Consider the following 114,076-nt stretch of genomic DNA (forward strand, 5'->3'; position numbering starts at 1 on the left):
TCACCTCCCTCTTGCCGGTTCAACCAAGTCCTGACATGAAGGCCTGAGCCGGTCTCCGCCAGCTGTGGGAGGTTGGGGGACTGCCCTGCGCTCCGACAGCGGCCCCTCTGCCCACACCCCACCCCGACCCTGCCACTTTGCCCCCACACAGACAGTCTGCTCCCTCTCTCCCTGTCTCTGCAGCTCCATGCTCTCTCTGGGAAGCCGAAGGGCACACAGTAGGTATTCAACAGGGAGCATCTTCACAAAGAGGAGAGACGGCCCAGTCTATCGGGGGAGCCCCCTAGCGGGAACACTTGGAGAGTCCGGCTCTGGGGAGAAATAGGAGGCCAAAGCAAACAACCCTTTGTGTCCACATTTCTGAGGGAGAGGAGGAGGTACAGGCAGCCAAGGAGAGCGTTCTCACGCCAAGCAGATAATTATGTGTTCTTGGAAGCAGGTTTAATGGACTGGCTCAGAGCAGAGCTGGGAATGGGCTCTGAGGCCTGCCGCCTTCAGACGGAACGTGGCTCGGGCAGCCATTTCCCCGTCCAGTTTTAACAAGTGGCCGACGCCTTATGGAAACTTTTGAAAGGCGCTCTGTTTCAGAGCAGCCAGCTTGCACTTCATCGGGTTGCTTTAGCCATCTTTCCCTTCAGCTTGGGAGCACAGGAAGAGAGGAAACTGAAAAATCACTGAGCGCCTACTATGTGCCAAGAACCAAGTCAGCAGTTTCACTGTCCTAAGAACCCTGTAAAGGGGGAGAAGCAGAGGCCCACAGAGCACCTCGTGGCAGAGAAGAGAATGAAACTGGGCATCTCAGCTTCCGCAGCCTGTGCTCTTTCCAAACACTGACCTTCTCTTTACAAGACCTTTTTTCTGCTGCATGTCTCGCCCCTACCCCAAAGCCAAAATTCCCCCATTTGTAGGATAAACATTCCCATGGCAAAGGAACGCTGTGTTCCCCAGAGGAGATGCAATCACGTTGTTCCTGCTGAGGTTATGTGGGCTTATGAAATAGGACACTGTGCTGAGGGCCTGGCCCCAGGCTGGAGGGTGGCCCCCCTTCTCTGCCTCCCCCAGCTGTGCCCTGCAAGGCAGTTGGAGTAACAGACGAGCCCTGGGTGGGAAACTGGGTCTAATCTTGACTCTATAGCAAGCTGCTGGTTTCCCTGGGTCTCTGCTCCCTGCAGCCATCCCAAGGCAGCAAGCTTGCTTCAGAAAGTGCAGAGAGCTACATCCATGTGAGAAACAACTCTTGGTCTGCTATTCTGGGCCTTGACTTCTCCATCTGTAAATGGGAATATTAACTGCACTTGAGATACTCAAAAGAAGAGAAGATAGAGCCTTTTTGGAAAGACTCTGGAGAGTACTTCCATTGTGCAATGATCCATTCTTTCCATAATTATTAAACATATATTGAGGGTTTATTATGTGTCAGGGTTTCTGCTGGGCAATGCAAATACAGAAATCAACATGGTAACTGGCCCTGTTCTTAAAGGTCTCATGATGTATACACACATTCTTCATCAAAAAATATATACATGTTTGACGTCCCATAGTTGGAAAATAATTCCTACTCCGGTCTACTTGAGTTGCATCACTATGACTTTTGTCATATGTCCTTGATTATAAAATATACATCTTTCTCATATTTTAGCATTTATTAAATCAGAGTGCATCTTGCAATTCTAATTGGCAGCATTTTCTTCTTTCATGGTAAGGCACAAAACAATAACACAATATTCAGTTGATAACATCTTAGATTCAGTGCAATATGTTTGGGGGAAAAAGTTTTTTTCAACTGGATTTTTAATGTAATTCACAGACATTGAATTTAACACAAGTTCTTTCCAGAACATTTCTAGTACATCCAGATATGTAGTGTCATGAAGATCACGTGGCTAGATATCGCCCCTCACTTCTCATCTGATGACTTGGAAGGATTCATACCATGCTGTGTTACCTCTTGGCCACCAGAGGGAGAGAGTGCATTGGGAAGGGACAGATTCTCAGGCTTGCTGGCTTCCGCTCTGCTAAACCTTTCCAGCGTGCCCCCTCCAGGGCCGTCTGAAACTCACTGAAATTCCACCTGCAGTCAGGAAGGAAAGGCCTCTTCCAGAGCCATGGAAGCACCAGAAAGAAGAGTTGATCATATATGAATGATATTTGCAGACCTATGCTAAACGCCAGCCATGGTTTAAATGAGCTATTCCTGGGAATGGGAACGGCCCTAGACAGGGCAGAGTTTGGCAGTTCTGCCTTGAAGTACAGGTGGCCCCTCAAGTTCTCAAGACCTGAGACCCACAGTGATTTATAAAGTTATCCCACTCTAGCAGTTACCTGTAGCCTTCCATCCTTTCTTCCTCCTTTTCTTCCTTCCCTCTTTCTCCTTCACTGAACTATTTATTGGACACCTACTACTTTATTTTTCTGGGCTCCAAAATCACTGCAGATGGTGATTGCAGCCATGAAATTAAAAGACACTTACTCTTTGGAAGGAAAATTATGACCAACCTAGACAGCATATTAAAAAGCAGAGACAATACTTTGCCAACAAAGGTCTGTGTAGTCAAGGCTATGGTTTTTCCAGTGGTCATGTATGGATGTGAGAGTTGGACTATAAGGAAAGCTGAGCACTGAAGAATTGATTATTTTGAGCTGTGGTATTGGAGAAGACTCTTGAGAGTCCCTTGCACTGCAAGGAAATCCAACCAGTCCATCCTAAAGGAGATCAGTCCTGGGTGTTCATTGTAAGGACTGATGATGAAGCTGAAACTCCAATACTTTGGCCAAGTGATGCGAAGAGCTGACTCATTTAAAAAGACCCTGATGCTGAGAAAGATTGAGGGCAGGAGGAGAAGGAGACGACAGAAGATGAGATGGTTGGATGGCATCACCGACTAGATTGACATGGGTTTGGGTGGACTCCGGGAGTTGGTCATGGACAGGGAGGCCTGGCATGTTGCGGTTCATGGTGTCGCAAAGAGTCGGACACGACTGAGCTACTGAACTGAACTGAACTGAACTACGTGCCAGGTTCTGTGCTAGGAGCTAGGAGATACAGCAGTATAAGGAAAAATACTCGTCCCATGAGAACATGTGACAGACAGCAGACTATCAGAGAAGCCTTGTCCAACAGGTGATAATTAAGACAAAGACTGAGGGAAGAGCAGGAGTTATCTAGGTAAAGGGCTAGGGAGAAGCCTTCCAGACAAATGGACCAGCATTTGCAGAGACTGGACATCACCAGATGGTCAACACCGAAATCAGATTGATTATATTCTTTGCAGCCAAAGATGGAGAAGCTCTATACAGTCAGCAAAAACAAGACAAGGAGCTGACTGTGGCTCAGACCATGAATTCCTTATTGCTAAATTCAGACTGAAATTGAACAAAGTAGGGAAAACCACTAGACCATTCAGGTATGACCTAAATCAAATCCCTTATGGTTATACAGTGGAAGTGAGAAATAGATTTAAGGGCCTAGATCTGATAGATAGAGTGCCTCATGAACTATGGAATGAGGTTCGTGACATTGTACAGGAGACAGGGATCAAGACCATTCCCATGGAAAAGAAATGCAAAAAAGCAAAATGGCTGGGGAGGCCTTACAAATAGCTGTGAAAAGAAGAGAAGCGAAAAGCAAAGGAGAAAAGGAAAGATATAAACATCTGAATGCAGAGTTCCAAAGAATAGCAAGAAGAGATAAGAAAGCCTACTTTAGCGATCAATGCAAAGAAATAGAGGAAAACAACAGAATGGGAAAGACTAGGGATCTCTTCAAGAAAATCAGAGATACCAAAGGAACATTTCATGCAAAGATGAGCTCGATAAAGGACAGAAATGGTATGGACCTAACAGAAGCAGAAGATATTAAGAAGAGATGGCATGAATACACAGAAGAACTGTACAAAAAAGATCTTCACGACCCAGAAAATCACTGACCTAGAGCCAGACATCCTGGAATGTGAAGTCAAGTGGGCCTTAGAAAGCATCACTACGAACAAAGCTAGTGGAGGTGATGGAATTCCAGTTGAGCTATTCCAAATCCTGAAAGATGATGCTGTGAAAGTGCTGCACTCCATATGCCAGCACATTTGGAAAACTCAGCAGTGGCCACAGGACTGGAAAAGGTCAGTTTTCATTCCAATCCCAAAGAAAGGCAATGCCAAAGAATGCTCAAACTACCGCACAATCGCACTCATCTCACACACTAGTAAAGTAATGCTCAAAATTCTCCAAGCCAGGCTTCAGCAATATGTGAACCATGAACTTCCTGATGTTCAAGCTGGTTTTAGAAAAGGCAGAGGAACCAGAGATCAAATTGCCAACATCCGCTAGATCATGGAAAAAGCAAGAGAGTTCCAGAAAAACATCTATTTCTGCTTTCTTGACTATGGCAAAGCCTTTGACTGTGTGGATCACAATAAACTGTGGAAAATTCTGAAAGAGGTGGGAATACCAGGCCACCTGATCTGCCTCTTGAGAAATCTGTATGCAGGTCAGGAAGCAACAGTTAGAACTGGACATGGAACAACAGACTGGTTCCAAATAGGAAAAGGAGTTCGTCAAGGCTGTATATTGTCACCCTGTTTATTTAACTTCTATGCAGAGTACATCATGAGAAATGCTGGACTGGAGGAAACACAAGCTGGAATCAAGATTGCCGGGAGAAATATCAATAACCTCAGATATGCAGATGACACCACCCTTATGGCTGAAAGTGAAGAGGAACTCAAAAGCCTCTTGATGAAAGTGAAAGTGGAGAGTGAAAAAGTTGGCTTAAAGCTCAACATTCAGAAAACAAAGATCATGGCATCCGGTCCCACAACTTCATGGGAAATAGATGGGGAAACAGTGGAAACGGTGTCAAGACTTTATTTTTCTGGGCTCCAAAATCACTACAAATGGTGACTGCAGCCATGAAATTAAAAGACGCTTACTCCTTGGAAGGAAAGTTATGACCAACCTAGATAGCATATTCAAAAGCAGAGACATTACTTTGCCAACAAAGGTTTATCTAGTCAAGGCTATGGTTTTTCCTGTGTTCACGTATGGATGTGAGAGTTGGACTGTGAAGAAGGCTGAGCACCGAAGAATTGATGCTTTTGAACTGTGGTGTTGGAGAAGACTCTTGAGAGTCCCTTGGACTGCAAGGAGATCCAACCAGTCCATTCTGAAGGACATCAGCCCTGGGATTTCTTTGGAAGGAATGATGCTAAAGCTGAAACTCCAGTACTTTGGCCACCTCACTGGAAGAGTTGACTCATTGGAAAAGACTCTGATGCTGGGAGGGATTGGGGGCAGGAGGAGAAGGGGAGGACAGAGGATGAGATGGCTGGATGGCATCACTGACTCGATGGACGTGAGTCTGGGTGAACTCCGGGAGTTGGTGATGGACAGGGAGGCCTGGCGTGCTGCGATTCATGGGGTCACAAAGAGTCGGACACGACTGAGCGACTGATCTGATCTGATCTGAGGTAAAAAGTGCTAAATGGAGGCCAGTGTGGGGCCCAGAAATGAGTAGCAGGAGAAGCACAGGACAGGCTAAAGCACAGTGGAGTCAGTGATGCAGAGCTTGAGCACCATGCTAAAGGTGTGGTGTAGCCATTGGAGGGATTTAAGCAGGAAACATGTGTGGACTTAAATGTTAATATGATGAATTTGACTGCTGTGGGGCACAGCTTGGAGGAGAAATCTGAGAAGAAGTGGGAGTAAGCAATTGGCAGTTATTTGGACAAGTGGCAAGAGGTGATGGTAACCAAGTGGTGATACTGGACATCAAGGTGTATTTTAGAGATAGTTTTGGATTGGAGAGTGGAGGAGAAGGGAGTGCGGAGTTTGATTCCTGAAATGTCTAAAGAAGAAACTTGGAAGGGGGATGGGAATTTTCCTGGGATTGGCCCCTTGGAGAGAGGAAGACAGGACTCAGGAAGGAACATTATGAGTTGTCTCAGTGTATTAAGTCTAAGCTTCTGTGAAGTAAAGAATTAAATCTGAGAATCCAGTTCTCAAAGCTAGGCTGCAAATGTTAGACTTAGGGGCCATAGGTATGTAGACGGGAGATAAAGCCGTGGCAGCAGGGACCAATGGGGAAAACTTTAGATCATACTGAGATACAACTCCATGCAGACCCAAAACCACCTCCCAAAGAAACAGTAAATTTAAATAAGACATAACTGAGCTGGGGGAGACCAAAAAAGAACGTCAGAAACAAGAAGGAAAGAAGTATAACTACCATGACACAGCCAGACTAAAGTGGAAACTAAGACATTGTGAAGAGGTTGTTCTAAAACCAAGCCCTGACATAAGCCCTGGCCCAGTGATGAAAGGAAAAGGGTCTCACATGGAGGAATCAGTGTGCACAGCCTCCAATGGGTCACACAAGAGCCGCTTACTGCTCCTGGGGAGAGGAAGGAAATAGAAGCTGGAAAGGGCATTGAGGGCAGAGGGGAGAGAAGGGCACTGCAGGCCAACAGGCAGCAATATAGGCTGCATAGCAACTAAGAAAATGAACTTCTCCTAGAGCCCTCCTCAGGTGGAAACCCAGATCTACATGTATGTATCAAGGGGAAAATGCATGTGCATCTAATTACTGCAATAAAACAGTACCATTGGCAATATGAAAGAGGGAGAAAAAATATTTTAGTGACCAGAAAAAAAGAGATATATTCTTACTGAGTGATCAGGGAACTCTGCACAGCAGAAGTGGACTTTCTTCTGGACTTGAAAGAATGGGTGGATTTTGAACAATACAGGTCATGTTGGTGGAGGAATGGCTCCAGGCCCCTCTGGTAGCACAAGTGACTGGAATAGTAGGTCCCTTGTTTCAGAATAGACCTCAGGCCTCCTGTGGCCCCCATCTAGCATCAGCCAAGTCCCTGGGGCTCCATCCTGACTCACTTGTTCTTTCCCTTTCCTTTTACCAGTTTCGTGACTGATGAGCAGCCAAAGCCTGAAAGAGATGTCTGATGCTCACACTCACAGCAGCCCTCTCCTGGCAGAGCCTCTTTCCAGCAAATACAAACTCTACGAGTTCGAGTTTCCCAGCCCAAGCTGTTCCCCCAACTCCCAGGATGCACACCCAGCCCTACCTCTTCTAGAAATGCCTGAAGAAAAGGTGAGGAATGGCCTTCCCAGGATGTTTCCCAGGTGGGGGTGGGAGGAAGGGTGGAGCATGTGTGATCTAATGCCTATAACTGTCACACTGGGGGAGATTCTGCCCACCCCCAATACAGCTCACATCCACAATCAATCCTTCCTGACCTTAGATGGAAAATGTGACTCTGTGTGTGACGTGATTTTAAGGACAAGTAGAGAATGCATACTCTATACACACTTACAAGTCTTCCAACCAGTCCCCCAAATCTTTCTCCTTGTATCTGCTCCATGAATTACTCTATTGTCTCCAAAAGGAAGGCCTCTTTCAAAGCAGGCCTTTAGTATTCCTTGGACCCAGCATCATCAAGGCAGCATAGCTACCAACTCAGTGGCCAAGGACCCAAGACTGTTAAGGTTATTAATGAAACGTAATTCAGGTACCATAAAATTCACCTCTTTAAAGTGTACAATACACTGGTTTTTCACATATTTACAAGGTTGTGCACACATCACTATTATCTAATTCCAGAATATTTTAATCACCTCACAAAGAAAGTCCATACTCCTTAATAGTCAGCCCTCCTTTCATCTTCCCCACCTCCCAGCCCTGGCAAAACCACCAATCTACTTTCTGGATTTATAGATTTGCCCATTCTATATATTTTATATAAATGGAATCATATAATATATGCCTTTTGTGATTGCTTCCTTTCATTTGGCATAATATTTTGGGTTCTTTCAGTAATCATTCCTTTTATGGCCAATAACATTTCATTGTATTTGCTGTTGTTATTTAATCATTGTCATGTCCAGCTCTTTGCAACCCCATGGACTGTTGCGTGCCAGTTTCCTCTTTCCTTCACTAACTCCAGGAATTTGCTCAAATTCATGAGCACTGAGTCAATGATGCTATCTAACCCTCTCATCTGCTACCACCCCTTTCTCCTTTTGCCTTCAATCTTTCCCAGAATCTGGGTCTTTTCCAAAGAGTCAGTTCTTCACATCAGATGAACTGACTCATCTCAAAGTACTGGAGCTTCAGCTTCAGCATGAGTCTTTCCCAGGAATATTCATGGTTGGGTTCCTTTGGGATTGACTGATTTGATCTCCTTGCCATCCAAAGGACTCTCAAGAGTCTTCTCAACCACCACATTTCAAAAGCATCAACTCTTCGGCACTCAGTCTTCTTTGTGGTCCAGCTCTCACATCCTTACCTGACGACAGGAAAAACCATGGCTTTGACTGTACACATCTTGGTCAGCAAAGTGATGTCTCTGCTTTTGAATATGCTATCTAGGTTTGTCATATCTTTCCTTCCAAGGAACAAGCTTCTTTTAATTTCATGGCTGCAGTCACCATCTGCAGTGATTTTGGAGCCAAGAAAATGAAATCGGTCACTGTTTCCACTTTTTCACCTTTTGTTTGCCATGAAGCGATGGGACTAGATGCCGTGATCTTAGTTTTTTTAATGTCATTTAAGTCCAGCTTTTTCACTCTCTTTTTTCACTCTCATCAAGAGGTTCTTTACTTCTTCTTCATTTTCTGCCATTAGAGTAGCATCATCTGCATATCTGAGGTTGTTGATAATTCTCCTGGCAATCTCAATTCCAGTTTGTGATTCATCCAGCCTAGCATTTTACATCATATAATCTGCATATAAGTTAAATAATCAGGGTGACAGCATACAGCCATGTCATACTCCTTTCCCAATTTTGAACCAGTCAGTTTTCCATGTCTGATTCTAACTGTTGCTTCTTGACACACATACAGGTTTCCCAGGAGAGAGGTAAGGTGGTCTCATACTCTCATCACTTAAAGAATCTTCCACAGTTTGTTGTGATCCACCCAGTCAAAGGCTTTTGTGTAGTCAACAAAGCACAAGTAGATGTTTTTCTGGAACTCCCTTGCTTTCTCCATGATCTACCGAATGTTGGCAATATGATATCTGGTTCCTCTGCCTTTCTAAATCCAGCTTATACATCTGGAAATTCTCAGTTCACATACTGCTGAAGCCTAGTTTGAAGGATTTTGAGCATAAGCATGCTAGCATGTGAAATGAGCACAATTGTACAGCAGTTTGAACATTCTTTGGCGTTGCCCTTCTTTGGGATTGGAATGAAAACTGACCTTTTCCAGTCCTGTAGCCACCACTGAGTTTTCCAAATTTGCTGACATACTAGTTGCAGCACTTTCACATCATTATCTTTTAGCATTTAAAAAACTCAGATGGAATTCTGTCACCTCCACTAGCCTTGTTCTTAGTAATGCTTCTTAAGGCCCACTTGATTTCATACTCCAAGTTGTCTGGCTCTAGGTGAGTGAGCACACCATCATGGTTATCCAGGTCATTAAGACCTTTTTTTTGTATAGCTCTTCTGTGTATTTCGCTACCTGTTCTCAGTCTCTTCTGCTTCTGTCCTTACCAAATAGGTCCTTACCATTTTTGTCCTTTATGATGCCCATCCTTCCATGAAATATTTCCTTGATATCTCCAATTTTCTTGAAGAAATCTCTAGTCTTTCCCATTCCATTGTTTTCCTCTATTTTTTTGCATTGTTCCTTTAAGAAGGCTTCCTTTTCTCTCCTTGCTACTCTCTGGAATTCTGCATTCAGTTGGGTATATCTTTCCCTATCTCCCTTGCCTTTCATTTCTCTTCTTTCCTCAGCTATTTGTAAAGCCTCCTCGGATAATCACTTTGCCTTTTTGCATTTTTTTTTTCCTTTGGACGATTTTGGTCACTGCCTCTTAGAATCTCTGTCCATAGTTCTTCAGGCATTCTGTCTACCAAATCTAATCCCTTGAATCCATTTGTCATCTCCACCGATTTAAGTCATATCTGAATGGCCTAGTGGTTTTCCCTACTTCCTTCAATTTAAGCCTGAATTTTGCAAAAATGAGCTAATCATCTGAGCCACAGTCAACCACAGGTCTTGTTTTTGCTGACTCTATAGAGCTTCTCTGTCTTTGGCTGCAAAGGACATAATCAACCTGATTTTTGTATTGACCATCTGATGATTTCCATGTGTAAAGTCATCTCTTGGATAGTTGGAAAAGTGTATTTGCTATGGCCAGTGTGTTCTCTTGACAAAGCTCTGTTAGCCTTTGCCCTGCTTCATTTTGTACGCTAAGGCCAAACTTGCCTGTTTTTCTGGGTATCTCTTGACTTCCTACTTTTGCATTCCAACCCCTAGTGATGAAAAGGACACCTTTTTTTGGTTTAGTTCTAGAAGATATTGTAAGTCTTCTTAGAACCAGTCAAATTCAGCTTCTTTGGCATCAGTGGTTGGGGCATAGACTTGGATTCCTGGGATGTTGAATAGTTTGCCTTGGAAATGGTCTGAGGTCATTCTTTCATTTTGAGGTTGTACCTATGTGGGGCTCTTTTGTTTATGATGAAGGCTACTCCATTTCTTCTAAGGGATTCTTGCCCACAGTAGTAGATATAGTGGGCATCTGAACTGCATTCACCCATTCCCATTCTTTAATTCACTGATTCCTAAGATGTCAATGTTCACTCTTGCCATCTTTTGCTTGACCATGTCCAGTGTATCTTGATTCATAGACCTAACGTTCTAGGTTTTTACAGCACCAGCCTTCACTGTCACCACCAGACACATCCACAACTAAGCATTGTTTCTACTTTGGCCCAACCACTTGGTTCTTCTGGAGTTATTAGTAATTGCCCTCCACTCCTCCCCAGTAGCATATTGGACACCTTCCAACTTGAGGGGCTCATCTTCTGGTGTCATATCTTTTTGCCTTTTCATACTGTTTATGGGGTTCTCAAGGCAAGAGTACCTAGAAGTGGTATTTCTGGGTCACATGGTAAGTTTACATTCAACATTTTAAGAAACTGATAAATTGTTTTCCAAAGTGGCTGCATTAGTATTTATTCTCACCAGCCATGTACACATTGTGCCATTCCACCTCCTCAACAAACTGTGTTGTCTTTTTTATTATAGTCTAGGTAAATGAGTTTAGGTGATGGAGAAGGCAATGGCACCCCACTCCAGTACTCTTGCCTGGAAAATCCCATGGACAGAGGAGCCTGGAAGGCTGCAGTCCATGGGGTCGCTGAGGGTCGGACACGACTGAGCGACTTCACTTTCACTTTTCACTTTCATGCATTGGAGAAGGAAATGGCAACCCACTCCAGTGTTCTTGCCTGGAGAATCCCAGGGATGGGGGAGCCTGGTGGACTGCCGTCTATGGCGTCACACAGAGTCGGACACGACTGAAGTGACTTAGCAGCAGCAGCAGGTAAATGTGATGGGAGAAGGCAATGGCACCCCACTCCAGTACTCTTGTCTGGAAAAATCCCATGGATGGAGGAGCCTGGTGGGCTGCAGTCCATGGGGTCGAGAAGAGTCAGATACGACTGAGCAACTTCACTTTCACTTTTCACTTTCATGCATTGGAGAAGGCAATGGCAACCTACTCCAGTGTTCTTGCCTGGAGAATATGAGGGACGGGGGAGCCTGGTGGGCTGCTGTCCATTGGGTCGCAGAGTCGGACACAACTGAAGCGACTTAGTAGCAGCAGCAGCAGCAGGTAAATGTGATGGAGAAGGCAATGGCGACCCACTCCAGTACTCTTCCCTGGAAAATCCCATGGGTGGAGGAACCTGGTAGGCTGCAGTCCATGGGGTCGCGAAGAGCCGGATACGACTGAGTGACTTCACTTTCACTTTTCACTTTCATGCATTGGAGAAGGAAATGGCAACCCACTCCAGTGTTCTTGCCTGGAGAATCCCAGGGACGGGGGAGCCTGGTGGGCTGCCGTCTCTGGGGTCGCACAGAGTCGGACACGACTGAAGTGACTTAGCAGCAGCAGCAAGTAAATGTGAAGGGACAGCTCACTGTGATTTTGATTAGCGTTTCCCAAACAGCAAATGGGGCTTCCCTGGTGGCTCAGTCGGTAAAGAATCTGCCTGCAGTGCAGGAGACTGCTTGCAATGGAGGAGATATGAGTTCAATCACTGGGTCAAGAAGATCCCCTAGAGAAGAAAATGGCAACCCACTCCAGTATTCTTGCCTGGGAAATCCCATAGAGAAGCCTGGTGGGCTACTGTCCATGGGGTCACCAAGAATAGGACTTAGCGACTAAACCACCACCAATGGCAAATGATCTGGGGACATCTTTTCATGTGCTTACTGGGCACTTGTATATCTTCTTTGGAAAAATGTTTTTTCAAGTGCTTTGCTCATTTTTAAATTATGTCACTTGTCCTTTTATGGTGGAGTTGTAGTCATTCTTTTTACATTCTGGATATTATACCCTTTCCAGATATATAATTTACAAATTATTTCTCCCACTCTGTAGGTTGTCTTTTCACTGTCTTGATAATGTCCCTAGAAGCACAGGGTTTTTAATTCTGATTAAGTCCAATTAATCTATTTTTTTCTTTGATTGCTTATACTTTGGTGTCATATCCAAGAAACCATTTTTTTATCCAAGGTCAAAAGATGTACACCAATGTTTTAATTGAACAGTTTTATAATTTTGGCACTTACATATAAGTCTTTTATTCATTTTAAGTTACTTTCTGTATATGATTTTAAGTAAGGATACAATTTCAGTCTTTTAACTAGTGAGTATCCACTTGTCCCAGCACTATTGTTAAAAAGATTATCCTTCCTCCATTGAATTGTCTTGATAGTCCTATCAACAATCAATTGACCATAAATATATGGGTTTGTTTCTGGGCTCTAATTTCTATGGGTCCAATTTATATGTTTATTCTTAAGACAATACCACACCACCTTGAGCGCTGGAGCTTTATAGTAAGTTTTGAAATCAGGAAATATGAGTTTTCCAACTGTGTTCTTCTTTTCAAGATTGTTTTATCTAATCTGAGATCCTTGAATTTCAGGATCCTAAAATTTATATTTTAGGATCCAAAATATTTATATTTATATTTATAAATATTTATATTTATATTTTAGGATCCTAAAATATAAATTTTAGGATCCAAACTTCAATCTCCACAAAAAAATAAATAAATAAATAAAAAGGCAACTGACATTTTGATAAGGATTGTATCAAATCTATAGACCAATTTGGAGAATATTGTATCTTAACAAAATTAAGTCATCCAGTCAGTGAGCATAAGCTATCTTTCTTCTTATTTAAGTCTTTAATTTCTTTCAGAGATGTTTTGTAATTTTGAGTGCACAGTTTTACACCTCTTTTGTTACATTCAATCCAAAATATTTTATTCTTTTTCATGCTACATAGATAGAATTGTCTTCTTAATTTTATTTTTGGATTGTTCATTGCCAATGTATAGAGATAAAATTTGTTTTTGTATGTATATTGATTATCTATCCTGCAAACTTGCTGAACTAATTCATTATCTCTAACAGTTTGTTGTTGTTGTTTTTTTGTAGATTTCTTAAGGTTTTCTGTATAAAAGGATGTCTTCAAATAGAGATAGTTTAAATTCGTTCTTTCCAATTTGGTTCCCTTTTGTCTTTTTTTTTTTTTCTTACCTAACTACTCTGGTTAAAATTTCTAGTACAATGTGGAATAGCAGTGACAAGAACACACATCTTTGTCATGTTACTGACCTTAGAGGGAAAGCATCCAGTTTCACTATTAAGTGTGATATTAGCTCTGAATTTTTTTTATTATTAGGTCAAGGAACTTCTTTTGTATTCCTAGTTAGTTGATTGCTTTTATCAGAAAGGTTGTTGAATTTTTCAAATAGTTTTTCTGTGTCTGTTGAAATAACCATGTGAATATTTTTCTTTATTAAACAATCTATTGATAGTTTTTATAGGTTGAAACAGTCTCAGATTCTTAGAATTCTCTTTGGTCATAATCTTTTTTATATCGTACTGGATTTGTTTTGCTAGTATTTGTTAAGGATTTTTGCATCTATATTCATAAAGCATATTGATCTATATCTTCTTTCTTGTCATGTCTTTGTCTGGCTTTCATATCAGGATAGTACCAGCCTCATAGATTATTTTAAGAGGCGTTTCCCTCTCTTCTGCTTTTTGGAAGGTATTAGAATTAATTCCTTACACATTTGGTGCAATTCACAGATGAAGCTACCTGGACATGGGTTTTTCTTTGTGGGAAATTTTAGTTTGGTTTGACTTAGTTTTTAGCTGATTCAGTTGCTTTACTTTTTTAGGGATCAATACAAGTTTTCTATTTCTTCCTATCTCAGTTTTGGTAGTTTTTGTTTTTCTAAGAATTTATACAGCTCATCTAGGTTATCTAATTTGTTAGAATACCATTATTCATTTCTTTATAACCCACTTCTTTGTAATCCTTTTTATTTCTTTAAGGTTGGTAGTGATGTCTCCTCTTCCATTTCTGATTCTAGTAACTTCAGTCTTCTCTTTTTTTTCTTTGTCAAACTAGTTAAAAGTTAAAAGGTCAACTTTGACCTCTCCAAGGAACTGACTTTTAGTTTTATTGATTTTTATATTGTTTTTCTATTCTCTATTTCATTTATTTTCATTATAATCTGTTACTTCCACTCACTTTGGGCTTAATTCACTGTTATTTTCTACTTTCTTAAAGTGAAAGGTTAGTTTGTTGAGATATTTCTTCTTTTAACATAGGCATTTACGTTTATCAATTTCACTCTATGCACTGATATAGCTTCATCCCGTAAGTTTTGGTGTGTTGTGGTTTTGTTTTCATTCATCTCAAAATATTTTCTAATTCCTCCTCTGATTTCCTCTTTGATCCATGGATTATTTAGGAGTGTGTTCTTTAATTTTCACATATTTTACAAATATCCATGTTTGATTTTCTTTTTTCTTTTCATTTTTAGCTTTAATCCTTTCCCAGTGGATCTTTTTTGTATTTTTACTATTTTTAATTTAAATTTGTTTATTTTTAATTGGAGGATAATTGCTTTACAATGTTGCACTGGTTTATGCAACATATCAATATGAATCAGCCATAGGTATGTGTGCGGCCCCTCCCTCTTGCGCTTCCCTCCCACCTCCTGCCCCATCCTACCTCTCCAGGTAGGATGCACCAGATTTGAGCACAGGATGCACAGAGCACCAGATTTGAGCTTTCTGCATCATATGGCAAATTCCCACTGCCTATCTGATTTTACGTATGGTAGCAGATATGTTTCAACATTACTCTCTGTTTGTCCCACCCTCTCCTCTCACTGTGTCTGCAAGTCTGTTCTCTGCATCCCCTTGCTGCTCTGCAGATGGCTTCATCAGTACTATCTAATTTCACTCCACTATGGACATCACCAGATGGTCAACACCGAAATCAGATTGATTATATTCTTTGCAGCCAAAGATGGAGAAGCTCTATACAGTCAGCAAAAACAAGACCAGGAGCTGACTGTGGCTCAGACCATGAATTCCTTATTGCAAAATTCAGACTTAAATTGAAGAAAGTAGGGAAAACCACTAGACCATTCAGGTATGACCTAAATCAAATCTCTTATGATTATACAGTGGAAGTGAGAAATAGATTTAAGGGCCTAGATCTGATAGATAGAGTGCCTCATGAACTATGGAATGAGGTTCGTGACATTGTACAGGAGACAGGGATCAAGACCATTCCCATGGAAAAGAAATGCAAAAAAGCAAAATGGCTGTCTGGGGAGGCCTTACAAATAGCTGTGAAAAGAAGAGAAGCGAAAAGCAAAGGAGAAAAGGAAAGATATAAACATCTGAATGCAGAGTTCCAAAGAATAGCAAGAGAGATAAGAAAGCCTTCTTCAGCGATCAATTCAAAGAAATAGAGGAAAACAACAGAATGGGAAAGACTAGGGATCTCTTCAAGAAAATCAGAGATACCAAAGGAACATTTCATGCAAAGATGGGCTCGATAAAGGACAGAAATGGTATGGACCTAACAGAAGTATAAGATATTAAGAAGCGATGGCAAGAATACACAGAAGAACTGTACAAAAAAGATCTTCACGACCCAGATAATCACAATGGTGTGATCACTGACCTAGAGCCAGACATCCTGGAATGTGAAGTCAAGTGGGCCTTAGAAAGCATCACTACGAACAAAGCTAGTGGAGGTGATGGAATTCCAGTTGAGCTATTCCAAATCCTGAAAGATGATGCTGTGAAAGTGCTGCACTCCATATGCCAGCACATTTGGAAAACTCAGCAGTGGCCACAGGACTGGAAAAGGTCAGTTTTCATTCTAATCCCAAAGAAAGGCAATGCCAAAGAATGCTCAAACTACTGCACAATCGCACTCATCTCACACGCTAGTAAAGTAATGCTCAAAATTCTCCAAGCCAGGCTTCAGCAATATGTGAACCATGAACTTCCTGATGTTCAAGCTGGTTTTAGAAAAGGCAGAGGAACCAGAGATCAAATTGCCAACATCTGCTGGATCATGGAAAAAGCAAGAGAGTTCCAGAAAAACATCTATTTCTGCTTTCTTGACTATGGCAAAGCCTTTGACTGTGTGGATCACAGTAAACTGTGGAAAATTCTGAAAGAGATGGGAATACCAGGCCACCTGATCTGCCTCTTGAGAAATCTGTATGCAAGTCAGGAAGCAACAGTTAGAACTGGACATGGAACAACAGACTGGTTCCAAATGGGAAAAGGAGTTCGTCAAGGCTGTATATTGTCACCCTGTTTATTTAACTTCTATGCAGAGTACATCATGAGAAATCCTGGACTGGAGGAAACACAAGCTGGAATCAAGATTGCCAGGAGAAATATCAATAACCTCAGATATGCAGATGACACCACCCTTATGGCTGAAAGTGAAGAGGAACTCAAAAGCCTCTTGATGAAAGTGAAAGTGGAGAGTGAAAAAGTTGGCTTAAAGCTCAACATTCAGAAAACGAAGATCATGGCATCCGGTCCCATCACTTCATGGGAAATAGATGGGGAAACAGGGGAAACAGTGTCAGACTTTATTTTTCTGGGCTCCAAAATCACTGCAGATGGTGACTGCAGCCATGAAATTAAAAGACGCTTACTCCTTGGAAGGAAAGTTATGACCAACCTAGATAGCATATTCAAAAGCAGAGACATTACTTTGCCAACAAAGGTTCGTCTAGTCAAGGCTATGGTTTTTCCTGTGGTCATGTATGGATGTGAGAGTTGACTGTGAAGAAGGCTGAGCGCCAAAGAATTGATGCTTTTGAACTGTGGTGTTGGAGAAGACTCTTGAGAATCCCTTGGACTGCAAGGAGATCCAACCAGTCCATTCTGAAGGACATCAGCCCTGGGATTTCTTTGGAAGGAATGATGCTAAAGCTGAAACTCCAGTACTTTGGCCACCTCATGGGAAGAGTTGACTCATTGGAAAAGACTCTGATGATTGGAGGGATTGGGGGCAGGAGGAGAAGGGGAGGACAGAGGATGAGATGGCTGGATGGCATCACCGACTCAATGGACGTGAGTCTGAGTGAACTCCGGGAGTTGGTGATGGACAGGGAGGCCTGGTGTGCTGCGATTCATGGGGTCACAAAGAGTCGGACATGACTGAGCAACTGATCTGACCTGATCTGTGGCCAGAAAACATATTGTGTATGATTTCAATCCCTTTACTAATGTTTTTAACCATAAAAATGTTTTACTTATTTGATGGCCCAGCATGGTCTATGAGCTTCCCAAGTGTTGTTGTTCAGTCGCTCAGTCATGTCCGACTCTTTGTGAACCAATGGACTGCAGCACACCAGACTTCCCTGTCCTTCACCAATACCTGGAGCTTGCTCAAACTCATGTCCATTGAGTCAGTGATGCCATCTAACCATCTCATCCTCTGTCATCCCCTTCTCCTCCTGCCTTTAATCTTCCCCAGCATCAGTATCTTTTTCAGTAAGTCAGCTCTTCTCATCAGGTGGCCAAAGTATTGGAGCTTCAGCATCAGACCCTCCTAGTGGCACTGTGGTAAAGAACCCGCCTGCCAATGCAAGGGATGCGGGTTCGATCCCTGCATTCCCTGGAGAACGAAATGGCAACCATTCTTGCCTGGGAAATCCCATGAACCGAGGAGCCTGGTGGGCTACAGTCTCTGGGGTCGCAAAGAGTCAGTCACAACCAACCACACATGCACACAGCATCATCCATGTTGGAGAAGGTTCCATGTGCACTAGAAATGGTATATTCTGCTGCTGTTGGGTGAAGTGTTCTACCGATGTCTATTTGGTCTAGTTTATTAGAGTTGTTCAAGTCTTCTATTTCCTTGATCTTCTATCTAGATAGTCTATCATTTTTTTCAAATGCAGTATGGAAGGCTTCAATTATTATTATTGAATCAATTTTTCCTCACGTCAGTTCTAAAAACTACTGCTTCATAAATTTGGGGGCTTTGTTGTTAAGCATGTAGTGTTTATAATTATTATATTTTCTTGGTAGATTGATCATTTTATTATTAAATTTTTCTTTCTTACTCTCTAGTAACAATTTTTGTCTTAGCAAAAGGTCTATTTTGCTGATGTTAGTATAGTCACTCCAGCTTTTGTTTTGTTTTGGTTTTTTTTAGTAACTGTTTACACAATATATCTTTTTCCATCCTTACAATCAATTTATATTTTTGAATATAAAGTATGTTTATTTTAGAGAAGATATAGTTGTATAACTTTTTAAATTTTGTTCTGCAAATTTCTGTCTTTGAAGTGTGTAATCTATTTACATTTAATGTAGTTACTGGTAAGTTAGGATTTATGCCTGCCATTTTGCTATTTACTTTCTATATATAATATACCTTTTCTGTTTATGTATTATTTCACTACCGCCATCTTTTATCTTAAACAGGTATTTTCTAGTGTATCCTTTTAATTCTTCTGTCCTTGTTATGTATATGTTTTAGTTTTTTCTCTGAGTAGTTGTCCTGGATATTACAATTAAATGTCTTAATATATAAAAATATAGTTTGAATTAAATTCAACTTAATTACAATATTATACAAAGCTATGTTACTATGTAACTCTATCCCTACCACCTTTGTGCTGTTATTGTCATACAAATGACATCTTTATATATTGTATGCCCATCAACAATGGAGCTGACTGTAGCTCAGAACATGAGCTTTTGTTGAAAAAGTCAGACATATTGAAGAAAGTAGGAAAAACCACTAGGCCATTCAGATATGACTTAAATCCGTGGAGGTGAGAAATAGATTAGAGGAATTAGATTTGGTAGACAGAGTGCCTGAAGAACTATGGACAGAGGTTCGTAACATTGTACAGGAGGCAATGACCAAAACCATCCAAAGAAAAAGGAATGCAGGAAGGCAAAGTGATTAACCGAGGAGGCTGAGGAAAGAGAAGTGCTGCTGCTGCTCTAAGTCGCTTCAGTCGTGTCCCACTCTGTGCGACCCCATAGACGGCAGCCCACCAGGCTCCCCTGCCCCTGGGATTCTCCAGGTAAGAACACTGGAGTGGGTTGCCATTTCCTCCTCCAATGAAGAGAAGTGCAAGGCAAGGGAGATAGGGAAAGATAGACCCAACTGAATGCAGAATTCCAGAGAATAGCAAGGCATATGCCCAAGCCTTTTAAAGCCCCCTTTGGACATCCTAGTTTTTCCTTTTAAGTTTTTGATTAGCTTCTTGTTTTCCTCAATTGTTATCCACCACCTCAGGCACATTTTTTACCAGTGTTCTCATTGCCTTAATGGAGGGGAGAATTTGAGGGGCCTCAGTTCACCATTTCTACTGGCATCCTCAAGATATTTAAGTTTTGATGCAGGGACGAGGTTAGAGAAATCTGCAGAACATTAAAGTACAATAGAAACATAATGTGAGCCACACATATAAGTTTAAATTTATATTACTATGTTTTAAAAGTAAAAAGAAAAGAAACAGATAAAATTATTTTATTTTTTATAGACGTATAGCTGGTTTACAATGTGTTAGTTTCAGGTGTACAGCAAAGTGATTCAGTTACATGTGTGTGTGTGTGTGTGTGTGTGTTCTTTTTCCGATTCTTTTCCCTGATAAATTATTGCAATATTTTGTAAAATATTGAGTATGGTTCCCTGTGCTATATAATGGGTCCTTGTTGCTTATCTATTTTATATATGGTAGTGTGTATATACGGAGAAGGCAATGGCACCCCACTCCAGTACTCTTGCCTGGAAAATCCCATGGACAGAGGAGCCTAGTGGGCTGCAGTCCATAGGGTCGGGACTGAGCGACTTCACTTTCACTTTTCACTTTCATGCATTGGAGAAGGAAATGGCAACCCACTCCAGCGTTCTTGCCTGGAGAATCCCAGGGAAGGCAGAGCCTTGTGGGCTGCCGTCTATGGGGTCGCACAGAGTCGGACATGACTGAAGTGACTTAGCAGTGTGTATATGTTAATCCCAAACTGATAATCCCTCCTCCTGTTTCCCCTTGGTAACCATGCTTGTTTTCTAGGTCTGTGTGCCTGTTTCTATTTTGCATGTAAGTTTCTTTGTACCGTTTTCTTAGATTCCACATATAAGGGATATCATATGATATTTGTCTTTCTCTGACTGGCTTACTTCATTTAGGATGATAATCTCTGGGTCCAGATGTTGCTGAAAATGGCATGATTTCATTCTTTTTATGGCTGAGGAAGAGTCCATTGTATAAATATACCACATTTTCTTTATCAATCCATTTGTGCAACTGATGGGCTCTTACGTCGTTCCCATAGTCTGGCTATTGCAAATAGTGCTGCAGTGAACACTGGGAGGCGTGTATCTTTTCAAACTGTGTTTTCCCCTGTGTGTGCCTAGGAGTCGGAATGCTGGGTCATATGGTAGCCCTGTCTTTAGTTTTTCTACATAGCGACTGTACCAATTTACATGCCCACCAAGAGTGTGGGAGGGTTCCTTTTTATTTGCACCTTCTCCAGCATTTATTGTTCATAGACTTTCTGATGATGGACATTCTGACTGGTGTGAGGTGATACCTCACTGTGGTCTTGATTTGCATTTCTCTGATAATTAGTGATGCTGAGCATCTTGTATGTGCCTTTTAGCCATCTGAATGCCTTCTGCGGAAAAATGTCTGTTTAGATCTTCTGCCCATTTTTTCATTGGATTGTTTGTTTTTGTGATGTTGAACTGTGGCTAATCTAAATTGAGATGTGCTCTAGAATATATTAGTCTCTAAAATATGCAAACAGCTCATACAGGTGAAATTATTTGAGTAATATGTTTTATTTAACTTAATATGTATGAATACATTATTATTTTAATATATAATCAATAGAAGGCATCATTGAGGTCTTTCATACATTCTTTTTCCATACTAAGGCTTCAAAACCTACTTAAGCACATCTCAGTTCAGATTAGCCACATTTTAAGTGCCAAGAGCCACATGTTCTACTGGCTACTGTATTGGAAGACATAGTTGTAGAGCAAGGAGTCCTGACCCAAGGGTTCATAAATGGATGGAACTTAGATGGAGAAAAGAATTTATTTTCACTAACCTCCAATGAACTTTAGCATTTACTTCAATGATAAATAAGCAATAAACAACAGCCACTTTAGTAGTACCTGGGATTTTTGTCATTGCCACAGTACTGGGAAGTAGTACCTGGGAATTTTGTCATTGCCACAGCTTCTCCCAGGAAGCTGACCCCAAGATGGAGATGTGGATCTAAGATGTTTTCTGGGGTCTGTCCCTGGGTCAATACCTGCAGAGAAGTGAGACTGGGTGGAAGTTGGGCTGTGATGTAGTCACAGTAAAGGTCGCGGGTGAGCCTACGTGAGCTCTGGAGCTAGAATGGCCCTATACAGTTGTCCCGAGTTGACATCCCACATAGTCACTCATCTCTACCTTGGAATTATACTCAGTATTGGTATTGGATCTACTGCCCCATATGCACATTGGGTTTTTAAAATATTGTGAGAACCGCCTTTCAATATAATTGGTTTTCATTGCAATCTCATTTTATGCATTTACAAACCTTCTAGAAAGAAGTCCACAGGCTTGCCAAACTACCAAAAGGGATCCTTGGACACACAAGGTTAAGAACCCTGCTATGAGGAATGTGTAGTGGTCCTGGGAGGAGCAGGCCTGCATGAAGCACTCTAGACAGCATGGCACAGTGGACATTTATCTCATAATCCCCCATCTCCAACAACAACAAAAAAAATCTGACAATCTTCCCTAGCCCCAAATGCCCCTGCTCTCAAAAAGCTCTGTTATTTAATGTTTTATCATGGTTCTTCCTGAAAGGATCTCCGGTCATCCAATGAAGAAAGCCACATTGTGAAGATTGAAAAACCCAATGAAAAGGATACAAGAAGAGAAACTGGGGCAGCCCCTCAGGACTCTGCAGGCCAAGGGGGCATCGGTCTCTTCCAAGCAGTGGGCTACCTCACAGGCGAGATGAAGGAGTACAGGAGCTGGCTGAAAGGTAGGTAGATGTCCAGGGACGAAGCAGCCAGGCCAGGCCAAGGAGCCGGCGCCCCGCCTGGCTTGGCCTGGGGAAGCTGCTCCCTCACTTACCCATGGCAGGTGTTCCGGCCCCAAGCTGGCTCCGGTGAGCATAATGTATCCTCCCATCTGAATTTCCATGATTCCAGAATTCAGTGCATTTCACTGATTTTAGCTCTTTGCCAGTGCTTCACTCCTACCTGGAATAGATATAGGGCAACCATAGTAGCAACATGTAAGCCATTTTCTAACAAACTAAATGGTCATTCTTTCACTTATTCCACAGTCATTTTTTACGTGCCAAGAAAATACTGGCCTCACCCTCCCCAGTGTTCCAGGTTCTTTCCTTTCAACATCATTCATCTCCCAGTTTCCCTTAACTAATGTTGCAACAAATACCCCCCACCCCCCTCTCCCTCACCTGCCGCCCACTTGTACAGGTTGTCCTGGAAACCAAACCAGAGAATGAGACAGAACATATGTCAATCTTCAGTGTCAATGCATAACTCAATGCTAATTTCACAGCTGGGCTAGTCGTTTCTTTCCCAGATTTTTTTCCCTCCAGACCAGTTTCTTTCCTGCTCAGATACCAGCCCTCAACTGAGCCATAGAGTTCTACACAAAAAGAGTTTCCTTCCCTCCCCACCTCTTCCTTTGGACCAATAAATCTCCCTTGGAATGTTCCTAGGGCTTCCTTGCCAACCAAGCTGATGGCTGGAACAGCATTAAATTGGTCTCAGCATGGCGCTCAGTCTGTACAACAAAACTGACACCCACTGTAGACTGACTGCCAGGCCACTCAGAGGCTCAGGCTGGGCACCGGAGGAATGAGAGGCAATGTCCCCACTAGCGCTCCCTGTCTGCTTTGGTTGCCGCGCCAACCAGCGGTCCGGCAGGGAAGCACAGGCTCAACCCTGCTGATGACTCTGCCTGTCTCTTTCAGATAAACCCCTGGCCTTCCAGTTCACAGACTGGGTTCTGAGGGGGGCCGCTCAGGTGATGTTTGCCAACAACCCTCTCAGCGGGTTCATCATCTTCATAGGGCTCCTGATCCAGAACCCCTGGTGGACAATTACGGGAGGTCTGGGGACCGTGGTGTCAACTTTAACTGCCCTCATCTTGAGCCAGGACAGGTGAGTTCCTCTCTATGGGGGCCTTGGTTTCTCGGAGTAGAAAGGTGGAGAAGCAATTACTTGAGTGACCAGCCAACTGTATCCAGTACCAGCCAACCAGTTTCCTGAGAATCACCTTTGAACATGTCACTGGAGTTCTTCACACAGTGTGCTCACAGCAAGTGACAGCTCCAGGCTCCATCTGACTGTAGAGCCTTCTGGAAACATTCCCTCAAAGGCAGGCGCAGCTGTTCTTCCTTCATGGAGCCTACAATGCAGTTAGGAAGATACATCTAACAGACAAGAAATGTCTCTGAATAATACTAGGCAGTATACATACTGGAGAGTTCAGAGCAGGCAGACATCTCTACGTGTTGGGAAGGTTAGAGAGGGCAGCCTATGGGAGAATGGAAGGCCAGCGGGCAAGAGGGTAGTGCCAGGGTGGTTTGGAGAAGGGAACCAACAGAAGCCGGGAAGCACAGTGGCAGGCCAGGGGAGCGGCCAGCTCTGCACCAGGGGCCACAAGTCCCGGTATCAATAAGTAGCATTTTACTGAACTGCCCTTTGCCATAAGTTATGGTTCCCAAACTTTCCTGATGGCCAGAATCACCTAGAGTGCTTGCTAAGAACTGTAGTTTCTCACTCCCCACCCCATTCTCCATCCTTCCCAGAGATGTTCCCTTTCAGCAGATCTGGATATGGGGGTGGTGTTTTAAATAAGATTCTTCTGGGTGCTTCTGATGACCAGAGAGGTTTAGGAATGCCCATGTCCTCAATTTTTTTTTTTAATTTGGGGTCACAAATACATTCACATATCATAAATGGTCAGCAGCATTAAAAAAATTTTTTTAATTAAAATAACAGGATAAAATAAAACAGATTAGAGTGATCTGTATGTAGTAAAGGTAAAGTATTATTTTGTGAAATTTTTGTTTCAATCATGTTGTGTGTGTGTGTGTGTGTGTGTGTGAGAGAGAGAGAGAGAGAGAGAGAGAAACTGGGTCATACTATGAAATACATTCCTTCCTTACTGTGGAGTACTGTCAAAAAGATTGAAAAACACCTTCTTGCCTTGTTACCTGTGGTTCTTCCTGCCACTTCACAAAGCAAACAGTGAAGGTAAAAGCGTTCACATTTTGCAAGTGTGAGAAAGGAGGCTGGGAGTTGCTCACGGATGGTGCCATGGCGAATGGGTGGCAGGGCTCAGATTTAGACACGTGGCTGCTCCCGCTGGCACGTGGACAGAATGGACAGCAGAGCCAGAGGCCCCTGGTGACCCCAGAGCCTGGGGAATGATCCAAGCTGCTTGTGTTGTAACCAGTGCCACACTCCTCCAGCCACCCGACATTCCAGCTCCACCAAGACACACGCCAGCTCTAGCTGGGAGGCCATTCCAGGTCAGATGGATGAGAGGCTGAATTCTTTGGGGTGTAGTTCTGGCGAGTGACAGGAGAAATGCACTCCAGCCAAGATCTGTGTCTTGGCTTCTAGCACTGGGCTCCTTATTCCTTGCTGCCATTTACCTAAAGCCTCACAGCAGCTGACACATAACCGGCCTCAGACAGGATCAGCTCTTGTCCTTTCTGCTCCATCGTTGTTTGCCAAAAATCCCCTGAGGTGAATTCCATCTAGCCAATCTACAGGTCATCTTCAAGAAGCCCAGGTTCCTTCCTGATCTGACAGTTTGATTCTCCTTCTTCCCTACTGACCATAATCCACTGGAAAACTTGCCAAGTCATTCAAAGAGCAACTCTTTGAATGATTTTTTTGCTCCCAATTTTACAAGGGAAACACACACCTTGTCTGCCTAATCTTCCCAAATGTCTTGATTAAGAATCTAAGACAAGAGTGCATTAGGTAAAAACCCAATCCCTCAGCCAGATTCCAAAGCCTTCTCTGACAGGCCTCACCCAACCTACCACACAACATCACACTGTTCCCAGCTGAGAGCTTTTGCTTCTGCCTATCTAATCCTGTTGTTGTCGTTCAGTCACTAAAGTCATTTCTGACTCTCTGTGACCCCACGGACTGCAGCACACCAGGGGCCTCTGTCCTTCACTGTCTCCCAGAGTTTGCTCAAATTCATGTCCACTGAGTTGGTGATGCTGTCTAACCATATCATCCTCTGTCGCCCCCTTCTCCTTTTGCCTTCAGTCTTTCCCAGCATCAAGGTCTTTGCCAGTGAGTAAGCACTTCGAATCAGATGGCCAAAGCACTGGATCTTCAGATTCAACACCAGTCCTTCCAATGAATATTCAGGGTTGATTTCCTTTAGGACTGAATGGTTTGATCTCTTTGCAGCCCAAGGGTCTTTGGTGCTTTGTCTTCTTTACATCTATACATGATGTACATGTACATCTCACATCTGTACATGACTACTGGAAAAACCACAGTTTTGACTGTATGGATCTTTGTTGCAAGCTGATTTCTCTGTTCTTTAATATGCTGCCTAGGTTTGTCATATCTTTCCTTGTAGCAAGCAAGCTTCTTTTCATTTCATGGCTGCAGTCATGAAAGTGATTGGAAAGGGCAGTCCACAGTGATTTTGGAGCCCAAGAAAATAAAATCTTACACTGCTTCTACTTTTTCCCCTTTTATTTGCTACAAAGTGATGGAACCAGATGCCATGATCTTAGTTTTTTGAATGCTGAATTTTAAGCCAGCCTTTTCACTCTCCTCTTTCACCCTCATCAAGAGGCTCTTTAGTTCCTGTTCACTTTCTGCCGTTCGAGTGGTATCATCTGCATATCTGAGGTTGTTGATATTTCTACCAGCAATCTTAATTCCAGCTTGTGATTCATCCAGCCCAGCATTTCACATGATGTACTCTGCATATAAGTTAAATAAGCAAGGTGACAATATACATGCTTGTCATTCTCCTTTTGCAATTTTGAACCAGTCAGTTTTCCATATCCAGTTCTGTTTCTTCTTGACCCTCATACAGGTTTCTCAGGAGACAAGTAAGGTGGTCTAGTACTCCCATCTCTTTAAGAATTCTTCATATTTTGTTGTGATCCATAGTCAAAGTCTTTAGCATAATCAGTGAAGCAGAAGTAGATGTTTTTCTGGCACTCCCTTGCTTTCTTCATGATCCACCGAATGTTGGCAATTTGATCCCTGATTCCTCTGCCTTTTCTAAATCCAACTTGTACATCCGGAAGTTCTCAGTCAACATACTGCTGGAGCCTAGCTTAGAGGATTTTGAGCATAACCACATAGCATGTGAAGTGAGCACAACAGCACAGCAGTGTGAACATTCTTTGGTTGCCCTTTGGGTTTGGAATGAAAACTGACCTCTTCCAGTCCCGTGGCCTCAGCTGAGTTTTCCAAATTTGCTGGCATATTTAGTGCAGCACTTTAATAGCATCGTCTTTTAGTATTTCAAACAGCTCAGCTAGAATTCCATCACTTCCAGTAGCTTTGTTCTTAGTTCTTCCTAAGGCCCACTTGACTTCACACTCCAGAATGTTTGGCTCTAGGTGAGTGACCACACCGTCATGGTTATCCAGATCATTAAGACCTTCCTTCTGTAGTTCTGCTGCGTATTCTTGCCACCTGTTGTCAATCTCTTCTACTTCTGTTAGGTCCTCCTTTGCGGTGCCCTTCCTTATACGAAATATTTCCCTGATATCTCCGGTTCTCTTGAAGAAACCTCCAGTCTTTCCCATTCTGTTGTTTTCCTCTATTTCTTTGCATTGTTCATTTAAGAAGCCCTTCTTATCTCTCCTTGCTGTTCTCTGGAACTCTGCATTCAGTTTGGTATATCTTTCCCTATCTCCCTTGTCTTTTGCTTCTCTTCTTTTTTCAGCTATTTGCAAAGCCTCCTCAGACAACCACTTTGCCTTCTTGCATTTCCTTTTCTTTAGGAATGTTTTGGTCACTGCCTCCTGAATGATGTTACAAACCTCTGTTCATAGTTCTTCAGGCACTCCGTCTACCAAATCTAATCCCTAAAATCTATTTCATCACCTCCACTGTAAAATCTAATTCTTCCTCCTGCAAATCCCTCCTCCTCCAGGGAGCCACTCCTGACTCTCCCAGTGTTCTCTGAACCCTCCTTTCTCTTTGAACAATCACAGAATATACCCCCATACCATATGGGATGGTACTCTGCTTTCTGAGTCTGCTCTCACTGGCTATGTTGAGAACAAGAATTCCATCTCCGATGTTTCATATTCTACCACAGTGTCTAGCAAAGACTCCAACTTCATTTCTGGAAGGTCAGTGACATGTTCTACATCATAGGCTCAAAGCTCTAAGCACCCTCCATACACACATCATTCCGAGAAGCCCCAGCTTCACCACGGTCCCCACTGATGTAGCTGCATACCCTAATCATGACCGCCACCACTCCCCTCCACAATGCCTACCGCCCTATCCCCACTCCCCGCTACACCCCTTCTCCCTGTCCACCCCTCTTCCCCCTACGCTGACTCCCCGATCCTTACTTCTCCTCTCCCACCCCCACTAGTCCAAGAAGGCACTTTACCACTGCAGCCTCAAGTTCAGCAACAATGATGCCGCAGTGTCCTGGAGGAACATGGTTCTAATGAAGGTCTTTGGGGGCATTGAGATTGAACCTCATTTTATATTGTTGATGGTCAGGGTAGGGATGTAAGCTGATGGGTTTCCTTTTGATGATCAAACCAGAGGCCACCAAAGTTTTGGTACAGAAGGGTCCAGGGAGAGGACTTGCCATGGGGAAGGGCAACTGTGGGGGCAGCCCTTAGATGCCCCCCTAATTTTATCTCCCCTGAGCTCCTTTATTTGATTCCTGCTGCTCCTATACACCCTCCTGCCAATATGGGTCAATGGTCTCTGCTCAGTTTTCCCAAATCAGCTGTTATTAAAACTAAAAGAGGACTAAATTCTAACACGGAACAGAAATGAGAAAATATGGAGAAAATGCAAACACCCTTAAAGATAATGATTTTTTTTCCCCAAAAACATAGGTTTCTCAGGTAGTTATTCTAGTCCTGAGGAGATTCTGAACTCCAGTGGTCTTTTCTCTTGCCCTGTTATTTCTCAGCCCCCCGCCTGCTCCCAGGAGCAGCTAAAGACCCAGCTGCCCGAATCCCATACAAGTGTCCCCACACAAGTTCCCCATGTTCAGCTTCTCTTGTTGGAAACTAGATACACTTGCGCACCCTCTCCCCTGCCTCCCACTCCCCTAATCTAGCTGAGCTGATCTGCTCACTCCACAACTGGAGGCCCCCCTGTTCTAGACCTAAGCCGTGGCCTCCGCCAGGCAGGAGCCTCCTCTGGTCAGAGCACCCTTCCTCCACTACAGGACATGATGCTTCCAGATGCCTCTGCCTGTGAAACAGTCAGTACCTGGTAGGATTTAACACGCACTCACAGCCATTCAGCAGCTCCTTGTACAGACACTGTTGACACTCACATCAGATGAGCATTGGCCCCATGAAGCTTTCAGTGGAGGGCAGCGGAGACCACAGCACACAACTCTCATTCTCTGTGGGGGCTTTGCAATGCTATTTGCCCAGTCTCATCCCTTGCCCAGCAGAGCAATGGGAAGGGTCAAGGGCAGAGTTCACTCAGATCAGGGAGAGTTTGGGTGCACACGGACATCTCTGATGAAGCAGAAGGAGGCAAAGCTTGGATTCTACGGCACCTCTGGTCTTCCTGCCATGCCGGGCGTGGGGAGGAGCATGGGCCTCACAGCGAACACCCCTCGTCAACTCTGGGGACAACCTCAGACAGGAGAAAGCACTCAACGTCAGAAAGTCACAGTGTCACACAGCACAGTCAGAATACACGCTCTCCTCCCTGCCTCCCTTCTTCTTCCTGCCCTGTCTCTTTCACACACACGTGTGCATGCACACACACATACACCTTCCTGGTGTCAGGTTTCTATTAGATTTCCCTCTACGTCAAGGAGCCTAGCTTGCCCTGACTTGCAAAGGAGATCTTATACACAAAGTGCATCATTTAATTCCAGATCAATGAGAGTAATCATGGTGTGTGTGTGTGTGTGTGTGTGTGATCTAGAAAGATACCGGCAGCAGGGTGACTACCCAATATTCATCAAATGAGCTGATTTTTTTTCTGTGAGCACCAGGAATGGGCCCGGTGAGTGCCCCCAAATTTACACGGTAACTGTGTTTTCACCCCCAGGGCCGCCATCGCCTCGGGTCTGCACGGGTACAACGGGATGCTGGTGGGAATGCTGATAGCCGTGTTCTCTGAGAAGTTAGACTATTACTGGTGGCTTCTGCTTCCTGTGACCCTCACAGCCATGTCCTGGTGAGGCACCTCCTTCCTTCTGCTTAAACACCTACAGGGACCCAAGGCGTTGTGTCTGACACTGGCAGGGGGCCCAGTGTCTTCAAAGGCTGCCTTGTCTCCCAGGAGTCCATGAGTTCAGTTGTAACACGAGGGGGGTCATTTTGAGTTGGGAATAATAGGGACCTTTCAAAGGCCAAATGCCACTTTTTTTAATATTGGCTATTTCTTTATTATTTACGGCCGTGCTGGGTCTTTGTTGCACATGGGTTCTACAGGGATGGTGAGTGGGGGCCACTCTGCCTATTGCCATATGTGGGCTTCCATTGTGGTGGCTTTTCCTGTCGTAAAGTAGGCTCCAGAGTGTGTGGGCCTCAGCAGCTGTAGCACAGGCTCAGTTGTCCCACAGCACGTGGAATCTTCCCAGACCCGGGATTGAACCCGTGTCCCCCGCCTTGGCAGGTGAATTCTTAACCACTGGACCACCGGGGAAGTCCACCACATAGGTTTTACTGTCCTGATGAACTCCTCTTTATGATAGGCTTACTAACGAGGGCTAACACTTACCAAGTATTTTCTAAGTGCTACGCAAGGGAGGGCTATTACTGTCCCCAGTTTACAGAAGGGAAGGGGAGGCATGCAGAGGCTGCGTAACCTACCCCAGGTGATAAACCCAGAGTCCGCACTATTCAACTCCAGGCTACACGGGAATCATCTATCCAGCGGCCTAACCGAGACCCAAAAGCTGAAATTTCACTTCTAACAGAATCAGAGAGCTTGCTTGGGACAAAATGTCTCTGTTTAAAGCATAGAATCTTTGAACAAGAAGCATCAGTTGAGGTCTTGCTATGCGATCGCCTCATTTTTCAAAATAAAAAAGTCAAGATGAAGGGTGTTGGGAACAAATAGGCCTTTTACACACATGATACCCAGTTCACTTGAACCTGCGGTGTCTGTAGCATCACACCCACTGCCGCGGGTCACACCCACTGCCGGGGGTCACGCCCACTGCCACTGGTCACACCCACTACTACGCAGTGACTGAGAGCCTCAGGGGAGCCTGTGTCCCCTAGTCCCTGAGCTCTACAACTCTCCGACATGCCATCTGATTTTTAACATCTTTCTCTGGTTTCAAAGTCAGGAGTTACTAAAACCCGTTAGTTTAATTTAGTTTAAGTGCTGTTCCAGCGCTTTTTAGTAGTGTTTGCAAATAAATTAAGACATTAAGCATTCTGGGCAATTTACATTTCTTCTTAGGATTTCCTCTTTAATGTATCAAGACAAAATGTTAAGACAGTCATTTCTGTGGTGATTTCCTTAATGCCCCCCACACGCCACGCCGCAGAAGGAGGAGGGCCTGCACCCATTTGGTTTATAGCTGCAGAGATTAAGCCCCTAAGCCACGGTGCACTGGGTGCCAGTGTGTCTACAATGCACTCGCCCTACCCTCACTTCCCAATTTAAAATGGAAAAAAAAAAAAAAAGAGCACCTCTACCCTGGCACTTCACTAATCCATTCATTCAGTCCTAGAAGCCAGTCCACAGGGCAGAGACTAGCAGTGCCAGAGTTCCCCAGCAAACTACAATTTGCTGAGGGCCTTCATTGTCCGGGGACTGTTCTAGATGGTGGGGACAGCTGTGAGCAAGAGAAGGTCTCCATCCTCTGGGAGCTTACATTCTTCTTGGCAAAGAAAGAAATAAATTCATAAATTGTTCATTAAAAAGATCCTTTCAAGATGTGGTAAGTGCTTTAAGGAAAGCAAAACAGGGCAAATGGGAAGGAGTGGTCCAGACTTGCATGGTCAGGGAAGACCACTTTGCAGAGGGGATATTTAAACAGTCACCTAAACGAGAGTGTACCTGCCATTTGAAGTCGCAGGCAGAACCAGCAGCATGTGAAAAAATTCCAACTAAAAAAGCATGATGTGTTCAAGAAACAAGACCAGTGGGGCTGAAGCCCAGTGAATGAAGCAGGGGTGGCAGGAGGCGAGGGCAGAAGTAATGAGGGCCATGTCCCAGGCACCATGTGACTCCAGGGAGCCTTTTTATTAATTGAAATATTGTTGCTGTACAATGTTATATAAGTTACAGGTGTGCAATATAGTGATTCACAATTTTTAAAGATTATATTCCATTTATAAATATTATAAGATATTGGTTATATTCCCTGTGTTGCAAATATATCCTTGTAGCTTACTTTGTACCTAATAGTTTCTACCTCTCCAGTAAGCCTTTCGATTTTTACTACAGCTGTGGTGAGAAGCAGTTAAAGGGCTTTAAGCAGACGAGTGAAAGGATGTGGATAAATTTAAACAAATCTCTCTCCTTGCAGTGTAGAGTGGATTTTAGCTGGAACAGGCATGGATGCTGGAAGCGTAGTTAGGAGTCTGCTGCAATAACCCACAGAGGACAGAAATGTTTTGACTAGAGCCATGTCCATGAAGGCGATGAGAGGTGGCTAGGCTTAGGGTATATTTTAAGGACAGTGAAGGCAACAGGATATTCTGGGAGGCTGTGGAGTATGATGAGGCAGGGAGGAAAGAAGACTCAGTGTGCTCCTATAATCTGCCTGAGAACTTGGGCTGATGGAAAACGCAGTGGAAAAAAAGCAAGTTGGTGGTGGGAGACAGGACACAAATCAAAAGTTCTGTTTGGACACATTAAACTTCAGTCTTCTGAGTAGAGATGCTGAGAAAGACATTGGATGTGCAAATCTGGAACTTAGTGATCTGGTCAAGATTAGAAAATAGTAGCATATAGAAGATACTTCATCCTGGAGACTAAAGACAGTCACGCAGAAAGAGAGGGTTCAAACAGAGAAGACCCAAGACAGAGCTGTAGGATCCTCCAACATTTAGATGTCTGGCAGAAGAGGGGAAGAACCGCCAAAGGGGACTTGAGGAGCGCCTGCAGAAGCAACTGAGTGCAGTGTCGTGGTCGCCCTGACAGAAGGCTCTCAATCCCTGATGGAAGGGTTCAGGATCCAACTGTCAAATGAAAGGGGCAGAGACTGACCATGGATTCAGCAAGAGAGATGGCATCTGTGAGCTGGACAAGAGCCATTTCCATGGTGTGGGTAGAACATATACCTGATAGGAGTGGGTTCAGTAAAGAAGGGAAAGAGAAAGATTGGGGACAGTAAAGACAGACTAGTCTTGAGTGTTGCTGTGCAGGAGGCAGAGAAATGGGGCAATAGCTGGAGTAGAAATCAGGCTAAAGGGGGAAGGTCTTTATGTTAGAAGGTGCTAGAGCACTTTGGCCTTCCCAGGTGGCTCAGTGGTAAAAAAAATTCAGCTGCAATGCAGGAGCACAGGAAACCTGGGTTGGATCCCTGGGGAAGGAAGATTCCCTGGAGTAGGAAGTGGCAACCCACGCCAGTATTCTTGCCTGGAAAATCCCATGGACAGAGGACCCTGGGGCGGGCTACAGTCCATGGGGTCGCAAAGAGTTGGACACGACTGAGCGACTGAGCACACACGCACTAGAGCATGTTATGTATTTATGAGAGTGACCTGGAGAAAAAGGAGAGGTTGAAGCTGCAAAAAAGAAAGGACAGAATTGCAGGAACCAAGACTTTGAGACAGGCTGGATCCCAAGTACAAGAAAAAGAATTAGCCTGGTAAGACAGCAGGAACAATCCATTGTATGAAAAGGCAGAGAGGCAGTTAGAATATGAATCTTATGGTCAGGAAGATGAGGCATTTCTCATCATGTCATTTCTGTTTTTCTTAATGAAGTAAAGCAAGGTGGTTAGTGAAACTAAAGGGAGACAGAAAGCAAAGATTTGAGGAGAAAGGAGAAAATGTGAAATAGTTGTCTCAGAAAATTGGAAAGTTAATTTGCTAGGGATCTACAGTAGGGATTAGGGCAGGCTTAAATGCCTGTTTGAGACTGAGCATCCTTAATTAAAAGTTAACCAATCAACCGTATCACATGAGTTCAAGTTTGGCCTGCAGCTGTGCACCTGTGCAGCTGTGGGAGGCATAGGGCATTGGATGCCAGGTGATGGTCCTTTCAGAAGAAACTGAGATGAGGCAAGGTAAATTTCCTAGTGCTGCTCACTCAGCCTTTAAGTGTAGGAGTTCGGATTTGCACCTCACTCCCTCTTTCTCCAATATCCGTGCTCTCTACAAGGAAGATGAAAAGAAAACAGAAAACACAATCAACTGAAGGTTTCATTTTCACGTGCTGATTCCCAGAATAGTTCCAAGCACTTCAGCTGAATTCAAGCCTGCGAGTTTCCTATGTCCATAGCAGCCTCCCCCTAGAAGGTTATTTAAAGCATATATTCTAAATGTCATCACAGCCCAGGATACATCATGATGTACCTTGTAATGACCCAAAGGCAACACATGCCATTTTGTAAGGATTAGATTTTGTTTTCTTGGTTTAAGAAACAAAGAAATATATAAATTATTTTATAAAGTTTCCTACTGAAAACAAGTTATAAGACTTTTAAATTTTGTTTCCCAAAGATGTAGACTTATACTGAACACTGGCTTATATCCAGTCCCAGGTCAGTGGACCACTAGGTTCTCAAGGGAGACAGGAATGACTGTCAAGGAAAGGGAAACAGTGAGTGGCCCAGTGACCAGAGCGGACTAGACAGTGTAGACTGAAGACTGATCACAGCAATTAAATCTTTTCTCTCTTTCATCTCCAGCCCCGTCTTTTCTAGTGCTTTGAGTTCCATCTTCAGCAAGTGGGACCTCCCTGTCTTCACGTTGCCCTTCAACTTCGCCGTGACCCTGTACCTGGCAGCCACCGGCCACTACAACCTCTTCTTCCCCACGACGCTGGTGGAGCCTGTGTCTTCAGTGCCCAACATCACCTGGTCGGAGATTGAGATGCCCTTGGTGAGTTGCCAACGGCAGGTGTGTGGGGGCCTGTTTCCACTGCAGCCATCTCAGTCACCACTTCGTGGATTACTCAGGCTCTCAGTTTCTCTGCACCTCGAGTGAATGATGCATCTTAGCAGAGAGGAGCACGGGAAAGGGTCACTGCCACTTCCATAGCTTCTTTCCATAACCCCCTACTGGAGACCTTACATGTGCCAGGCTTGTCATCAGGCCCTGGGCATACACAGAAAATAGGACAACATCCCTGGCTTCAGAACACCTACAATCTGCCCAGGGAAACAGATGATAAACAAGGGTACAGATAAGGGTTAGGCTGGCAATACAGAATGGTGGCTTTGAGGGGAAAATATTAAATAAGATGAATAGGTGGGTGAAGGGTCAAGGCACTGAAATAATATTTAAAATCAGGAATTTAAAGATATTAGCAATAGGAGAATTTCCTGGATGTTCCGTGATTAAGACTCCAAGCTTTCACTGCCAAGAGCCCAGGTTCGATCCCTGGTTAGGAAACTAAGATCCCACAAGCCACGAGGCATGTCCCCCGCCCCTGCCAAAAAAAAAGATATTATCAATAGAAGATGGGGGTAAATTTTTGTGTATTTTCCATATCAGTGGCTCTCAAGCAGGAGTGACTTTTTTTCCCCTCTTAGGGACGGTGAATGTCTACAGAAATGTTTTAAAAGTCAAAACTAGGCGGAATGTACCACTGGTACCGGACCTCCTACAATGCACGGCCCTCTCCCCACAGCAAAGAACTAGCCAGCCCAAAACGTCAGTAATGTCGAAGCTGAGAAACCTTGCCTTATGTCCTGATATCCACAAATAGACAAAGGCATTTATTCTACTGATCTCTAGAAATCAGAGATAAAGGGATATAATAAAAATCTCACACAAGATTAAATATATAGAACTGTAAAATTTTGACCTTGTTAATGCGTATTAATGGACAGCCCCATGGACTGTAGCCCACCAGGCTCTGCTGTACATGGGGATTCTCCAGGTAAGAATACTGGAGTGGGTTGCCATGCCCTCCTCCTGGGGGATCTTCCCAACCCAGGGATCAAACCCAGGTCTCCCACATGGCAGGCAGATTCTTTACCATCTGAGCCACCAGGGAAGCCCTGTTAATGAATATAGGCATAGCTAACAGCTTACCCTGAGCAAATTTATTATGTACCAGTCACTGTTCAAAGCCCTTAGCTTACTAACTCATTTAAACCTCACCATAACCCAATGCTAACTACCATCATCCTCTTCTGCAGATGGGAAAACTAAGGCACAGGGAGGGTTAGTTGCCCAAGATCAAGCTGTAGCTGGTGCTTCAAATATTGTTCACAAAATCTGATTTCTGAGCCCTCCCCACCCAGCCTGGCCCTGCGTCTCGATGTGCTTAGTGTGGGGCTCGGTGTGGCCCTGGTGCCAGGCGGACACCAGGTGGCATGCACAACGCAGGCCCTGCAGGCTCGGCCACACCCTGAGCCTGAAACTGTCGGGAAAGGAAGGCCTCCCCCGACCCTCATGGCAGACACTGCTGCCAACAATGCCAAACTTCTTTTTAAAGTTTTTGTCTTGTTAGAAGTTTTATCTGGGGCTGGGGCTGGGGCTGGAATGGGATCAGAGGCAGGGTTAGGACCTAAATCCAAGGCAATGGAAAAGACAGAGCCCTGTGTTTAAGTGAAAACCCGCTTTCTCAAATGGAAAACTACTGGGGTCAGAGCAGGAACGAAACGAACTGAAGGATCAGCCATCTGCTGACTGGACACACTGCCTCAGGGCACAATCTGCTGTCCCTGAGCCCTGCGGGTGAAGCTGGTCTGAGTGACAGCCACAGGGTATGCGGTACTGCAGGAGAAAAAGGCCCACTGAGCCCCCAACCCGCCCTGCGTGGTGAGGCTGTACCATCCGCTGCTGAGAGACCAGAGTAGAGACAGCCACGTAGAAGAGATGCTTCTTGTTCATCTTCAAACAGTAAAAAGTACTAGGAGTCAAACCCAGGTTCCCTGAGGCCCAAGCTCACCCTCTGAGCTCCCACGCACCGCCTCTCTGACCACTGACTCCTTTCCCTCTACACCATCCAGATCTGAGTTTTGACCAATCAGTGCCATTTCTGTCTTTCTCTTTAAAACAATGAGGGGAGTGATTTCTGTTTTGTTTAGCTGGCTTGTTGTTGTTACACAAGAATTATCCAGAGTACAGAGAAGGCCGGTCCTTAGGAAATTTCCACCGCACACCTGACTGCCCTTTGCACCAGGGTGTTGGCTGTAGCTTAGAGAGCAGCATGGACGGGTTGGGGCCCCGGTTCACCAGGCTGAAGTTTGGATCCCAGCAGAGCTTCATTCTAAACTCAAACTTTACTCCAAGGCAGCTTGCCCCCTCATTTTTCTCATTCTTGCCTCCTTGGACTTTAAACCTGGCTTCCCAGATGGAGCAGAGGTCCCTGGATTGGAACAAAGGATTTTCAGGGTTCCTTTAAATAAGATAGGGCCCGCACCCTGTGATTTCTTGCACAAGTCTATAGGCTCTGGACCAAACAATGGCTGGTGTTTAAAAGGTCATACATTCAGAGGCAAGAATAGACATAGTTTAAAAACTGTCTGGGACACCTCAAATTCTCTAAAGAAATCAGACTGACTCTAGAATTAAATCAAGTTGTTAAAAAGAACAAAATTTCATCAAAGGGAGAAATGCAATGAACTCCCTATATCTACAGTAGATGATGACTAATCCGGTGGTCCCCAAATTCTGTTGTAGATTAGCAGTACCTGGTGCTCTGGCCATGCCCCCTCACACCACTTAGGATGTCTGGGGAGGTGCTAGGCATTAATATTTTTTTACAAAGATCTTTAAGTGATTTCAATGTTCACAAAATTTGGAAACCACTGAACTAATCCACACTATTTATTAAGCACCTTTTATGGCCTCAGCTAAAGGAGTCCTGTCCTCAAAGAGGTCACATGAGCTGGTAATGGAGGAAGGAGCTGGCAGAATTTTGAAGCTGGAAGATCGTTAGGCAGCCTCCTCGTGTTACAGAGATGGTCACACACAAACTTCTGCAGAAACCCCTAAAAGCTGGGGCTCATGACTCTGGGCCAGTGTTCTCCCTGCCCTGTCAATCTCCCTCTTTTCCTTTGTCCCCTCAAAGAACTTTTTGCCAAAATGTGGATTATTTGGATATTTTTTTTAAAAAGCTATCTTGATATCACTGACAAATCAATCATCTCCAGTTCCAACATCTCCCAGTGACTCTCAAGCCCAGGGATCCGGTGCTTCGTGATGTTCTCCAGATATTTCTCATGCTACCTGTCTGCTGAGTGCTCCTGGAGAGCAGGGGAAGTGCTCCTCTTCCTTCCCGGGCTCCCCCGTCCCCGGGGTAGCACCGAATGTGAGCAACCAAGAGACTACGGGTCAGGCTCAGAGGCTATAGCCTGGGATCGGCCACCATGAGCTGGGTGATCTTTGGTCAAATCATTCATCAAAATGGCCTAGACAGAAACCAACACAATTTTCTGTAAAGCCATTACCCTTCCATTAAAAAAATGTATAAATTTTTTTTAATGGCCTAGAATATTTCCAGAATTCCTGGAATATTTCTAGGATTTCAGAAGGTCTAGAGGAAGCCCCGTTTTGCCCTGAAACCTCCCAGTGGCAGTCCAGGGAGGCACCCTGTAGACCCCCAAAGCAAAAGCCACATGTCCCTCAGAACCACCTGGCTCCAGCCTCTGTGCTGGGGACCTGCCCAGTTTTGCATGAGGGATGCTCAGATGCCTGCCAAGTGGTGGAGTGAAGAGCGATTTGTTCCAGCTCGTGCCTTCCCTTCCACATTCTCCCACACGCTCGCGGGCACAGCAATCCTCCCATTCCACACCATGACCCCCCCCCCCCCCGGGGAAAGGCTCAGTCCTCACCCTGAGGCTTGGTCCTTGTATTATCAGCCCACACTCCACTGACCTGGATTTTGTTGACTTTGCAGCTGCTACAAGCCATCCCTGTCGGGGTCGGGCAGGTGTACGGCTGCGACAACCCCTGGACAGGTGGCGTGTTCCTGGTGGCCCTGTTCATCTGCTCACCACTCATTTGCTTGCATGCAGCCATTGGCTCAATCGTGGGGCTGCTGGCAGGTAGGCCAGGGCGCCCCCGGCTCAGCAGGGGTCATTTTCCTGAGGTCATTTCTCCCAGCACACAGTAAAGAGTCTAGGCTTACTATCTTCTCTGAAGTTTTTAGACACTGTCAGGGCTTGTGACTCATTTTTTCCTTTCTTGAGTCTCCAAAATATAGCAGGTTGTATAAAGTGAAGTCGCTCAATCGTGTCCAACTCTTTGTGACCCCATGGATGGTAGCCTACCAGGCTCCTCCGTGCATAGAATTTTCCAGGCAAGAGTACTGGAGTGGGTTGCCATTTCCTTCTCCAGGGGGTCTTCCCAACCCAGGGATTGAACCTGGGTCTTCCGCATTGCAGACAGACACTTTACCATCTGAGCAGGTTGTATGGGGAGATGCAAAAGGGCTGAGACCTACTGGCCTGTAGCCCCTGGGAGCTGAGGGGTGGGAGGCAGAGGGGAATCCGGTGTGGGTGGGGAGCACTAGCAGACCCAGTGGGGTATAAACGACCTAGCACTTTGAAATTTTGACTAAGCTAACAGGAAAAATTTTCTCAAGAATTGGATTGTCATTTGACAAATGTGATTTAATTTCTACGTAGGTGTCTATACACACATTCACATATGTAAACAAAGAGAGTAGAGTCAGAAATGGACCGTGGGTGCTTTGGGAATAGGAGCCTGTTGACTTCTCCCAATATTTTTCAAAAATTTCTTGGAAGCACAACTTAAAAAAAAAAAATGTTATTTGGAAATAATTTCAAACTTAAGAAAACTTACAAAATTAAAAATAGTCTGAGAGACACCCACAAATTCTTCACCCAGATTCACCTGCTGTTCACATCCAACCCCTTCTGCCATCTCATTTCTCCGTCTGCATGAATCTATATGTGTCTAGACTTAATTTTTCTCAACCAGTTGAAATCTTTCTTGCTAAAAATGCAGCTGATCTGGCCAAAGCAGTGGGGCGGGCCTGCAGCCCCACCTCCTTGGCCCACCCTCACACTCACCCTCACCCTCACCCTCAGAGGTATGACCAGAAGTAGTCATACCCCTGAGTGAAATATTTGAAAAACAGTGGAAACCACTGCTCTTCCCCCACTGTTGCTTTCCTAAGACCAGATGCCCTTTGTAGAGGCTCCTCCGATGAGCAGGTATTGGGGGGGGAGTCAGCGACGGGAGGAAGGGCACCTGGGGACTGGCACCAGCCGGGGTGGCCTTTGTGCTGTGACCTCGAATCAGCCAGAAATGCAATACCTTGTCCAACAGCCCTGACGGTGGCCACGCCCTTCAAGACCATCTACCTGGGCCTCTGGAGCTACAACTCTGTCCTCTCCTGCATCGCCATCGGGGGCATGTTTTACGCCCTCACCTGGCAGACCCACCTGCTGGCCCTCGTCTGCGGTAGGTATCGGGGAAGCTGGCAGCCAAGCCACTCTGCTGTTCCTTGCCCTTCCCCACTCCCCCGGTTGTGGATACCCATGTGGATCCTCATCAGTACTGAGCAGTAATGATGGAAGGACTGTGGCTGTGGTCTTACCACTAAGGGATTTAGTGGGGGTACCCTAAGAGCTGGGGATCTGAGGTTCTTCCTCTGTCAGCTGGCATCACCACCACTATTCCTCATGAAGCACTAAAGTTCATGAGGAAATCACACACGCATTTCCTCGTGTGCTAGTGGCAACGTTCCTGGCCTCAACAACTGTTCTCACTCAGCTGCTATCGACTGGACACCGCCAAGTGCTAGGCCCCCGGCTAGACCTGGAGGACACAGACCACATCCTCACGAAGCCATGGTCCAGCAGAGGAGATGTAATCGCCCAAACTCAGGGCAATTGTCTGTGATATCTAAAAAGACCATTGGAAAGAGCCAGTGAGATGACGTGCCTGGGAGGCCTGAGGTCCCAGAAAATAGTCACATAGCACTAAAGGAGCTGATTTCCATTGAGTAAACAATGCGCTGTGTGAAGAGAAATGGACCACAGGCATGATTCTGCACCCCAGGGCCGCGCTCTGTGCTGGACAAACAGCACTCATTTCATCCTGCCAAGGCCACTGCCAGGCATGGATTTTTGCCCCATTTTACAGGTGAGGAAATGAGACCCAGAGGGGTTGACAAACTTGTCCAAACACAACTATTGATGGCAGAAGTGAGATTCAAACTCCAGTCCCATCAGCCTCCCTGTCCTGGAGTTGCTTATATCCTCTGGAACCAACAGGACACTAATACGCAAAACTAGAGACAAGTGAAGGGTATAATATCATCCAGAAGGGCTTTTTTGTTTGTTTTCCCCCAGTTAAGTGTGGGAACTGTAAATGCCTTCTGTGTCTCTTGTACCCGCCTCAGCATCCAGCTGGGGTCTGGACTTGGAGCCAGTGGGCTCAGCAAATATTCACCAAGTCAAAACTGCCAGGTATTTTGAGGATGAGACTGTAACTGTCTATGATCCTCAGAGAGATGGCCGATTCCTATGGCTGGAACCACCTGGGAAGGCTTTGGGAGGAGGCTGGAGCTTATCTCAACCCTTTCAGGGTGGGATTTGGATAAGCAAAGACAGGGAGGGGACAGGTGTTCTGGACAGGGAAACAGAGCAAACAGAAGCAGAAGGAGCTTGTCCAGAGGCACCAGGGCTGTGAATGAGTTCCCCTCACTGTCCTGGGGGTCCTCATCTGTGGGTGAAGCCAGGTGCCTGGCTCAGGGACCCAACATGGTCCAGCTGTGAGGGGACTTGGTGAGGGTTCCACAGCATCACAGCGGCTCAGAATCTTGGACAAGAGGGACTTTATTCAGAGTTCATATAGTCTGACAACTCATCTGTCCAGACAGACAACCACCCAGCCATCCAGTCTGTGCTAGAGCATCACCAAGGGCAGTGTGGAGTAGTAAACGATGCTTATTGACCCCAGGCTCTATGCAGGGCTACCATGGAAGTGGGGAGGGGATAAAGGGATATGCAAGCTTTCATCTCTAACCTCAGAGAGCACACAGCCCAGTGAGAGATGGGTCACAAGCAAACACGCCAGATTTCAGGGTGTGGGGCCAACATGGTGGCACTGGGGCCGGGGTGGAGCCCGCTCTTAGGGAAGGCTGGGGATGGGCCCTGGGAAGCTGACTCCTGATGGTCCTTGTGTCTCCACAGCCCTGTTCTGTGCATACATGGGAGCAGCCCTCACCAACATAATGTCAGTGGTAAGTCTGGGGTCTCCTGACACCACCCTAAAGTGCCCCAACCCAACCAGGGCTTCAGGACATTTGGAGTCTTGTGAGTGGGTTCTGGTCACTAGCACTCCACACAACAGCCTGGTCAAGGTTTATTCAAGGTTTTCCCAGAGAAGGACTGGCCCTGGCATATTTTATGTGCCTCTGAGGGGTGTGTTTGTGTGGATGTGTGTGTGAAAGAGAAAGTGTTGTAACTAGCAGTGGAGAATATGGGTGGACAGATGGAGGTACTCATGTTTAGCCGGAAATGAGAGATTGTCTCTAGGGGATTTTCAGCTCCATCATTAGAAGAGTCTGATTGTCCCCAAAGGGACCAACATTTCAGATTCAAACCAACCATTCTGGCAGATCAATCCAGAAGCCAAGGGGAGGGTCGCTAGGAAGGCAGTCACTGGGGGAGGGTCGCCACTCTTAGCCCCTTCCGCATCCTTCTCCTGCAAGGTCCCAGGAGCCCAGGAACATTTCAGATCCCGGTGTTCTTGCTTTCAGGTTGGTGTGCCACCAGGCACCTGGCCCTTCTGCCTCTCCACACTCACCTTCCTGCTCCTGACGACCAACAACCCCACCATCTACAAGCTCCCACTCAGCAGAGTCACCTATCCAGAGGCCAACCGCATCTACTACCTGACAGTGAAAAGCGGGGAAGAAGAGAAGTCCTCCAGTGGTGACTAGCCAAGTTATAGGCAGAAATGCTCTTTGCCTGGACCGGGGTCTGCTCCCTGTAATCTCAGCTCTGGGTCAATCAGCTGCAGCACTCACTTACTTTGCCTCTCCTCGCGCCTGTGTGGAACAAAACACACCTATACCTCCCTCTCCCTGACATTGATTTTCTCTCTCTGCCCAAATCGCCTTAACTCTCCACTGTACACTGTTAGAAGAAGTTGGTGATGAGTTCCTGGTATTAGTAGGAAGGCATGTATTTTCAACGTCAGTGACTTAAAACAAAACCATTCTTTGTATTTTGTCTTTTGTAAAGGTGATTCAGAGATGATCTTCTTAGCAGGTTTAACTAAATAATAGAAGCTATGAAATTAAACGTGCTGAGTGGTTCCTGAGTGGGTGAAAATTCAGGGAATGCAGATGCCAGAGTGCACAGAGCTAATGACTGGTGGGTACATACAGCTTTACATAAAAGAGAAATTTCAGATAGAGAAACACAGTTTGAAAGTCAAAATGGGGACAGTTAGGGCATTGAACGTGTCTAAATAGGGACTCAGACATTCAGGGGTCAGAGTAAAGGGCAAGAGGATATTCTGTAGCAGGAAGTAATCAGTAAGTTAGGCTCCTACATGACTCATGATGAAAGATTGGCATGTCTCACTGCAGGTCAAGCCAGCGACTTTGAGCAGGGAATTCAGTTGAGGAAATCACCTGAGCTCAGTATGTGAGAGGTTGGAGAGATCTATTTCATTTCCCAGTTTGCCTGTGGGTGTTGGAAGCTTTATGAGATTTATGATACTTAAATGGTTAACCTTGAGTAGAAGAACAAACAATTATCAGTGAATTTTGTAATTTGTCTTCCCAATTACAGGCATTAACTTACTTTCAATCTTTGTTTAGATACAGACCAGGGGTTGTCAACCTTGTCCTGGAAAGTGTCAAATTTCAGCTCTGGAGGCTACACAATCTCTTACAAATACTCAAGCCTGTCATCATAGAGCAAAGTAGCCTTAGACAACATGTGAATGAAAGAGAGTGGCTGTGTTCCAACAAGACTTTATTAAGCGAGAAGCTAGATTTGGTCCACAAGCTGTAGTTGGCTGGGCCCTGCTATAGACGATCAATACAATAAGGCTCAGGGTCTGGAGATCCATGTGTGACTTAGGAGCTGGTGGGAAGCGGGCAGACTCAAAGGACACCACCAGGATCTCTACATCAGACAAAGCCACAAGGCATTTACATGCTGGGCAATAGTGTAAAGAGTCTTAGGAAATCGAGGGCACCCGAGAAAGGGAGATCAGGGTGGCAGGAAGCAGGAAGATCTGCCCTGAGGCTCTTTCAGGGACTGACAAGCCCAGTGATGAGCACCAGGGGGCGCAGTCTTACACCAGCCCCTCCGTCCACACAAGGGTCTAGGAACCACCCCTCAGGCTCACCCTCTGGGCTCCTCGCTGCTTTGCCTCTGCCAGTTCACCACCACGGGAGGAAGAAGAAAACTGGAGCCCTTCGGTGCAGGGTTTCTAGGCGAGAGGAGCAGGGAGGCGCTGGAACCTCAGGGCTGGAAGGAGCACGCAGGCCAGGTTGTGCCATCATACTGTGACCCATGACCTCCATTTGGAGAAAGAGGGCTTTTTGTTTCCTGACAGGCTTCCAGAGGGGACTCCCTCACGTATCCTAGCAGAAGATAGAACCAGAAACCCTATTCGTTCATTATGGGCAAATTGTGGGAAATCCCCTGTTCTCTCCATTAAGCCCTGAGAATCTCCACCCAGAGCACTGGATCTGATGGGAACAGTCCTTTAGCCATGCTTCTTATTGGATTCTCAGGAGAGGAAGACTATCTGGATATGAAAAATGCTTTCAGCTCAGTTGGACGAGATTCTCTCTCCCCTTCCTTCTCTTCCTACACCACTTCTTGGTTTGTCATTTACAAGGTAACATGTGGGTCACAGTTATCTGGGTTGTTTTCCCCTCCCAAGTTCCTGCTTTAATTCTCCCACAAGAATTAAAAGTTAACTGTGTTGCAAGCTGCCAAACTTGTTCAGAGAAAAATGGATAAAAGCTAAGTTATTCTGAAAATGGAAAAAGTATGTCCAACAAATCTGGAAAAGCCACACGGCCCCAGAAACTCTATAATGCAGTGTGATCAAGATGGCCAGGTATTTATGCACGAGTAAATGTTTTTACACATTATCTGCTAGTATGATGTAAGAAAAAAATGGACAAAATGTATTATTAATCAGTGAATTACCTTGCCTCTGCCAGTTGTACAGGAACTATAAAATATATATATTTTTTAATCCTTTGAGGCTAAGATGCTGAAAGTTGATGATGTTTTCCAAATGTGGTCAAACAATCTCCTCTTGAAAGCAAAACAAGTATCAGTCATTAAGCCAGACTGGTGGACAGAAGCGGCATCTCTCTCTTGGGCATGGCTGAGAGTGGGCAGAGGTGAAAACCCTCTAAGAAAACTCTGCCCAGCGCAGGCCACTGTCCACAGGCTGTGGACAGATGTCCAGAGGTCCTCTTAAGTAGTCCAAACAGCCCCAGCACCTGAGAGCTAACTCCCTAGTGTTATCTTGTCCCCCCTTAACCAGAGCTTCCCCCTCTCCTGGCCCTGAATGAACATGTTGAGAGCCCTAACCTTGCAGATTCTCCCCACCAGCATGGGGCACTCAGAAGCAGGCCTCCAGGAGGGAAGAAGGGCTTCTGGGAACATGTCATAGCTGTTTTCCTACTATCATCTCAAACTACCAGCAGCAGCTCTTGGATGTACAAATGATATAGTGAATGGTGAAGTCGCTCAGTCGTGTCGGACTCTTTGCAACCCCATGGACTGTAGCCTACCAGGCTCCTCTGTCCATGGGATTTTCCAGGCAATAGTCCTGGAGTGGATTGCCATTTCCTTCTCCAGGGGATCTTCCCAACCCAAGGATCAAACCCGGGTGTCCCACATTGTAGACAGACGCTTTACCGTCTGAGCCACCAGGGAAGTAAAAATAATAGTTGAATTATAAGTGTTTATGGTTGAACAGAAACAAACTACTACTCTCTGAAATTCAAGAAAGTAAGAATGTATGTGTGGAGTGGATCATGGAAAAAGCAAGAGAGTTCCAGAAAAGCATCTATTTCTGCTTTACTGACTATGCCAAAGCCTTTGACTGTGTGGATCACAATAAACTGTGGAAAATTCTGAAAGAGATGGGAATACCAGACCACCTGATCTGCCTCTTGAGACATCTGTATGCAAGTCAGGAAGCAACAGTTAGAACTGGACATGGAACAACAGACTGGTTCCAAATAGGAAAAGGAGTTCGTCAAGGCTGTATATTGTCACCCTGCTTATTTAACTTATATGCAGAGTACATCATGAGAAACGCTGGACTGGAAGAAGCACAAGCTGGAATCAAGATTGCCGGGAGAAATATCAATAACCTCAGATATGCAGATGACACCACCCTTATGGCTGAAAGTGAAGAGGAACTCAAAAGCCTCTTGATGAAAGTGAAAGTGGAGAGTGGAAAAGTTGGCTTAAAGCTCAACATTCAGAAAACGAAGATCATGGCATCCGGTCCCATCACTTCATGGGAAATAGATGGGGAAACAGGGGAAACAGTGTCAGACTTTATTTTTCTGGGCTCCAAAATCACTGCAGATGGTGACTGCAGCCATGAAATTAAAAAACGCTTACTCCTTGGAAGGAAAGTTATGACCAACCTAGATAGCATATTCAAAAGCAGAGACATTACTTTGCCAACAAAATTTCGTCTACTCAAGGCTATGGTTTTTCCTGTGGTCATGTATGGATGTGAGAGTTGGACTGTGAAGAAGGCTGAGCACCGAAGAATTGATGCTTTTGAACTGTGGTGTTGGAGAAGACTCTTGAGAGTCCCTTGGACTGCAAGGAATCCAACCAGTCCATTCTGAAGGACATCAGCCCTGGGATTTCTTTGGAAGGAATGATGCTAAAGCTGGAACTCCAGTACTTTGGCCGCCTCATGCGAAGAGTTGACTCATTGGAAAAGACTCTGATGCTGGGAGGGATTGGGGGCAGGAGGAGAAGGGGACGACAGAGGATGAGATGGCTGGATGGCATCACCGACTCAATGGACGTGAGTCTGAGTGAACTCCGGGAGTTGGTGATGGACAGGGAGGCCTGGCGTGCTGCGATTCATGGGGTCGCAAAGAGTCGGACACAACTGAGCCACTGATCTGATCTGATGTGTGGAGTTGGGGAGGGCGGGCTTTAGCAGAAGTGCTGTCTTAAACTCTTTTTTCCCTAACAAACCCCTTTCTCCCTCTCTCCACTGTCTCCTCCCTCTGACCTAGCCATCTCTCCCACCCATTTTCATCTGTCCTACAACACTGACAAATTCTACTATCGTTGTGAAACAGTGTTGTTCTGCTGCATTTTTAAATGGTCAGTTTTAATTATCTCTCCAGTATCTTCTATGATAACTGACATAATCAAAATCTCTACTTCAAACAGGGAGCTTGCTAGGAAATAATCCATTTTCTTTAGTTTTAAAATTTTATTGCCAGAATATTATTCATAATGTTCTTGTGGTAATTTGTATCTCTCCGGTTATCTGCGACTTTGTCTCCTTTTTCATTTCTAATCTTATGTAATTTTCTCTTTCCCTTAGGCTTGTGAGGGGTTCATTCATTTTATTGATTTTTTTCAAAGAAGCAGTTTAGAATTTATTTGTCCTTTTCTACTCATTTCGATTTGTTTTTGTTTCCTTTTCCTGTTTTCTTGTGGTTTATTTAAATGTTCTCTTCTCCTAATGTTTTTAAAATTAATATAAAATTCCCTTATTTTAGATCTTTGCCGTTTAACAACAAAGACATTTAAGTCTATTAATTTCCCTCAGTTACAGCTTTAGCTGTGTACTATAGGTTTTGGAATAAAGTGTTCTGTTTTCATCGGTTTTAAAAGTTTGTTATTTTACTTTTTATTTCTCTTTGAGGCAAGAATTTTTGAAGAATGTATTTCTTGATTTCCAGCACTTTAAACTTCTTGATGTTTTTCATTTTCAGCTTTCCATATCTACTTTTATAGGATTATGAGCAAAGAATATGGTTGGTACAATCTTTATTTTCAAATGTTATGCATTTTTCTTTGTAGCCAAGTATATGATTGATCTTGAACATACAAAATGCAGATTTTTTGTCTGAAGGAAATGTATATTAAGTTGATTTATTAACTGCATCATTCAACTCTTCTATGCACTTATTTACTTTTAGTCTATAAATCTTAATTCTGAAAAGGGCTTATTAAAATTCAACTATAATTGTATCAGATCAGATCAGATCAACTTTTTTTGTATTTCTGAAATATTTGTCTCATATATTTAGCAGCTACATTGTTTGGTACCTATGGACTATAATCATACAGTATATGATTTTTATTTTTTATCTTAAATTTTATCTTTTACTACTACAGACTGCCCATTTTTATGCTCATTAATGCCTTTAACCAAATTCTGATTCAGTTGACATTGACACTGCTGAATCCACTTTCTTTCTGGTATTTCCTTATCCTTTTATTTTAAACTTTATCATTTCCTTTTAATTGTATCACTTTCTTTTAACTATTTCTGACCTCATTCACTCATTCATCCAGAAGACGTTGTATGAGGAACTATTTTAATATCACTCAGGCCCCCTTGATAACAAACCAGGAAAGAATCAGACCGTTTACTGCCTTCAAGGAATTCACGTTATGGGGATTTGCCTGGCCATGTGAGTAATCTTACTTGAGAGGATGTCACCACAGACTGCCTGAGCCACATAAGGTCACAGCACCAGTTTCATGATTTTGAGTGGTGAATGAAATTTCTTGTTGGGTTAATCTTCTGTTTAGGAAAAGTATCAAGCATTATGTTAAGGGTTTCAGGAAAATGTCTATGCCTCTTCTCCTCTTGTTCTTTATCTTGTTATTACCTGCCTGCCCAAACACTCCCAGCTGTCCCTTCAGTTCAAGTTAAATGTAAACAGTTAAAATGAAAACTGTTAAAATGTAAACAGTCTTGGGAAGGTAACATAGTAAGCATGATCAATCACTTGCATCTTAGGTTGAAGCAGTCATTTCTGAGAATTGGTTGGATGAAAAAGGAGAGGAGAGTACTAAGGAAAAAAATGGTAGCACATTTTGAGAGTGTCTTTGGCAGGGGAGAGCATGCTGAGATGGGGCCAAGCTGGAGGAATGAGATATGGAGGGCCTCTGTTCCATGACGAACTGTTGTATTCGGCTTAGAGAAGAGAAGAAATGCCTGGGGCCATGACTGTGGAAGAAGTTGTCATTTTACTCAACAGTACTTCAGAGCATAGAATAAGGACCACTAGATGGAAGTGATAAGCAAACAGGCATTGAACCAATGGAAAGGGATGCTTTTTCACAATGGAAGTTGCCTGAGAAATGGTTGTCCATTTCTGGGTGAAACTCTGGGTTCAGGAGAGGGGCAGGAGACCTATTAGAGATGCTTGCTTTTAGTAGGGGTAGACCAGATGACCGTGGCAGCCTCTCTTCCAATTTCAGGTTTCAGTGATACTATGGCCTTGAGTTCCTACAGAGAAATAAGGAGGAGGTATGATTAAGGTGGTAAAAAGTATGAACATGAAGACAAATATATCAAAAATATACCGTTGCTGCATTTATAGGTTTTCCTAGAGCTTGACCGGTTAGCCATTTGCTCAGTCTATCAAAATGCTCAATATGGCTACTTGTGTGGATGCAACCTGAGGGAGCAGCATCATTTAACTGTGCCTTTTCCTTGACTTTCTCATCTTTATCACTTTCCTCTCTCCAGGGATTCCTCTTCTGGTCAACCCTATAAGATCTGCCCATCAAGAAACTCAATCTTCTTACATCTGTGGCTACATCAAATCTGTGTGTTCTTTCTGTACGAGTCTTGAGCTTTGTCTCCTTGGGTCATAAATATGGTAAGGGCCTGGGGACAACTATTAATATAATCTAAAACCAGCTAAGAGTTGGCAATTTCAGTGTGGTTTATTGATTTCCACTCAATAAACCACAGTCTCATCTGGCAACTTTAAAAGGCATTCACTTTTTAATATGAGATTTTTCAACTTACTTGGCTTTTCTTGCCTCTTGTGATTCAAAGAAAATAGAAGAATCTGTAGGAAACAATTCTATTCCTAGTGCAATTAGAATTCCAAGGCCCCAAGGCGGGGGCGGGGGGCATTGCTAGATAAGTCCTCTTATTATCTGTGAACTGGTAACTAGGAGCCACCAGCCCCTCCTCCACAGGCTGCTGAAACTGAATGAATCAAGGAAGTAACTCTCCAAGGAGTGTCTAGCTCAGCTTTCATTCATTCCACAGGAACTCTAGCCTTTTCCCTGGAGGAATCTGACCTCCCCAAGTCTGGCTCCTAGAGGTCAGTGCAGGCTCCTGCCCCTACAAAGTTGGAAATGCAGAGTTGAAGCCATGAGCATTATGAAGAAGATAGTTCTGAAGTAAATTCTGATTGACCAAGCCCACCAGGAGATAATAACCGGTACCCATAAATTATCTTGGGGATCCCCCAGTATCAAGCTGTGGCCTTTGGTGAGACCCTTTGGTGGCAAGCATCCACCCCAGTCTTCTGCTTTCCAGGAGCACTCAGTTGCCCCTCCCTAACCTGGTGTGTGTGACAGACACCACTCATCTGAGGACGCAGCTCCATTTGGCTCCTGAGATGTGGGTGAATTTCCTGGATGGCTCCTCCCTCCTGAGTACTCATTTCCTGTCTTTTCTAATTGGTCATATGTTGTTCCTGGGTAGCATCTCCCTGTTACTTTCAGATGCATACGGGGCTGAAGTGAAGAATGCACCACTGGAAGTTCAGGAGTCTTCAGGAGAGGCCAGAGCAAGAGAGGGCACGAGGTGGGCCTCCTGAGTTTAGAGAACAGCAGGCTGGGGGACAAGGAGCGTGTCATCAGCAGATGGCCACAGGCCCTGAGCTTCAGCACCAGAGGAAGGCCCCCGTGTGGGAGCTGAGCTCCAGTCAGCTCCCCACCCCTCCCTGGAACGCAGGGCTCCCCCCGCTCGTCTCTTTGCTTTCCTTCCTCAGAAGGGCCCCCTCACCCTGTGATCAGGACCCCTCTCTGGCAGTTCCAAAACACCTGGCCTGCTGGAAAGGGGGCCTTTGACGTCAGCGGGGAGTTTGTCTACTCAGGTGTAGCTAATATCCTCGGTGTGAGTTCTGTTTCTGAACTTGGGCAGCCACCTCACACCCTGTCACTTGAGGGGGTGGGGGTGATACGCAGTTGCTGCTTGACCCTTCAGACTCACAAAGCCAAACAGAACATGTTTGTATTGGGCCTCCTTCCCAGACTCCAGCCCACCAGACCCCCCCAACCACCACCACGGCTGTCTGGGACCCGGGAGGGTGGCTTCCCTCATATATAGAGCTCAGAGTCCTTTCTGGAGACGGGAGTTAGGTTGTGCCCTCCTTACTCTGAAAAGGCCCACCAGGACCCGGTCAGCAGAGTCAGAAGGAGAAAAGGTCTAGAAATTTCCACAAAACCAGAAAGAAGGCATCTAGTATTAATTAGGCTGTGCAGAAATATCCATCTAGAAACAGATGGCAATAACATTCCTCGGCCTGTGCCCTGCCTGTGTGGGGGATTAAGGAAGTTCATTGAGGTGGGAAGGCAAATTGGCCCCTGAGGAGACGACACTTAGGTAATTGCCTTAAAGGCATATACTGGAGCAAGAATTCTAAGGAAAGGGGTGATTGAAGGTGATGCCTGAGGAAGGACAGAGAAACTACCTCCAGGCAGTCCAGGCTCTGCCCCTTTAAAGGAAACCTGCCTGATGGGGGCACCATGATGGCCAAGGCCAGTCTTCCCCAGGGAGTTTAGGAAAGTCAAAGAGTGAGCGTGCTGCAGGAAGAGCGCTCCTTTTCTCTCCTTCTTCTGCCATATGGTGCCCTTCCTCGAGTGGAAGCCAAGCACCAGGCATAAGGTGAGGAAACACGAGGGGAATTTATAGAAAGTCAGCCAGAGGATGAGCTGGCGGGCTGTGGGAACTGAAGAGGTTCAGTTTTAGGGAGAAGTCCAGCGCCTGAGTTGAGGACCAGAGACACCACCCAATTGGAAAGAAGTTTCTTCCCAAATCCCAGTGGTCTGGATTCCTCCAGACCTGTGCAAGAAATCCAAAGGAACTCAGGTAAGAGGTCTGGGGGAGAGAAATGAATCAGGTAGACCCTCTAGCTGGGCTTCCCAGGTGGCTCAGTGATAAAGAATCCACCTGCCAATGCAGGAGACTCTGGTTCGATCCCTGGGTTGGGAAGATCCCCTACAGAAGGAAATGGCAACCCACTCTAGTATTCTTGCCTGGGAAATCCCATGGACAGAGGATTCTGGTGGGCTACAGTCCACGGAGTCACAAAGAGTCAGGCACGACTGAGCAACGGAACAACAACAGACCCCCTAGCCAATAGGGCCATCTGACTTTTCAAAGAAACAGAAAAAAGAAAGGTCAGTCTCTTTCTGTTCCTTTTCCTGCTGAGCTGCAGAAAGACAGTCCTGGGAATGGGGGCCCTTATTAAGAACTCCAGAGAGAGTTCAGATCCTGGAAGCTTCAAGCTGGAAGAGCTCTTAAATAATTCTATTAATAGTTCAAACCCCATGAGGAACCCCATGGCTTATCCAGGAAACTGTCCAGGTGATAAATGAGCCTGGTCAAAAGCCCAGGTGTCCTAACTCACAACACTGAGCTCTTCTTGCACATCTGGTGATGGATCTAAGTTAACCCATCAGCCTCAAATCCCCTTACCACCTACCTGTTCGCTGGATGAGCCTTCATATTTATCATCCTTTCCACAACTCTCCAACACACAGCTCTGACATCAGTGTGATTCCCAGGGCAGCCCCACATTGAGCTGACTGTGAGATGCTAATGCGGTAGGTTTGAAAACCTTGTTCCCAAGAGTCCTCACCTGCTGCTTCCAGGGTGGAGGTACCTGGTCCAGAGGCACCTTAGCCTCTCACCTCAGGTCCTATACTCCTTCCACAGACATGCCAGTAGAACTAGAGCATCTCAGTATCCACAGACATCTTCATACAGCCCATCTCCTCAGTGGCCCTCTCTTTCATGGCCATCTGAGATTACTTTAGACATGTTCTGTGTAGCTACAGAGTGATGTTTCTGGAAGATAGGCAGCCATTCCATAAGGAACAATGTCTCAGGACACTGACATTATCTGATCAGAGAATGAACAATCTGGTATGGCATGTGATCTCCTCAAAACTAGTGCTGAAGGATGGGAGCCTCAGTGAACTTGCTGAGATTAGGCAATCCTGGGACTTGGAGAGCCTGTGGCCAGTCCTCTGCCTGCTTTCATGTACCCTTTCTCTCAGGCTTGTACAGCATCCACACTCTCCTTTAAAAGGGGAGGGGAAAATAAGTTTACTCTCAAGTGCCAACTATATCTAACTGGTATTGGTTGTCTGGAGATTTGTATTAGAAGGATTCTGAGGCTGTGTTGAAACTTACTGGGAAAGAGGTCTATGATCAGTTAGCTGTGTTTGCCACAGACAATGCAGGGAAGAAGCGGCAGAGAAGGGAAACATTGCCATAAGAGAAAAAGCAGGTACACAACAGCCCAGAATTTTCTTGGCCTGTCACTGGATAACACAAATGTAATGGCACAGGTGGATTCTTTCTGTTTGTTTTTGGTAACTTTTGTTACTCCTTTTAGGATATGAAATACTTCGTAATTTTTTAAAATAAAAAGATCACAAGTCCATTGATATCATTTGCAAAGGTTCCAACAGTCTGTAAAACATCTATATTGCAGGAGTAAAGAATCAAAACCAGGAGGTTAAAACATAGCTCTGTAACTAATCAGCTATTTGGCCTCAGGAAAGCTGCTTTTCTCTGGGCCTCAGTTTTGTTTTGTTTTGTTTGCTAATACCTAGATCCAAATTCTGGAGAAGGAAATGGCAACCCGCTCCAGTGTTCTTGCCTGGAGAATCCCATGGACAGAGGAGCCTGGTGGCCACAGTCCATGGGGTTGCAGAGTCAGACACGACTAAGTGACTAACACACACACAGACCGAAATTCACTTGGTTATTAAAGACTGATAGTTCCAAGTAGTTTCATTGGATTGTAAAATTTTCATGTACATTGTAACTATCAGTATAAAACTCCCCCGTGGCCCTAACTTCAAAAGATGGATCTAGAGTACCTTGTGCAAAGAAACAGAATGATCCGTTTGGCCATATAAATCAAGGATGGCTTCACGGAGGAAGTGGAACATAAACCAGATGATGAAGGCTGAACAGAAACTAGGCAAGAAGAGGCAGAGAGGGCCAGAGGCAAGGCCAGAATGCCAAGGCAGGGTGTGTGTTGGGCAGCAAAGGGTGAGTGGGACGATGAAATCAGCAATATTGTAGAACAGCTGGAAAGCTTGGCTGAGCAGTTTAGGCATTAATATACCCTTGGCAATAGGGAGCCATGGGGATTGTTGAGTGAGAGAGTCACGTAATGATATGCCTAATAACTGAAGCACAGAATGGATTGAAAGGAGGGAAATTAACAACACAGACACACGATTCTGAGGTGTGGCCTGGGTGTGAATAGGGGAAGGAGAGTGAAATCTCACACAGAGGAAGGTCAGTCAGATGTTACCTCAGTTACCGATGGGGCGCTCTGACCTTCACACTCTCCTCAACCTCATTCATGAGGTTGTTATAAGGTTAAACGAGGTTGAAACAGGCACCAACTCATTTATGCTAGTTAATGTCTTCATGGAGTGAGACAGAGACTCCCAAGTTCCCCGGTTCCTCTAAGCCTTCCTCTCCACCTCTATGAGGACGTGGCTACTAGAGGAAGGACTGGATCAGAGGGCTGGACTGGATATGCTGAAAAGCCTTTTCCAGTTAATGTTCAATGCCTCTGATAGTTAATAGAATGATCTTTGAAAATGTCAACTAAACACAACTTCACAGAAAAAGATAACACCTCATTTACCACCCACAAATGTCTGCATCACACATACACACACGGCAGCCTTGAAAATTACACATCACAGCGCAAAGCTCCACTTCTGCATGGGGAAACGTGTGCCCAAATCATGGCCGAAGTGTTATCCTGTAGCGCTGGATGTAGGAAAAAATCAAATTATATCCAATTGTTGCTTCAAAAAATATCCTTCTGGTGTAGTAGCTAGGAAATTGCCTCATGATGTTATGGGAGTCTCTACCACAGTAAGCTAGAGAAATAAGAGACCTAGGGATCTATGGAGAGATGATGAAAGGGTCTTTACAGTAGGTTCCAGATCCTCTGTACGTTGGGCATTGCTAGTGATAGATGGTCGGAGAAGACAATGGCACCCCACTCCAGTACTCTTGCCTGGAAAATCCCATGGACGGAGGAGTCTGGTGGGCTGCAGTCCACGGGGTTGCGAAGAGTCGGACTCGACTGAGCGACTTCATTTTCACTTTCACTTTCATGCATTGGAGAAGGAAATGGCAACCCATTCCAGAGTTCTTGCCTGGAGAATCCCAGGGACGGGGGAGCCTGGTGGGCTGCCGTCTATGGGGTCGTACAGAGTCAGACACAACTGGAGCGACTTAGCAGCAGCAGCAGCAGTGATAAATGGACAGCATTGGCCCACCTCCAGGAGGCAGGAAAACCTGTTCAAAACCTGAGAAAGACAGCTTGTAGAAAGTGTTCAGGTAGAGACTTGTTTGAGTAAAGGTTGATTATTAGTAAAATAGACTAGATCATTCTTCCCCTTCTGAAAGATGTCATATACGATTTGGGTTTGGTTTTTTTTCCCCCTCAAAGGAACTTTAGTAAGCTTCAAGCTTCAAAATTGTATCTGACAGGTGGGGTCTTCTGTACAATGACTTTTACCCCTGATATTTGAACAGATGGCATTTTCTGTGTGTTAGCAATCAGTAGACACATAGATACTATGGATACTACTCTCCAGGGGAAAAAAAAAAGTGCTTTTAAGCAAATCATTGTGGCTCATGACTGTTCTTTCCTTCTCTGAATCAATGAGAGGATAGCATCCCTGGACTCTTGCCTCTTAAGACACAAGATGCTGGCAATCCTTGAGGGCAGGGACTGTGCCCCTGAATTGGACAACCCCAGTATGATGCTACCTGCACTGGGACACTTAAAAGTCTGGTTAGAGAAGGAGCTAACAGCAGTCCCTATGCCAGGTGGGCACGCCGAGGAGTTACTCAGCTGCTAAGGTTTGCCTGCAGATTCTTGAGGACAGAGCTTCCCAGAACATGTGTAGTTGGGCCAAGAGAGCAAAGCCCTTGGTCCTCGAAGAAAACAGAGGGGGCCTGGCATGGCCCGAGTCCCCAGTATCAGGCTGTAAGCATCACCATCTGTTTGCTGCACTGTGCCACACAGTGCTATTTTTTGTGTGCCATGATGTTAGGGGGAAAGCCGAAATAAACCCCCAAAGTGAGTCACTGTTAAAAAATTTTGTTCTTGGGCTTTAGAACACCCAGTCCCCCACCTTCCAAGCAGCTTGGTGGTTTTCAGCCACAGGGTATAACCTCTTGCTAACCAAAACAAATCTTATGGAGCAAGATTTCTGTCTCCAGTGGCCTGTTTCATGCTCTCTCATTAGCTGTGTTCTTCCATCCACTCATGAAGGATTTCTGGCCCTCTGATTGGTTGGTCACAGGCGGCCCATCACTTTATCACATCTATAAATTTCTCTCCAGGCAGTGCTGAAAACAGTCAGCTCTTGCCCATCAGTTTCCGAATCTCTACACACCTCAGCCATCACCATCGTGAAGCTGTGGAAGGCTCTCAATTTCAATATTTACCAAGCACTTAACATCTACAGTGAGATATATTATTTCTTTAATAGTTCATACCCTGAAATGGTGGTTCATACCCAGCCAATGGTGGTTCATTATACCAGTCAGAAATTAAAATGTCTAGGGTAATTATCCCTCATTAACATAGTCAACAAATACTTCTGAGTGCCTACAATATGCCAGGATCATGCTGGGTGCTGGGGATGCCAAGAAAAACCACTGTAAGGGGAAAAAATGGGCTGTCAAGGATCCTATGAGGGTGACAGACAGGAACACGAGGTAGGAGTGGGTGCTGGTATGTGTAAGTTGCCAGGCCTGGCCTGACATGAGGACCCACTCTGCCCAGAGCACAAGCTGTTCCAGGGACATGGCCTCCCCGAGGAGCCGGCTCCCTGATGTCAGCATTGCAAAGTTATTCTCCCCAGCATTTTGCGAGCATTAGTCTCATCATTTGGAGAAGGCAATGGCACCCCACTCCAGTACTCTTGCCTGGAAAATCCCATGGATGGATGAACCTGGAAGGCTGCAGTCCATGGAGTCGCTGAGGGTCGGACACGACTGAGCGACTTCACTTTCACTTTTCACTTTCATGCATTGGAGAAGAAAATGGCAACCCACTCCAGTGTTCTTGCCTGGAGAATCCCAGGGACGGGGGAGCCTGGTGGGCTGCCGTCTATGGGGTCGCACAGAGTCGGACATGACTGAAGCGACTTAGCAGCAGCAGCAGCAGCAGCAGTCTCATCATTGTAACAACGTGAGAACGAAATAGGAGGTACCCTCCAAAATACCTGTCATTCTGTTTAGGCTGGGTTTGCAAGGCCAGTCCTATAGGGTCTGTAGATCTCCTTCTGAGTACCACCATGCTTGCAATGGGGGAAACTGTCAATGAAATTTGGTGACTTGCAAAATGCAGTGCAGAAATGAGTGATGCTGGTTCCTGGCCAGCATTATCATTGTTTTCTTTTTTTCCCCACCACACCAATGGAACATTTCTTTCTAGAGCATTTGATAGATGTGTTCATGATATCCTTGAAATTGCCTTTATCTGTTATGAAAGTCCTGAGAATCTGTCCCAAAGGTAGTGGTAAATTTCTATCACCTCAGCTTTAAGTATTTTCACAGCCTTGGGAAATTTGTTATTTTGTCTCCAGTCTTCCTTGTGGCACTTGTTCCCACCTGCCATCCTCATCTCTTGGCCAGCACATCTGGAAGAGTGGTCACCCTCCCTGGGTGGTCAGTCTGTGGCCTGAACCCTCCTCCTGCCCACAGGAGACCAGAAGCAACACTGTATCAGACCACATTTGGGGCCACCTCCCCGATCGCCCAAATAAGAACAAAACGTGGGTTCAAGGAAAAGAAAGATACTCTCTGTTTTTGTTTTTGTGGCTGGGACATCAGTTCTAGGAATGCATGGTAATATGGACCCTGATCTACTTTCCTGGATTCGGAGCAGGCAGCACAGTCTATTGATAAGAACTGAAAGCAAAGGGCCAGGGCAGGAAAGGGGAGACAGTTTTTCTATAGATCAGCAAACTGGGAGCCAGGAGACCTGAGAGCAACTCCCGGCTGTGCCATAATTAATAACTACATGATCTGGGAGGGGTGGGGGGCAGTAATGCAATTTCTCTGGACTTGGGAAGTAGACTGTAATTTTGAAGATCCATGCAATTCTGAGTCTCTGATGCTAAATAAGGTCAATATATTTCTCTATGCAGAGGGTGACTGGGGTGTGAGCATATGAGGGATGAAAAGCACTGGGTGGGCAGAGGTGCCCTTCCAGCCTTCAGATGTTCCCTGTGGACTGGCTATGGAAGAATGCCCTGCTTTGTCAGATGATGCAGTGATACCCTCTGGGTCCCCATCCCCCTGCACAGCACCTGCGGAGGTGCCTTATTCACTTGTGTCTGACGTACCAGAGCTTCTCCAGCCTCTGGAGTTAAGGCTCCATGGTGACCCACAGGCAGGATGCTGAGTGAAATAGATTTTTCCCATCCCGAGCCTAGAGGGGAGGGTCATGTTTGAAGTTCCGTGTTTCAATGTTTGAAGTTTCATGTTTGAACTTTCAGTCTGAAACTATAAACAAACCCGTTTCCTTGCTCATACATGTGCCCCATACTCTGGTTGCTGATGCTATATTCTCAGCTTTGCTAAAGCTGTTTCTACATGAGCAATGTGATCTAGACCAGTTTTCTCAAACTTTAATTTGCACACAAGTCAGTTGGAGATCTTGTTTAAAAAAACAAACTTATTCCAGTTCCTTGGGTCTGAGATGGGAGCTGAGAGTCTGCATTTCTAACAAGCAGCCTTGGATGTCCGTGAAGCCAGTCCACAAACCTGACACTGAGCAGCAAAGATGCAGAGAAAGGAACTGAGGGCTGAGGGCCATGTGACTCACTTAGAGTGCTTCAGAAATCACCAGAGCCTAAGTTTTCCATCTTTCGGAGATAACAACGCCCCAAAAGTATCCAAATGTAAAGACAGTGCAAGAGCTCTCCACTATTCCGGGTAGCCATTTGATCATCTAACTCCAGAGTTCACTGGAACCAGAAGCAGAAAGTGTCAAAACTGCATACCTTGGGGACCACCAAGTACCCAAATTAATCAGCATGGGGCGCGCTTCATAACAAGCCATCAGGTGATCTGATGCTGTCTATTCTCAGGCTCCACTTTGAGAAACGCTGCCTAGGTGGTAAGCTACTCTATTTTCACCGCGGGTTTCTAGTAGCTGATCACAGCCTCAGGACTCTTACCTCCCACAGGGCAAACCAGTGTGCCCAGAAAGCACCCGGGGAATCTGGTTGGACTGTGGATTCTGATTCCATCAGTCTGGGTGGAAGCACAGGTTCTGCATTTCTAACAAGATCCCAGAGAAGGCTGATGGCGCTGGTCTGGGGACCACACTTTGAGTAGCAAGGCTCTAGATGAGAAGTTCTCAGCTCCAACTGCACATTAGGGTCATCTCTTAAACACCAGTGACATTAAAATTCTGACTTTTAAAATTGGTCTGGGATGGGAGTCAGACATTTTTTAAGCACTCAGGTGGCTCTTACGTGCAGGGAGTATTGAGGACCCTTCCCCACACACACACACTCTTTCTGCAGCAGATGGAGACCAGGGCACTGGCCGAAGGACGGGAATGGGCAGTGGGCTAAGGTCCATCATTCACACTAGTCCGAAGCCCAGTGAAGGAGGCTTAGAGCAGTGCCTTGCTGGGAGAACAAGGCAGGCTGGCCCATCCGTATCTTGACACCGATAGGTATCTCTGATGTGGTTTCTGTGAGGAAAGGAAGTGGAAGTTTTAGCAGGAAGAATGGGAAAGAGGGCTTTTTCCGTAGACACTAATGCAGTCACTACTGCAGCTCGGACTGCACTGCTCCTCCAGCTCTGCATGAATTTCCCAGCGCTCTCTGCCTCTGGGGGTGGACCAGGGTGGAACACTGACCTGTCTCGTTTTGCCCCTGGCCAGGCAACACTGAGGCAGAGCCACCCTCCACGAGCCCCAAGGCGGATGAGGGCTCGGAGGCCGTGCTCCCCAAGCCCAGGAACGTGTTCCATATCGAGTGGTCATCCATCCACAGGAGGAGCAAAGGTGTGTGCCTCCCCACATGGCTCCCAGGGGGCCTTAGACCTTTTCACCTCTAAAATGGGGACCCTGGCAGCACCTCTATCACAGGCAGTGGGGAAATCTGTGAGGGTGAGGTTCATTCTCGTCATCCCCCAACCTCTGACTTCAGCCATGGGTCTCAGAGTCTCAGCCAGGGATGGGGAGACGGGAACTGAGACAGGCTTTGTCAGTCTTGGCCAGGAGGGTTGCAAACTTGATGGCACATTGGAACCACCCACATCCCATGCCCAGAAACGCTACTCTAGTTCATCTGGGAGGCAGCCTAGGTGGCAGAAGAAGCTTGAACAGCTCTCTGTAAGGCAGCTGCCTGGTGGCCTGGTGGTTAGGATTTGGTGCTTCCACTGCAGTGGCCTGGGTTCAGCCCGTGGTTGGAGAACTGGTCTGTAGGCCATCAGCAGGTGTAGCCAAAATACAAAAAAAATAATAATAATAATTAAAATTAAATAAAACATCACATTTAAAATGATCCCCCAAAAACTGCAAATCACAACCACGATGTAGTCATGATGGTCAGGCTTCTAGAGATAAAATGTTCTCTCCTACAGCTGTGAGGGGAGGGTCTCCCAAAGGCCAAGAGGAGGTCCAGAGTGCAGCCAGTCAGGAAAGCCAGAAACCTGGATGCTGGGTGCGGGGGCAGGTTGGGGCAAACAGGGAGGAGGCAAGGGAGGGTTGGAGGGTCTCCAATCAGATGCAAGGTGGGAGCAGTCTCATGAAGGCCTAATTGTGCCCCCCAGAGAGGACCCCTTTGGGCCAGAAGTTTGACAGAGCCCCCAGGGCATTCCCAAGGAACAGAGCATAGTTTGCTTCCCAAAGTTAATACTCTCCCTACAAACATCTTCTTAGGATGGTGTTGGAGGGCTGGGGTAAAGGAGGACCTGGCAGAGAGCCCTGCACTGAGACTGGGAGAAGTTAGTAGGAGCTGCTGGAGAGTTGGCATTTCAGACAGAAGCAGGCCTCAGAGGCTAGAGTATCCTCTTTGCTTCCTGCTCTTCCTTTCAAACTTCCTTAATTTGTTTCCCCCACTTAACTTCCCAACCACCACACTGGTATTTGCAGTTCCTGTTCCTTCAAACGAGGGGTCACAGGGCCATTGGTGCATCTCTTCCAGTATCTAAGTGCCCTGAAATCTCAAATGCGGACTGAATGGCCAATTGTCTAAAGATTTTCGGCATCTAGAGCTCAGACTGCCATTCTCACACTTGACCACAAGAGGACATCAGAGCATCAACAGCAAAACTTCCAAAGGCCTTTCATGATATTTAAACACTTCTGAAATTCCTGATCTTTACAAATAGATTCTCTCATAGTAATGAAAACACTTACAATGAATTTTCTAGAATAACAGGGACATGCCAAAATCTGTTTTGAGTTAACAACATGGGTATCCCTTGTGTTAATCCAACCAGCCACTGCTGCTTAAATATCTAAAATTCTGAGACATAATCCTAAAAAGACCAAAGCAGCTTAGGTCATCCAGGTGGGAAGAGTTGTAGTAAAATTTGAACACAGACCTTGGATGGTTCGGGCAGCTTAATGCTTTATGAGCAACAACACCTTATAAATACCAGTCTTTGTGTCATGTAGGGAAAGAACCCTGGGTTCAGGGCTCATGAGTAGCTCTATTTGCTCATCTACAAAACACAGGAGTTGAGTAAAATCAGAGCCTCTTTACTAAAAGTCAGCCTAGTCTCTGAATCCCCTAAATTCCTGTAAAATGTCCTGTTTACATCAAGATGTGCATTTTTTTCCCCAAAAAGCTTGCCCATGGGTGTTTGCAATAGCAGAAGAGGGGGCCTTCCTGTGTAAGGAGACAAGCCCAGGGCATCCTCAGTGGGCCAGGAAGTGCTGAGCATTCCAACTCAAGCCTGGCAGGAAACTTGCTGCAAAGATGCCAGGGTACAGGTCCTAACTGATGGTGCTCTCTCCTTTCGACTCCAGTGTTTGGTAAAGGTGAGCAGCAGGAGAGGCACCCCAAAGACCCTTCTCCCCGCCTATACCGGAAGCCCACGGTCGAGCTGCTGGTGAGTAAAGAGTGGCCTGAATCAGGGGTGGCGCCTGCATCCTAGAGCCTGCCAGAGCCTGCCACAGAGTAGAAAAACCAGGTTCGGAAAAGACATCCTCTGAATTAGGCAAACTTTTCTTGAATTCATATTTCTAGAAACATAATTACGTGGGATAAAGATGTCTATTTTTCAGTTTACTTTATAAAATCTGCTGCTTCTTTTATTTGATTATGTTGTGTTTATCCTTCTGGATCCAGCATTCAAGTATTTAGGAAATAAGTTGGTGCTAATTTTCAAAACAGAATCTCTACTCATTTAATTTTATGGATAGTTAAATTTTAAAGACTAGACATATTGGAGTTTGGGGAGGTGCTGTCTTCAGCAAAGAGTGTGGTATACTAGAAGTAATATTTTTTAAAAAAAGAATCTAAAAATTTGTGGGTAAATCTAAATTATATATTTGACCTTGACCTTTATAAGTGAGAACCTAACCTCTCCATCCACACCTGAGACCTCATCCACAGAATGAGGCTAAAGCTAGTGTCTTGTTACACTACAGTCATGGGGGATTGGTTCCAAGATCCCTGAAGGGTACCAAAATCTGTGGATGTTCAAGTCCTTTACATAAAATGGCGTAGTATTAATATTTGCATATAACCTATGCACATCCTCTGATACCTTTTAACTCATCTCTAGATTACTTATAATACTTAATATTAATACAATGAAAATGCTGTGTAAATAGCTGTAAATACAATGTAAATGATATGTATTAATAAAAAGTTGCCAGTGTGCAGCAAATTCAAGTTTTCCTTTTTGGAACTTTCTAAAAATTTTTTCAAATATTTGTAATCCACAGTTAATTGAATCTGTAAATCATATAGAGACAAGTAACATGTGAAACGAAACAAAAGATATTCTAGTCTACAGTATCAAAGATGCTTAAATAGCAATTTCACTAAATATCAAATGAAAACCTTAGCTTGCTGCCTGGCAAGCACGTCACTCCTCAGTGTGAGAAGCTCAGAATGTGGGGCTTCTTGCCCGTCTCTTGTCCCTGGACAGGCTCTGGAAACCATGGAGGACAGCTCCGAGATAAAGGTGGAAACGGGCATCTCCAAGACTTCCTGGATTTGGAGCTCCCTGGCCGCCATCAGGAAGAGGATCCGCAAAGCCCTGGGGTACATCACCGGAGAGATGAAGGAGTGTGGAGAGGGTCTTAAAGGTGAACACTCCACGAGAGCAGCCCCTGCTCCCATCCCTGAAAAGGCCCTCTCTGCTGTCCTCTAGGAAACACGCTGCTCGGATCTCTGTAGATGAGATGGAGTCCTGTTTCCATGGATAGGAGTTTCCCTGTTACAACAGGCATATGGACTCTCAGAATGTCAATGCCAATACCCGTAGATGTGCAAACTCTCACCTCTGAACATAATGGTCACGCTCTTGCCAATATTCCCTCAGAATGTCACTTTTTAGTACAGGGATTCTAGAGCCAGCTTTCTAGGAAAATTCCCACCTAGAAATGGCTTATGGGAGAGCTGTGTCTACTGTTCTAACAGGTTCCCATTAGCAGTCTCCCAGAGGTCAGGCCAGGGGCTTGGCGCCTGGATCCGTCCTCCTGAAAATTCAGGCCATTCTCTTGGCACAGGTTGTGCAGGGTACCCCCTGCTTGAACAACAACCTACAGACCAGAGCCAGCTCACAATGGGGTGAAGGGCTTTCTGGGCAGTCAGACGCCCTCTTGGGTTCTTTCCTTACCCGGCTCTGTGGCAGGTGACAGCAGGGGGCGGAACCCACCTTGGAGGCCAGCTTCCCTCACCCTCTCACCCGCTGGGGCCTCACCTGGCACAACTGAGCCTTGACTGACTCCCTGACCCATTGCATTTTCAGACAAATCCCCAGTGTTCCAGTTCCTCGACTGGGTGCTCCGGGGCACGTCCCAGGTGATGTTTGTGAACAACCCCCTCAGCGGCATCCTCATCATCCTCGGCCTCTTCATCCAGAACCCCTGGTGGGCCATCTCGGGCTGCCTGGGCACCGTAGTGTCCACCCTGACAGCCCTCATCCTGAGTCAGGACAAGTGAGTCTCAGGAAACCCAGGGTCCCAGCCTGAGACAAGAGTCAGCTCCCTGAGGGGACCCTTCCCCAGCTTCCCATCCTCACTGCTTGGCTCACAGCTCAGAAACGCCTCAAACAAGGTCACTCATAACTAAAACAAGCATCCCCTGGTTACAAAACTGCACGTTCTCCAGGGGACAGTGAAGGGCTGATGATCGGAAAGTGTGTGTGGTGAGGCTCCAGCTGAGAAAAGCCTGGCTCAGAAGGACAATCAGGGGGGCTGTGCCCTGCTTTAGGCCGCAGGGGACCCCCCTTCAGTAGCGCTCCCCTCCCAGGTCCGCCATCGCAGCTGGACTTCACGGCTATAACGGGGTCCTGGTGGGGCTGCTGATGGCCGTGTTCTCAGACAAAGGCGACTATTTCTGGTGGCTTCTACTCCCGGTCATCGTGATGTCCATGTCTTGGTAAGTTTGCTTCTGAGGCTGTGGGTGCAGATAAAGGGCTTCCCACCTTTCTACCTAACTCTGTGAGCGTCTCAACAGGTGTTCAAAGTAGCATTTCCTTAGAAATATCGTCATACCAGAAATACCATCTGAAAGTAATTACTGACATTGTACAGTGATAGCACCACAGTGCTAGGTGTTCCACACACAGTATTTCATTACCTACATTCCTTTACTCTTCTTTTTTGAGATCTAAAAGAGCCCCTGGCCCTACCCCACCAGACAGGGAAGGGAACTGAGGTCCACAGAGGGTTTAGAGCCAGGGGGTCCTGTCACTCTCCGGAAAACTTCCCATCCCTCCTCCCCAGCGCTGCCCTGTTCTCGGACCCCATGCCCCAACCAGGACAACCTCCCAGGGTGGGCTGCAGGCCCAGGCACTGCCCAGAGCCCTCAGAGGGCCAGAGTCCAGCTCCTCCCTCCCCTGCAGAAACCAAAGGGCACTCCTGCCAGGATCGCCCTCAGCTCCTCTGCAAACATTTGTTGAATGAATGAATGGGTTTCCCCTTCGCTGGTCTGTCCTCTCTGCTCACACTTGCAGAGGGAGCCTTAAGGCCCTTCAAGGAAGTTCTGTGACTCCCTTGCCTTAGGACTTTCCCCAAAAGACCTGCTTCTGAAGCTGAGTCTGGGCACCCACCCTGTTGTGGTGTGGGGCAGAGGAAGGAGGCCCAGGAAGAGGGCTGCCCAGAGCCAGTCAGGCTGGGAGAGGGAGCCAACCAGCTGTTTTTCCCCCAAGAAGGCTCAGGGAGCCCCCTTGTCCCACTCAGTCTAGCGCCAGGGCCAGAGGGCATCATGAACAGCATCTCCTGTGCTTCTGCCATCAGCCCCATCCTCTCCAGTGCCCTGGGCACCATCTTCAGCAAGTGGGACCTCCCGGTCTTCACCCTGCCCTTCAACATCGCCGTGACCCTGTACCTGGCGGCCACGGGCCACTACAACCTCTTCTTCCCCACGACACTGCTGCAGCCGGTCTCCTCTGTGCCCAACATCACCTGGTCAGAGATCCAAGTGCCCTTGGTAGGTGGAAGGTGGAAGGGCAGCATGCCTGCCAACACTCAGTGTTAAAGTGGCATTTAGTTATTTTGCATGTCAGAAACATCCAGTTATATTAATACCTATTACCAATTATTCAGTGCAAGGCACTCTACCTACAACATCACATTAGCCACCAGCTTTTTCTTTTCTCTTTTTAAGAGCTAAAAGGGCCATTTCTGGCCCCACCCTGTCCTGTCGTAGCCAGAGAGAAAGACCAAGGCTAGGTTAAGAGACTGCCTGAGGTCATGCAGCTCATGAGTGAGGGGTAAAGTCAAAAGAAGCCTCCTGATTTCTAGATTTGGGTTCTTTTATCTTTTTTTGTTGTTTTGTTTTTGAGCCTCTTGATCCCTTACTCCAGTTCAATCCAAGCTACGTCATGTTTTCCTTCTCATTCAATGTCTTTGAATCATTGACGACATGCACTCCACACTGCCTTCTGTTGGCTGGAGAAGTCTCTGCTCCAGGCTGGGGAGCGGGTTCCCCTCGCTCTCTGGGGTATCGCCCACTTTAAAGCACGGGTGTTCCTCCACTAAGAAACATCTAACAGAGTTTTTTAAGCTTTTGGTACGCATTCTGTATATAATGCTGGCCTCTGGAAGTCTGCCAAGATAGATTAAAAAAAAAAAAAAAAACTACACTAAAAGCTTTAAGTCAGCCTGGAGAAACGTGCCCATCAGCCTTCTTTCTTAAACTGGGCATGTTTTCTCTGAGGTCCTCTACTCTGATACACTAAATGACTCTGCGGACTAGCACTCGCTCTGAAATTTGTTATTAGCAGTCTATCATCTAACCACAAAGCCACCTGGGCTTGTTGAAGGGACTTTGTGTCAGAAATAATGGTGCCAAGTTTCTCTGACAGTTCATGGAGACAGCAGGATGGCATGGGAGAGAGCCCTGCATTTGCCCAAGATGTATTATCTAGGAAGACACAAGTTGACTTTAGCCCCATGCTTGTTGATGTTCGTGTGTGTGTGTGTGTGTGTGTGTGTGTGTGTGTACCTTCGTGAGCCAAAGGTGAGAAACGGGCCATGTTGGCAGTTCAGACCCTCACGCTTCCCTTTCACAATATTCACCCAATCAGTATCTTTTCAAGTCAAAACGGCTCTAACGGGCATGGCTAAGCGGGGATGATGGTAGAAAGGGCAAGTTTGAGATACTTTGCCTTCTTCAAACCACAGTTTCCATAGAAAAGATAACTAGGAATTTTGTAAGAAAAAAAAATTAAATGGAAAATACTGTACAAATACTTTGGAACCCCCAAAGTTCCAAGAAAGACAAATTCAATGCTTGGTGATTATTCTTTGAGAAATACTCTTCTGGCTAATTTTGAATGTATTATGATGATGATGAGAATGTCTTGTCATTTTGACCATCATAATTAGAGCCTTGAGTTTGGGGAAACAGCGGTAGATGTTAGAGAGAGGGTCTAGGCCTCCCAAGGATTTTGAGGCTCTGCAAGCTCCCCTGCTCTTTGGTGATGGGAGAGCCTGCTGGAGGCTACAGCTGGCTGGGGACCAGATAGCCCAGCCACTGCCTCTGTCCAGAACTCTGCCTGTCCCACTGTCCCCCACATAGCAATGTCTGAGTCCTGTCCTGTTCTATGTCCTAGGTTAAGGGGGGACTGAACCCAGAGGGTTGCCCTCTAGACCACAGCAATCCTGTCTGGATGTGGAGTGAGGGCCCTACAGCCACAAGACCTCCCTCCTCTGCACCCCAGGAGGAGGCTTCAGAGGGCGTGGGAAGACCTGCTTCCCCATGAACTATAAACAAAGGCAGGATGAACCCAGTGCCCCCCAGCAGGCCCAGAGCCTCTCCTACGTTTTCCTAGCTCAAGTTCCAACCTTCAAAACACAGAACCCAATCTCAGCCACTGGGGAAGACTATGTGCCCAGAATCTTTTCCCAAACTTCAGGGCACGTGTGCAAGTGCCCACAAGGCACTGGACTCTGGACTTCCTTTCTCATTCATAGACACTCACTATCTGAGACACACAGAGGCTTGACACATCAGGGCACTCCCCCATCAGCCACCACGTGATGGCTTTACCACTAAAACCTGTGCAAGCCAGGGCACCACCTGCCCAGGGGCTCCTCTGTGGATACAATCTAGCTGCTCATCCAGACGACCGCACCAATATGACCATGGCCCAGACATGCTGCTCTTGAAAACACAAAGAACCATCTTCCCATCTAATATTTGGCCTTCTAGGCATGTTTTTAGCTTAAAAAAAAAAAAAAAAAAAAAAACAAGATGTTACAAGAGTTTTTCAATCCCAACTCTGATTAGCCATCTAGTAATTTTCTAATGACCAACACCCTGATTTTTTTCTAAACCCAAATCCAGTTGCTCATCACTCAAAAGACAATTCTCAAGAGACAAGCATTGGTAGGAAAGGAAAATTTGCTTTATTTTGCAGGCCCTTTAAAGGAGAGTTGAAGGGCTTCCCAGGTAGGGCAGCAGTAAAGAATCTACCTGCCAGTGAAGGAGACCCAAGAGACACAGATTTGATCCTTAGGTTTGGGAAGATCCCCAGGTGTAAGAAATGGCAGCTCACTCCAGTATTCTTGCCTGGAAAATTCCATGGACAGAGGAGCCTGGGAGTTTAGTGCCTTACACTCATGTTTCTAAATAAAGGAAACAACATTTTAACCCTTTACTGTTCTTAGAACTCAAGATTAAAATAATAAATCTTGTATTCCTTGTAGAGTGACATTATTTGAAAATATCTTGGAAAATTGTTGCAAAGTGTTAGTATGGAGGGTTTGGCACCAAATATTTTCCTGTTCAAATTGTCTCTTTTGCCTCCGTAACTGCATGTGATCCTGTTGGACCTGAAGCTTTTGAGAGCCATCCCTGTTGGAATCAGCCAAGTGTACGGCTGCGATAACCCCTGGACTGGAGGCATTTTCCTCATAGCTTTGTTCATATCATCGCCTCTTATTTGCTTGCATGCTGCAATTGGATCCACCATTGGGATGTTAGCAGGTTAGTGTCATTATTAATTAACTTAATTAATGGGCCTTATGAATGGGTCCCTTATTAATGGGCTGCAAGAATGTTGTGCCTGGGGCCAGCTCCAAAGAAAATGCTGACGTGTGTCTTCTTGCTCCACCTGCTTATTCCTGTAAACTCTTCCTCCTTCCACATCACCTGGTCTTAGCATTTTGGGTGCTGTGCCCTCCTACTCCGCTGAGCAAACCCCATCCCTGAGAAAAGCTCTGGTCACTTACACCTCTGGATAAACTAAAAGCTTGGGAGGAGCTTGTTCCAGGCATGTTTATATTGTAAGCCTTATCTCTAATCATGATAAGAAGCTTGTTCTCCACGAGAGAACATTCAGGTTGATACCTTAACCCTCCTTCTTCTGGCACTGCTCAATCAAACTTCAGATCATTACTCAAAAGAGTCTCATACCCATACCAGCTGAAGCACTGATATGCATGTGACTCTAAAGCCATTTGTCTGCTTTAGATGTTTTCCCACTGAATAGCCAGGAGTCCTTTTCATAAATACTTCGGGGGTACTGATAACTGTCTGAGTTGAGAACGGTGGGGGACTTCAGGGCTAGTGGGCCCGCTCGACCCCACGCAGCACTCAGCCTGTCTTCTCCCCCAGCTCTCACTCTCGCGACGCCCTTTGACTCCATCTACTTCGGACTATGTGGCTTCAACAGCTCGCTGGCCTGCATCGCCATAGGAGGCATGTTCTACGTCATCACCTGGCAGACGCACCTCCTTGCCATCGCCTGCGGTGGGTACCGCCAGCAGAGTTCCCTATCCACCTCAAATGACACCAGCGTCTATGCCCACAGGGAAACCACCCTGCAAAACTTTTGCTGAGCCTCCAAAGATAAATGGGAGGATTTGTTTTCTTTATAAAGGGATTTTTATTTTAAACAGTTTGAATAGTCCTTTAGTGATTAGTACTTTAAAAACTATTTTCACTGAATGCAAAGTGTTCAGCCACACAAAGACAGAGTTTTTGATGGAGGTTGTTCATTTGTTGTCTGTGATTCCTGCTTTCCAGGCAGGTGATTGAAGCAACTCTTGTGTAAATTAATCTTTATATGGAGAATTGGGTGATTTACATCAGATACAGCAGTTAACCTTAAACACCCGAACATTGACCACAGCACCTTCAAATAGTCCTTGTAGGTGTGTGGTTGGGGTATTCAGTGACTCTCTAATAAAGGTTTGCTGTTGTTAATATCCTAGGAACCATTGGGATGTTTTTAGTGGAGAAATTGAGGGTTCAGAAGCAAATCCCAATTACTGTGGCCCATTTTCATAGACCCTGACCTCCCACCAGCTCTTGGGTCTCCCCAGTGGCTAGCCTGGCGATGCCCTCAACATGCAAAGCCCAGCAAGCATATTTGGTCTTCCTCAAGCTTACAGAATGCTGTTCCTCCCTGGAAACCCATATTATGTTAATAACTTGTGATGAAATATCCCAGCAGGGAGTTCTGGGATTCACACGCCTTGGCTGTATAGTAAAACGCTCATTTATGGTTTATGCTGCTAAATGCTCCTTTGCTAGAATGCAAGGTGGTAGGACCCAGGAGAACTGTAACAGCTAAATTCTGGTCCTTTTTAACAAAGTTCATCTGCTGTCTTAGTTATGCCGACATTTGCGTGGAATTTAACACTTTTCAAAGCTGCCAAGCAATGGAAATGTAACTCAATTTTTTTTTTTAACCCAAGAGATAGCATTTGTGGCATAAAATGTATGGGGAGAGAATGTATAAACTTGAGGCACTGCTGGTTTCCTGACGATTTCTTTGTTCTCTTGCAGCACTGTTTACAGCCTATCTGGGTACCGCCCTGGCTAACATGTTGTCTGTGGTGAGTCAACAGGGCTAAGGACATGCCTCACACCCTCCCCCATGTTCTCTCGGCTCCCCAAGCCCCTCTTCCAAGAACCCCTCCCCAATCCATCTCTCGTCTCAAATCATTTGCATTGTGTAGATCCTCCACTGTGGGTTGCTAGGATGATTATGCAGATCTATCAGATACAGGGAAAAAATTAAGCCACCCAGATACTGCAATCCCTGCAAGACTACATCTGAAATGTTGAAAAGGTAGATTCTTTATTCACTGAGCCATCAGGGAAGCTCTTCATTTCTTCAAATACGTGATCTTAAGGAGCAGTGACGCCACAAGGGACTGACCCAGACTTGCCCGTGAGTGTCCGGGAGTCTCTGGCGGAGGTGTGGGTCGGTGGTGGCCCACTGCAGGGTCGGGGCACTGAGTGCAGCAGTGCGTGCGTGGGACCTTTTGAAGGAGGCCGCCATTATCTTCATTACCTCCACCATAGTTTGGTCTCAGGTCAAACAACTGGAAGGGAACACAGCCCCGCCCATCAACAGAAAAGTGGATTAAAGATTTACTGAACATGGCCCCTCCCATTAGAACAAGACCCAGTTTCCCCACAGTCAGTCTGTCCCATAAGAGGCTTCTATAAACCTCTTATGGGCTTCCTTGGTGGCTCAGAGGGTAAAGCGTCTGCCTACAATGCAGGAGACTTGGGTTCAATCCCTGAGTCAGGAAGATCCCCTGGAGAAGGAAATGGCAACCCCACTCCAGTCATCTTGCTTGGAAAATCCCATGGTCTGAGAAGCCTGGTAGGCTACAGTCCATGGGGTCACAAAGAGTCGGACATGACTGAGTGACTTCACTACACTTCATAAGCCTCTTATCATTCTCCATCAGTGGGCAGACAATAGTAAACAAAATCACAGAAAACTAACCAATCTGATCAGTGGACCACAGCCTTGTCTAACTCAATGAAACTATGAGCCATGTAAGGCCACCCAAGAAAGACGGGTCATGGTGGAAAGTTCTGACAAAATGTGGTCCACTGGAAAAGGGAAATGCAAACCACTTCAGTATTCTTGCCTTGAGAACCCCATTAACGGTATAAAAAGGCAGAAAGATAGGATACTGAAAGATGAACTCCCCAGGTTTGTAGGTGCCCAATATGCTACTGGAGATCAGTGGAGAAATAAGTCCAGAAAGAATGAAGAGATGGAGCCAAAGCAAAAACAACACCCAGTTGTGGATGTGACTGGTGATGGAAGTAAAGTCCGATGCTGTAAAGAGCAATATTGCATAAGAACTTGGAATGTTAGGTCCATGAATCAAGGCAAATTGGAAGTGGTCAAACAGGAGATGGCAAGAGTGAACATAGACGTTTTAGGAATCAGTGAACTAAAATGGACTGGAATGGGTGAATTTAACTCAGATAACCATTATATCTACTACTGTGGGCAAAAATCCCTTAGAAAAAAACGGAGTAGCCATCATAGTCAACAAAAGAGTCCGAAATGCAGTTCTTAGGTGAAATCCCAAAAACAACAGAATGATCTCTGTTCATTTCCATTCAACTGAATGGTTTGAAGGCAAACCATTCAATTTCACAGTAATCCAAGCCTATACCATAACCAGTAATGCTGAAGAAGTTGCAGTTGGATGGTTCTATAAAGACCTACAAGACCTTCTAGAACTAACACACAAAAAAATGTCCTTTTCATTATAGTGGACTGGAATGTAAAAGTAGGAAGTCAAGAGATACCTGGAGTAACAGGCAAATTTGGCCTTGAAGTACAAAATGAAGCAGATCAAAGGCTAACAGTTTTGCCAAGAGAACGCACTGGTCATAGCAAACACCCTCTTCCAACAACACAAGAGAAGACTCTACACTTGGACATCACCAGATGGTCAATACTGAAATCAGATTGATTATATTCTTTGCAGCCAAAGATGGAGAAACTCTATACAGTCAGCAAAAACAAGACCAGGAGTTGACTGTGGCCCAGATCATGAACTCTTTATTGCCAAACTCAGATGAAATTGAAGAAAATAGGGAAAACCACTAGACCATTCAGGTATGACCTAAATCAAATCCCTTCCAATTATACAGTGGAAGTGACAAATATATTCAAGGGATTAGATCTGATAGAGTGCCTGAAGAACTATGGATGGAAGTTCATGAAATTGTACAGGAGGCAGTGATCAAGACCATCACCAAGAAAAAGAAATGCAAAAAGCCAAAATGGTTGTCTGATGAGGCCTTACAAATAGCTGAGAAAAGAAAGATGCAAAAGGCAAAGGAGAAAAAGAAAGATATACCCATTTGAATGTAGAGCTCCAAAGAAAAACAAGAGATAAGAAAACCTTCCTCAGTGATCAATACAATTAAATAGAGGAAAACAATAGAATGGAAAAGACTAGAGATCTCTTCAGGAAAATTAGAGATACCAAGGGAACATTTCATGCAAAGATGGGCACAATAAAGGACAGAAATGGTATGGACCTAACAGAAGCAGAAGATACTAAGAAACGGTGGCAAGAATACACAGAAGAACTGTACAAAAAAGATCTTCAGGACCCAGATAACCATGATGGTGTGACCACTCACCTAGAGCCAGACATCCTGGAATGAGAAATCAAGTGGGTATTAGGAAGCATCACTATGAACAAAGCTAGTGGAGGTGATGAAATTCCAGTTGAGCTATTTCAAATCCTAAAAGATAATGCTATGAAAGTGCTGCACTCAGTATTCCAGCAAATTTGGAAAACTCAGCAGTGGCCACTGGACTGGAAAAGGTCAGTTTTCATTCCAATCCCAAAGAAAGGTAATGGCAAAGAATGTTCAAACTACTGCACAATTGCACTCATCTCACACAGTAGCAAAGTAATGCTCAAAATTCTCCAAGCCAGGCTTCAACAATACATGAACCATGAACTTCCAGATGTTCAAGCTGAATTTAGCAAAGCCAGAGGAACCAGAGATCAACTTGCCAACATCCATTGGATCATCGATAAAGCAAGAGAGTTCCAGAAAAACATCTATTTCTGCTTTATTGACTATGCCAAAGCCTTTGACTGTGTGGATCACAACAAATTGTGCAAAATTCTTAAAGAAATGGGAATACCAGGCCACCTGACCTGCCTCTTGAGAAATCTGTATGCAGGTCAAGAAGTAACAGTTAGAACTGGACATGGAACAACAGACTGGTTCCAAATCAGGAAAGGAGTACGTCAAAGCTGTATATTGTCACCCTGCTTATTTAACTTACATCCAGAGTACATCATGAGAAATGCTTGGCTGGATGAAGCACAAGCTGGAATCAAGATTGCCAGGAGAATATCAGTAACCTCAGATATGCAGATGACACCACCCTTATGGCAGAAAGTGAAGAACTAAAGAGCGTCTTGATAAAGGGAATGAGGAGAGTGAAAAAGTTGACTTAAAAATCAACATTCAAGAAACGAAGATCATGGCATCTGGTACCATCACTTCACGGCAAATAGATAGGGAAACAGTGGAAACAGTGACAGACTTTATTGTTTGGGGCTCCAAAATCACTACAGATGATGACTGCAGCCAAGAAATTAAAGATCCTTGCTCTTGGAAGGAAAGACCAACGTAGACAGCTTATTTAAAAAGTAGACATTACTTTGCTGACAAAGGTCCATCTAGTCAAAGCTATGGTTTTTCCAGTAGTCATGTATGGGTGTAAGAGTTGGACTATAAAGAAAGCTGAGCGCCGAAGAATTGATGCTTTTGAACTGTGATGTTGGAGAAGACTCTTGAGAGTCCCTTGCACTGCAAGGAGATCCAACCAGTCCATCCTAAAGGAAATCAGTCCTGAATATTCATTGGAAGGACTGATGCTGAAGCTGAAACTCCAATACTTTGGTCACCTGATGCGAAGAACTGACTCATTGGAAAAGACCCTGATGCTGGGAAAGATTGAAGGTGGGAGGAGAAGGGGATGACAGATGATGAGATGGCTGGATGGCATCATCGACTCTGTGGACATGAGTTTGAGTAAGCTCCAGGAGTTGGAATGATAGGGAAGTCTGGTGTGCTGCAGTCCATGGGGTCACAAAGAGTCAGACACGACTGAGCGACTGAACTCAACTAAACTGTCTCAAATCACACTCTCCTCAGCATCTACTAGACAGAAGGAGCCAGGCCTCAAAAGTGGAAATGTCTACATTAGTCCATCAGATCCTGTGGTCAGGGGGCAGGCGGGCCTCCTTAGAGAAGGACAGTGTGAAGAGCATGATCTTATAAATCAGACTCATATTTTATAAGTTTCTTGTAAGTCAAGCTCCTCCACAACTAATTTTAAAATGTGATTATTTAATTTTTCCCCTATGTTTCTGGATCAACACCCAGTTAACCTGTGGGCCAGTGTACATCTTTGTTCATCCCACAGCAACTACTGGGTCTGGTGTCATGAGGCAAGGTTTCTGGGATGACAGGGAGCCAAGTACAAGAGAAGCCAGAGCTGGTGGCTGAGCACTTGCACGGCAGTCTGAGAACCTTTGTCTCAGCACCAATGTAGGTGGCCTGTGAAGTCCAGGGGAGCCATATGGCCAGCCCCAGCCCCAAATACACATTGGGGCCCAGGCCCTATTGCAGAGCACATGGGGCTCAGCCTACAGTTGATGCCTCCCCCTCCATAAGCATTGAAGGCTCATCACAGGCCACCAGGAAAAGTCCTGATGGTCCTACAGGTGAGGGTGGAGATGGGAATTTCACTAACACCTGTTTAAGTCTCTCCTCCACCCTCAGTGACATTGGGTGGTTTGGACATAGCATAGGAAGGAAATTGTTAAGCAATAGAAATGAACTTCCCTGATACCATCCTGTGTGCCCTGCTGGATTAAGTCCCTTCTCTGGGCCCCATCACATTTTGTGTGCGTATCTGCTATGACACTTGACATATGACATATAACATTTGACATATGACAAAGTGCATATGACAAATGACACTGTGACGAGTCTAGTACACACCAGTCCTCTTCCACCTTCAGCCCTTGTCCCCCTTCAGAACAGGGGCCTGATTGTATTCCTGTCTTTATCTCTAGTGCTTGTTACAGTTCTCAGCTCATAGTAGGTGCTCAAGAAATGTGGAATGAATGAAACTCTCAGGTAGTGAGCCCCCGCCATGGGGTACATTAGAGCTGGGGCTAACTAGCCAATCACCAGAAACAGGATGAAGCCTGGTGTCTGAGGCGGCTGTCTGCTCCAGGCTTTTTCATCTCTTCTTGCCCCCATCCTTTCACCTAATTGTCCATCCAATAGCTATGTGTCCTTCCTCAGACCAGATACTGGAAATGATGCAAACAGGAGGCTTTGGCTCCTGATTGCTTGTGGTCAATTGCCCCTTCCTCTATGTGCAGAGAAGTTACAGGTTACACCACTCAATCCAGACATTTTTCAAAACAAAATCATGTTTACTTTCTGTGTGCATACTATGTTTAAGATACTGTGGCTGTCCACTCTCAGGGATACAAAAAAATGCAGGCTATTAATTCACTCTGAAGGAATTCCCAGTCTCCTTGAGGAACAGGGTATAAAAGTGTTGAATGACATTTATGAGACTGTTCACACCTCCACAGAAGAGAGCACTGAGGAGCTGCACAGTTTTGCTTTCTAATCAGCCTCGGCATGTGCAGCCCCATAACTTCACAGGGCTGCCCTCTGCTGGATGACAGTGACCACAAATGAAGACCATTTATTGAGCGCTTAGTATGCACGAGGCACCAACTCTTTAAGTAGATAGCTTTATGCCTATTTTCTTATTGAGGAAATAGTTTTCAGAAAGAGGAAATGGCTCCCACAAAGGTGACTGGAGCTGAGATTTGGATCTGGGTCTGTGGAACTCCCAGCCCACATCATTCCCTCTGTAGGACTTGAAACACCCCACACAGCCTTAGCAGGGCTTTGGAAAGACTCACAGAGTGGAAATCATCAGTCGTGGGTGTTCCTTAAGGCTACAGTTCTAGTGTGAGGCTGTCATTGCTCTTTGAGTCCCACCCAGCAGATCCATCTTTGAGCATGTACACACACCTGGCCTCATTCCTCCAATGGCATTCCCTGAGGTGTTTACTGCTTGTGATAAAAGGATGTGTGGAGGAGAAGGGGCAATGGTTTGACTTGCTTCATAGTTGGATTTTCAGGCTGTTTGCTAAAAAGCTATTGAGGTTATCCCAAATGAAGAATGGCCAGACACCCAAGAAAAAAAGGTGTCTTCTACATAGAGGCATGTTATAAGAGGGTTCTGGTAGGGTTCTGCATTTTGAAGAATATATGCTTGTCAATGCAGACTGACACACCCCACCCCCCAGCACAATTTGATTTATATTGATCGTGAATTAAGTACTATTGCAGTCAGTGCCCACAAAGCCTCCCCTTCCCTACCCAGGACCGTAGCTGGTTGAGAAAGGCTGATGAAACGAGCACGGGCATCTGATGTAACCAAGACTCCTCTTGTGTTCCCCTCCTCCCAGTGTGGATTACCACCCTGCACCTGGCCCTTCTGCTTCTCTGCCCTCACCTTCCTGCTCCTGACGACCAACAACCCCGCCATCTACAAGCTCCCACTCAGCAGAGTCACCTACCCAGAGGCCAACCGCATCTACCACCTGTCCCAGGAGAAAAACAGAAGAGCATCGACCATCACAAAGTACCAGGCCTACGATGTCTCCTAAGTTGCCCTTTCCAATACATGTCCCGGTAAATTCAGCCTTTGGCAGGGTGTCCAGGTTCCCAAGCTGAAAGCCACTTAAGCTCTCCTGTCTGTTCTGTGATTCTTCCCCTAAGCAAGCCTACACCCTAGTTATTCCCAAGAACAGGGAAATATGCACGCAGTCACTATTCAGGAAGCTCTTGGTTCCAAGATGCACAGTATTTGTCAATAATATGGTTACTTTCAACTTTGTACCTATAGCTCACTCCATAAGAGCTCCCTTTGAGGAGAAGCTTCCCTCTTCTGCAAAATAAACCACATCCTTAAGGACAACTCACCAGGAAGGGGACAGAGATGGGTGACATTGTCATCATTTAGTGCAGTGATGTACAGTCACAGGAAATTAGCCAACAAGGCCACGGGCAGATCTGCCTCCAGCTCTGCCACGAGTGAACTCCAACCACTCAGGTGGATCCATCCCCCTTCTCAGCTCCAATTTCTTACTGGTTTCATAACGGAGAGGGGCCTTGCAGTCCCTTCCACCTCAGAAGTATTGATTCTTCTCTTTCCTTTAAACTGACAAATCAACATACCAATAAATAATGACTTTCAGTTCAGTTCAGTCGCTCAGTCATGTCCGACTCTTTACGACCCCATGAATCGCAGCACGCCAGGCCTCCCTGTCCATCACCAGGCCTCCCTGTCCATCACCAACTCCCGGAGTTCACTCAGACTCATGTCCATCGAGTCAGTGATGCCCTCCAGCCATCTCATCCTCTGTCGTCCCCTTCTCCTCCTGCCCCCAATCCCTCCCAGCATCAGAGTCTTTTCCAATGAGTCAACTCTTCGCATGAAGTGGCCAAAGTACTGGAGTTTCAGCTTTAGCATCATTCCTTCCAAAGAAATCCCAGGGCTGATCTCCTTCAGAATGGACTGGTTGGATCTCCTTGCAGTCCAGGGACTCTCAAGAGTCTTCTCCAACACCACAGTTCAAAAGCATCAATTCTTTGGTGCTCAGCTTTCTTCCTAATGACTTTAAGTTAAGTAAAAGATGAAAGGGCTATCAGGAGAAGAGGCAGGACAATTTTAATGTTGTGTGGAGATTTATTCTCGAGTCATGCAATGTTCTGGAGGAGGAAATGGCAACCCACTCCAGTATTCTTGCCTGGAAAATGTCATGGACAGAGAAGCCTGGTGGGCTACAGTCCATGGGGTCGCAAAGAGTCGGACACAACTGAGCGACTGAGCACAGATGAACACATGTGATGTTCTCTGACTTGGGGTTATAACCTAAGTTCACTGGAAATGACAACATGCCATCCTTTACATCACAAATGTTACTAGTAATGTCATCCAATGAAACGTGATCTTTCTCAACATTTAAATCATATTTTTAAACAAATGTGTTTCCTTTTATAATATTCATAAGCATACTCATTAAATGATTAAGCTTGCAATTTGGTGTGGGTTTTCTTAAAAATGGGGCTTACCTACATTGTCCACACAGTGCCCATTTGAGGGGTTTTCTATGATAAAACGTATATTTGAAAAGCATATATCCTGAGGATGAACAAATAAGATATACTTTTACCTTTTCCCACAGGATCACTTGCCACACATTCTGTCTTAACAATGAGAAAGAAACAGCTATGTATTCATTGTAATGACTGTATGATATAAAGTGCAAAACAATAAAAGTCCTCCTCTCTAGAAAAAGAGATGAGGATAGGTTGAAAGTTATCAGAAGATTTGATTTGCTTATAAAGGGAAGTATACAGAAATGACCATAGTCATTGTTTTCTATTTGAGTTGAAATGCTGGTTATTACAACTCATCCCATTTTTTAGGGTATAGTCTTGCACCCTAAAATGACTAATCCAGCACCACTTGAACAACTCTTTGTTATTCAATTGCTCTGGTTGTAACATTGAGCTCCTAAAACACAGGACCCCTCTGTGAAAGGCATGTGGCTCAGCCTTCCCACCAGTCCCCTCCAAGAACAGGGATGAACTTACAGTGCCCATGGCCTCCATCCTTCCAGGATAGCACGATGGGGTGATCTAAGGCAGAAGATGAAGAAAGGAAGCAAGGTGCAGGGGACAAACTCTTTATGAATCTAATACTTAGCAAAAGCTGGTGTCTGCGTTTATTTTCCTACATTTATCTTTCCTGTGTCAGCCCTAGGATCCCAGTCCTTTTCCACCAGCCCAAGAATCCTGGGCTGCCTACCTTTCTTCCCGATTATATCCAACCAATTATAGCTTCTCCAGGAAAATTGTGCACTTCTGGAAACAAATGCCCACATAGGAAATGGGAGCAAGTCACACTCCAGAGGCTACCTCTGAGTTTGTGATCACACCTGGAGGCCAAGAAGGTCTCAGGCTCTATTTTCATGACCAGGGCGTTATGACTCTCTGAGGGTCCAGCATCCGGGAATTTCACCAGAAGGCTGTTTATGTTCGCAGCTCTCTCAGCTGCCCCAGAACCTCCAAGTGATGACATAGCACTATTAAAATAGCACTTTCGTGCATTTTCCACTAAAGTGTTATAATCTGGTTTTATTAAGAGCAGAAAACCCTCTACATGCATGCCATTCTGATTACTGACCACTAACAAGTTCAGCTGTTCTAAATATTTCAATATCCTCCGTGGTAAAGCAAGTTGAGTTGGCCCAGGATACCAAGCAAGGTAGAAATAGATGGGATTTAAAAAAAGAATTGAGTTATGAAATGTACAACATCTAGAGGCTACCCAAGTAGTTCTACTTGTGGTTGTTTAATCACTAAGGCGTATCCAATTCTTTGAGACCTTATGGACTGCAACCTGCCAGGGTCCTCTGTCCATGGGATTTCCCAGGCAAGAATACTGGAGTGGGTCACCATTTCCTTCTCCAGGGGATCTTCCTGTCCCAGGGATCGAATCCACATCTCTTGCACTGGCAGGGGGATTCTTTACTGCTGAGCCACCAGGGAAGCCCATGCAACACAGCCCTTCACTTCTGTGTCAACAGTGGAGAGAGGAGCCAGCTCCAAGCAGCTGCCGAGCTCTGGTTATACATATGCCTCTGTGAACACATCCTTCCAGGTCTCACTTAGTGGCATTGCCTAGATAGCTGGAAATTTGCCGGATGGGAGTATTTACACTCCAGAAATCAATAGGCCACAAATCTGAGTTTTCCCAGATGGCCAGCTGACCAGTACTCCATTGATAAGTCAGTTTGGTGAGAAAAGAGAAATACTGTAGACTTCCTAACCAGAGACTCCAAGACTATGGCCAAAATATTCAACCCAGCGAAGCTACCTGGATACTACTCTACACACAGGAGGCATTAAAGAGAATAACAAAAGTGTCCTCAGGCATAAGATTCACCCACAGACGCCTGCACTGAAAACAATCTGAGTGGAAGCATCCAAACAAGGGAGAAAAATGAAACCAGGAAATGCTGCAAAAGACACAAGAAATGTGACGTGACCAAATGTGTTTATCGATCATCAGGACCAAAGGGGAAAAGTGGAAGCCAGAGACCTAGAAGTGGAATATTAAATGATGGCAAAGGGTGGGACAGAGAGAGGCATGAGCACCTATTATAGTACTTAGCTTGTGCAAAACTTGGTAAGTTTACAAAGTCCACAAGGAGGAATAAACATGGGTGATAAGGGCAACCACCATGAGAACAAAATCAGAATTGCAAATTTTGAACCAGAAGAAAATTATCTTTACAATGGAAAGCAGAAAAGGAGGAAAATATTATAGAAAGTCTCCCTTTCCAAAAAAAAAAAATAGTAAGCACAAAAAAAATAAATAGAAGGACAGAAGGTAGAAATTAGATATAACATGACAGTACCTAATTGACCAAAAAAAAGTTAACTATTAGATTCACCACGGAATACAGAGACTGTTCGGCTGCACTTTTTTTGAGACTTAACAATTTGCTATTTACAGTAAACACATTTAAAACAGAAAGGCATAAATGTTTGAATGTGAGAGGATGAAATAAGATAAACAAATCCAGATCTAAAAAAGAAAAAGTTAGGATACCAATCATAACACCTTGAAAAGTGAAATTTAAGGCAAAAAAAAAAAAAGTATAAAGAACGATGAAAAAGAATAATAGGGCAAAAGTACACGGTTATCATCCACCCTTGTGTGCTAAGCAATCAGCCTCAAAATACATCAAGCAACAACTGACTGAACTGAAGGGGGAAACAAACAAATTAATAATTGTAGCTAAGATTTTACCAAAACCTCAGAAACTGATATATCAAGAGAACAACAACAACAACAAAAAAAAAATGAGCAGAGATATCAAGGCTATGAACAATTGAATTAATAAGCATGAGCTCTTAAATACATGTAGGATTCCAAACCCTCCCACTCAACACCTCCCCCAAAGTGTGTTCTCAAATAGAAACTGGGTTCTCCTCAAGCACTCATGGAGCAAACTCTGGGTCCTCACTGTTGGTGGGAAATTGCTCACTGCTGCCACGTGGGGCGCAAAGGTCCTCAGAATTCACTCACGTTGAGTATTAAGACCCCTTGTGACCAAGAAGTTCGACTCCAGAGTATAAACGGTTCCCAGCAGGGCTGTTCACAGCAGCCTTGGTTGCACTGGAGAGAGCTGGAGAGAAAGCAGAGGCCAAGAAGGCTGCTACACACCTGGGAGCCAGCACAGCAGGCTGAAGGCCAAGACCGCACGTATAGCCGTGGATCGATTCTAAAAACCTAGTGATGGCACAAATAGGAAAAGGACACGTAAAATCAATACCCATTTCATACATTAAAAATGCACGCACACAAACCAGCAACACATATTTTTCAAGGATGCAAACAAACAAACAAAAAATGGCACTTGGAGTACAAGAGGGAAAAGAGAGTGGAGTATAATAATGAAAAGACATACATACAGACCCTCACAGATTCAAGAGAAGGGCCCTGCACAGACCAAGAAGATAATATGCAGGGACTAAGCCATATGATTAGCTCAATTCTCAGTCAGAAAAATTATAAAATGGGCAGGGCATAGTGTGTGCTCTGCTCAGCCCTGTCAGAGCTCAGAGTGACCCCAGAATTGGGGCAGGATCAACCCATAAAGCCTGAGAGCATTCCGTCTGCCTCCACTAGCATTTGGAAGCATTCTGGTCACACTATAAAGTGAGACAGACAGATAATACACAGAGAGATAGAAGATGGATAGATAGATAGAGACAGAGTTGAAGATTTTGAACCTGGCTTGCAAGTTAGTTGAGCGCATTTTAACTCCCAGAAGAACAACAATAATGAACACAGGTTTTATTTCTGCCTTTAAGATGTTTTTAGAATCTCTGGTGAAATGCAGAAATGCAAGGAAATTTTTGTTACTGTTGAGATTGCAGAAAGTTGGGAAAGAACATTTGCAAAAATGAAAGATATAGGAATTGAGGATATGAACTGAGTCCAGAAAGACCATGAGCCTACAAGAAACATAATAAATCCACCTAGCATCCTACAGTCATCAAACCTTGTTGGTGAGCCAGGAGGTTGGTATGAAAAGGTCTCAGCTTTGAATTCAGATGAGCCTGGGTTTGAGCCCCTCTCTATTACCTACTGGCTGGGGGATTGTCTTGGAGCCTGCAGTCCATCATCTACAAAATGAGGACTGTACCCACCTAAGAGCAGTGTTCGTGTAAAGGCTACTTAAGAAGCCCTGGAAACAGATCAGTCCATGCAGGGGCCGTGGGCACTGGAGAGATGGAGAAGCCACAGTCCCAAGCAGAGTCACAGTGACTGGGAACATCCAGCAAAGCCTGAGCATCATCTCAGGGGTCTTCTTTAAAATGTGGCGTCTTGGGCCAGTGGGGCCAGCTCAGAACCCTTCCGTGGCTTTAAGATGCTGAGGAAAGGATGGGCAGGGCACCCAGGGGGTGCCTCTCCCGTCCCCATTTGAACTACCCCATCCTCCCTCTTCCTGCCTCACCAGAGAAGAGCACCACCTGTTTTAGGATAATTTCTTCAAAAGTTTAAACGATGGCTTCTTTAAAGTCAATAACCGTGGAGCTCAGGGCACAACTGTACTCTGCTTCAATTAAAGGTATTTTTCCTCTCCAATTAGATTATAAGTCCTGTGAGGATCATGGTTGTAACACACACTCACACACACACATATAAACACACATAGATGTATACACATATGCTAAACACAGAAGTATGTACATACTCACATGTACATACAGATAGGCAATACATACACACATATGCACTTGTACATTCCTACATACACATGAGAGTAATCTGCAGGTACACACACGGTTGTTATTGTTTCTGTCTCTATTATTCACAGAACTACCCCACAGGTGGGCACACAGCAGCCCTGGAAAACAACTGACCCTTCTGTGTCCACACTCTCTCGCTACAGAGCCTGTGCACTCATTCTGGGGGAACTTAAAACCTGTTACACATCCACAGGCATATACGTATAATACACACACAGGTGCTCAGGGAGGGGTGGGCAGCTCATGGAATCCTGCCTCCAAAACTTCCTGCCTGTAGCCTCCCCCAACAGGCATTCCCTGAAGAGTGATTAAGGAAAGAACTCGTCAGAACAGACGCACCACCTCACCCTAGGCATGTCATCATTTTATGGGTAATAACTTCAAGCCTCTACAATTGTCCTTGGCTGCCATCCTTTCCCTACAGAGCCGCCGCAGTGCAGACACAAATCATGTAAGTCTCAAGTAAGGCAAGTAGATGGGAGACCAGTGACTCTCAAACTCAAGCACACATCAGAACCACTGAGAAAGCATGTCCAACATGCCCAGAGTTTCTGATTCAGTAGGTCTGGCGAAGGGCCTGTGAGTGTGCATGTCTAACAAGTGCCCAGATGATGTTGATGCTGTTGGTCCAGGGACCACACTTTGAGAACCACTGGTGTAGACTTAGAAACAGGATGCTCTCTGTAATCATCCCTTCCCCTTTGTTTGCATACTCCAATACATCCCCATTTGCAAACCCTTGTGCCTTAAAGAATCATCTACGGTGCTTATCAAAACCCAGATCCCTGGGCCTCAACTCCAGGATTTTGATTTAGTAGATCAGGGTAGAGCCAAGAATCTGAGCCTCTAACAAACTGTTGGATTATATGGATGCTGCTGGATCAAGATCCAGGCTTTGAAATCACTGCTAGTAGTGTTTAATCCGGGATGCCCAGCCCCTCCCCCACACCAATTAAGTCAGCAGTGGGTCTGGGAACAGGTATTTCTCAAAGCTCCTGGTGTGGTTCCAATGGGCAGCGCAAGTTGAAGACAGCTGGATGTCCATTTCCTGGGCTCTATTTTTCTGACTCCCAGTAGAGTCACTCCAACACACTACGAGGCCCTGCCGCCCTCAGTCCCCCAGTGGATTCTGATGAGGGGCAGTGGGCTTGGTTCGGCTACAATGAAAAGCCCGTGGCGCCTGGAGGCAGGAGGGCCATGTACCGGAGGCACAGAGGACCCTTGAAAAGGTTTGCCTCATTCTCAGGGTTGTTGGGCCCCAGCCTGTGCCCCCAAGGAGACTAGATAAAGAAAAATGAAACCACTTAACAGGAAATAGCTGGCAGACAAGCAAGGTTTTGCACTGGCCCCGGAAGCCTGCCGAGTGGGCGGCCTTGGCCCTGGGGAGGAGGCGTGAGGCAGCGGATGGTGGCCAGCACCTCCGCCCCCGCTGCCCTGGGCCCAGAGCCCGTCTCCCCGGCTCCGTGGGCACAGGCAGCGCTGGTCCGGCCGAGAAGAGTGCCGAGAGGCGAGGAGCTGCAGGGGTGCCGTACCAGCAGGTACAGGATGAGGTCGAAGGCTGTCGGGTGCGGGGTGGCCGGGGCGTGGAGGGCTGGGAGGGCAGTGGTGGTTGCAGCTGCTGCCGCAGGCGGACAGAAAGATGGGCAGGAAGGGAAGCTCCACAAGACCCGCGTGCAGGAAGTCCTGACCGGGTAGACGCCTGCAATAAGAAATAAAGAAGACGGAGAAAAGCCCAACACAGAGAAATGCAGGGAGCACGTGCAGAAGAGCCAGGTGGTCCTCTAACTCAGTTCAGTTCAGTCGCTCAGTCGGGTCTGACTCTGCCACCCCATGGACTGCAGCACGCCAGACCTCCCTGTCCATCACCAGCTCCTGGAGTTTACTCAAACTCACGTCCATTGAGTCGGTGAGAGCAAACAGCAGGTGGGTTTTGGTGCTGAGGTGAGGTTCCACCCTTCATGGCAGAGCCAGGAATGGGATGGGGATGGGGTGGTTCTCACTCCTGTCCCCACTACTTGCTGGCCCACCAGAATGCTAGAGAGAGACTGTCCCCTATGGTGTGGCCTCGGCAGACATGATAAGGAGAGTCATGGGGGCAGGAAGAGAGCAAATCAGACAGCAGAGCAGTTTTTTCTTCCAGTTTAACGAGATACAAGTGACCCGCCACTCTGTGTAAGTTTAAGGGGTGCAGCGTAATGACCTGGCATGCACACTTCATGAAATGATGATCATAAGTTTAGTGAACATCCATCATCTCATATAAATACAACATTAAAGAAATAGAAAAAATAAAATGTTTTCCTCCTGATGAGAACTTGGAGAATTTGCTCCCTTAACTTTCATATATAATGTAGCTGCTGCTGCTGCTAAGTCACTTCAGTCGTGTCCGACTCTGTGCGACCCCATAGACGGCAGCCCACCAGGCTCCCCCATCCCTGGGATTCTCCAGGCAAGAGCTCTGGAGTGGGTTGCCATTTCCTTCTCCAATGCAGGAAAGTGAAAAGTGAAAGTGAAGTCGCTCAGTTGTGTCCGACTCTTAGCGACCCCATTGACTGCAGCCTACCAGGCTCCTCCATCCATGGGATTTTCCAGGCAAGAGTACTGGAGTGGGGTGCCATTGCCTTCTCCGATATAATGTAGAGCAGTGTTAATTACATTGATTGTGTTGTACATCACATCCCTAGTACTTATTTATCTTATAATTGGGAGTTTGTATCTTTTAACCACCTACATCCAACCACCCACCTGCTCCCCATCTCTGGCAACCACAAATCTGGTCTCTTTCTATGAGTGTTTGTTTGTTTTTGAAATATCAGTGCCGTATAACACTATTAGTTCCTGGTAGGCAGCACAGTGATTTGATGTTTCCATACATTTCAAAATGATTGCAAGTCTAGTTACCAGGGCAGCAGAGCATTTAAAAACCCCAGTGGCCACAGGCCGCAGTCAGAGCAGCTCCATCAGAACCTCTAAGTTGGGCCAAGGAAGGAGCAGTTTTCATAGTGTTTTGCAGAGCTGGACACGACTGAAGTGACCTAGCATCATGTGGGAGGAACCAAGGCAGCATTATTTTGTCAAGGGACAGTTGTCCTGGCTCTGGGGTCCAATTCTTAACCTCTGAACCTAGACATATTTTAGCTGTGCTCCTGGCTCCACCAAAGACCTGTTCAGCTCATCTGACGGTTCTTTTGTTTTTAAACTCCCCAAGAGACATGGGTGCTCAACCAGTCTGTGGCTACCCTGGCATAGGGCAGGCATAAAGCAGAGAAAGCGGGGAGAAAGATTGATGTGAGGACTAGGAAGGCAGGACAGAGAGCCTGGCGGGGGGGGCGGTCAGAGTATCCACCACCATTCCTGAGCCTAAGCATCCCGTTCCCCTGGGATCCCAGCTTGGCTCCTTGGCCTTGGTCCCAGGTTCTCAACAGAAACAGGCTCCAAGGCCCCCGTGGATAGGGACCGGGATTCACATGCCCCAGAGCACCCCACCCTCTTCTCTAGGAGCAGTGAGAGAGGGTTAAACTCAAGTAAACTCAGACACAGTTCTACTCAAGTAAATCCTCTAAGCCATGGTGAGAAAAATAGGGCATTGCCTCCTTTATTTTCTTCTTCCCCCAGTTCTCTCCTACACAGACCATCTTATCCCCTGACAGGCAAGTTATTTGCAAATATAGTCTGTCTCGTTTCCCGGGCTGAGACTGGACTCCTGGGCATGGGCCCTATGCAGTCACGTGGGCTACCACCTTGGTTTAATGCTATTCTATCATCATCTCAAAAGTCTTAATTTTTGGCTAAGTAGACCCGCATTTACATTTTGCCCTGGACCTTTGAATTACGTAGCCGGTTCTGCACAGGGCTCTTGCCAGAGGCTGAGCTCTCTCCCATGGCAACACCTTCAAAGCTCCCCTCTGCTTTCCAAACTCCTTCCTCATTGGTGACAGCCTGAGACAGCAACATGATTCTCCAATATCCACCAAGGGACCGCACAGCGAAAAAGGCAAGTACCCAGGGAAGAGGGATATGCAGAGAGAGATGGCACCTGCTACTCTGAAGGCCAGGAAACCTGGGAAATGTTCATGGCTCTCCCAACTAGAGTCAAGGCAAGACTCAGGAGATCCCACTCATGGTCAACAAGCAAAATCCTTCACAGTAGAAAGGAGAAAAGAGCAGCCAACCTTCCCCCTCCCATTCTGATCCCCCTGGTATAGAGACGTTTAGCGGGACTTCACCCCAACACAGGTGCGTATGAGCAGAGACCACCTCCATGACTTGAGTTCCTGTGTGCCTATCACACCGTGACTTGTTCACTAAACCGTCTTCTCCACATGCTAAAAGCTCTCTGAGGGCCAGATCATGCATCTCTCGGGCACCCCCCCCCCCAACTCCAGGTCCCGGCAGCGCTAAGTGTTTGGTAAACAACTTAACAACAAACCAATCCCTACTTTAGCAAATAATTCCAGAAGGTGTGTCCTTAAACAAGGCAATGTTGGCTCAAAAGCAGATCCTGGGGCCCCACCTTCAGAGACTGGGACTCAACAGGTGAAGAGGACCAGGAAACTGCATTTCTACAAGCATCACCCAGTGCCTTGAGAAGGCCGATCCTCCAGAGTATATGAAGGACTGAGGGAGGGGCATAGGAGAGGGGGCTCTGGGTGGGGTGAGAGCAGGTTTCACATAGAGGCCCAGAACAAAGCTACAGCAGAGGGCCTGAGCCACTGCGATTTACAGGTTCCCATGTGGTGCTGATGCTGCTGGTCTTTAGGCCAGACTTGAACGGAGACAGGTTGTAGTCCCCAGACCAGCCACATCAGAATCACCTAGGAACATGTTAGGGATATAAATTCCCAGGCACTGCCCCAGACCTATTAAGTCAGAGACTCTGGGGGTGGGAACCAGCGATCTAGGTGATGCTGGTGCTGGTGGAGTTTGAGATCTAGTAAGCTGAGCACGGAATTGTCTCTTCAATCACAGAAGTACTGATGTTAAGTCCTATTAGGTGCCTAAATCTGTGCTAAATAATGTGATAGCAACAAAGACCCTGTAAACTCTCCTGGCTTCAAGAAGCTTAGAATTTATAGCTACTGTGTACCGGCGGTGCAGGAGGGGGTGTAACAATGGCAGAGCTTGTGAAAAATGTTGTTTCGTGCTTTTCTACCAGTACCACCCAAGGGGTGTGATTCAGAAGATCTGGATTATTAGGATAGAGCTAGAGCTTTTTCTGACCCTTATTCCATGATTCAGCACCACACTTTGACAGGGATTTTCAAGGCGAGAGACGACTAAGACCAGAAAATTCACTGGAAAGTAGCCCAGCACCAAAGAGTGTGATGTTGGCCCTTGTGTGCTCTGTGTGGCTTTTGGAAAGGGAAGAGGTTTCCAAAGGCCTTGCGAGCTAAGCAAAATACTTCAGATTCGATGCAAGGTCAGGGAGTAGGATCAGGTGAGACAGACGTGGCCATGAAGAACTGTAAGTAAAATCTCAGTTAAATCTCATAGTTCTTGTAGGGTTGATCATCTTATTCCCATTTTACAGATCAAATACCCAAGAATCTAGTAAGTTAAAAGTTGTATACACAAATACCCGGTTCATAAATCTCTTAGCCAGAACTCACACCCAAACGTTCATGGTTGCCCTTGGAGTCTCTTGAGCAAGGATGGAACTTGAGGACAGTGTGAGAATGTTTGTTAAGTCAGGCATGATCGACTGGAGACCGATAAAAGTAACCAGCCTGGACTAGGGACTCTGGCCAAGGAAATTAAACAAAGGAGGCTTTGAGCTATTGAACACCAGTAAGTGACATGGAGATCTGTGGGGGGACAGTCATGACAACTGAAGGAAACCGCACTGGTGTAACCAAAGCATTGGACGTGGAGTCCAAAGACCTCAGCCCATGTCCCATTTCTTTCTGTGACCTGGAACAAGGCATTTCCTGTCCTTGAACCTGTTTTCTTACCGATAAAATGGAGATGATAATCCCCACCCTGCCTTCCTTGGATGATCACACATATTAAAAGTTCCAGAAAGAGTAAAGTAAGATACTGTTAATACTCTCAACTAAGCTACCGTGAATGTCATTGGGCACATTATTAGACAGTTCAAACAGAATGTTTTCCCCGTCTTTTCTCCAGGAACATTTTTTTTTAAGTTTTTATTTTATATTGGAATGAAGTTGGCTTACGATATTGGGTTAGTTTCAGGTGTACAGCAAAATGATTCAGTTATACATACATCTATTCATTTTCAAATTCTTTTCTCATTTATGTTATTATACGATATTGAGTAGACTTCCCTGTGCTATATAGTAGGTCCTCATTCATTATCTCCTGTATATATGGGAAGCCCATTGTATATATATAGGGCTTCCCAGGTAACTGAGTGGTAAAGAATCTGCCTGCCAATACAGGAGATGCAGGTTTGATCCCTAGGTTGGGAGATCCTAGAGAAGGGAATGGCAACCCACTCCAATACAGTAGTGTGTATATGCCAGTCCCAGACTCCTGATTTATCTGTCTCCCCCATGCTTCCCCTTTGGTAACCATAAATTTCTTTGCTAAGTCTGTGAGTCTATTCTACTTTTGTAAATAAGTTCATTTGTATCATTTAGATTCTGCATATAAGTGATATCATGATATTTGTCCTTCTCTGACTTACTTCACTTAATATGATAATCTCCAAGCCCACCAGTGTTGCTGCAAATGACTTATTTCATTCTTCTTATAGCTGAGTAATATTCCTGTGCATGTATCTATCACATTTTCTTTATCCATTGATCTGTTGATGGACATTTAGGTTGATTTCATATCTTGGCTATTGTAAATAGAGCTGCAGTGAACATTGGGGTGAATGTATCCCTTCGAACCATGATTTTCCCCAGCTATACACCCAGGAGTGGGATTGCTGAATCATATGGTAGTTCTGTGTTTAGTTTTTTAAGGAACCTCCATACCGTTCTCCATAGTGGCTATACCAATTTACATTCCCACCAATAGTGTAGGAGGGTTCCTTTTTCTTCACATCCTCTCCAAAATATATTGTTTGTAGACTGTTTGATGAAGGCCATTCTGACTGGTGTGAGGTGATACCTCATTGTAGTTTTGATTTGCATTTCTCTAATGATCCCCTGCAGAGAAGGCAATGGCACCCCACTCCAGTACTCTCGCCTGGAAAATCCCATGGATGGAGGAGCCTGGTAGGCTGCAGTCCATGGGGTCGCTAAGAGTCAGACACGACTGAGCGACTTCACTTTCACTTTTCACTTTCATGCATTGGAGAAGGAAATGGCAACCCACTCCAGTGTTCTTGCCTGGAGAATCCCAGGGATGGGGGAGCCTGGTGAGCCGCCGTCTATGGGGTCACAGAGTCGGACACGACTGAAGCGACTTAGCAACAGCAGCAGCAGCAATGATCCCCTGGAGAAGGGAATGACTACCCCACTCTAGTATTCTTGCCTGGAGAATTCCATGGACAGATGAGTCTGGCGGGCTACAGTGCATGGGGTCGCAAAGAATCAGGCATGATTGAGCAAGTAACACTTTTTTACATTTCAATAATTAGTGATGTTGAGCACTTTTTCATGTGACTCTTGGCCATATGTACATCTTCATTGAATAAATGTCTAGTTAGGCCTTCTGCCCATTTTTGGATTGGGTTGTTTGTTTCTATATTGAGCCATCAGTTGTTAGCCAAATTTTGGAGATTAATCCTGTCAGTCACATAGTTTGCAAATATTTTCTCCCATTCTGTGGGTTGTCTTTCTGTCTCATTTATGGTTTCCTCTGCTGTGCAAAAGTTTTTGGGTTTAATTAGATCCCATTTGTTTATTTTTATTTCCATTACTCTAGGAGATGCATTGAAAAAGATGTTGATGCAATTTATATCAAAGAGTGTTCCACCTATGTTTTTTTAAGAGTTTTATAGTATTCAGTCTTACATATACGTTTTTAATCCACTTTGAGTTTATTTTTGTCTGTGGTATTAAAGAATGTTATGATTTCATTCTTTTACATGTAGCTGTCCAGTTTTCCCAGCACCATTGATTGAAGAGACTGTCTTTTTCTACCGTGTATTCTTGTCTTCTTTATCATAGACTAATTGATCATAGGTGTGTGGGTTTATTTCTGGGTTTTCTTTCCTGTTCCATTGACCTATATTTCTCTTTTTGTGCCAGTACCATAATGTTTTGATGACTGTAGCTTTGTAGTACACTCTGAAGCCAGGGAGCCTGATTCCTCCAGCTCTATTTTTCTTTCTCAAGATTACTTTGGCTATTTGGGGTTTTTTCTGTTTCCATACAAATTGTAAATTTTTTTATTCTAATTCTGTAAAAAATGCCAGTAGTAATTTGATAGGGATTGCAATGAATCTGTAGACTGCTTTGGGTGATATAGTCATTTTAACAGTATTGATTCTTCCAGTCCAAGGACATGGTATATCTTTCCATCTGTCTGTGTCGTCTTCAGTTTTTTTCATCAGCATCTTATAGTTTTCAGAGTGTAGGTCTTTTGCTTCCTTAGGTAGGTTTATTCCTAGGTGTTTTATTCATTTTGATGCAGTAGTAAATGGAATTAGTTTCTTCAATTTCTCTTTCTGATCTTTCATTGTTAATGTGTAGAAATGCAAGAGATTTATGTGTACTAATTTTGTATCCTGAAACCTCACCAAATTCATTGACAAGCTCTAGTAGTTTTCTAGCAGCATCTTTAGGATTTTCTGTGTATAGTATGTCATCTGCAAACAACGACAGTTTTACTTCTTTTTCAACTTGGATTCCTTTCATTTCTCTGATTGCTATGGCTAGGACTTCCAAAACCATGTTGAATAAAAGTGGTGAGAGTGGACATCCTCCTCTTATTCCTCATCTAAAAGGAAATGTGTTTAGTATTTCACAGTTGAGTATGATGTTAGCTGTAGCTTTGTATATATGGCCTTTATTATGTTGAAATAGTCTCCCTCTATACCCTCTTTCTGGAGAATTTGTGTCATAAATGGGTATTGAATTTTGTCAAAAGTTTTTTCTCCATCTATTGAAATCATTACATGGTTTTTATTGTTCAATTTGTTAATGTGGTATATCACGTTGATTGATTTGCGGATATTGAAGTATCCTTGCAACCTTGGGATAAATCCCACTTGATAATGGTGTACAACCCTCTTAATGTATTGTTTGACTCAGTTTGCTAGTATCTTGTTGAGAATTTTTGCATCTATGTTCATCAGTAATATTGGCCTGTAAATTTCTTTTTTTGTGATATCTTTTTTCTAGTTTTGATGTGTGGGTGATGGTGGCCTCATAGCGTGAGTTTGGGAGTGTTCCTTTCTCTGCAATTTTTTGAAAGCATTTCAGAAGAATAAGTATTAACTCTCCGCTAAATGTTTGATAGGATTCACCTGTGAAGCCATCTGGTCCTGGACTTTTGTTTGTCAGAAGTTTCTTTATCATCATTTCAGTTTCAGTATTTGCAATAGGTCTGTTTGTATTTTCTATATCTTTCTGGTTCAGTCTTGTACCTTCTAAGAATTTGTCCATTTCTTCTAGGTTGTCCATTTTATTGGCATATAATTGCTTGTGGTAATCCTTTGTATTTCTGTGGCATCGATTATAACTTCTCCTTTTTCATTTTTAATTCTATTAATGTGAGCCCTCTCCCTTTTTTTCTTGATGAGTTTGGCTAAAGTTGTACCCACTTTGTTTATCTTTACAAAGAGTGTGTGTGCATGCTCACTCAGTCATGTCTGACTCTTTGTGGACTTTTAGCCCACCAGACTCCTCTGTCCATGGGATTCTCCAGGCAAGAATACTAAAGTGGGCTGCCATTTCCTCCTCTGGGGAATCTTCTTGACCCAGGGATAAAACCTGTGTCTCTTGCATCTCCTGCATTGGCAGGTGGATTCTTTAGTCCAGAGCCACCTGGGAAGCCCCATCTGTTCAAAGAACCAGTTTTTATTTTCATTTATCTTTTCAGTTTTTTCCATCTCTATTTCGTTTATTTCTGTCTCATCTTTATTACTTTCCTTCTACTAACTTTGGGTTTTGTTCTTTCTCTAGCTGCTTTCGCTGTAAGTTTAGATTGTTTATTTGAGATTTTTCTTGTTTCTTGATGTAAGATTGCATTGCTATAAACTTCCTTCTTAGCACTGCTTTTGCTGCGTCTCATAGGCTTTGCATCATCATGCTTTTGTTTTCTTTTGTCTCTAGTTTCGTTTGGTTTTTTATTTTCTCTTTGATGTCTTCAGTGACCCACTGGCTTTTTAGTAGCATATTGTTTAGCTTCCGTGTGTCTGTGTTTTTTACAGTTTTTTCTTATAGTTGATTTCTAATCTCATAGCATTGTAGTTGGAAAGGACGCTTGATATGATTTCAGTGTTCTTAAAGTTGCCGAGGCTCACTTTGTGGCCCAGTATGTGATCAATCTTGGAGAGGATTTCATCTGCATTTGAAAAAAATGTTTATTCTGCTGCTTTGGGATGGGATTCTGTATAAATATCAGTTAGGTCCATTGATCTCAATGTGTCATGTAAGGCCTGTGTTTCCTAACTGATTTTCTGTCCCTGTTTGACCTGTCCATTGAGGAAAGTGGGGTGTTAAATTCCCCCACTATTATTATATTACTGTCTTGGTGAGAAAATGGCAGCTTCCAGGAGGGCCCATACCAATGAGTACTTCCTAGAACTACTGCCAACAGTGTCTTTGCCCCCAGAGTGAGCCACAGCCACCCCCATCTCCACAGAAGACCCTCCAGTACCAGCAGGTAGGGCTGGCCCAGGCTTCTATGAGGTCACTGATTTTCCCCCTGATTCCTGGTACGCACAAGACCTTATGCATACTCTCTAAGAGTGGGATTTCTGTTCCCCCAATCCGATGAAATTCCTAGGATCAAACCCCACTGGCCTTCAAAGCCAAATGCTGCAGGGCCTTCTCTTCTCAATGCCAGACCCCCAAGCTGGGGAACCTGACGTGGGGCTCAGAACCTTCACTCTTGTGGGAGAACCTCTGTGATATAATTATTTTCCTGTTGTGTGTCACCCACCCAGGATTTGCTTTTATTACAAATGCACCCCACCTACCATCTCATTGTGACCTCCTCTTTGTCTTTGGACATAGCATATGGTTTTTGGTAGATTCCAGTGGGTTTTTTTGTTTTGTTTGTTTGTGGTTCTTAAGCAGTTGTGATTTTGGTGTTTTCATGACAGGTGAGCTCACTTCCTTCTACTCTACCATCTTGTCTCCACTACCCTTAGGAATGTGTATTTTTCAAACTTTATGTCCTTGTTATCATTTTAGCTCGAGCAGGCAATAGGTCTTGTTAAAGGTGGTCAAGATAGACTAAACACTTAATTGTTAAATAAATATTTGTTTTCATACATAATTCTCAAGAACTTTCCACTGCCTCTAAGGAAGAAAAAACCTGTAAATTTATTATAACACTTTTATTAAGATACAATTTACATACCATCCAATTCACCCACTGAAGCATATAATATTCACAGAATTGTATAAAAAGCATCACCATCATCAATTTTGGAACATTTTCATCACCTGCGAAAGAAACTCTGTACTCGTTGGCAGTCATTCCCCACTTTCCCCCAGCCTCTCCAAAGCCCTAGGTCAACATTAATCAGCTCTCTGTCCCTATAGATTTGCATATTCTGGACATTTCACATATATGAAAATGTGACTTTTACTTGGCAGAAATAAGGCTTTCCAGATCATCACACTCCAGCAGGAATTAGAATTTCCTCTCTTTTATGGCTGAATAGATTCCATTGTGTTCTTATACCACTTTTTGTTTCTCCATTCATCAGTTAATGAGTATTTGTGTTGTTTCTACTTTTGGCTGTTACGAATTATGCCACTATAAATGTTCATGTACAAATTTTTGTGTGATTTAATTTCATTTCAGTGCATACATGGAAGGGGAATTACTTAGGTGTATGGTAACTATTTGTTTAACCTTTTGAGGGGCTGTCAGACTGTTTTCTGAAATGGCTGCACCATTTTACATTTTTACCAGCAGGGATGTATTAGAGTTCCAATTTCCCCCACTTCTCCACAGTTATATTATCTGTCTTTAATTATAGCTCTCCTAGTGGGTGTGAAGTGATATCCCATTGTGGTCTTGATTTGCATTTTCTTGATGATTAATGATGTTGAGCATTTTTTCATGTCCTTAATGGACATTTGTGTTATCTTCTTTGGAGATACATCTATTTACATCTTTTGCCCATTTTTAAAATTAGGTTGTCTTTTTATTACTGAGTTGTAAGAGTTCCTTACAGATTCTGAATACAAGTCCCTTATGAGACATATAACTTGCAAATATGTTTTACCATTCTATGAGCTGTCCTTTCACTTTCTTGATGGTGTCCTTTGAAATCCAAAAGCTTTTATTGGTCATGAGGTCCAAGTTATTTTTTCTTTTGTTGCTTATGCTTTTGGTGTCATATCTAAGAAATCATTGCCTAAGCCAAGGTCATGAAAACACTTCTTTTAAGAGTTTAACAGTTTTAACTCTTATATTTAGGTCTCTTATCTATTTTGAGTTAATTCTTATATGTGGTGTGAGGTAAAATTCTTAGTCTTTTACATATGAATATTTAGTTAGCATCATTTATATAAGAGTACTCTTTCCCACTTATTGGAGTTTTTTCCAGAACCCAGAAAAATCTTTAATTTACATTCTTATTATTCTAGGGTAGTATTTCCGAAGCTGGTCTATTGAGAACTTTAATAAACATGTTACAAAAAAAAAAAAAAAAAAAACAGGAAAAAAAGTCACATGACCCAACAAGTTCTAGGTATATTAAGCTGAATAAAATTAAGCATCTTTCCATACTGTAGTCTCAAAGACTTTAGTACCAGCATATCTGATGGATCTCTTACTTTATCAGTGAAGGCTTTTTATGTGGGCACATATCAACTTCTCTAGAAGCATGCTTCCAAGAAACTCAAGTTTGGGATCCACTCTTTTAACAGACTTACTCATTTGAATGCTCTTAAAATGTTCTAACTTTCCTCTTTGAGAATTAAGCCACCAGTATGGCTGGAGGTTGTTTGTTTTGTTGTTTGTTTTTCATCTTTAGGGCTTCCCTGGTAGCTCAGCTGGTAAAGAATCCACCTGCAATGCAGGAGACCCCGGTTCAATTCCTGGGTCAGGAAGATCCCCTGAAGAAAGGATAGGCTACCCACTCCAGTATTCTTGGGCTTCCCTAGTGGCTCCATTGGTGAAGAATCCACCTGCAGTGCAGGAGATCCCGGTTCAATTCCTGGGTCAGGAAGATCCCCTGGAGAAGGGAATGGCTACCCATTCCAGTATTCTGGTCTGGAGAATTCCATGGACTGTATAGTCCATGGGGTTGCAAAGAGTCAGACACGACTGAGCAACTTTCACTTCATGTTTTCATCTTTAACCAGATGAGAGCAGAAATAAGTCAGTAATCTGTGAGTTCCCCTGGATCACTTTGCTAACTGGTTTAGGATGCACAGTTTTTGTTTATAATGAAGCATCATTTTTTAAGGTAAATATTAAATAGCACTTTTTTTTTTTTTTTGAAAGTGTGATCCAAGAACCACCTGCATCAGAATAACCTGGTTTTTAAGGGCAGATTGCTGGGGCCCTTTCAGACCTAGCAATCAGAAACCCTCAAGCTGGAGCTCAGATGCTGCGCTGACAGGCTCTCTGTTGATTCCTGTTAACACCAAAGCTTAAGAACTGCGGCTCATCCTTGGATTAAGGGAGAAAGCAAAATAGTGTGAGGAGGGGGAAGGGGGGACAGACCCTGAGAGGTAAGTGGGACCAGAATGACCCCGCCCTTCCTGTACTTCTTTCTTTCCCGTCCCCATTTCCACTGCCCACTTCGTGCCCTTTTTCATGTGTATGTGCGTGCATCCTGTGTACATACGTGATCACTGAACTCAGGCACACTAAGCACTCCTTGGTCCGTGATACCTTTGTGTTGCCACCAGAGGGCACCAGAGCACCTCCGAAAGCCATGGGAGTCCTCTCCCCTCAGTATTCTTTTCCACTACAGACTCTCCACCCAGGGTATAATCTCCCAATCTCAGGCCTGTGCCCCAACTCACCGATTCCCAAAAGGACGTCAGATCACATGAGAGCGAAGAGCTGTTTTTTAAAAACCTCTTATGAGTTGTGAAGCCCTGGGGAACTTGTCTAATCCTCTGAGCACAAGTTTCTCATATTAACAAGGAAACATATGAACCTGTTACTGTAGTTCTTTTAACAGTTAAATGAGACAGTAAAGGTAGTGCTCCTGGCTATTGTTTTTCTACCATAGGCAGTGATTTGCATTGCTTGAAATCCTGAAACCTTGAATTGCAAAAAAAAAACACAAGTTCTAAAAATTGTATTATCAACAAGTTATAAGCAAATCTGTTTCTTCTTGGCTGTCTTGCATGCCTATATTCAGATGCCTCTCTGTCTCCTCGATAATTTTTGGTCTGGATCTTATCATTTTGCATAAAGCACAGTTCATGACACCAATGGTGAGCTGAAGAATGCAGGTTAGCAAAGGGGAGCCTCCCTAAAAACCAAGGGGCTCGGCTCCAGGCTCCACACTCTCTCTGTGTCCTTCCCCAGGCCTTGTTAGGTAGTAAAATATAAGTGACATCTAGGTGTTGTTCCCTAATTAATTGTGCTATAATTATCATTGTGATAATTCACTCTGCGAAGGCAGTTATTGCAGTAGATACTTTAGTGAAGGAGGTGGCGGTGGAAGGAAAGAAGAAAGTGAAGTCGCTCAGTCATGTCTGACTCTTTGCGACCCCATGAACCTCCATCCATGGGATTTTCCAGGCAAGAGTACTGGAGTGGGTTGCCATTTCCATCTCCAGGGGATCTTCCCGACCCAGGGATCGAACCCAGGTCTCCCGCATTGCAGGCAGATGCTTAGTGGGGAAGGAAGTAGTGGAAATGGGGGTTATGGTGAGGGTGCTGGTGGAGGAGGTGGAGGTGGTGGTGAGGTTGGTGGTTGTGGAGCTGCTGAGGCTGGTGATAGAGAGGGTAGTGGTGGAGAAGCCGCGGTGGGCTCTCCTACTTAGCAGCCTTCAGAGAGCCTACCACCTGAAGGATAAATCCCAACTCCCGAGCTCGACAAAGTGCTTCATGGTCCAACCGCTGCTTACTTCTTTAGCCTCGCTTCCCGTTAATCACACACACACTGACACACTAAGCTCTGCCGCATTAGAATATTTTCTGAGCCTCAGACCCAGTTTTGCCCTTAATTTTACTGTCTTTGTGCTGCTATTCTTGCCGTCTCTTTCTTCCCACCAGATACACCCCTCTTCAGTCTTCAATACCCAGTTCAAATGTCACTGGCATTTTTTTTTATGAGGAGTTTCCTGACCCTCGAGGCAAAATTAGTGTCCATTCTTTGTGCACACCTCGGCTCTAACATTTTTGGTCTGGCTGGTAACAAGCTGATGGGGTCTCCTTGCCTACCAGAGGTAGCCTTAAAGTGACCTTTTCAAGGTCCTCTTTAGACTCTGGTCCAAGACCTCTGACCTTCAGGCTGAGCCAGCAGTCACTCCATAACAGTCTTCAGTGCCTACCATGAATTCAAATGACCGGGCTCAGAAAACCTGTAGCCAAAGAGTGAACACTTCATAAATAAGTTTCTAGTAAATGAACACACTTCATGTAACTGATACCTGGTCAAGAGACAATACCACTCTAGCATCCAGAAGCCCTCCGACAGTTGTATTTTCAAAACGTTATTAACTATGGAAACGTGCGATTTTTTCAAGTGAGCTGTCAAATTCAAATGTGCAAGTAGTCACTAGCTTTTCAAAGACATTTTAGAAATTACAGAAGTGACTTCACTCAGAGGATGTGGAGACACCGTGTTCCTTTCCAGAACAACACTCCAGCCCTCAGCTAACCTGGGCCACACAGTGGGTGCTCCCAAGCCTGGGAGCTGAGCCAGAATCAGGCGAGGCAGGTACACTATCTAATTAGTGAAACCACTTGAAAAACAAGGTCCTGTTGACGATCAGGACATTCCAGGCAGAGGTTAATGGAAGTGAGATGGAGAACAACTACAGTGTGCTGTCTGTCTGCCAGGGTCTCCATGCTCCTGGGGCAACGCCGCTGGGAGCGCCGTTCCCATCTTACAGATGAGAAGACTGAGGAGAGCGCTCAGAACTTGCCCCACATCTTCACATTATCATGCTCAGAAGCCCAGAATCAGAAACCCCATCCCTCGGACTCTCAAGGGCATCTTTCTAGGGGGAAATAACAAAGGCTCTGGAGTGGAAATGAGAGCCACCGGTCCTGGGACACTTCTACCCTGGGGCTGACACACCTGTCCAACATCCCGCTGAGGAGGAATGTCAGTCGGTGACGGAGGAGGCGTAGCAGCCCACGACAGAGGGAGCGTCCTGAAAACGAGCAGAGGGGCTTCCATGCAGGACGTCTCCCGCTCAGCCCAACCAGCCACTCTGCCACTCCTGCCCACTCCGTGTGTAATGGTTAAGAGTTCATGGTGGGGACACTGGGACATGTGTGAGAGACAGAGGTATCTTGATAAGTATTTTCCTTCTGCATTGCTGCAGACGCCTCCATGTTTTATGTGGCTATGTTTGGTAGTCCCTGCTGCCCTGGTATTTTCCATCAGAGGAAATGTACTGGCTCTGTTATGGCCATATCACCTTGGCCGCCAGCATCACACAGGTGTTTGCGATAGCACCCTGACCTCCTGACCTGCCGTGCTTACAGAGAAAGCACCAGCCTAGCAGCCCACACGAGGTGGTGTGACAACAAGCCTGTGTCGCCGCTGTGTGTGTGCACGGATTCCAGCACATTCCTCCCGTATCTCGAGAGGCCCCTGTATACCAAGCAGGACAGCCAGGTGGTGCATCACCCCACCCCCTCTGGTTGACCTTCAAGGCCCTTCCGTGGGGCCTGCCCTCCTGCCCAGGGGCCCGCCTGCCTGGTTGGCAGCTGCGTGGTCAACGGCATCACATGCCTTCAAGCGGACGGCTGGGCTGGTGCCTCAGGCCACTCTCGCCAGCCTGGACCGTTCACCTCGCCAGCCCCCTGTTTCTTCAGCTTTTCGGGGAATATGATGCCACCGAAAGGGATAAAGGAACACCTTTCCTCCACCCCACAAAAATATAAGGCCTAAAGGACAGAAATCAAGGCTCACAGAATGAAGCAGGGGGTCCCAGTGGAGGAAAGTGCTGAATAGACTTCTGATAAATGGCTCTGCTCCTTTCTCATCTGCCTTCAGCCTTCTAACAGCACCTACTGCTGCTCTAACTGCTCCCTCTTCCTGTCTCTTCAGATTAAACAGCCCCCGCCCCCGCCCCAAAATTAAATGTCTCCAGATCTGGATTCTTGTGCAGACCAGAGTCCCCCATCTCCAAATGCATCCTGAGGATTTCCAGCTGCCTGTCCAGACATCTCAAACTCAGTGTCATAGGTCTTCAACTGCTTTTACTTTACACTGTCATTAAACTTTTATTAAAGTGCAATGATAGACATTAAAGGGTACATATTGTAAATATACGATATGTACTTTTCACAAACTAACACACCCAGGTAGCCAGCAGATTGAGCATTTCAGAAGTCCCCCTGATCCCCCCTCCTGTGGTGACTGGTACCCTGACTTCTCTCAGTTTTAGCCTATTTTGAACTTCGCGTAAGTGGGATCACACAGTCTGTACTGTTCTGTGCCTGGCTGCTTTTTGCTCAACATTACGAGATGCATTCATAGCTCTGCGTGAAGTTGTAGGTCATCCCCTCACTTTCTCTGCAAAGGAATCATTAGCTACTCTGCCGGCGATGGGCAATTGACTTGTTGCCCGTTTTTCGGCTGTTAGGAGTAGAGTTGCGTTGAACTCTGTGGCACTGGTCCCTCAGTGTGGCCGTGTGCACACGTTTCTTTTGTGCGCGTTCCTAAGGAGGGATTTTTGGACACACACTTGCAGTAGGCAGTTATCCACTCCTGTAGATGCTGCCAGGAAGTATCCATGTGCGTCGCCCACCCGCATCATGAGTTCTGGCTCCTCCGCTCTCTAACGCTTAATGTCACTTTTGATTCATCCATCCTTCACCCCGAGCTTATCTCTTCTTCTTCCCCAATTATCTCACATTTGTGGCCTTTCTCCTTTGATGCTGTTCTGCGGCAGGCACCATGAACTTGTGCAGAGCCTTCCCAGGACCCGTACCTGCACAGTCTCCCTACAAGTCTGTCTCATCATTGCACCTTGTGGTCCACGAAAGTACAGTCGCTCCTGATCTCCAATTACTTTGGAGCTTACCTGTTTATTTATCTGGTTATTGACATCCTGCAGACCTCGCCAATGACCAAGCAAACCTCATCTTTCCCTTAGGCCACGGTGCTTCCTCCCTCACGTCATTCTCCAATGCCTCCGTCCTTAGCTTGTGTGGCAGGAAATCTGTCTTCTCTGTTAGCATTTCTACAACAAACCCCCAAGCTGGAGAGTTACTGCTGGCAGAGACTTCGAGAGACTGCCCAACACCCTTGTTTCCAAAGAATCCCCAAGAAACTTAAGAAAAAGAAATTAAGGCAAAAGTCCTAGTGACTTGTCACAACTTTCTTAAAGTGACAAGTATCACTTCTTATTTGCTGGTAACTTTTATTTGATCTGAAAGCCAGCAGAGCTTTGGAAATTAACTGGGTGGAGAGGAGAGGGAATAACAAAAAGAAATTGCAAGTTGGCTTTGATTTTAAAACTGCTTCTCAGTGAGAGAAATGTTCTCATCAGCTACTGTTCTCAAACATCTGCCATGTTTAAAGAGGTTTTGACCGGTAGAAAGTTTCATTACAGAGAAGCATAGAAATACATGCAAGGGAAATAGCAGGCAAATTTGGCTTACTCCTCCCAAATTTTAAGAAAGCAAATAAAACTGAGTGCTTAATGTTTGCTTACAGTTTGCTACATTTATTACTTGAGTGTATACTTTACACATGGGACCCCCAATACACTCTAATACTGCCCATATTTAAAGCTTTGAGCATAATTTTGCTGTTTTATATGGTTAATAGGTTCATAATTCTATCTTTTCTTTCATAATGTAGTATTATCTTACCTCTGCTTTCTTTGATGCTGGGTCCTTCGGTAGGGACCCATTGCCAAGTATTGTATCACAAAGAAGCCAATGTCAGAGTGCCTGTCAATATAGATGCCTGATACAAACGTGAAGGAGCGCCACTTTCTCTGTGGAGCCGAGTGGGGTGGACTCATGGCCTGTGATTCACAGCACACACCCTCCAGTGCAATCGTGAGGCTACTCACAGCCCACAAGCAGACTGAGCCTCTGTTGACTGACACTCAAGTTTCTTCCTAAAAGGCCATTCCCTCTTTTCCAGCCTTCACTAATGCCACTCAAACTTGTGAAGGGCCTCACGAGGCCCATACCTTCAGTAAAACTCCCTCTGCCTACTCCAGACACCACTGGTATTACCCAAATTCTTTTAGCCCTAAATTGTGTCCACTCAATTTAGCACTTAATTGCACAGCATCTCACATCATGTTAGTGTTACTCACTCAGTCGTGTCCAACTCTTTGCAACTCCATAGACTGTTAGGCCCTCCAGGCACTTCTGTCCATGGAATTCTCCAGGCAAGAATACTGGAGTGGGTTGCCATGCCCTTCTCCAGGGGATCCTCCTGACCCAGGGATCAAACCCAGGTCTCCTGCATTGCAGACAAATTCTTTACCATTTGAGCTACCCAGAAAACACACATCATGTTAGAGGGCCTTAAAACCTGCCAGTTCTTGGTTAAACTTGACAGGTATTCTGACCCTCCCTGGAAGATCGCATGATAGGCTCCCCCGTAGGCCAATGATATTACAAATCCTTTCTTGCTAAGGAAAATGCCATTCCACCCATGGCATGACCAGTGATCAGACACAGCCTTGACCCTGACACTGATGTTCCCTTGTGTCTTATTGCTGCAGCAGGATGTGAGAACCACACTTCACACCATGCCCGAGAGTCCTAGGGACTCTTTGATCAGTAGTATGATGGGAACATAGCTCGCATGGCAGAGCCCCTGACATCTGGCCACATGCAGGCAGCCCTTGCTCATGGGCTCCTGCCACAAACCCATCAATCTAAGGCACCCGCACCCAGCACTCCAGCTTGGTTGGAGGGGGGAGGCTCAGAGCATGGCCTATAGCCTGAGAGAAGATGCTGAGTCCAGGACAGCTGGAAGGAAGTGAATTGGCCAAGACATCATGAATTTACAGCCTATGACCTGGGGTGCAGAGGGAGGAGGAGCCAGCCGTACCCCACATCCAGCCTTTGGAGAGCCCAGCCTTCCTGGGTTTGGATTGAACCAGGTTTTGGCAGCTGGAGTTGGGACTGTCCTATCTCGTCCGTACTGATCTCCACCAAGGAGGCCCTGAAGACACAGCTTCCTGCCTGTTTACCCACAGTCAGGATGACTCAGGTGCTCCAAGAGCTGGCCAGCCTACACAGCTGGAGTGGGAGCTCGTCCTCTCCCATTTCAGGAAGTCTTAGAGGAAAAGCAAAGCCCCTAGTCACAGAGGTTGACCTGCAAGCGGGAGTGCTGGGTTCGGGTGCCTTAGATTGATGGGTTTGTGACAGGAGCCCATGAGCAAGGGCTGCCTGCGTGTGTCCAGATGTCAGGGGCTCTGCCACGTGAGCTACGTGTCCCAGCCACGGTGCTGCACCCAGCTCTGAGGACGTAACTGGGGCAGGTCTACCCCGACTCCTCTGCCACACCAAAGACACACACACCCATCTCAGTACAGCGCTGTGCAAGAGCTCGCCTTGGCCCTGGAAGGCCCCAGAGTCCCAGATCGCTCACCGACTCATTCGTCTACACACTCAACAAATAGCTTGTGAGGATCTCTGTGAGCCAGGCTCCGAGCCCAGAACTGGAACCACAGCATGAACAAGACCAGCTCAACTCTGCCCAGGAAGATTGCAGTCCAGTGGGCAAACTCAATGAAGCAAATACTCACAAAACCATGTAATTTCAAACAGTCAACACTGTAAGAGAAGAGAGAAACCCTCTGGGAGATGTATCCAGTGGCTCTAGCCTTGGCCTGAAAGGCACCTTCCCTCAGACCGTGAGTCTTCACGGGGATGACAAGCGTGCTGTGAAAGGGGTAGTTAACATGCCTACTGTGGGAGCGTAAGAAAATATGATTCCACACAGGGCTCTTGCCTTTGGGCCAAAGGAGTTGCAAACCCGAGTGGGATGAGGGAAATCACTGCAGGGGCCTTAGTATAAAAGGCCAAGAAATCCAAGATGGAGGGTGGAGAAATGGTGGCCACCAAGGAAAATGCTAGGGCAGATCCCCGAGACCCGGGGGCATTATAGTCCTTTCCCCAGAGTGTCATAGCTGATACCCACAGGCGTATCAGTCCTGTGAGTGGGCAGGGGGCAGAGGTCCCCGGCTGGACGTAGGAGCCAGTGGAGGCCGGTCCCTATGCATGTAGGCGTCACCCTTGCATGACCTGTGATAATCTGTCATGGTGACTGGGGGGTGAGGCACTCACCGAGCCCATGTGAAGCAACCAGCCCCAGCAGAGGGTGGGACCTGATGGAGTGGCTTGATGGAGTCTAATGGGATGAATAGGCTTCGCCTAGAGCCCTGCCTTCTACCGGCGTGGCCCAGCGTGTGACAGCGTGCTCCCCGCCACTAGCTGGAATGCAACCCTGACTCATCTGGACTCACCGTGGCATCGCCAACGAGACCTTGGACTCTGTAAACTGTCTCCACTCTGGAAGCTTGAGTCCCTCCCTTTTCACTCAGTTCCAAGGACAGGGAGGCTTGAGAGTGGAGCTTCCCAAACTGTACAGTGCATGCAGATCCTTGGGAATCTGGTTAAAATGCAGACTCCGATTCTGAAGTTCTGAGTGAGGCTGAGATTCCTTGATTCTTAACAAGTTCCCAAGGAATCACACTTTGAAGACTGGAGAACCTTAACCAGAGTGAATAAAAGTAAGCCTTCCCCTCTCCTTCATGAGAGAGTACAGTCAGATCAACCCTCTATTACTCACCCTGAGAACTGGAATACTGATGGCACCATTGGCAACAATAAGAAAATCAGAGGTAGGACCTATTTTAGAGGGAAATAATAAAGGTTACCTTTGGTTGAATGCCTATTGTGTACCATGATCTTGTTTAATCTATTTGTTTGGCAATGTAGGTATTAGTAATCTCCATTAATTTCATAATGGAATTAAGGCTTGGAAAGGTGAAGTAATTTTCCCCCGGGTGTTAAAGCTGGCTGCAATTTGGACCTGGTCTGTCAAACTCCAAAATCCATCTAATGCTACAATGACATGTTTCCTTGTTTTGGTGGGTAAGGAATTAGGATTGGATTCAGTTCAGTGGTTCCCAACCTTGCCTTCATGTTAGAATCATCAGGAGGACTTTTAAAACTCCCCCACCCCACACCAATGAGATCAGACTCTCTAGCCACTATCACCACTTTTTAGAAGCCCCTCGGGTAACTCCAATGTACAGACAAGACTGAGAATCACTGAGCTAGTCCAATTCCTCTTTGAGTAAGTGAGGCAGCTGAAAAAGGATGGATGAAGTGCCAATCTTGTCAGAAGTAGCACCTCTCAGTTCCTGCTCTAGGACTCTTTCTAATAAGCCAGCTAAACAAAAATTCCATAGTGGGATGGAGTAGGGCAGGAGTAGAAGCAGGATGGAGGTTCTTAGCAAGAGAAAAGACATAGAGAAGAGCGAGAGTTTCAGTGAACAGGGGACATTTCACATTTAAAAGCTGAGGAAAAGATTCAGAAAGCTAGAAAAGCTCACACACACAAAAAAAATCCTTGAAATTAGAACATCTAATTCATCTATGAGTCCTCCCGTACTTAGCATACATTGGGCAATTGTATGGATGAGTGAATGGATGCAACAAGAAGGACAAGTGGGGTCCAATGGACAAGAAATTCTAGAAGTCCAGTGGAGTAGAGAAATGGGAGTCTCACTGGAATTGAGGAAAGGGAGGGCTTCCCTGGTGGCTCAGTCGGTAAAGAAACTGCCTGCAGTGCGGGAGACCTGGGTTTGATCCCTTGGTCGGGAAGATCCCTTGGAGGATGGCATGGCAACCCACTCCAGTATTCTTGCCTGGAGAATCCCATGGACAGAGGAGCCTGGCAGCTACAGTCCATGGGGTCGCAAAGAGTCGGACACGACTGAGCGACTAAGCACATAATGATGGGAGAAAGGACTTCAGCTGGGATGAACTACCAACCTCAGGGTAAATGGTCACCATCAGGAAACCTTGTTTGGGGATTTTATTTTTATAACTGGGATTATTTTTTAATGATAGGATGAAATACATCAAGTGGAAAAATAAATGGAGTAATGTGTTTGAAGCAAAAGGGACTTGAGTATTTTTTAGGAACTTCAGTGCTTCATCTCTTGCCCTAATCAAGACAAAAGGCTGAGGCTGCCCACGAGCTCCACAAATAAGAAATCTCAGATTCTACACTGAGCAAAGCTCTGGGCCCTCCACCAGACCCCAGGGCTGCCTTTGGGTAACTTTTTCTCCCTTCAAGATAGTAACAGATATTGATTTTTAATTTATTTATTTGGCTGTGCCAGGTCTTAATCTTGGCATGTGAGATCTAGTTCCCTGACCAGGGATTGAACCCAGGGCCCCCTACATTGGGAGAGTGGAGTCTTAGCTACTGGATCACCAAGGATGTCCCATCTAATGGATATCAATTTAAAACTAGTTTCTCCTTGTAAGTTATGGGGCATAAGAAACTATTGAGAAATTGGTTGTCAGGTTTAGTAGACTCAGCAGTAGACTCTGAGATTCTGTAAACCCTAGATTCTGCAAAACCATGAGCCATGAGGAGCCAAAACTCAGAATGATGTTGGGTATTAAGAGTTGGGGGGATATTGTTTTGCTCATCACTTACCAGTATGTTTGATTAAATTTCTTACTGGACTTTTCCCCCTCATCATCAACCTCATATGTGAATTCAATCATGAGCCCATGGACCCTAGTCTTCAAAAATGGCATCCCTTGAGCTGTGTCCTAGGCACTGTTCTGTAAGGAAGGACTATTTCTAATCCATGCACTCTCCACTGGCCCACCTTGTGACCTCAGCTGACAGCTGGGTATAACTGGCCAGTGCATTTGGGGACCAGGGAGCTTAATCCACCTACTCAGGCCTCTCTTAAACCTACTTATAAATTCTGTGACTTCACTCACATCACATCCCAACCACCTAGGCCATATGACATAATTAAATATTAATAGCACTCCGGTCACATATGTCCCTTGATCCAGGTGTTGGGAGAAAATAAGCAACAACTTGAGCTGAAAGGGAAAAGGACTGTTGACAAGGGAAGTGGATAAAACAGTGGAAAATCTGTTCTTCTCTGTCTGTACCATACTTCTTCCCTCATCAATATTCCTCCCAAACTCAGAGCTGCCCCTTACTTGGGAGAAGCTACCACCAGCTCCCAGAAGCTGAGCTCTACCCTGGTTTCTTCCATTTAGAATCAAAGTGAAACACACAAAGTAATTTCTCCAACTAAATATAATAACAAGGAATTCCCTGGCAGTCCAGTGGTTAGGGGGGCTTCCCTGGTGGTGCTAGTGGTAAAGAAACTGCTCGCCAAAGCAGGTAGAACAGATGTGGGTTTGAACCTTGGGTTGGGAAGATCACCGGGAGGAGGGCACGGCAGCCCACTCCACTGTTCTTGTCTGGAGAATCCCATGGACAGAGGAGCCTGGCAGACTGTGGTCCATAGGGTCGCAAAGAGTCAGCTGTGATTGAAGTGACTTAGCACTCACTTATGCCAGTGGTTAGGACTCCATGCTTTCACTGCTGAGGGCACAGTTTCAATCTTGGTCAGGGAACCAAGAAAAGGAAGACAACAGTGTTGAAAATTGCCATATTTTATTTTAAAAACAAGGATGTGTGATTGTGAATCCTGCTAGTTCTATCACTACTTTTGCATTGTAATGTTAAATACTCAAATAATTTTTTAATTCAAATAGCTTTCTGCAGAGGATAATGGTGCTATAAACCTAAACAGCATATTAAAAAGCAGAGACATTACTTTGCCAGCAAAGATTCATATAGTCAGAGCTATGGTTTTTCCAGTTATCATGCATGGATGTGAGAGTTGGACTATAAAGAAAGCTGAGCGCAGAAGAATTGATGCTTTTGAACTGTGGTGTTGGAGAAGACTCTTGAGAGTCCCTTGGACTGCAAGGAGATCCAACTAGTCCATCCTAAAGGAAATCAGTCCTGAATATTCATTGGAAGGACTGATGCTGAAGCTGAAACTCCAATACTTTGGCCACCTGATGCAAAGAATTGGCTCATTTGAAAAGACCCTGATGCTGGGAAAGATTGAAGGCAGGAGAAGGGGACTACAGAGGGTGAAATGGTTGGATGGCATCACAGACTCAATGGACATGAGTTTGAGCAAGCTCTGGGATTTGGTGATGGACAGGGAAGCCTGGCACAAAGAGTCGGACATGACTGAGTGACTGAACTGAACTGACTGAAGGCTTAGTTGATTTTTTTAAGTTCTAATAAGAGATGTGGATTAAAAAATACATAAGTATTTCTCCACCGGGTTTAATTTTGGTTTTGAATAAAACATGAACTCAAGTTTTTTCTTTAACAACAGGACAATCTCAGAGGTGCATGAAAATTCTCCCCATGTCTGTCATACTATCCCAGCACAACTGCATTTCCTATGCCAACATTATTATAGGATTACTCAGGCTCTGATACAAATCTGTGGCCAGTGGAATATGACTTATGCTATGACAGCTCAATTTACCAGTTCAAGAGATTGAGGGTGCAGTGTGGTCCAACTTTAAGCCAACTGATCAGACAGGTGGTTGAATCGTGTGCCCTCAAGGTCCCTCTGCCTTTGGCCCCCACCCCAGCCTTGACAGGTGCCAACAGCAGGAATAGAAGAGACAAGAGGAATGGGAGGAGGGAGGAGGGCTAAGAGACTCAGAATCCTTCTCTAAATCTTGGCAGCCAGTGGGTGAGAGGTAGTGGATAATAATAGAAAGCGTCTCTGACCTTTAAATCAGGCTGAGCGGCAACACCATATAGCCAGCAGACACTAAGCCTCCAGTTAGGGCGACTGTGAGGAGCCTGAGCCAGCTGCCACCTCCTCGGCTCCGGAGAGCAGCCTTACTTGAGCATGTCTATCCAGTCGTTGCAACTTCCTGACTACACGAATGCCAGCTGTCTCCTCAAGGCTCCCTAGGGAGTAGCACCCATCCCAGTGCCTGGCTGGCAGTGGGCCTCAGTCCATCCTACCCACCCCCGGTGGCCGACGTCTTTGCCAAGAGCCCACTGGCTCAGAGAGCCTCATTGGCAATGCTGGGGGTCAGGCCATCCCCCTTCTCTTCTTGGCCAATATCTTTAATAGTCAGGAGGCAATCTGATGATTATAAATCACTCTCAAGAGACGGTCAGGGAGACAGGGCCATGCCAGTCCCGAACCCTCATTTTCCCCAACACTCCAGTCCCTTCTTTCTACCTGATCTAAAGAGATTGAAACTACTGTCCTCCTACCCTTTTCCCTACTGTCCCTCTTTGGGAAAGTATTATTTTTTTTAATTATGAAGAAAAAAAAGCACCAGCAGGGTCACTGCTCACCAGTAAGGCCACTACATGCAAAGGCACCCCAGCATTCCTTTCATCAGAACATTTTACTGCCTTCTATAGGAGTTTTGTTGCAGAAAATACATAAAGGTCTTGAATGCTAATGGTGCCCCTTTTGACTCGGTGCATTTGCGCAGTGCATAACCTTAGGTGCTGGCTGAGGATACCAGAGGAGCTACATGATGCTCCTGACACTAGCCTGAGTTTGAGAGCTGGAAAGAAAGTGACGCATGGACAGAAGGGATCTGATAAAAGTCATAGGTAGATCCCCATGAGGTTTTCTCATGCTTCTGCTGTGTGCAGGACAAACAACCAGATATTCAGTGGAGCTGAATAATCGCACAACAGCATTGTTTAAGAGCAAAAATGTAGGCACCTCGGTGCCTCCTGCCATCACCCATCCCCAAGCTTCCCTGGCCAGGACAGGCAGTGCAGCGGGTAGAAATTGTGCACTTTACGCCACTTGGCTCCATGTCTCAGGAATTCTTACCACAAAGGGTCCCCTTGAATGGCGTTCTGGGTCAGTGGGGGGTCTGGCTCTTGTCTGGAGCCTATTTGTCCGACTGTTTACCAAACCAAACACTGTGGGCCCAGAACACAGTGCAGAGGGACTTTCTGTGCTCAGTTTGTGGTCTTTGCTTCTCTGTGCGGCGGGTGTGGGGGGAGGAGGGCGGTGGGGAGGGGGTGGTGCTGGTCGGCAGGATAGGAAGAGAAGTCTGTCTGCGTTTTCTTTAGCACTTTCTCTCCCATCTAGAAAGGTCCTGCTCTGGATTCAGAAGAGCCCTCTGCCGGTTCCTCTTCTGCAGAATTCCTGTGTAGACCCTGCCCCCTGATACCTGTGGTGCAAATTATCTGTAATGTCAAATTGCTTGTTGATAAATCAACATCCAGCAGCAACCAAAATGACATAGTGCTGGGATAATTTCTGGGTCAAAAAAAGACATTTTTTAAAATACCTAAAAATGTAAGACATGCTAGGAAAATAGTTAAATTGTGTCATTATCCATAGTTTTTGTTCTTCCTTCTTCCCCATTTCCTCATCTAGCTCTTATTTCCTCTCACATCTATTTTTATAAACTTCCTCAAAAGCTTTCTGGAAAGAAAGAGATCTGATATCAATAAAAAAAAAGAATTACTAGTATTCTCCAGCCCAGGTGGGACTGCACACCATAGAATATATTTTTAAAATAAAAGACAATAGCAGAGCTGTCACAGGGCTGGGCGGGGAGCGGTGACCACTGTGAGAGGAACATGGACATACCTGTGTTCAGCTCCCAGGAGCGCAGTGCGGACGGGCAGAGGGAAGAGAGCTGGGTGTGGACACTTGCACAAGGTGGGCAGGGAGAGAAGGAGCCTCCAGGGGCAGAAACTCGGTGGAGAAAGTCAAAGAGGACTGAGGCGGACAGAGGGTTACAGGACCAGGAGAGGAGGGGCTCGGCGAGGAGAGGCCTAGGTGGGACTTGGGAAGGGAAACAACATCGGTGCCCGAACACTCAATAAATGATACCAGGAGGGGCTGAGAAGAAGTCATGAAACTATGAAATCAGGGCTGTTTGAAAGTACCTGGGGCTTCCCAGGTGGCTCAGTGGTAAAGAATCCACCTGCCAATGCAGGAGACGCAGGTTCGACCCCTGGGTTCTGGAGCTTCTGGAGAAGGAAATGGCAACCCGCTCCAGTATTCTTGTCTAGAAAATTCCATGGACAAAGGAGCCTGATAGGCAACAGTCCATGGGGTCGTAAGGAGTCAGACAGGACTGAGCAACTGAGGGCACGTGCAGAAGCCCCGAGGAACCTCTGTACGCACTTGTTACTGGGCGCCCGGTTATCCTTCTAACAGGAACCTCTGTACGCACTCGTTACTGGGCGCCCGGTTATCCTTCTAACAGGAACCTCTGTATGCACTTGTTACTGGGCGCCCGGTTATCCTTCTAACATCCAGTGCAGGATTCTCTCCAAAGCCACAGCCACCCAGCAAGACCCTGGCATCTTGGGGGTCTTGCAGTGAGAGAACATGGCTGCCGCCTGCCCACCTCATGGTTCTTGCTGAAAAGTTGTCTCTGCGCTCATAACTACACCCCTTCGGATGTCAGAGCCAAGAAGCCTTTTCTCCTGGTTTAGGCTGGGAACAGGGACCCTTTCAGGAATCCTCAAGGATAAACCAACCCAGGCTGAGAAGGGCAGATATTGGAATGGTGCCACTTCCATGCATCAGGTACAGAGATTTACAAACGCGGTTGCAAAACTTCATCACAGCCTTACAAAGGAGTCAACTTATTCAATTTTACAGTGAGAAACCTGAGGGCCAGACATGGTGACGCACCTCAGGGCACACGGGGACGAAGCCAGGATTCAAACTCAGGTCTGCCTGACTGGGAATCCCACGTGCTTTGTTCTACCTAGTCAGACCGTACAGCACGGCTGTGTTTTGTAACCAGCATTTAAGGTGTGCCTTTTCAAGGACCAGGGGAGAGGGCAGGGAGGAAATGTGGGGAGGAGTTGGTTCCACAAGAAGACTTCAGACTCAGTAAACACCCTCCACCCCTGACCAGCCCACTCAGGCCACTGAGGCAGCAGGCGGTCTAGGTGCCGAGTGGAGCTGGCTTCAGGCTGAGGTCTAGAGATACATGTTGATGCTTGAGTTCATTAAGGTAATTAGTGAATTGAAGAAAAGCAACTAATGGGCAGAAGCTGGAAATACTGGATGATGCTAGGGTACAAAGCACGAACCTTGATGTTAAACCGGACAAGTGATTTAAATTCTGTGAGCCTGTTTGTGTTAGCTATTCAGTCACGTCCGACCCTTTGTGATGCCACAGACTGTGGCCCACCAGGCTCCTCTGTCCATGGAATTCTCTAGGCAAGAATACTGGAGTGGGTAAGCCATTCCCTTCTCCAGGGGACCTTCCCAACCCAGGGTTGGAACACAGGTCTCTTGCATTGCAGGCAGATTCTGTTTGCTCCTCTGCAAACTGGGAATAATGGCATTAACCTCATAGGACTTTTGTGATGGTTAAATGACTGATGCAGATCCAGTGCTCAGCTCAGTGCCCAGCACACAGAGTGCATGCCCAGCCATTTGTCCAATTCCAATACGTACTGTAACTATCACTGTTACTGTTATTATCACCGTCAGGGATGGTAGTCCATTTGCATAAAGAGCTCACAGATACACTAGTGTGATTCCTTTCGCTCCTATGCCAGGCTCTCAGTCTATCCTCTTATGATTCATTTTTCCCCTTCAGCGTAACCTGAGGAATCTTTACCAGGAAGAAAATGTTGGCAGGAGATTTGCCTGAACCTCAAAATTCTGGCCATGAACTTGGGTTTGTAGTTTTTCTCCCAGGCCCCAGATACACACATTGAGCCTCTGGGGACACTGGGAGGGAGGGAATCCCCAGGAAAGCAAGGAGGCTGTGGTTTGGCTGGTGTCCAGCGGGTGGAGCTAGAGAGTTACTGGCGGCCTCCCTGACAAGGGCTATCAGCTCGTCCAGGCAGGCAGGAGGCCCCACGGACACCTGCACAGCTTTCTGTGGGGTTTTCATTTTTCAAAATTGTGTGCACGACTGAGCGGCTTCACTTTCTCTTTTCACTTTCATGCATTGGAGAAGGAAATGGCAACCCACTCCAGTGTTCTTGCCTGGAGAATCCCAGGGACAGGGGAGCCTGGTGGGCCACAGTCTGTGGCATCACAAAGGGTCAGACGTGACTGAATAGCTAACACAAACAGGCTCACAGAATTTAAATCACTTGTCCGGTTTAACATCAAGGTTCGTGCTTTGTACCCTAGCATCATCCAGTATTTCCAGCTTCTGCCCATTAGTTGCTTTTCTTCAGAGTTGGACACGACTGAAGCGACTTAGCAGCAGCAGCAGAAGCATTCTACAGTTCACCTCACTTCTGTTTGTGTTCTCAAAACAGGCCACAAAATTGAAATTTAAGGGAAAAAATGAAGAAGAAAGGGATTTTTCTCTTGAATTTTAGATATATCTGCTATAGAATGTTTGCCTCCTGACTTTTAAAGGCAGCAGAGTTTGTCCTGGGATTCTCACCTGGAAAGAGGGGCATTCCAGGCCAACAT

At 45.4% G+C, this 114,076-nt stretch overlaps 1 protein-coding gene across 1 annotated transcript; it reads left to right on the top strand.

The window, feature by feature from the left end:
- Positions 1–6,914: 6,914 nt before the first annotated feature.
- Positions 6,915–77,266, top strand: SLC14A2 (solute carrier family 14 member 2). Its single transcript, XM_086372357.1, has 19 exons — positions 6,915–7,102; positions 22,212–22,392; positions 23,356–23,545; positions 29,660–29,788; positions 34,431–34,623; positions 38,597–38,744; positions 39,994–40,128; positions 41,865–41,914; positions 42,434–42,608; positions 59,876–59,998; positions 61,973–62,055; positions 63,103–63,262; positions 63,928–64,117; positions 64,431–64,559; positions 65,420–65,612; positions 68,468–68,615; positions 69,246–69,380; positions 70,422–70,471; positions 76,937–77,266. Exons 1-19 carry the CDS (start codon positions 6,923–6,925, stop codon positions 77,135–77,137), a joined length of 2,793 nt encoding a protein of 930 aa, XP_086228483.1. The 5' UTR covers positions 6,915–6,922; the 3' UTR covers positions 77,138–77,266.
- Positions 77,267–114,076: the final 36,810 nt, after the last annotated feature.

Source organism: Bos grunniens, chromosome 24 (assembly GCF_055505025.1).
Source record: "Bos grunniens cultivar Pamir isolate PY7600 chromosome 24, Bosgru_T2T1.0, whole genome shotgun sequence".
In the NCBI taxonomy this organism is placed as follows: domain Eukaryota; kingdom Metazoa; phylum Chordata; class Mammalia; order Artiodactyla; family Bovidae; genus Bos; species Bos grunniens.

Excerpts from the sequence above, each read along its gene's own strand:
- SLC14A2 (XM_086372357.1), top strand. The coding sequence starts at position 6,923 with ATGAGCAGCCAAAGCCTGAAAGAGATGTCTGATGCTCACACTCACAGC. Across the intron at positions 7,103-22,211 it reads TAGAAATGCCTGAAGAAAAG|GATCTCCGGTCATCCAATGA; the intron begins GTGAGGAATGGC and ends TCTTCCTGAAAG. Across the intron at positions 38,745-39,993 it reads AATCGTGGGGCTGCTGGCAG|CCCTGACGGTGGCCACGCCC; the intron begins GTAGGCCAGGGC and ends CTTGTCCAACAG.